At 39.6% G+C, this 144,179-nt stretch overlaps 3 protein-coding genes and 1 long non-coding RNA gene across 5 annotated transcripts; 3 read left to right on the forward strand and 1 right to left on the reverse strand.

Annotated features, from left to right (window-relative positions):
- The first annotated feature begins 6,077 nt into the window (after positions 1 to 6,077).
- Positions 6,078 to 39,020, forward strand: SERPINE2 (serpin family E member 2). Its single transcript, XM_081956387.1, has 9 exons — positions 6,078 to 6,440; positions 25,867 to 26,141; positions 27,735 to 27,962; positions 28,527 to 28,724; positions 29,886 to 30,084; positions 30,170 to 30,270; positions 32,472 to 32,558; positions 33,594 to 33,677; positions 38,427 to 39,020. The coding sequence occupies exons 2-9, from the start codon at positions 25,886 to 25,888 to the stop codon at positions 38,462 to 38,464; spliced, it is 1,191 nt and encodes a 396-aa protein (XP_081812513.1). The 5' UTR covers positions 6,078 to 6,440; positions 25,867 to 25,885; the 3' UTR covers positions 38,465 to 39,020.
- Positions 39,021 to 43,123: 4,103 nt separating this feature from the next.
- WDFY1 (WD repeat and FYVE domain containing 1) lies at positions 43,124 to 79,106 on the forward strand. Its single transcript, XM_081956385.1, has 12 exons — positions 43,124 to 43,482; positions 48,503 to 48,570; positions 48,741 to 48,814; positions 50,583 to 50,637; positions 52,988 to 53,138; positions 54,711 to 54,823; positions 61,888 to 62,014; positions 63,703 to 63,808; positions 65,946 to 66,047; positions 66,617 to 66,747; positions 71,834 to 71,942; positions 76,783 to 79,106. The coding sequence occupies exons 1-12, from the start codon at positions 43,346 to 43,348 to the stop codon at positions 76,840 to 76,842; spliced, it is 1,233 nt and encodes a 410-aa protein (XP_081812511.1). The 5' UTR covers positions 43,124 to 43,345; the 3' UTR covers positions 76,843 to 79,106.
- LOC309393875 lies at positions 67,950 to 74,304 on the reverse strand. Its single transcript, XR_014175650.1, has 3 exons — positions 73,268 to 74,304; positions 71,236 to 71,347; positions 67,950 to 68,759 (listed from the first exon to the last, which is right to left on the reverse strand). It is a non-coding gene; the product is annotated as an uncharacterized lncRNA (long non-coding RNA).
- Positions 79,107 to 82,780: 3,674 nt separating the features above from the next.
- On the forward strand, positions 82,781 to 100,961 carry AP1S3 (adaptor related protein complex 1 subunit sigma 3). 2 transcript variants are annotated; one of them, XM_081956394.1, is made up of 5 exons: positions 82,781 to 83,065; positions 94,328 to 94,506; positions 96,261 to 96,369; positions 98,544 to 98,681; positions 100,546 to 100,961. In XM_081956394.1, exons 1-5 carry the CDS (start codon positions 82,799 to 82,801, stop codon positions 100,579 to 100,581), a joined length of 729 nt encoding a protein of 242 aa, XP_081812520.1. In that variant the 5' UTR covers positions 82,781 to 82,798; the 3' UTR covers positions 100,582 to 100,961. The 2 variants fall into 2 exon arrangements, with proteins under 2 accessions (XP_081812520.1, XP_081812521.1); XM_081956395.1 differs by lacking the exon at positions 82,781 to 83,065 and adding an exon at positions 83,216 to 83,327 and having other exon boundaries at positions 100,546 to 100,956.
- Positions 100,962 to 144,179: the final 43,218 nt, after the last annotated feature.

Below are 144,179 nucleotides of genomic sequence, written 5' to 3' on the forward strand. Positions count from 1 at the left end.
TAAACCTTCTGATGAAACACGGAAATGGTGTAGCAAAAGTTATAATAAAATAACACTGAAATGCAAAGTGTAAGTGACCTTGGAAAAGTTACAAGACTGAAAACCAATTCAGTTTAAAAGTAGGGCACTATCTATAGAGAATGAGATAAATGGAAGCTCAAGATCTAGAACCAAAAGTAGCAAATCTACTGGAAGGTTAACGATTCTGTGCAAAGTCAAAATAATTCTTAATTAAATGTTTTATTGAGCAGTGAGGAACAATTGAACAGGATAATTCATTGTTATATACCATTAGCTAAATTTTGCTATAATCTATATAATAAGTGCCAGTTACATAGAAGTAACATTATAATGAGCTTGTGGATTTTCAGAAGCAAAATCAAAAACTATAGTTCAGGAATTTCTGGCATCTCCACTGCTGGTCATAATTTGACTTCATTATGGAATCATTACATTGCCTATGAATAAGGAGGCATACATTAAAATGCAATAATGGTGGGACTGATCTCATATGAGGTAGGAAGTTACAAGATAAACAACTTCCACCCTGGGTTTTTTTTTTTACACTGATTCCCACTTTCTACAGAAATTGGTATCTAAGTCAGAAACAGGATGTGGTTTTAGAGATGCTGCTTCATGTCAGCCCTCAGGCTGCCATCCAGGGGGACCCTGTCCATCACCATGCCCATCATGCAACACTGCCACGTTGATGTTGCCTCTCTGATGTCGATTGAGCCTGTAACTGCATGTGGCTCTTCCACCCGGGTGCAACTGCCTCCTCTGATGTAACTCTTCTACTCGGATGCAACTGCCTACTCTGATATAACTCTTTGCTTGGATGCGGCTAACCAGGAAAGAGGCTGTGATGACACTGAGTGGGGGTGTGGCTGGAGATGTGGGCCATGGTGATTGGTGATGGTGGGTGGGTGTCATCTGGGTGGAGTTGTGGGTGGAGCTGGGTGGGGTAATGGTATATATATGGGTGATGGTGTTAACTTGGTTAGAACTGACTTGGATATGATTACCTCTGTATCATTGTCATTTACTGCTGGTTATCACGTAGTTTGTTAGATAGAGCTAAAAGTTTTTCACCAAACAAACTGAATCCCTGTTTGTATGTAACGTGAACACTGGAATATGACACTTCCACTAGAGATGCCTGTTAGCTTAGAGGTCTTGAGGTCCATTAATTATTGGGACTGTTTAAGATATGTCACTTGTTACATGTTGCACTAAATTGCAGCTTGTAAATGGCTGCATTTGTACAACATACAAACATGCAATATGCTTTAGCACCATGTGTGAATCCAATATTTGTGCAACATAAAGTTCTTAAACTGATTTCCTCATATTGGGGAGGAGTACATAGAATATACTATGACCAATAAAAGATTTTTATTCATAACTTTTCTTTTTTAGACATAGCATTATGTCAGGTTTAAGACGAGTACAAATACTTGAATAAACATTGTTCTGGTTAAGTCTGTTCTGGAGATCATCCTTCAGTAAACAGTTTGGAAATACTAATAGTATAGTATAGTAATAGTATAGTAATAGTACAGTAATAGTATAGTTATAGTATAGTATAGTATAGAATAGAATAGAATAGAAGAATAGAATGGAATGGAATGGAATGGAATAGAATTCTTTATTGGACACACAAGGAATTTGTCTTTGGTGCATATGCTCTCAGTGTACATAAAGAAAAAGTAAAATATATTCATCAAGACTCATAAGATCAACACTTAGTGATAGTCACAGCATACTAGTAAGCAATCAAATCATACTAGGAAACAATGAAACAATATAAATTGCAAAGATACAAACAACATGGATGTAGCCTAAGTGGGAGGAGATAGGTACTAGGAAGGATTAGAAGAATAATAGTAATTCAGATTTAGTAGCTAATTTGACAGTGTTGTGGGAATTAGTTGTTTAGCAGAACGATAGCATTCAGTAAAACTGTCCTTGTGTCTTGTTGTTCTGGTGTGCAGTGCCATATAGTGTCATTTTGAGGGTAGAAGGTGAGGGTGTCCAGGATATTAGATATTTTCACAGTCCTCTTTTTGACTCCTGCAGTATACAGCAATTTGTACAGCACGTATAGCAATTTGACTTCTGGGAGTTTGTGTAAAATGGCCACTGCCATTTTACACAAGAAGGCTTCAACTGGATTTCCCTCTGCCAGTTATCCTTGTGGAGAGAGGGGCTGAAATTGTCCCTGCAGGTCACCGAAGCGTTTAGAGTGTTTTTATTCTCATGGGAGAGGAAGGTCTTGAGTATAAGCAACATGTTATAGACAGGAACTTTAATTCAGTCAATTGAATTCTATTTGCAATGGATACATTTAGCAATTTTATCAGTATTTCTTATTAGTCTCCCATCCAACTACTAACCAAATCCAAACCTGTTTTGTTGCTGAGATCAACTAAGGTTGACTAGAAAGAAGTACAAGTAAATGTATGATCCCTAACAAGCCTAACCCTTACCCACTGCACGAAAAGGAACAGCAAACTCAGAGGATAAATGCTAATGAGCTTCTGGTCAGGGAATGAACCTTAGTGCACGGCTGACATTGCTGGTCTCTTGAGATTAGCTTTGATGTGGTAGAACACATGCCTTGCACTCAGCATGTCCTAAATTTAATATCTGGCATTTTCAGCTAATTGTGAAAACAAGGTTCTTGAAATTCTAAAGGGGCAAAGCCACTTGAGGTAGATAAATTTGAGATGAACTAACAAAAAGGTTATAAGACAATTCCTATTTCTAAAAATGTAGCTATTAGCATCACTTATTAACTTCAACATTGCAATACTGAATTAAATTGAGCCAACAAATGATTTGATATCATTTCAAAGCAACACAAATGAGCAGAGCTTCATACAACCCAATATGTTGATTCTGCCATCAGGGTAACTAAACATTCTGAAATGCCTCTTTCAGTATGTTCCCAGCCCAGAGTTCCTTTACTCCCACATCAGAACAAATTTCTTTGGGGTTTTTCATGACAGTTGTTCCTGAACAATTGGCATTGATTGACTCTTCAGTTCCTGCTTTAAAATAGAAGAAACTCAACAATTCTGTAGTTCATCACAGCAGATGAATATCCAGTCTCCATTTCTGCTCAGTAAAGTGCAGTTTAACACAGTAAAATCACATCTTGCCAGATCTTAAATTGTCTCTTAAAATGTCAACCAAAACTCTTTTGTTGCTAATGTAAATATAGGTAGGAATGATTGCAGGGTCTTTTTTGCCAATAACATTTTTGTCCAATAGTAATTTTTTCTCTCTCTTAAATTTCTTCCTTGTTCCCTTTTATACCAAAAGGTTAAGCTAATGCCACCCCATTGCTGCACTTCTTGAATTTAAAGACATGCTGGCCAAGTGACTATAGAATAGGATTATGTCCTTCAATGGGGTGTTTTTCTTTAACAAAGGGGTGAACAAAGCATCCTTATAAGGCTGCTCTATGATTCATGGGGCCCTAACTTTTAAGCGAAAAATTGTACATTTGTTGCCTCTCTTTCCTTGCTTTACTTTTCTTCATTATTTGCAAGGGCTACATACAAGGCTCTTGCAGGGTCCCCAAACTTGGCAACTTTAAGACTTGTGGACTTCACCTCCCAGAATTTTCCAGCCAGCATAGCTCATATGAGATCATGGGAGTTGAAGTCCACAAGTCTTAAAGTTGCCAAGTTTGAAGACCTCTGCAAGTTTTAGGGCTGTTCTAAATAATGGAGGACATGATAAGGAGGCTGCAAAACATCTTCTCAAGAAGGAACACACGTTTCTGCTTTATCTCAACAAAAACAAAATCAAAGTCACCTTATCCTGGATATATATGAATGATATTTTAAAAAGTATATAAAACCAGGCCAAAAGATGGGCCTCTGTACAGCAATGCAGAAGCAGTTCCAAACATGTATCACTGCACAGCATTAACTGGGTTTGAGAGCTAAGTTGATTTTTTTTCTGGCTCCTCATGGCTAATTTGATGCCAGAGGAAAGCTAATTTTTTCCCCCTTTTGCAATGTTGCAATTCTGCTGACCTTGTTGATGGCTTATTCTCCCCTTGGTAGGAACTCTTGAATCACCCTGTGTCTGGGTGTCAAGGCAACCATTATCATTGGGGCTCAGGGCCCTCATTCTGGTGATTGGTGGTAGCATTGTTTCCCCCCCCCCCTCTTTCTAGCTGCCATAGCAGTTGGCAACTATGGTTACAATACAGAGAGAAGTGCTTGATTACTAAAATGCTGACATGTTATTTTTTTCATTTGTTGCAGTTTTCAAGCTCTTCATGGCAACCTTTCTGGGGAAGGGAGGCAGTGGAGTGTCTGAAAAAATGTATGCAACATGGGTGCACAAGTACTGTGGCGTGGAGGTCTTAGAGGCCTTATACACATTTCATTACGTGGTTCCTTTTAAGTGAAACACGATGGGTTACTTGTTGCATTAATGAATTGCAACTAGCCTGGGAATCCTGTAGTTAGCAACTCTTTCCTTCTGTTTTGCATATCAGAGAAGGAATCTCAGTCTCTGTGAAAGCTCAGCTTCATGCAATGTACTTTAAATTCTGCTTGGTAAGAACAAATGAAAATACAAGCTATAATTTTAGGTCTGATTTCAAATAATGAGAATTTTTATTTATTTATTTGTTGTGGAGAGCAATGATTCCTGGTCACTTCTTCAAACAGATAGAAGATGGGATGGAATTTTGCAGTCCAACACATGTAGCAATGCAATGCAATACGCACAGAAGTGTAGAACATTTTAATTTGAAAATATTTTTCAGACGGTTACCTATTATTATTTGATTAACGGATTAAGAATTGTAGTGGATGAGGCTAGAGTCAAAAGTGGGTAGTCTCTATTTCTTCTATGACAATCTTATTTCCCTAGTCTAGCTAAACTTGAATATCATATTATGACATATGCATGACATATGCGTGACTTTGCATGGCTTAGTGTGCTGCATGCAACACACCTTTCCTGGCTTCTTTTGTTTCTGCTTAATATGACTGCAGATGTTCCCTGTATAGCTAAACGATATTATTCATACGCACCAGGGAAGTTTATCTCTGATCAGCCTATTTCTACTTTCATTAGGGATGTTTACCAATTGCGGAGTCAACCCAACCCAACAAAAACCTCAATAGGAAAATCTTTTTAACAGTTACTTAGGGAGACTGAGCAACTGGCCAAGTTATGCGGCTCCGGGGGAGAAAAGGGAAATCGGGAAGAGGATGGAAGAAACAGCTTATACAAGATACGTCTTTCATCTTGGACAGGCGTAGGACATTACTACAACATTTTCCGGCTGTACGGCAGGGGCGAGGTTCACATTTTTTAATTACTGGTTCTGTGGGTGTGGTTTGGTGAGCGTGGTATGGCTTGGTGGGCGTGGCAGGGAAAGGATACTGTAAAATCTCCATTCCCTCCCCACTCCAGGGAAGGTTACTGCAAAATCCCCATTCCCTCCCGATCAGCTGAGACTCGAGAGGCAGAGAATAGATGGAGGCGGGGCCAGCCAGAGGTGGTATTTAACGGTTCTTCAAACTACTCACAATTTCCGCTGACCAGTTCTCCAGAACTAGTCAGAACCTGCTGAATACCACTTTTGCTGTAGGGTTATTAATTTAAAACGGAGGTCTTCAAATTTGGCAACTTTAAGACTTGTGGACTTTAACTCCCAGAATTCTCCAGCCAGCAAAGCTGGCTGGAGAATTCTGGGAATTGAAGTCCACAAGTCTTAAAGTTGCCAAGTTTGGGGGACCCTGATTTAAAAACGTCATTCAGATCACTTGAGGTTTTTGTTTCTCCCTTTGGTATTTTTTAAAGATACGGGTGCTATCTGTTTATTTTTTTTAAAGATATAGTTGCTATAGGTGAAAGCAACTACAATTCTCTCTCAAGCCCGTCCTGAGGCAATGAGACAAGAATTCCGCCTGTAAGCGAAACAGAGCCGGAGCCACACCGACAGAGCTAAGTGGCTTTGGCGCCGGCGCCCGAAGACGCCCTCTTGCTTTCTCTCTTGGGTGAAGGGGTGGGGAGGGAGGAGGCGGCGGCGAAGAAAGAGCCAGCGGCGACCGGGCTTTCCTGACGGGAAGGGCTGCTGGTTGGAAAGAGATCAGGACCAGCGAGATTCTCCCCTCCCTCCTTCCCTCCCCCCCCCTCTCACTCTCACTCTCTCTCTCTTCGTTTTCTGGCGGTTCGGGAGAAAGTGAAAGCTTGGAACGCGGCGGAGAAAGTCGAAGCGAGGAGGCGGAGGTTGCGGAGAGGGGCGAGAGAGAGAAGTGGGCGCCGCCTGATCGCTTCTGCGCGCTCTCGACCGCGGCGGGATAAATGCCGGATTCGGGGCGGCTCGCTTTAGTCGCTGAGCCGAGCGGTGGGAGGACGAGGCGGAGCTGCAGCAGTTTTTTCTCGGCCGCTTTGGAGGGGAGGTACGTCTCAAGCGGGAGCCTTTTGCCTTTTCTCCGGGGAAGCGAGTTTCCAAAGCGCGCGCCTTTTTTTCCTCTTCTCCCTTCTTTTGTTTCTCCCTCTGGCTTGAATGGGGTTTCTCTCCTCCCTCCGGCTTCTTCCATATGGGCGGGATTGGCTTGCTCTCTTTCCCTTTTCTACCTTTCCACCCCACCCTCCCTGGGGGTCTCCCCAAGCGTCCCCCACACCCGCGCCCTCACCGCTCTTCCTTTGCCCCGACTGCCCGCGGCTGGGAGAGAGGTTGCTTCAAATTCTTACATGCCGGATGACAGCCCGGGAGTCAGTTAAAAGACGTGCCCGCCAGCAAATGGACTGAAATGTAATTGCTGGGGAGAAAATTGAGTTTGCGGAACAGAAATAACTCTGGGACTTTGTCCCAGTTTGTGTGTATGTGTCTGTGTGTGTGCAGCGAAGTGTGTTTCTCACGTACTTGGTGAGTTAAATTTGCAGTTTTCGAACAAGGCAGTTCGCCTCCCTCTGATGGAACAGAGGATGTTGGCTACTGCGAAGCGTTTGAGGCTGGTAAGCAAGCAAGCAATTCTTAATTTCGGCCAAGGATCAGCATAAAAGCAAGAATAAAAACAAAGCAAAACCGAAATGATTTAGACAACAGCACAGAAAACGTCTATGTTCTGATTACTTTCTGCCTATGGGGGTAATGTGCTATTGTTAATTCTAAACTCAAAACAAGTAGAATTTGAGCCAAGAATAATCTAAAAACGAAGAGTAAAACCCTGGTATTTTTTTAAACTGAGACTGTCCGATCCATAGGCAGAGCTAAATGGCAGGAGTCTGGAAAATATTATCTTTGGAAGTTGTTAGTTCCTGCCTAGATTTCGTAGCTGTATGGCAGAATTTAGCAGCAGCCAAAAAGAAGTAGAGGTGTCTGGTCCAAGAGGAGGATTTGCATGTAAAAAGCATCTGTGTGCCAGGGGTATTTGTTGTATCAGGATAAATAAAATGAGCCCTGGAATCCCCATAGAAGCTGTATGTATATCCAGCAGCATCTACATGACAAAGACACAGACAGAAACCATAGAATATTCATTTATATACTCACACAGAGAGAATATACCTGCCTTCAAGTACAGGGAAAGCAGAGCATTATACCTCAAACATTAAATTACTAAGTGATTTAATGCAATTAATTCAAGACTTCCTCAAATTGGAAACAAATGGAATTTATATATCTTCGAGGTCTGAGTGAAGAAGATCAACTCCTTAAGAAAACGTCTGGATAGTTGATACTGGTCTAGTTGCTTTTCTGTATCCAATGGGTTCTGCCTACCTTTTTGGCATGTTTTTAATCTAGGAATAGGAGAACTTCCTCAGAGACTCTATACGCAAGTAGCTTCTCAGGTAGATCCCTTCTCCATATAGCATTAAAATTATCTGCTAGTGTCAGAGAGGTCAAGTCTATGAGCAGAAATTTACCTACAATCAGTAGATGAAAAGCTGAATATTTCTTTCAATCTTATTTACACCAGCCTTCTGGAGTACTATATTTGAGTGGAAATTTGAATGATACTTTGTAGAATTTTAAATAGAATAGAATTCTTTATTGGCCAAGTGTGATTGGACACACAAGGAATTTGTCTTTGGTGCATATGCTCTCAGTGAACATAAAAAGACAAGATATTCATCAAGAATCATAAGATACAACACTTAATGATAGTCATAGGGTACAAATAAGCAATCAGGAAATATCAACATAAATTGTAAGGATACAAGCAACAAGTTACAGTCCTGCAGTCATAAGTTAGAGGAGATGGATGATAGGAACAATGAGAAGACTAATAGTAATAGTAATATTACTATAGTAGTTTAGATAGTAGTTTTTGAGTAGTTACCATAGGGCCTAACTGACAACCACTGAGGAGCTGAGACCACACCTGGACATAGAATAACTTTAAAGCATCAAGGATTAGTATGGCATCCCTTGATCAATGGAAAATTTGATATGGCTGCATTCTAGACTACATGGTCTGAATGAGCCCTTCTCTCATCAGAGACTTGAAAAGTGATTCTAAGGTATTTGAAAATATTGGTTTCGTCAATTCTGTGATCATTTAACAGGCATCTATAAATTCTGGGATGTTTAACAAATACTGGGACTTTCTCTTTTTTACACAATTATTCCTAATTCTTCGATAAATGCTTTTGGCCAGTCCAACAATTTTGTCTTCAGATGTTTGGTGTACAGATGATCCTTCTATAAATTAATTGGATGGTCATTCAATTTTCTTCCTACTGTTATAGAGATTATTACTGCTGTGCCCCAATGTTCTGGCACTATTGCAATTAGAAAGGGTGAGTGATACTGGGGTTTACCATTCTAAGTTCTTAACAGTTCTGCTATTAGATAATCCTTGCTTGGTGCGTTTTCTGGTTTAGGTTTCTAAGCTTAATTTTTTAATTTCTGGAGTTGTTACTGGTAGCTATCGGGAAGAAGCATTCAGATCAATTTGATTTGGCTTTTTCTTTATGTGTTAAGAGAACTAAAATGTGCCTCTCAGATGTTAGCTGGAGTTGTAAAAGTGGGGCAAAGTGGATGTTTTAATGATAGAGTTGCCAGAGTGGAGTTGAGTTTGTGGCTTCAGTGGCTACTATCAGAAAGCCATTTCCCTTGTCTTCCCACAAAGCAATTGCTTCTAATGCCTTTTCTGCATTCTTAAATTGCTAATAGAACATGGCTGCAGAATATTCCTGATATTTATTAAAAAGCCAAATCAAACCTTTCTTTGCTTGCAGGCAATGTAAATCAAAATACCTTTTGGGACTGAGGATGACCCAAGAACAGGTTGGAGTCACTGAAGCAGATTAGAGCAGTGGCAAATAATCGACTCACCTGAAGTGTTAGTTCTTATAATTTTGATGTGCTGACTCAGAATTTCAGATTTTAGTAAGTGTTTCTTCCTGTTATGATAATCCACTTAATCCAAGTAGAGCAGAGTCCATCTCATCCCGTAGTTACGATTCTTAGGACAAGCGATTTGTCAGGCACCTGCAAGATTAAAATTCCCAGGAAATGATCACCGTCAGCTCAGTATGGAAGAACTCTGTATGAAGGGTATTGCAGTTTGTGAAACTCCATAGTCTGTTAGGAAAGGTCTCAATGCCAGTCCTGTGGGAAAATTCTGTGGGATAGTCAGTAGGTGTTGAGCAAGTCACCAAGGTTAGATTCAGTTTGTAGAAAACCTAAAGCAAGCAGAGCCTACAGAATCTTTGGACTGATGAATAAGTGGAAAAACTAGAGTCAGTAATTGCTATCAATGCATCCCATTTGGCAAATGGGAAAATTTATTGCTTTATTCAATTGCAACGTAAGGTAACATTTGAACATAAGCAGTACCCTGTTGGATTGGATGGGCAGCCCATCTAGTCCATCTGTCTGTTCTCAGAGTAGCCAACCAAATGCACAAAGGAAACCCACAAATCTCCCAGCACATGATCTTCAAAGGGAGCCACGGTGACATCAAGGCTTGCTTTCCTGTGACTTTTAGGAATTGGTCCAACTCTTTTTTTTTTTTTTGCAGCCAGCCAGGCTAATAGCTCTACATCTCATGATAGCAGATTCCAAAGTTTATTTATATGTTGCTTTAAATGTTTTGTTCTCCCAGATTCAATTTTATTGGTTGACCTCAATTTTACTAAGCCGGGAAGGGAAAATTAACTTGTCCTTGGCTATTTTATCCATACCATGCAAACTTTTGTACTCTTTAACTCTCTCATTCACTTGCTTTCTATATTAAAAAGTCTCAGATATTACACTCTTTCCTCTTAGGGAGGTTGCTCTAGCCCCTTGGTCATCTTTGTTGAAGTCTAAACCCTCTCTAATTCAGCAAACTTCTTTCACTCTGCAAACAAATCCAATAAATAAATAAATTTCCACTGTATCCTTTCTGAGATGCAGTGAGAGAACTGCCCACGATATTCCAGCTGTGACCTAACAATTAGGTCTACCTCATTAGGTAGAAATTGACTGCGTTCACAAGCAATGCTGAACCATAATTTGGTTAACCGCTATGAAAGTGCAGAAATATGATTGTATGGATCATATAGACAGGAGCTTAACCTGTGTACCAAATTTTGGTGTTGCCATTGTATTTATTAGATGTTATCTACATGTTTTTGATCCTGGCATTTCTTCACTTTGCTGAGTCAGAACACTCTTGAAAATAAATACAAATTATTCATTTCTACAATAATAGCAATAGCACTTAGACTTATATACCACTTCACAATGCTTTAAAGTCCTCTCTAAGCAGTTTACAGAATCAGCATATTGCCCCCAATAATCCGGGTCCTCATTTTACTGACCTTGGAAGGATGGAAGGCTGAGTCAACCTTGAACCGGTGGGAAACGAACTCCTGGAGTGAGCAGTTAGGTAGCCTGCAGTACTGCATTCTAACCACTAGGCCAGCACGGCTTTTATTTGCAACCTCACCTTCCTGTGTGTCTGTACTTGCACTGCTCCATTTTTCTTACATTTCTACTATTGGGAAGAATTTATCCTCATCTGGTAGGAGGAGTTTTCCTACTTTCTCATCTGAAGACTCCTATGATTTGCTGTAACTGAGGAACATCAAGGATCTATGCATGTTCATGTGAGACACAGGTTATCATTATCAGCATTCTAAAAGTCATAATTCCTAGTGCAACAATGAATCTCCCACTTTGCAGCAATTTTTCCTGACTGAGGTATTGTCATGCTGCTTGCTGGTTTTTAATAGTGGTAGCAATAGCACTTAGACTTCTATATCACATCACAGTGCTTTACCGCCTTCTGTAAGTGGTTACAGGGTCAGCATATTGCCCCCAACAGTCTGGATCTTCATTTTACCCACCTCAGAAGGATGGAGGGCTGAGTCAACCTTGAGCTGGTCAGGATCGGAGGAATTGAACTCTTGGCAGTGAGCAGAGTTAGCGTGCATTCTAACCACTGTGCCACAGTCTTTCTCCAAATGACTCCAATTTCTAGTGGAAATCCTATTGCGTAGTTAAAATTGTTTTAATAAATTAATGAATAAAACTATTACATGGAAGACTTGGTTTATCCCAATCCCGCTAACAACACCTCTAAATACAGAGAAGTTTGCTTGGTATAGGACTTTCTTAAGACAGATTTAGAATAAAACAGATGTTTGTGGCCTTAATATTATTATGCCTCTGGAAGTTCCATGTGGTACTTAGTATCACAGAATGAAAAATGCATTGTAATTATATAGCTTAATCAGTACATAGCTTATATATGCATCTTTGTATAAATTTAAAACATCATAAAAAGACATGTTAAAAATGACTATTTGCATGCAATGTTAAGTAATTGGGAAATTACTTGCAAATAGTTTTATTGTAGTGTTTGAGTTTGATAATAAGCATAGTACTACTGAATCTAAGTATATTTTATTTTATTTATTTAGTTTGTCAAACATGTACGAGATAACAGGTATAAGTATAAATATGGGTATGAGCACATGAAATGAGTACAAATAAATGGGGATAGTAGGGCAGCGATGGTAGGCACGCTGGTGCACTTATGAATGCCCCCTTACAGACCCCTTAGGAATGGTGTGATGTCCAACAGTTTAAGGTTAAGGGGTTAGAGGAAGTAACAACGGAGTCAGGTAGAGCATTCCAAGCATTGACCACTCTATTGCTGAAGTCGTATTTTCTGAAATTGAGTTTGGAGTGGTTTACCTTGAGTTTGTATCTATTGTTTGCCTGTGTATTATTGAGGTTTAAGCTGAAGTAGTGGTTAACGGGTAGGATGTTGTAGCAGACAATTTTGTGTACTATGCTTAGGTTAGACCAGCGATGGTGAACCTTTTTTGGCTCGCGTGCCACAAGTGGGGGGAGCGCAGGGGGGTCATGTGTGGGCGTGCTGCACCCATAATGCAATGCGTGACCCCCCAGTGTGCATGCGTGCACTACAGGAGCGAACCCCGATTTTTACATGCTTTTTTCGCCCTCCCCAGGCTCCAAATGCTTTATAGGAGCCTGGAGAGGGCGAAAACAGCCTCCCCCGCCCCCCCGGACACCCTGCAGAGGCATCAGGGAAGCCTCCGAACGGTCCCTGAAGCCTTCGGAGCGCTCAAAATGACCCTCCACTCGGAGGATCGTTTTGAGTGCTCCGAAGGCTTCAGGAACCGTCCGGAGGCTTCCCTGAAGCCTTCGGAGCGCTTAAAATGACCCTCTGAGCAAACTGGAAGTGACTTCCGGTTTCCTCGGAGGGTTGTTTTAAGCGTTCCGAAGACTTCAGGGAAGCCTCCGGACGGTCCCTGAAGCCTTCGAAGCGATCCTCCGAGCAAACAGGAAGTGATTTCTGGTTTGCTCGGAGGGCCGTTTTGAGCGCTCCGAAGGCATCAGGGAAGCTCATGAAGCCTCTGGAGGGCCTCCGGGGGGGGGAGGCTCTTTTTGCCCTCCCCAGGCTCCTATAAAGCCTCTGGAGCCAGGCGAGGGTGAAAAATGGCTTTTAAAAAGGGTGAACTCACCTGGCCAGAGCGCGCATGCGCGCTGGCCAGCTGACAGGGCAGCGCCTCGCGTGCTCTGACAAATGGCTCCGTGTGCCACCTGTGGCACGCGTGCCATAGGTTCGCCATCACTGGGTTAGACTGTAGGTGACGTAGTTCAAGGTTGTCCAAGCACAAAATTTCAAGCCTATTGGCATTAGGTATTATATTGTGAGCAGAGGAGTATTCTTCTCATGAAATACCTCTGAACCTGCTTGATTGTATTAATGTCCAATATACAGTGTGGATTCCAGGCAGAAGAACTGTACTCAAGGATTGGTCTGGCAAAGGTTTTGTATGCCCTAGTTAGCAGTACAGTGTTACTGGAGAAAAATTAGGTTAACAATTCTTAATGCATTTTTGGCAATGCTGTTACAATGAACTCTGAGGCTTAGATCATTTGAGATGAATATTCCTAGGTCCTTGACAGAGTGAGGGTCGTCTATGAGGTCTTATCAGCCCAGTTTGTATTTGGTGTTCTGATTTTTGTTGCCAGTGTGTAAGACAGAGCATTTATTGGTTGAGATTTGGAGTTTGCCAATAGTTGGAAAAATTATCTGTTGGAAAAATTATCAACTTGAGTGAATAGAAAGCAATACTTGACCTGAGGTTTGAAATATTTATTTTATTTATTTTAAATAAATAAAATAGATATTTTCTAAAAGAACATGCCAATACGTTGTGTGTGTGTTCACGTTTCACAAACAGAAAAGCACAAGCTAATTATGTTGTGGTTAATTTAAGCTTACCTAAAATGTAATACTTGAAAACAACATTCTGAAGGCACAGCAAATGCAGACACATATCAGTATGGGTTGAATGCACTTTTCTTAATCAGGTGTGGAATTACACTTGTGCCAAATGGAGTCACTTTTTTTCTACTTGTCTCTTTATATTCTCACCTATACTGAACTGAGTGACTTTTCTATCAGTGGAAATTTAAACAATCGGAAATGGAAGTGAACCTTTTGTTCACTCCATTCTGGAAGTGGAATGTCTGTCCTAGTTAAAGCTTGCCAAAGCATTTGGCTCTCTAATGAGTGGTTGCTGACAACATCCTTTCAGAAACTGCTCAGAATAAAGAATTAGGTCAGTGACAAAATGCATGCTCTGGAAACAGAACAACACCCCCCCCCCCCAAAAAAAAAGAGGTTTAGAGACTATTTAAATAATTGAAGATAATATGAACAAATGATAGGCATGAAATAAAACAAGTAAAACTTATTTACAACTTGTTCAGAACTTTGGCTGTGTATATTCTGGCTCCAAAATAAAGGTTTAAGCAAATTTGTTGAACTTTATGGGTGCAATATTGTCATACCTCTTGTATTTGTGGACAGTAACGTATTAATTTTGATAGCCTAACAGAACTCTGGAAGTTTCAGTAATGTTAAATGAGGCTCATATAAATACACTGGAATACCTTGAGAACTAAAAAAGGCTTATAAAAGCCTTTATAAAATATAAAGTATTATGTACAGTATCTTTCTAAGTTCTGGATTTTACTCTGTACTCATTAATGTTTAATTAAGTATATTACATTGTAGGTAACTGTGTCTTATAAAACATAACCCTATACTCTTGATGTGCTAAACACAAAGTTCCGTAAATATTATATTAGTGATAATCAATGAATTCTCATAAGTAGCAAATAGATAACTACAGTATATTAATTAAATAAGTATGGTATTCTCACTAGTTAATTCTAAATTATCATTAACAGCTCACTGCCGTTAAAAACAGAGTATTTCATAGGATAGTACACAATTAAATAGGCGAATATATGTGTCCCAGGATAATGTTGTGGCATACAATTTGGGTCGGTTACCAGGACCTGAGGTTCATTCTTCTGAACTTTCAGACAGCCACATATAAATATCACACAGAATAGCCCAAAGCACACACTCTGCCAGAGAGAAATTGCTGAGGATGGGCTCCAGCACAAGTCCGAAAGCTCAGAAGACTAAACCTGATTGGATCCTGAAGCAATTAAACAGCATGATGATAGTGGACCATGTTTGAGGAAGTGAAGACTTAAGTGATTAATATTTCTTAATATGTAAAAGGGATATAGTTTGTGCTACAGCAGTGATGCTGCACATGGTCAAGTACAATTTAGGTTGGCAACTTTTTCATCTCTTCCTAAAGAAACATGTTGAGACTTCTGTGCTACCTGTGGCTACACGTTAACCCCATTCTGATGTTCTGCTGCATATCTTAAAAATACTGAGCCAAGTTGTCCATGATTATGCTGGCTGGGGATGATGATACCCTTTTATTGACCCTTCTGGAGAATTGCAGAGTAGAGAAGTCGGGGCTGAATGGATTTTTTTTTTGTAAGAAGTAAATGAGGCCTTTAGAATATTTTGGATAAAGTAATTTATCACTAATAAATCAGAACAGTGGAATTTGTTCTAGTAAATGGAGAAACAATCATTTTTATTTTAAAAGATTCTAAATCTTTAATAGGTGTCTTCATCTGCAAGTAAGTGCCCCCTCTGCTGTCTATAAATTGAATCAAAGAAGAAATCTTAGCTCTTCTGATCTGTTCTGACTTGTCTATTTCAAAGCCAATGACAATGAATAGAGAGAAAAGCTTATGACTTCAAGGGAGAGAGGGGAGATTGTTACAACCCCCCCAAAACCCACATAAAATCTGTAGAAAGTGTGTGTAATGGTTTCAGACAGCTATAAAAAAGAAAGAGGAACACAATCAGACTTGCAAGATAATGTTCCTACAGCCAGCCAAATAAAAGGAGTCTCTATTCTCCTTTTTAAAAATTAATGAAGAATGCAAAAGTAATATGTTTGAACATGGGACAGACTATGATTTGATATTGTCAAGAGTGAATTCTGAGGAAAAATGTTCCGGGAGGGGGGAAAAAGGAAAGTAGTGAAAAAATTACTTGGACACTAGAATGACTTAAGAAAAGAAGGTGCAGGTTATACATGAAAAGTATTTAAAGATAAAGTAATTTCCAAATTGAATGACAGGGTCGTAAAAAGGAAGAGGTGGAGCCTGGCATCCATGACAAAAATGATACCATTAGCACTCTAATTCTCCCATTTACTTTGGAGACCTAGCATTTATATATATTGTGTCTTTCCCAATATTGTGTCCAATGGCTTTCTTTTTTGCAATCATTTATTAAAGTTTAGAAATGCACAGATAAAACATTAATACAAACTAAAAAAAAAATATGTAAACAGTTCAGATAGAAAAAAGAAGATATATATAAAAAATTATTCCCCCTATTTCTACACAAGTATACAATTTACAAGTTTACAAAGTAAACAATTTCAGTAATTTAACAACACCTCTAGTGTAGGTAGTCCTCGAGATATGACAGGTCACTTAATGACCAAAGTTATGACAACCCCCCCCCCCAAAGAACTATATACAATCATACATCATGTTTCAAAGTTAGGAGACACCCCGCAGCACCACACAGTCACTTGCCCTTATAATTCCCTCCCCCATTAGGTATTGAAAATAAATTATCTACCTCTGCCTTCCAATCTCGATCCTTTTTGACCATTTGATTTGTTAAATTTTCTGCATACCTAGAAAGAGAATAACAAGATCCGTAAGTTACTTACAGATGGCTCACTGCCAGGCTGAAGATACAGGAAAGGAAGCAAGCAAGCAAAGAAAATCTTCCTGAAGCTTTTATCTTTGAGAGTCCAAGAAAAAGTTCTTCTCTAAAAAAGAGAAGTATGCACCAAATGCCAGGGTAGATGTTGGTCCTAAAGGAGTCAAGATAGGCAAGCAAATAGCTTGGAAACCTGAAACCTCTTTCCAAAGGTTTCTAAGCTTTCTGCTGTCTAACTGCCTTTAAGACCCAGCTCCTGCCTTCAACGTTCGCTGCATGTTTGTGCTTTACACGCTTATGCACTGTTTCTTCATCTCCTCCACACACACTGCAGGAGGTTTTTCTTTGCTTGCTTGCTTCCTCTACTCTTCAACCTGCAGTCAAGGTAAGTACAGATTCTGTCATCTCTTTCCAGGCATGGAGTAAATTTAACAAATGAGAGATAGAGATTGGAGCTCAGAGGTGGAAAGTTTACTTTTAGCACATAATGGATGGAGGGGAGAAGTCACAGTGGTGGGATTAAAAAAAATGTACTATCGGTTCTGTGGGCGTGGCGTGGCATGGCTTTGTGGGTGTGGCAGGGCGAGGATACGGCAAAATCCACATTCCTTCCCAGCTCCTGGGGGAAGGTTTCTGCAAAAACCCTATTTTCTCCCTCCCCCACTAATCTGCTTTCCAGCTCCCGTCCGCTGTTCAGGGCAACAAATGCCCAAAAGAAGATCAGCTGGGAGGCAGTGGGGGTGGGGCCAGCCTATTTGCCGGTTCTCCGAACTACTCAAAATTTCTGCTACTGGTTCTCCAGAACCAGTCAGAACTGGCTGAATACTACCCCTGGGGGAAGATCAACAAGTCTATTCCTCCCAGCTATTTTTTTTATTTATAGAAGAAATGTGGGTTTTTGAAGGAGGGAGGGGATTAAGTAAGGGAAAGGTTTTGGGAAACTTGTCCTGAACCTGCTGACTTTGCATGGAGTAGGCTGGCATCACCAAAGCTAGCAAGAGCCAGGAGAGGTTTTCAATCTCCCAACGGCCAGTGGATTGGGGCTGAGGTACAGTCCACAAAAAGGGTTTCAAAGTCCAAGGACGGAGGCTTCTTTGGAAGCCTCTCTGGCATTGGAACATGGTGCTGTGCCCAAATCTATCTGAGCTCTTATTCTTGCTGTCCTGTTTTGGGGTTTGCTAAACTTTCTGCTCCTTGTCTACCTCCTTTATGGATCTATTTGGGTGGTGGGCTTCCCAAGGCTTTCCTCGTTCACAAGGTATCTTATGTTCACTTAATGTCCCCGGGGTTCCTGTAACAGTAGTAATCAGGGAGAGTAGGGGCTGGGGATTATGAAGAAGGCTATCTCAACGGTTGTCACTACTTGTAGTGGCCAGGCTCCATTATCGTCATAGGTTGAGGGTGACCTGTATTTCAATTTTTTAAAAAAACAATACCCTTATTCCTATATCTCATACTTTATCATATTTCACCATTCAGTCCTAATTAGCAAATGTATCTTAATAGCTGTGAGAAATAGTAATCTGTATTTCAACCTTATTTTTTTTTAAAAAATGAATTTTATAATCCAATTTATCACTTCCTTTATCACAGAAATAAAGCAAGAGAAATCTCTCCCCACTTACAAACAAATCCTTAAAACCTAATCACTAAGTCCTGATCAAAAGGAAATCCTGCTGACAGCTACCAGAAACCACAAAATACATATTTTAACCTTGATTAAGCTCATTTTGAAGACCATTTTACTTTTAAAAACCTTTGACCCATCAAAAAATATCCCACAACTGGATTTCCTAATCAATTTTCTACATTTCCATTCGGGTAAGAGCTGAATAGTTTCTCTTTGTTTCCTCTCAAAAACCGTTTCCTTGATTTCACATATTCCTTTTGTAAATTCAAGATAAGAAAGCTTTCCAAGTCACCCTTCTGATTTATTATTTGTATAATTATTAAGGCACCATCTGGTTTTATCTGTAAATCTGTTTTGGCATCTTTTTCCAGCACTCTTATATTTAGCATTTTAAAGTCTATATTCAGATCTTTTTTCACATTATTTTTGTGATTTAAATTCCAATTTGAATCCACATTCAAATCAATCTCAGTCTCCATTTTATCCAACAAAATCTGTTATTCTTCCATGTCCTCTGTTACAGTATCAGACAATCTTGTAAGTAATTTCTGTGTACATTGATCTTCTTCTATACTCAATAATATAGTGTCCCATTGTATTAATTGGTCTCTTCTCCTTTAATTATAATTTAAGTATAATTGTTCCTCCCTCTAGGATAGCCTTCAAGTCTGCTCTTATCATCTGTTTATTTTTCCAATCAACAAAACTTCCCCATGGGAGAATTTCATACAATTAAATTTAGAAACTTTATAAATTATTATATAAATTTTTAAACAGTCCACAAGAAATATTCTTTCAAGTTCATCTAGCGTGTTGACTTTTCAAAATCAATATTTTAATTTCCATTTTGTTGTTTCTCAAAAAATAAAGCTTTTCATTTTAATACTTAAAGTTACATGGTGCTTCTTTCATTGGGGGTAAAAAGAGATTTTCACAGCAACATAATGAAACCTGTCCTTTGGAAGGTTCTTAACTTCAATTAATAAGCAGCTTTCTTAAATAGTTAAGAGAAAAAGTAGGTGAACCCAGTGACTTTTTGAAAGCTGCTGAACTGTAGATTAGGCATAATGATTCCCACCCCAACAATTGGAGTTCTCAAACTTGCTGGTAATTTGCTGATCCTTGACTGAATAAATAAATATTTGAACCTGCTGGAAAGTGTTATTTTACTATCTCCTTGCAAGACATTATGTATGGAGCAAATTTATGGGTGACCCATGTCATCTCCTTAATCTGGAGATGAGTACCGAGAAGCTGATTGGCTCTTAACTTCACCAGTTGTTGGCTTTGTGAAAAGCAGAGCTGTGTTCAGTTCGCCATTGCTCTCCCTGGTAGTCCTTTCACCTTACATACCTGATTGGGCATTCTTTCTTATTTTTTGTAATCTAGATGTACATTATTGTTATTTTAACAATTAGAATTGGTTGTATCTTCTGGGGATGAGATTTGTTGGACCAAGATTAATTTGAAATCTGCTCTGCCATTTTGTTGTTAATTGCTAATGGTTTACGTAACATTACTGAGCCGCGGTGGCACAGTGGTTAAAGTACTGTGGGCTACTTCTGCTGATCACTGGCTTCCAGCAGTTTGGAAGATCAAATCTCACCAGGCTCAAGGTTGACTTTGCCTTCCATCCTTCTGAAGTCGGTAAAATGAGGACCCAGCATATTGGGGGCAATATGCTGACTCTGTAAACCGCTTAGAGAGGGCTGTAAAGCACTATAAGCAGGGCCGGATTTAGATGAAAAGAGGCCCTAGGCTATTCCACTTATGGGGCCCTTTCACCTCCCATTTTTAAGTTTGTAAATTACATGAGAGATAATAAAATACATCATTACTGTGATATATATCAATATATTAAATGAAACATGTTGTAATTGGTACTAACCTTTATAAAAAATGTGGCACGGATAATAAATAAAAATAAAAGGCCCCTCTTGATCTTGAGGCCCTAGGCTGAAGCCTAGTTAGCCTATAGGAAAATCCGGCCCTGACTATAAGCATTATATAAGTCTAAGTGCTATTGCTATTGCTACATTCTGGTTCAAGTAGAATTCATACTTTTGTACAGGTCTGTATTACTTTAAAATATTATACAATGTTTCACAAATTTACTTCTCCTTGATGTAGGATCATTAACTCAGCGATGCATAAGTACTATTTAGCTCTGCCTTTTAATCCACCCTGAGGAAGGAATAGATAGAATTTTAATGAAAGCCATGTTTTATTATAAGATGTAGGACACTTTTCTAAAAAATACATTTTAAACAGTAAATATTCTTGACTGTCCTGTTAAGTGCTTATGTGAAACAAATTGTTGCATTGCCATCCGGTCCTGGAAAGCAGCTATCCATTTATAGTCCCAATAGGCAGCCTGTTCTAGAACCTTCTTCAGCCTGCTGCTTCAGTGTTGGATTACATTTCCCATCATCCCAGGCTGAGTGAAGGTGCTTCATTGTACATTTGAATTGTTTTATTATTTTGTGTGTATTTTATTTTAAAAATAAAAGTAATTAGGAATTTTAAAATTTTAGGATAAAAAAAAAACAATTCCTAGAATATTTTATGGCTGTTACATAATTGTTTGTGAAAGGCATTTAGACATTGCTGCCTTTTTAAAAAGAAAAGCTGATCCAGGGGACTTCTACGAAAGCTTAAATGTTGAAATCTTTTCTCAGTAAGCTATGGACCAATTTTATTTTTTCCAGAATGTGGACTGAAATTTTGTTAAAACTTTGTAGTTTTATCTCCCAGTAGGTTAACTCTATGAAAGAACATAATGGGGCAAATTATGATAAGGCAGGAGAAAGAGTTTGAAAATGGACCAGATCAACGTGGAGGCTGTGGAGAAAAACACTGCTTCCCCCATGCTTATATGAGAGGCGTTTGGGCAGCTGCTTAAAATGTTTGCAGCTGCTCCTTTCTAAGCCCTCCCACCTGCAAGACATGTGACTCAGAGCCGACCATATGCAGCCTGCCCTCTGCTTCCCAGTGCACACTATTATGTAAACGCACAGAGATGCAACACAAAGGAAAAGAAGAAACACTACCACAGGTGCAACACATTGTCCCCTCATACAGAAGAAACAGCAGATGCTTTTGTGGCCATTGTAGATAGAGGGATTGAAAAATGCTCTAGAAGATATGCACAGATATCCTGTTTTATTTATCTTTTCCAACCAACTGAATTTTGGGAAGAAATTTTCCAAAAAGTGTTGGAATGCTGTCTAACTGCCTACGTATAGAATAGAATAGAATAGAATAGAATAGAATAACAGAGTTGGAAGGGACCTTGGAGGTCTTCTAGTCCAACCCCCTGCCTAGGCAGGAAACCCTTAACCACTTAATATATGGTATATTATTAGTGGATAATAGCGTTATCTCCACTGTAAACTCCCCTTTTTAATCATATGATTCAGAAAGAAGTATGCACCCTCCCTCCCCATGATTCCCAAGGTACACTTGTACAAACACACATAGTTACAACGGGAAGGTAGAGAAGGAACATATGTATATACATAGTAACATACATATACCACCTTCACATACAAGTAAGCAGGCAATGACAACATATATGTACATGATGATTAGTTTCCTGAGATAAAATTGCATGCTCAAACTTTTCTGTTAACTCTATTATTTTGAATGAAAATGTTTACTTTTAATGATAGAACTGATAGATGCCTTCTGATTGATTGGGCATAATTGATGATAAGGTTGGGAACAGTTCTAGAAGCCATGTTCTGCATACTTGAGTTTTCTTTTTTTAACTTTGGGGAACTGATTATTGCTTTAGAAATACCCATCTGCTGTCTTTTAAGGAAATATTAGCATATGCACTGAAAAAGAGATAAAGCATTATTGTTTTGCATAGCATGAGCTTGCTTTAGACAAATGTCCACGGGAGATGGGTAATTCAAAAATGTGAAAAGTAAATAAAATCTGAGCAGTAGTTCAATAGTATAGTATTCCATTGTATGAATGGGCATAAGCTTGCAATATAACTGATTTCATAATGTTATTTTGCAAGTTTAGTTAAATTAATATTCTAAATACATAATTATATTTGAATTGCATTTGTAAAATTATTGAGCATTGTTCACTGAAATGCAAATGACAAAAGCAGGAAAGCAAGAGCTAAACTGTGAAGTCTGCACAGTTTTCCTATTATATCTATTCTGCTAAAAGTATTGTGAACTAGTTAATTGAATAAGTGTTCCAGCTTATTAAAAAGCTGTGATTTTTTTCTAGATCAGTGGTTCTTAACCTTCCCAATGCCGCGACCCTTTAATACAGTTCCTCATGTTGTGATGACCCGCCAGCCATAACATTATTTTCGTTGCTACTTCGAAACTAATTTTGCTACTGTTATGAATCCTAATGTAAATATCTGATATGCAGGATGTATTTTCATTATTACAAATTGAACATAATTAAAGCATAGTGATTAATCACAAAAAGAATATGTAATTATATATTGTGAATTGGTTTGCTAATGAAAATAATATATATAATATAATATAATATAATATAATATAATATAATATAACCTCTAACCTTGTTACAAAAAGTCCATGAAACATTTCAGTTGGCAACAAAATAAAAATAAAACGGAGAAGAAAGACAATAAAAAAAATGGGTCAAAGAGAAATACAGTACTAGGTTGGATATCCCCTCCTATTTTTCATCTTGTCCTACTGGTCCTTTATGATTTATCAATTGTTGTTTGTAACTAATGATTGTAACTATTATTATGACCTATGACCTATTACCTGCTGTTTATATGTACACTGTGATTTGGTGCACTGGAGACAAATTCCTTGTGTGTCTTATCACACTTCACCAATAAACATTTCTATTTCATTCTATTCCTATTTCATTCTATTCTATCCTATCCTATTCTATCCTATTCCTATTTCGTTCCTATTCCCATTCCCATTCCATTTTCCCATTCCCATTCCATTCCATTTTCCTATTCCATTCCATTCTATTCTAAGCATGGAAGCTTAAAACCTAAAACTAAAAAGATGTAGTGCTTTAATTTTTTTTCAAAGCGGCTGCTGAAAATGTTTTGTGATGGCTATATTTTTTCCCCTCCGCCCCTAAACTCCTGGAATCCTCTCGCTCCCAAATTTTCCAAACACTCATTCATTCATAGATATCGCAGGAAGGAAACGAAGGCGGGTCTCCGTGTGAATGGACAGAAGTTTTTACAGAAAAGGGAAAACCCGAACGTCTGGAGCCAGCTGCTGCAGAGCAGCCGCGTGAACGTCCGAGTCTCTGAGGAGGCAGAAGGGATATTGTTGCGATCCTTCCTGCCTCAGTTCTCGGCTCCTTCTTCCCGGTGTCCCTCCTCTCCCCTCCCTACTGGGAGACCAAACTCAGCCCGGGCTCCTCTCAGGGTGCTGGCTTCCACTGGCACGCAGGTGTCTCGGTTCCTAAGACCATCAAAAATATGTCTTTTCTGATGATCTTAGGTGACCCCTGTGAAAGGGTTGTTCGACCCCCCCCCAAAGGGGTCGCGACCCACAGATTAAGAACTGTTGTTCTAGATGAATTAAAAACCTGTATTTACTGAAAAAAAGAGTACTTTTTGAGCTATGCTGAGCCCCTTCTGATCAAATGCATTGGTGGCTTTATAATTTCTAGATTGCTTTATTCTTATGAAATTAAAATATAAGGATGAAAAAGTACATATTATAGCTAAAGAAGGTGCTTTTTGGAACCTGTTAGTACTAAGAAAACATTTCTTTTTGAAGTATTAAGACAACTATATCCCTTGTGTGACTTGTGCACTGTTAAAAACTATCTCTACCTTTATTCTGATTTTTCATTGACTTCCAGGTCCTAATCAAAGTCCTAATCCTTTAAATCCAGTATAGCACTTACATCAGGAATTTTCCTATAAAAATGACTCCCTATATTTGATTCAATTATCCTGAGAGTTCCTGCTTAGAAACCTTCCTTCTGTAATTAATGGGAGCTAGTCAAACTAGTTGGCCTTGTCCATGGTAGCCTCTATACTATTGAACAAGCTCACCGTGGAGATTCAAACAGTGCCCTCGCTACTCACTTTCTGGAAGTTTGTAACTATTGGGATGATATTGTACAGCAATGTTTTCTCAACCTCAAAAACTTTCCCACCCAACATGCCTTCTGGAGAATTCAGGGAGTTGAAGTCTACATATCTTAAAGTTGCTGAGATTGAGAAAATACTGTTGTAGAGTTACTGCCAGTGAAAGAAATTACTGTGGGGAAAGACCATATTTTTTGCAGTATGAGACGCACTGGAATATAAGATGCACCAAGATTTTGAAGAGGCAAATTAAAAAAAAAGTTTTTGTACTCTGCAGACCTCCCAAAAATGGCCCATTTTTTGCAAAAACAGTCCCGTTTTTTGTCCCCAAAAAAGGGCATGCGTAGCCTTTAGGGGGCTTATTGAGTGCTCCCGGGACTGGGGGAGGCAAAATTGAGCAAAAAATGGCCTTTTTTTTCGCTCATTTCTGCCCTCCCCAGCCCTCCGCAACACCCTAGAAGCTCCTAAAGGCTAGGCACTGCCATTTTTGTGAAGGGGGTGGGATTTCGGGAGGCCAAAAATGCTGTATTCAGTGTATGAGATGCACCCAGATTTTCACCATCTTTTTTGAAAGAAAAAGTTGTGTCTTATACTCCGAAAAATATGTTCCGTTTCAGAGCAGTTTTGAAAATGAGGTGTTTGCCTAAACATTTCAGACAGAGGAGCTGTGTTTGCACAGCAGTTAGATTATTCGCTTATCCTATTTGAATACTCAAGGTGTTATTTCTGTTAGGATACTTATAGCAATTTTTATGCCTACTAAAGCATGATGTGAATGAAAAAGTCTTTAAACAAAGGATCTTAAGTTTTTTTTCCTGCTCTAAATTATTCATTTTGTTTCACTTTCTTACTGTCTCTTGTTCTGAGAACATATACAAACGGATGCCTTGTCCTTGATCAGTGTTGCTTATTGACTGAAAAATCAAATTTTATCCTTTGAACAATGCCCAGAAAAGGAAGAGAAGATGATTAAAGAATGCATAGTGTTTGTATAGCCAGCATCCCCAAAGATAAACCACAGTGTTTCCAGTGCATGCAAGCTAAAGGGGTGGAAGTGTTTCAACATTTGATTTATTCTGTATCGAGACTTGAAGTTCAGAAGTAAAATAAGATTTTCTCAGATTTTATTCTAGGAAACAAAAATGAGTAGAATTAAGATACAATTAAATTAATAGGCAAATTATGGCTTCAGAACTATAAAAATGCTTTTCCTGTAAAAGGCTATTCTTAGAAGCAAGTATAAAAAGTTAGCAAACTTTAAAATATATTGTCATTAAAGCTGCTGCATTGCTCAGCATAGGATCATGGAGATAGTGACACAATAGCATAAATCATCATGCACTGAATCTGGATTTATTGTACTTCCATTAACAATTTGCTGCAAATAACCGGAAGCTTCTCCTCTTGTGGTAGTGCAGTTTATATGAGTGAGAGGTACTGATTTAAAATTTGAATCTGTGAAGCTGGGTAAAGTGCTATGAGCCCTAGTAATTAGGAGTTTTAGAAGAAGTATCTGCACACTACACTCACATGCTTCAGGTCATTTCATGTCATATACATTCTTTGTTCTCTTTCAGGTTGTTCTAGATTGGAACCATGTATTGGCATTTTCCTCTCCTCTTTGCTGCTTTGACGTCAACCTATGTATGCTTTCCTCAAAACCATTTGTCATTGGAGGAATTGGGATCGGACATTGGAATCCAAGTTTTCAATCAACTGGTCAAAACCAGAGCTGGTGATAATGTTGTGGTTTCTCCACATGGAATTGCATCAGTGCTTGGGATGCTTCAGCTAGGAGCCGACGGCAATACAAAGAAGGAGTTGACTACAGTGATGAGATACAGTGTAAATGGTAAGTGGTTTGGATCTATGATTTCAAGATCCATCCAAGCTTTTTGTATTGATTTCTGAAATAAATTCATCTGTGCCATAACTCTTCCATAAGCACACAAAGAAATCTGTGGGAAAACAGTGGTTACTGTTGCTCAGTACATTAAGCAGTTATCATGTCCTAATGCATACTAAGTAGATGACAGTGAAGCATTATCTCTCATACCAGAAGGCATTCTTGGCTCCGGTGTTTGGCACGAATGCTAAGCACAGTAAATCTAACAAGAACTGATTTCTTGGTTCCAGAGTAAGCAGGATTGAATTTCATTGCCAAAAATGTGCACAAAATACCACCTGCCTCTTGCTCCTGATACAGGATGCATACATATCCGTGTGAGCATTTACATGATATTTATAAAATATTTTTCTGCTTCCTGGCAATTTAACAGTATAATCTGCCTGTTGGGGAGAAGAGGGGATTACCACTTCTAGTACTTCTATTTCCAGCATAGCCATTGGGGCCAAGAATTCTAGATTGTATAGTATGCAACATACTAAGGCATAAGTTGGATAAGACTTTTAAAAACAAATTTATTTGAGATGGAGTCCATTGAAACAATTAGAGCTGCTTTTGTTCGTGATTTAAGGCTTTCCCCTGAAGAGAGTGCTAGTCCTAATAAATAAGCCTGTAGTATGCAACAAAAACCTTTGTTTTTGTTTCAACTGAACCTGTTTTGAGTCTAGAAAATCATGAGTGAACAGCAGCAAATTGGCATCTACTGATGGATGATGAGCTATAATAAATCACAAAGAATTCCTGCTTCCTAGATTTGTTTTTAGCATTGTCAAAACTCAGCAAGTTCTTCCATAGATTCTTAATTGGGAAGAAAGCTACCATTATGTTTACAGTATAGGGGTCAACTTAGAGGGGAAGATGGACAGCACAAAAATGAAATAAATAAATAATAAATAATAAAATTATGATTTTATTTACTAATAAAATTTAATGTTTGAACATTTGCTTAGATGTTTCTTCATTGCTGATCCCCTTCTGATCCACTATTGGAAGATTCTAGAGTTCTAGTTCCACCTTAGGCATTAAAGCCTGCTGGGAAACCTTGGGCCAATCACCTTCTTTCAGCTCAACCCACCTCACAGGGTCATTGTTGTGGGGAAAATAGAAGGAAAAAAAGACGATTATGTATGTTCACTGCCTTGAGTTATTTATAAAGTAATAAAGTAGGATAAAAGAAAAATCTAAATAAATAAAATTCTAGTAAAGCTAGATTCTGAAAACCAAGTGTGCTTACCTTTCTCTTAATTGACTTCTCTAACCCCCCAAAATAATTGGTTTTATATATATCCCTTATTAATAACTAGTTCATTTATGAAGTTAAAATAAAAACAATCAGTACAACAAAACAGATCAGGAACGAAATCTCACATAAAGAGAAGTGAAAACTTAAGTGATATGACTGTGCCACATAATCTTCTAACAAGGCTGAGCAAACGATTTATAAATGAGAAGGCCTTTTAGCCACTGAATGCTTCCAATTGTTTAAAGTGTCTGTGTATATATGTGTCTACATATTCTCTTCATTTGTCTTTCAATTAGGAGTTGGTAAAGTATTGAAGAAGATAAACAAAGCTATCGTGTCAAGGAGGAATAAAGATATTGTTAAAATTGCAAATATAGTTTTTGCAAACAGCGGGCTGAAAATGGAAACACCTTTTGTTTCTAGAAACAGTGAGGTGTTTCAGTGCCCTGTTAAAAATATAAATTTCAAGGATCCAAATGCTGCTTCTGACACTATGAACCTGTGGGTCAAAAATAAAACTCAGGGTATGTGATAATTTTCTTTTTCTTACTTTCCTTTTTCTTCTCTAGTATAGTATAGCTTTTATTGTCATTGTACATCATGTTTACAGCGCAATTGGTTTTAGCCTCACTGGTGCAATCTATGACAAAAAAATACAAACAGTATAAATAGCAAAAAGAATAATCCCGATGCATGTAATTAGGAAAAAAGAAAAGAAAGACTAATCATAGGTTTCCGCATGTGCTTGGAGTGATTGTGGTTGTGTTTAAGAGTCTGACAGCCCAAGGATAGAAACTATTTTTAAACCTATTTGCTTGGCTGGCTATTCTTCGATGTCTTCTGCCCAATGGTAGAAGTGCGAAGAGACACTGACCACTGACACTTCTCTACTTTAACTTGTTGTCTCTTTTCCCCAATGGCTAAAATTTTGGTTTTTGAGCATCGTGTAGTGACATAATAGTTGACCATGTGATTCCTCTTAAATTGCTTCAGTTTTTATTCAATATAATAACATGTCAAAATACTATATGTCCTTTATTTTCTACTTTTGAATTGCGGTTGGGTTTTTTGTTGTTGTTGTTGTTTAGGTATGATTGACAGTGTCCTAACCCCAGATGATATTGACAGTGTTCTGACCAGACTAGTAGTGATAAATGCAGTATATTTTAAGGGATTATGGAGATCCCGATTTCAACCTGAAAACACCAAAATGCGAACGTTCAATGAAGGGGATGGAAAAGCTTACCAAGTTCCTATGCTGGCTCAGTTGTCAGTGTTCCGATGTGGTACGTTCAATAGCATTTTAAAATTCTGAAATTTACCCTTCTTTACAATTCTGTAGACTAAGATTAAGTAAAATATTTAGTGGGATTATGCAGATTATTTAGAAAATACTTTCATAAAGCTACCCAAGAAAGTGTTCCTCAAAAAATCAAGGTAATCACATATCTTGTGGTTTACACGTCCATTCGGAGTCTTCTCTTATCTCCTCAGCATCTTTGAACATTATAAAGATACTGTCATTGGCTTTGTTATGAATCATGTATTCCTGACGTCAAATCCTGTATACATTGTAATGAAAGAATGGACAATGTATAAGTTAATATTTTTGGTAGGGGATCCAGTGCTAAAGCTTTTTCCAATTGCTCAGTCAGATCAAACTTTTGGCTAAAGTCATACTGAATATTATAGTAATACAGGTAGTCCTCAACTTACAACAGCTCATTTAGTGACTGTTCAAGGTTACAACCATTTATGACACTTACAACCATTGCAGCATCCCTGTGGTAATGTGATCAAGATCCAGACACTTGGTAACTGAGTCATATTTATGATGGTTGCTGTGTCCTGGAGTCATGAGATTACTTTTTGTGACCCGACAAGCAAAGTCAATGGGGAAGCCAGATTCACTTAACAATCCTGTTACAACTGCAATGGTTCACTTAACAACTGTGGCAAGAAAAGTGATAAATTGGGGCAAAGTTCACTTAACAAATGTCTCGCTTAGGAACAGAAATTGTGGTCGTAAGTCGAAGGCTACCTGTGGTCTAATTCTGTAAATATCTGGGTTCTTCCTAGTGATAGCTTTTGTTTCTGATCATGGAAGCAAATTTGAAGAGTAAATTGGTCTTGATTAGCATAGTTCACATGTTAAGTCTGTGGTATTGAAACCAATAAACCATTCTGACATTGCTGATTTAAAATGTCCCAATTAGGTTCTATTAGGCTTCAGTCAGGAAAATGGTTTTCTCCTCCATTCTATTCTTAGATTTTACCACCTGCATTTCATATCCATTTGATCTTGTCAAAATGCAAAGTTTTTGTACAAAAGTAGCATTTATATTGCCTCCCCCCCATGTACATATCTGTAGGCTGACTGAGAATAACACTACATGATTCTAATTCGTATGTATTTTAAAGTATTTTTATTACTTCCTATTTTATAGGCACAACAAGCACTCCTAATGACTTGTGGTATAATACTATAGAATTGCCATATCACGGTGAAAGTATAAGCATGTTGATTGCTTTGCCTGCACAAAGTTCAACTCCCTTGTCTGCTATTATTCCTCACATTAGCACAAAAACTATACAGAGCTGGATGACAACTATGGTTCAAAAGAGGGTACAGGTCATTTTGCCCAAGTATGTAATTTTTTTCTAATTTTAATGGAAAAAACCACGATTGCTAGTTTTGCAGGCATTCTCATACATTTCATATGTCCCTTAGGTTTACAGCAGAAGCAGAAACAGATTTAAAAGAACCTCTCAAGGAGCTTGGCATTCGAGATATGTTTCATCAATCAAAGGCAAACTTTGCAAAAATAACAAGTGAGTCACCATCTATTGCTCTTGTTTATGCCTTCGGGAATTACAGATAAATAGAACATTGATGCTTTGACTTTATGCATATTATTCTTGAATATGAATTTGAAAAGCAAACCTAGGGTGCTACATTATTTCTCAGTACATACTGTAGGTCTCCATATATTGAACCACAGCCCTTGTTTTTATGGACTATTGGCTGTGTTGATTGGGGCTAGTGAGAATTATACTTCAACAGTCTGAAGAACATCAGGCTACATAAGACTGATGTATGGTCAAAGGTGTATGGTTTGCTATGTTCTATGTTTGGTTTTCATCAGTAATGTGAAAATACATGTATATATATGGTTGTGTGTGTGTGTGTGTGTTCCAGCATCACTCTGGAACACCTCGAGCAATTTCAACCAAACTTAGTAAATAGATGACTTACTCTATGGAAACAAATACTGGGGGAGGGGAGGGGTAAGACATTCCTAATACCTCTTGGAGTGTGGGTTCTGTTATGATAGAGCCTATTACAATGGCTTAAAATGTCTTCTACTGTACAATGCATTGAAGTTGCCGTGGTAATGGCTTCACAGTACTCCACAAGAGGGCTCCCTCTGATAAAGGGGAAAATCCAACATTTAGAAATTACGTTTAGTCCAGACATTTTCCCTCTATAAATAAATCCCAGGCAACGCCAGGTTATCACCTAATCTGATGCATAAAAGAAGAAAATTAGCAGAACATCCTAGCTTTGTGTACCTGACTCTTGAGACAAAAATTAGGGAACCCCATTTTAGCCTAGTCCAGCTTTCAGATCCATATATTTATTATTTATCTATCAAATTTATGTAACCTCCCACCTCAACCGTGGGTGGTATACAATGATGTTGTAATTTTGAGCAAAAATAGTTTCTCAACAATGCATGAACCCATAAAGATGGGTTGAATATGCTATGGTTGGAAAACTGATACTGGTTTCTGCTACATGCGTATATTACTTTAATTCCGAATTTGAAAATATGTCGAAATTGTAGTCATGTAACATATTATGATAGTTCTGAATGGTAATGGTAAATAGGAGCCGTGGTGGTACAATACTAGAATGTAGTATTGCACATTAACTCTGCCTACTGCTAGGAGTTTGATCCTGATAAAGGAGAATATTTGTAGCTCAGGGCAGATGAGGGATCTCTTTACTAGCATTGATGATGTTACCTAGTTTGAGTAATGAAACATCTGCAAGAAAACAAGCAAGAGAAACACACAAGGGCCCCTCAGTTCAATCCTGACTGGCTTAAGGTTGACCCAGCCTTCTATCCTTCCAGTGTAGGTAAAATAAGGAGCCAGATTGTTGGGAGCAATATGCTGACTCTGTAAACTGCTCAAAAAGTACTGTAAAGCAGTGGTCCTCAATCACTGATGAGTGTGGAATGGGACAACTTGCCACAACCAACTTGCTCTGGCCAACTCACCACAACCAACTTGCTGTAGGACAATTTGCTGTGGGACAATTTAGCAATTCTATTTAATTATTTAAAATAAATAAAAAAAATATTTTAATTTGCAATTCACATTTAATTCTGTCCCTCCATTTCTTTAATGATTCTATTTCATGATTTCTTTGATATTAATGTAACTCTTGTCCCTCAGCAAGTTGTCCTGCAGCAAGTTGGCCGTGGTGAGCTGGCCATGGCAAGTCAGTCGTGGCAAGTTGGCCGTGGCAAATTTTCATAAACCCTGGGGAGGAATGGTTTTGTTAATGCTCATTTGCATTAGTTTTCCCTTTATAAAAGAATAAAAAATAAAGCTTGTGAACTGAATAATTTTGAAAAAAAATAATAATTCATTCTGCCTGGAACTTGGATCCATTCATACAGACTTTTGGAGTGTTTGAGTAAACAAATATAGTAAGTGGTTAATACCTCTTAGTCACTGTTTGCATGTAATTGCTTTGTCTTGCCCTGCAATAATTGTTTTAATTTGTACTCGTTCATATCACATGAACATCATCATTGGAACTTTTTATTACATAATAAGATAACAATATCTGTAATGAATAAAATCGAAACCACGTAGGAAGTATTTCAATATCAATGGAAGTCACATGTATGGAATCAGATTTTCATTAACTTCTGTTGCTCTAGGTTTTCTTATAATTGAAAATGAATTTGCTTTTTGAAGGATACATTCACACATGTATATTATGATTGACCCCATAGGATCAGAAAATATTCATGTATCTCAGCTCTTGCAAAAAGCAAAAATTGAAGTAACTGAAGATGGAACCAAAGCTTCTGCAGCAACAAGTAAGTATTTGTTTGATCTAAATCATTAAAAAGGTCTACAAGTACTGAAATAGCATTAAGAATCTATATTTTAATCTATTCCAAAAAGCTCCCCTCATTTTCTTTAAAAGCCTGGTGAATTTATTCATATATAAATAAAATAATAATAAATAGGCATTTGGAATTTGGCCTGAACAATATAACATAGCATATTATTTCCTAAATATAACAATCGGTCCAAAATACAATTTAAGGATTCCGTGTTTAATTCTGCCAACAAAAGAAACTTTGCTGCATCCTGGCCAACAACCCTGATTTAAATGATCCTCCACAGAGCTCTTATATAACCATCTTTGCAGATGTGAGCACTTAAATGTAGTAATTTAGAATTTAATTCTGCATTTCATAACATCTCTACTTGTAATCCTTTTTCAAGTAATGATGTATATTGATTTAGAAAACATTTTACTGTCTAACTTGGCACATGTCACTTAATTATATGTACAAACAATATAGTTGGTATATTGTACTGAAATCTTAAATGTGACATTTTTGCTTCATATTTAAAGGAAACAGTGGTTGTGCTTACAATATAATATTTTTTAAACATGCATTCTTAAAAGATCTGTATTCAGTATCAAATGTATGTATGACACTGTCCTGTTTTTCCTATTAAAATTTTCATGTTCTTCCTTGGAGCCTTTCGGAATACATGAATTTTATCCATTTATAATTAAATATTGATATTTGAATTTGAATATGGTCCTTAGAACACTGTACAAAATTAAATAAATGTGACTGGTAGGGGGAAAAACCTGTTTTTGCTAAAACTAGACCATTTGCATTATTCTCTTTGTTGTTTTTCTTCCATGATAGAAAGTTGCACATTTTTAAGATCTGTTTTAACTGAGAAAAATTAATCTATTTTTTTAAATGTATTTTTCCAACTCATCGAATGTTTTTATCTAGCTTGTAAAAAGATAAATTAAGTTCACATGGTAGCGATTCAGAGCAAATAGCAAGTAATCATTCAAGTTTTTGTTCTGCTTTGTCTAGCTGCAATTGTAACAGCTCGGTCATCACCTCCTTGGTTTGTAGTGGATCGACCATTTTTATTCTTCATACGACACAACCCTACAGGTAATTCTATGTCAAACTTTATATAAATAAATGAAGGAATATATGTATGTATATTGGTTCTTATTGTATGCTGGTCTTCTTGTATTTGGGTATTTTCCCATGTAAGATTGAGATTGTCTTGGCTTTGTGTTTGTATGAGTAAAGCGTGGTCGGAGCTGCTGTCTTTCTATAAATCGTGGGGGTGGAGTGCTGGTTTTGTTTCAGTAAGTGGATTGATTGACTGTGTAGTTGTATCATGATTGGTAGATTGGTGCTGGTTGTGTCCATGTCCCATCACCACCCTGCACAGATCAACTCTGTAGCCAAGACCCTCATCTCCAGAACCAAACACCTAGCCGACAAAGACCACCTGAAAGCTGAATTACACACTCTCACATATTAATTTCCAATGGATTCCAAAGAAAAACAATTACCAACCTAATCCAAAGGAAGACCCCCCCCAAGAACCGAGACACAGAACAGGACAAGGCATCCTCCTTTACATCAAAGGCACCACAGATAAAATCAGCAAAATTCTCCACAAACCCTACCAGACATCTGGAAACCAGCCCTAGTCAACAAACGAGCCCCACCCACTACCCAGGCCGTTACAACACAAAACAACAACAGACACACAGCCAGCACCAATCTACCAATCATGATACAACTACACAGCCAATCAATCCACTTACTGAAACAAAGCCAGCATTCCACCACCACCCCCAAGATTTATAGAAAGACAGCAGCTCCGACCACACTTTACTCACACAAACACGAAGCCGAAAACACCAGCCTGAAGATGGCGAGTGAGACCTTGCCGAAACATTGCCAAGACAATCTCAATCTTACACAGGAAAAGACCCGAATACAAGACCAGCATACCTACACCTGTGAAAATCTACGAAAACATATATATGTGTATATATGCTAAATTCAGACAGCTTTCCTCCATTGAAAGAACTGAAGCTCAAAAACATTTCAGACTTGCTTCCGTATCTTTCAAAATAAGGTTCCCAAACTCCCTTCTTCTTTATTGTTAATAAGAAATGTCTTTTCTTGACAGCAACAGAGTAATCTGCAGCTGTGCAGGATTTAAACACTTAGGAGTTGTTGCCAGGAACAAATAGATTCTGTGTTTCGTTAGTGTATTTCTTAGCTAATCTACATATTATGATGCATGCTTTGAAATAAAATGCCAACTCTTTGGAAAAGCTGAGTTCTGGCATCAGTTCCCAGATATGGGCAGCTTAGGACATCAAAGGCACATTATGCAACTCTGAAGATGCACAGTGGCCAATTGTCAGCACATCTCAGAGCTTCGATCCATTTCTCATTGATATTCTAAACTAAGCATAAGCCAGCTGGTAGGGAAGCCATTGTTTTCTCCTACAAATATGACTTGGAAGGTGATTCAAATAATGGTACATTTTAACAACCACCACAAAAAATACATTGTTTTTTCATCGTTCTTTCTTCCTCTCTACCACAAATTCATATACAGTAAAGACCAAATAAAATTAAATCTGCTTTAAAGTAATATTTTAATTATGACATGATCAGGCATATTTAGGGACATACTATACTTATTCAACGATGACAGAAAATTTGTGAACTCTAGTGCTATCCATACTCATAGTGCATATTCATATCCATAATCTGATCTACAAAGCAACAAGTTTCATCTTAATCCTCTTAATAGATATATATTTAAAAAACTGGAGTGTGATGTGTGAATTGAATGCACTAAGCCAATATCCAGCATCGTTGTTGAAAAAAGGAAAAGGAAGTTTAAAAAAAGTTTAAAGTAAATGAGAACTACTCTGAGACCACATTGTGTAAAATACTGTTGTTCGATGTCTCAGTGTCACTCTATTGCTTTCACAAGTTCTTTGTGATGTAGTGCTTTTAAGTGGCTAATCATGAAAGCTCTTGGATCCCAATACCATTCTCTATAGATGTGTGTGTGTGTGTGTGTGTGTGTGTATGAGAGAGAGAGAGAGAGAGAGAGAGAGAGAGAGAGAGAGAGAGAGAGAGAGAGAGAGGTAAATTAGAAATTAATTAATTAATGAGAATCAATAGAGGATTTACAAATTAAGTAACAGCTCCACCATAGAACATATTTTCTGTCTTGTTCCTTTGCTTATCTTGCAGAAAAATTACTCCCCTCCTATTCCTTCTGTCTTTAACATCTGTTTCTTAATATTACCTTTGCATTAATAAGACAAATAGAAAAATACTGTTTATGAGTACGAGATAAAAGTTAATTATCCTTATTGGTATTACCATTATCAGGATATTGAAGATGAGTTTGCATTGCTTTCAGTTCTTGTTCATTCCTGTTTATTTATCACCAATTCTTGTTAATATGCAACGTCCAAGCTTTAACAAGTCCTTAATAAATCTGCAAAGTTTATTTATTAGGAAGTTGTTGAGAAATGTAATTTGCCAGCAGGAAGGAAAGAGCATGAAGCATTAATAATGTTTACATACGGACAAACTAGCATCATAGTACAGTTTAAAGAGCAAAGAAAGCAAAAGAGACATAACACTAAAAACTCAGAATTCCATTTGTCCACATCTACTTTGTACAATTTTCTACTAATGCTGCATGTATTCAGTAAATCTTAATACAAGAACAAGGCATAGAAAAAGACTAAAAATAAAGTATCCTATTCATATAACGCTTATGCTCCAAAAAAGCCAGTTTGGTCTGGTTAAGGAGCTGGGCTAGAAAGCAAGAGACCATGAGCTCAAATCCTGACTTGCCCCTGAAAAATAGCTGAGTGACCTTCAGCCAGTCACACTCTTTCTTAGCCTAACCCACATCACAGGCTTGTTATTGTGGGCAAAATAGGAGGAAGGTTTATTGGTGAATATGCTTTGAATTATTTGTAAAAATACCGGTGGAATATATAAATAAATAATAAAGTCAAATTTGAGAAATAAATTCCTGCAGCATTAGCATAAATGGGATATTTGATCATTCTTAATCAGTTTTGTATTCTGATCAGTGACGTGCGGTGAGGTTAATGGCTGGTGAGGATGGTGACGTCATCAGGAAGGCGGGGAATGGGACCACGTGTGCTGGAGGCACACATTTCTGCCTCCGCCCTCCGCAGCTCCCGGGCGTGCACGGACGGAGGTAGGCAGAATGGCGCCGATCCAATCCGGCGGGTGAGCGACCGAGGATCGGGCCTCGCTCGCTCTTTCGTTCGCCCGGATCGGTTCGGCGCCATTCTGCCTACCTCCGTCCGTGTGCGCCCAGGAGCTTCGGAGGGCAGAGGCAGAAATGTTGTCGGCGCTCCCGGATGACGTCATCCGGAAACGCCGACATTTCTGCCTCCGCCCTCCGCAGCTCCCGGGCGCGCACGGACAGAGGTAGCCACAGCGACACCGAGGTGATCCGGGCAGACGAAAAAGCGAGCGAGGCAGCCCGATCCTCGGTCGCTCGCCCGCTGGATCGGCTCGGCGCCATTCTGCCTACCTCCGTCCGTGCGCGCCCGGGAGCTGCGGAGACAGAAATGTCGGCGTTTCCGGATGACGAAGGCACAAAAGCGACTGTCGACTGTCGCTTTCGTGCCTTCGTCATCCGGGAGCGCCGACAACATTTCTGCCTCCGCCCTCCGCGCCCGGACGGATGTATAATATTATAATATTATAATATTTTATATATATATATATATATATATATATATATATATATATATATATATATATATATATAATATAATATATATATATATAATATAATATAATATTATATACTATTATTTCATGAAGAGAGGTGAGGCTCCGCCTCCCTTGCCTCCCCTGACCGCACGTCACTGATTCTGATATATTTAAAATACTTATTGAATGGTGCATTTTACATTGGTTTTAGACAAATATTGATGAGATTTTCAGCAACTAAGTTAATATAACAAATATGAACATTAAAAAGATATTTGAGCCCTCAATTAACATTAAAAACATCTAAACCCAGTAAGAAGTAGATTATTTTCCATCTGCAAACATTTATGAGAAATAAAACATTCATTTGTCAGCTATTTTCTTAATGGCCTTTTTTCCCCCTCTATGGTGAGCAGACACAAAAATTTAATGAATTTCCACGCCCTTGCAGAACATTTAGAAAAATATGTCCCTGATTTTGGCATAAGCAAAATTGTAAAAAAAATATCAAGAATCATTAGAAAATAGACTCTTACTGGGATATTTGTTTTTAAATAAATTGTTCATTAAATTAAAAATATTTTACATGATTTAAGGGCTTTTTAAATGAAATAAACTTAATAACAGTTTGAAATATTACAGTATTACAAGTATTTTATAAGTATTACAGACCTGTGGTGCAGTGGTTAGAAGTCAGTACTGCAGGCTAACTCACTGCTCACTGCAGGAGTTCGATTCTAAGCAGCTCACGGTTGACTCAGCCTTTCATCCTCTGAGGTTGATAAAATGAGGACCCACATTGTTGGAGGCAATATGTTGACTCTGTAAACAGCTTAGAGACATCTGTAAAGTACTGTGAAGCAGTGCTTTAAATCTAAGTGCTATTGCTAGTGCTATTTGAATCTGCTTACAGTCAATTCATAACATTTCAAACACTTTGTAGACCTATGAAAATGTAACTGCTAACTGCCATCTATTATTTATATATTAATCAGTAACTTTAGAAATTACTGTTTAGATGAAAACTTTGTCTTAATGTTTTGTAATAATATTTTATATATGTGAATTGATACAATTTCTTCAATAATATTTCTTGTTCAGGTGCTGTTTTGTTTATGGGACAAATCACCAAACCTTGAGTAAAGGAAGAGATTCTTTCCTTCTGAAGAAAACTAAAGATTGATGCCTTTGTACTGTTTAAATATTTTTGTACCTGGTTTTTCAGCTGTGAACTAGCTTTGGAAATGTTGGTCATCTAGTTTTTGAAAAAGAACTTTAAGTAGCTGGAATTCTTTATGGAAGAATAAAAAGCCTTTTTGAAAACATTGTAAAGTTCCTTAAAACTACTGATTAGCTCTCTGTGCTAACAACTTTTGAAAATTTGTTGTTCTATTTCATATTGTCTTTAAACCCAGTTGAAATTAAAGGGACAAGTCTGATTTTGGTTTGCTTATGTCTTTCTACTACTACAGTTCAGTAGCTGGATGAGGCATTTGCCATTAGAAAGCAATTGAAAGATTTAGCTTTTTTTTTATTTTACATTGTGCATGTTGCTAAGATTTAAACAACTAATGTCCCAATTAATGCCTTTGCATTGGTGTAATGTAAACTTGTCATTGCTAGTATACACTTTCTGTAGATTTAAATTTTATATTTTTTGTACAAAGGAAAATAAAATCATAATGAACAGTTGAATCTCGTGCAAGAGTCGAAATGATATTGGAGGGAAACAATTACTCACAGTTCAGAAAGTTGAAAGTAAACTGTTGCTAAGATAAAATTTCCATGTGATGAAATAATTCGTGTAAGGAACGACCTGCATTTTGGAATACTGTTAAGTAAAATTTCAAAATGTTCCATTCTTTCTGCATGTTAGTAATTCATTGTATTGTATTGGACAAGAAGAATGTGATGGGTCAGTGGTCAAAGATGCTGAACTTGTCAATTGGAAAGCTGACAGCCCAGGTTCAAGCTTCTAGTGTCACACAACAAAGTGAGTTCCTATGCTGTTCCCAGTTCCTGCTCACCTAGCCATTTGAAAGCATGCAACCGCGAGTAGATTAATAGGTACCACATCAATGGGAAGGTAACAACAACCCTGGTATTTTCTAGGAAATAAGATGAATTTTAAAAAACCCACATTCTGCCAATTTTCTACCAGTAGAGCTTAATTACAGGTTCTATTGCCTGAAAACATTTGAAAACTCCCTGTGTTAGATTGGTAAGTTTTATCTGTAACATTAAAAAAATTATGTTCAGTGTAACTTTATTTTATTTAGCAATATTTGTATGTCACTCTATTGCAAGACTCTAAATGATTCACAATATCGAATAGATCATAAAACTACTGTTACCTTAAAATTATCATATACAAAAAATTCTATATAACCATTATAGACCAAATGTAGCAGCTACAGTTCTTATCAAAGTATTATCTAGAGTCCCAAGAAAGATACTGTAATGCTTTTCATCTCTTATAATACAAGGAGAGGGCAATCCTAATTTTTCCATAGGGTCAGAGCAACCAAGGGAAAAGCCAGCCCATATCCTAAACCATCTGAGGAGAGAGAATTGGGAGCATATACACAGGGCAGGATAATTCTACTTGAGGAGCCAATCCTGTAGAAATCAAGATCTTCAACTGTTAGAGATGAAGCTGCTGGTACAGATCACCATACCGTTTGCTTGTTTACATAAAGTATTTAATATGTTTCTGATTGTCTTTATTGCTGCTTCACACTTTTCCTAATACTGATTAAACAAATGTTGGATCAGAAGGCATACAAATTAGCAAATTGTGACATGACAAAAAAATTAGATGATTACTTTCAAGATTTTCCTTGACCCTATTTTATGTCTATGTTGAGTGTAGTAATTGATGGAGTTTATTTACACTCTGGGGTAAGGTTTGGCAATAAAAATATTTGTGGAATGGAGCCTGGAAACCAAATATTGTCTACTACATTATAATTGCTGAAACAATTCCTGTTACTTTTGAAAATAAGTGAGAATTGAACATTAAAGTTAAATTTTACTTGATTAAAATACTATTTCTACAAACACATAGAAGAGTGTGAGGATCAGCTGTGTAGTTTTATTAATTTGAGAACTACAACTTGAGTTGCAGAATATTTGTCTTGGAAGGCTCAGTATTGTTATTCCTGGCCAGACTGAAAATGTACCAGTCTGCTTTTGGATTTTTTGAATGCTTGCATATCTTTGCCAATAAATTTTACCAGAGGCCGATGTGCTTTCTAGCATGTTATATAAAAGAAATGTGAAAAAAGAACACCAAAGTTTGGTGCTTTTTTCAAGTGTGCAAAAATAAAAAATACCCAGAAAGAGGTAATATCTTGTAGTACACTCTCCTTAAGTCATCATTTTTTCACAATGATTCTTAGGAGAATTTAAAGTGGAGTTTGCTTTAATCTTGAGCAATTAATTGGACAAGTTCTAAAAACAGAAATATATCAAATCTACATTCAGACAATTCAGCCATCAGCAGACACGCAGAAATAAACAATTTCTATATAACATTAAAATGAAACAATCAAAAGAGAAACAAAAAACCCTAAACACCTCACCAGAAATCAACATCCACATGAACAGAGTTTAATGCCAAATTAACACCAGACCAACAATCAAGAAGTAAACAATACCCCAATTAAGAAACTATCAACTCCAGACAAACAAGCCAACCATAAATAACAGTCCAATCAAGGAACCGCCAACTCTCCTTCCACCAACGACAGAGCAAGCCATTAGTATAGTGATGGCGAACCTATGGCACAGGTGCCAGAAGTGGCCAGCTGGTCTTCATGCGCGCTTGCACACCGGGCGGCTGCTTTTCTGGTTTCCAGCACTCCCAAGCGCTCAGGTCAGCTGTTCTTCACGTGCTCAGGAGTGCTGGAAACGAGAAGAGTAGCCGCCTGGGGTGCAAGCACGCACAAAGACCAGCTGACCAGTGCTGTTATATTAGTATATAACATGAAAGCAAATCCTACTCCCTTACTAGCACTGATGAAGTTACCAAGTTTTGTAATGAAACATCGGCAAGAAAACAGCCAAGTTCAAAGATTCCACAAAAATGTATCTGGTAATAAAATTGGTCAAAAAGATTTTATATGCCATTTCATTATTCCAATATGGCCAATTACATTCTCTCCAAAAAGAAAAAGAAATAGGGGAATAGTTGTATTAATTAATGCTTACATTTTATATATCATCCTTTCAATTGTTTATGCTAATAATTTACATTAGTATTTGGGTTTAACAAGCTACTTAAGAAGTGTTATGACGTAGCAGTATCAAGGCCATTAATTTACAATGTGGTATTCTAAAAAACCCTCTGTTTTGCATTATTCATTTCTATTGCCTTTAATAACAAAAAAGTGCTTTAATTTTTTTTTAAAAAAAGGCCTAACATGTTTCTTTTACTTTTTTTTTGCTAAAAGTACCTATTTTATTGCATGTTTGAAAATGATTGTCTCCTGCTTATAAAGTTTAAAAATTTCTTCAATAGGGCACAAATGCCCTATTGTTTGAATAACTTGTTTTCGTGCAGTACTGTAAAGCCAAAATACAGCTTCAGCACCATCTTGTGGACAGATGCACTATATTGTCATTTCTACTCCAAGTCATTTATTTACAACCTCTATTTATTTACAACCTCTATTTACAACCATTTGTTTAGTGACTGTTCAAAGTTACAGAGGCACTGAAAAAAGTGACTTATGTAGCGCAGTGTAAACCAGATTTTCAGCTTCTTTTTTGAGGGAAAAAGGTGTGTCTTATACTCCGAAAAATATGGTAACTCTGTGGTGACTCTGGGTAGCTTACAGATAAAATATATGATGACATGTTGTTATTGTTAGTTGTGAAGTCATGTCCGCCCCATTGTGACCCCATGGACAATGTTCCTTCAGGTCTTTCTGTCCTCTACCATCCTCTGGAGGCCATTTAACTCCCCACTGCTTTAGTGACTCCATCCAACCACCTCCTTCTCTGTGGTCCCTTTCTTCTCTTGCCCTCAATCGTTCCCAGCATTAGGCTCTTCTCCAGGGAGTCCTTCCTTCTCATTAGGTGGCCAAAGTACTTGAGCTTCATCTTCAGGATCTGGCCTTCTAAAGAGCAGTCAGGGTTGATCTCCTCTAGGACTGACCGGTTTGATCGCCTTGCAGTCCAAGGGACTCACAGGAGTCTTTTCCAGTACCATGGAGGACATATGAGGACATACAGTGGCTTAAGTATCAGGCCTTTTGCTACGCATGGCTTTATAAGTGAAAACCAACTCCTTGAATTGCAGTCAAAAGCAACCAAGGCAGCAGAAACACATGCACATATTGGGACACACCCATTACTATCCTTGCCACTGCATTCTGGACCAGTTTGTTTCTGGATGGCAGCCCCATGTAGAGCACTTTGCAGCAATCCAACCGAGAGGTGGCCAAGTGACTGTCTGAAGAGCTGTATGTTAAAAGTCCTTCAATTACTTGTTACTTTTGTTAGTAAGTACCAGCATTTCCTGACTTTTCTGGGGGTTTACTCCTAAGTATTACCAGTAAAAGACTTTTCGTCTTTTGTAGGCTTGAGCTGACTGGGGAATTCTGGGAGTTGAAGTCCACACATCTTCAAGGTGGAGAAACCTTGTTTTACACAAAAAGTCTTGTCGGCCACCCCATACATAAAGACATTTGATCTATGTACCTCCCATGATTGTAACCCGATTGCGAATTTCCGCCCACAACTCTTCAAATGAGCGACCTTCCGGCGGCGCCGGCCTTCCCCATCCATCTTATTTCCCCACCCAGCGGCCCCGCGTTGCCTCCGCTACCCCGGTCAATCTCGCCTTCCCCTCCCAACTCCGACTACTTCCGGGGGCGACGCTACTTCGGTCATTACGGAAAATGGCTGGCCGCTGAGGCTTTCTGGAGGCGCCGCTATTCCCACGATTAGGGCCAGGCTCTCTCTCTCTTCTGGGCGGCTGCTTGGACTTGGCCGACCGCGGCCTGCTGGGCGAGATGGCGGCCGAGATTCATTCGCGGCCTCAGAGCAGCCGGCCGGTGCTGCTGAGCAAGATCGAGGGGCATCAGGACACCGTCACCGCCGCGCTCGCTATCCCCAAAGAGGACGGCATCATTACGGCCAGCGAGGACAGGTGAGGAAGCGGCGGCGGAGGAAAGACGCTTTCCCGGAGAGGGTCGCGCGGGGTCGGCCGCCGCTTCTTTTCCCTCTTTCCCTCTCCGAGGAACGGGCGGGAAAGGCGCGCTGCGCTCGGGATAACCAACACAACAAGAAGAAACCACAACTCAGTGCAATTGTTTAAGATCCCTGAGCTGTTTCGGGTCTTTGCTCCGAAGGGACCTTCCCTTTCCTGTGAAGCGGCATGCGACACACCCCCGACGGGGGAGACGGGGGACCATTCAGCTGAGCCCTTGCTTCCTTCCCATGTGGGTGGACTACCAGCCCCATCATTCCCTCCCACTGAGTGGGGGGAATCGGGGTTTACCGGGCATATATAAGTAGTATGGGCAAGAGGAAAAAGCAAGCAAGGGCGGTTTCTTTTCCATAGCAATTGAAAACACATTGACACGGCCGTATTTCATTGTTCGCGCAGAGTTGGAAGCACCGAGCAATGCTGGTCTGATGGGCTCCGGTGATAAGTGGGAGCGAACTAATAAGAGTTGCTTCTTTGCCACCATCCCCAAAGGGGGATGGGGGAGTTGGACTGTAACTCTTACTATCCCCCAGACAGTGTTACTTACTTGATGGGAGTCATAAACTCTGGTCTTTGTGCTTGCATCTACAGCGGAGGTCTTCAAACTTGGCAACTTTAAAACTTGTGGACTTCAACTTCCTGAATGGGAGTTGAACTCCACAAGTCTTAAAGTTGCCAAGTTTGGGGACCCCTGATCCAAGGGATGAAATTCAGCAGGTTCTGGAGAACCAATAGGGGAAAATTTGAGTAGTTCGGACAACCGGCAAATACCACCTCTGGCTGGCCCCAGAGTGGGGTGTGGGAATGGAGAGTTTGCAGTATCCTTCCCCTGCCCACTCCCACCAAGTCACGCCCACAGAACTGGTAGTAAAAAAAATTGAATTTCACCACTGTCCTGATCTATAGGATGGGAAGAGGGAGAGGAAGTTTGGAGTTAGTTATTGCTTTGCCACTGAAGTATGTTCTTAATACAATTTGCAAAAGTTTGAAAAACATCTGTATTGCAGAAGGGTGAATTTTGATAGTGTGTCAAGGAAAACCTTTCTCTAAAATGCTGAAAACATTCCCTATGCATATTTTTTTCCTGTATTTTTTGTCTCTTTAACATTGACCATAGGAAGAAAATACTAAGAAATTACAATGTGGTCTGGAGTAATATTTTCCAGATTACTGCATAAGGTGTGGCAAACTGTGATGAAAATATACTTACAAAGCTATTTATAATACTTAGAATTATACTAACTGGAGTTCCCTTTATATTTTATAATTACTTAATAGTTATGTTCCTTATTTCTGATTCTTAAATCAGAAAAGTTCTATTTTTATTAGAACTCCACATAACAAAAGGATATTTAATCTTTTTTCTCGACCATGATTTTATTGCACAGCTGGGTTTATTTAAGCAAAATCTTATTTTGTTCTAGTAGGGGCAGTATTATAAACAGACGTGTTCTCTTGGAATGCTTGACTGCCTCTTCTTAATAGCTATCCAAACCAGTGTCAATAGATATTGTTATAAGATACCTATATCTTATAACAATATCTATTGACACTGGTTTGGATAGCTATTAAAACTCAGTAACTTGTTTAATTTGTATGCAGAATACTTTGAGTTTACATGATCTGTAAAATTGTTCTTTAGATGTTTCTTTGAATGGTTCTTTATATGCATTTGATATTCACAATAAAGTTACAATTGTTAAGTAGTTAATAGAGTATTGGGTATTATAGAGAAATTATCCTGCAGAGTTCTTAGATAATGATCTTGTTCCTCAGACCAAAGGGTTAATTGTTAGTAGTTTACAAGAGCCTTCAGGGAATACTACATCAGATGCATTAATTACACTGAAGCTAGGGGAATAATGTGTATTTTTTCCAATGTGGATGAACTATGCTGCTGCATTGCTATTTTTTTTATTCTCAGTTCTTACTTCAAATAGGAATTGAAATCAGGGAAAGATTAAATTGGTTTTATTACTAATGTGCATTGTTAGATACTACAGAAACAGGTCAAGCACTGTGAGGTATAACACAATTTAAGGGTCCCCCTCCCAATATATATATATATATATAATTTCATTTGTCAGCTGAATGCTGAGGTGTAATTAATCACTATGTGTAAACTCTCAGTAGGTTAACTACTAGTTCATCTATTTACATGCCTAGAAGTTTATCTTCCGAAACAATCTTTGTGGCTTAGTCTTTGCTGTCAGGTGAACTTTGTTTTTGTTATTGCTTTGATACTTTTAGTTTCTGAATGCAGTGAGAGCAGTGTGAAAAATGTAAACATGTGGCATTCCAGAAGACAATAGACTGTAGCTCACAGCATTCCTCAACATTGATCATGCTGGTTGACGCTATTGGGAAATCAAATCAACATTTAGAGAATCACAATTGCCAAACAGTGACATAGAATATTAGGAATTGAATCTGCCTGTGCCCTTTTACTAGAGAAACAGAAGTGGCAGCTCAAATGTGCTACAACCCTGTTATCTGCCCAAACTTTGAGATAACATCATACATAAATAGATTTGATGGGCAACTGAGAGCTAGAGTAGGGCAACAGGTATTTGAATTTCCTGATGTAAGCAAGAATTGATTGTAAAAACACCATTTATCTCTCTTGCTCCATTGCATTCAATATCTCATGTATTATTATGTATTATATTGATGTCTTTTAATTATATTAGTCTTTCAATTGCTTATGTGATTATCAATTTAAATTACTAAGAATGTGGGATTTAGCATTTGCCATGTTCTCTCTTACTATAAGAAGTGTTACATTTTAGGGGAAAGGGGCTGACATCGCAATGGCACGACATGCGAGCTTGGTGCTCCAAGATTGCAGTCGATATTTCTGCCGCTGGACGGTCCATTCAGACCATAGAGATGGTGATTGAGAAGGGCACCTCCTGCTGATCTCAGGGACACTGCAAAGTCCCTGAAAGATCCAGGAATAGCCTTTTTTCCAGTGACAGAAACGCAGCTAATGAAGCTGCTGAAGTTGGAACAGCTCTGGAACAGGAAGAAAGTGAAAAGAAAAAGTGTGTCGAATTGGTGAGGAAATTTTATCATTAGAAAAAGAGACTACCCCAAAAAATAAATAAGTTAAATTAAAATTGAAGATAGAAGACTGTAAGCGGCAAAATTAATCTACATTAAACTTAGTGTGTTATCCTGTTTCTAATTTTTTTTCATGGATAGAATTTTTGCAAAGGCTCCCTATTCTTTAAACTGAATGGATTAATTTTTTCTTCTTCTTTTTTCACTTTTGCTTACACCTAGAGATTAAAATTTTCCTTTTTTTTTAAATAATGCTTGATTGGGATTGATTGGATTGTTTTTGATCTCCATTTAAGGTTTTTTCTTTCTTTCTTAAGCTTGGAATATAAAGAAGATAATAAGGATTATAAAGAGGGTTGTAACAACAGGAGGAAAAGCAGTTACACTGCCACTTAAAGGCTGGAGGCTGGATACATTGTTTTTTCTTCTTTCTCTTTGATCACTTGAGATTCAAGGTTCTTTCAGTTTGTTTACTGAGAGTGATAGTAGGAAGAGCACAAGTTGTTTATACAGGTGCTTTTTGGGAGTTATATCACTAGCTATTGGAGGGAAGACAACATTTTGACTTGAAAGATAATAAATGAACCTGTTTGAAGTTTATTAAAATAGCCTTGAATCCTATAGTGGCAGTGCCTGTAAAATTGGAACAATGCCGCAGCAGGAAAAAGAAACTGTAACATTGCAAATGATTATGTTTGAAATTCAAAATCTATTAGTTGTGACAGAGAGAATTGAAAACAGATTGGAGAATATGGTATATAAAACAAAAAATTGATGTAAAAACTGATAATGTTTATCAAATGAAGAATGTGGAGGACAGAGTTCAAAAAATGGAAGAAAAAAATGAGCAAAGAGATAAGAAATCTGTGGATATTGACAACAAAGTGAGCGTGGTTGGTAATGGCAAGAGCGGAATATGGAAAGGGGAGATAGATGGATTGGAACTCTACCCCAGACTTAAATCACAGAAGAAGAAAAGAGAGAAAAATTGACGGAGATAAGGAGAGAAATCTTGACAGAAGCACCCGTGATAACCAAAGATAAGCTGATGGAAAGAGCAGGTGCTGGGTTTCGAGCTTTTATGAGATACAAAAGGAACAACATGTTGCAAAGAGAAGTACATACAAGATGTATTAAGAAAGTAACTAGAATATTAATGCTACAAATGGCAAGAGATATAAGACTGCACTATTACTGGAAAGATACAGGTTGATGCAATGAAAATGTATAATAAAAACTAAGCTAAATTTAGTTTACTAGTAGTATGTATAAAATGAAATGACAATAGCTATAGTTAAATAATGATTAATAATGATAACAATACATATAGGTATATTAGTTTGATAATATGAAATTTTATATAAACAACACATGGAAAATATGAGAGGAGGTTAAAAAGCTTTATTTAGAATATGTTATAAAGATGTATTGTGATTGGATGAATTTAGGATGATTTAATAGAATGTTCTCATATAATCCTACTCTAGATTTTGAATATTATATATAAAAGGATGTAAAAAAAATTATAGTCAAATTAAGGTTGAGATATAATAATGATATACACAAATATATGTGAATTCAAAATATGTGATTTGATATGAAAGCAGGTGATGACTATGGAAGAGATGCATGGAAATACTGTAACAACTGACACACTTTCTACAATTTGTAATGGAAGATGGCTTTTTTATTTTTATGTTTTTTTGTCTTTGTTCAAAAATAAATAAAAATTGTTTTTAATAAAGTTACATTTCAGTAACTATACACATTCAGAAGTCAAAACAATTTGGTATTAGAATAGTTTTTCCTACTGCAGATTTTTTTGGGGGAAAACCAAATAGACTGATTATTAGGGTAATAATTTTCCTAATATTTTCCCCCATATTTATATTTACAGGACGATTAGAGTATGGCTGAAGAGAGACAGTGGACAATATTGGCCCAGCATCTACCATACAATGTCATGTAAGTGCACTTATATGCAATTATGTTGATATCTGTCTCTAATGTATTAGAATCAGAATTTTTATTATGTCACATTTGGTTATGTTTATCATTTCTTTGCTATTGCTTTGATAGACAGAAATTCAATTCAGTATAATACTGACTTTACAAATCAACATTTCTTTGGGCAGCTCCTTGTTCAAGTATGGCTTATCATCACGACAGCCGACGAATATTTGTAGGCCAAGATAACGGAGCCATTATGGTAAGCATTCATTTTTAGTTGACTGCACATTTAATTGTTGCTAAAAATATTCACATTGCACATCAATATCTAGTATTCATCAATCCTAAGCTTTCAATGAAAATGTGCACAAATGAACTTTGGTAATCATTGTTCAAGAACATTTTTTGAGATTCCCGCAATAACACATTATGGAATAGTGTGCTGATTTTGTATAAACTAATTTGATGGCATCAGTAGATTTAGGGCTAATTTATATAGTCTCTACTTGGTTTTCTGTTTAATGAAACATCTGTGAAGTTTTCCAGTAAAATCTAGCAAGTAGTTTTCTTTGAGGTGAATGCAACTTTTAGTAATTTCATATTCAGATCTATGTGTTAATATTGTAATAATTGTAAGGCCTGCCAGGATATTTTCTTAATTTCATAATTGAGTTTACAGCCTGATATTTGCGATTTCCCATCTCAACACTAACCATGTACAACCCTACTTAGTTTTGTAACAGCTTTATGTCAAGTCTGTCCTATAGAGAGCAGTGTTATTTCTCACGTGTCAGTTATTGTGCTGCAGGAAGCTATCGTGAAGAGAGTTAGATTAGAATTCTTTGCCCTTGGGCATCCATCTCTTTAGGAACAGAAGTACAAAAGCTTCTACTTTCCATTGCAGGTATTTTTAATGAAACAGTATACAAATTGAATCTTTAGCTCATTTTCTGGTGAGAAATATAAGGTGCTTATATCTGCTGCTTATCTAGCATTTGTTTTAATTTGGTAAGCTATGGAAATCAGTCATATTTACAAGAACCTTAAAATTGACTTTGCAGAAGGGAAAAAAGAAAATATTGTTAGTATTTCAGACCAGGATAAAAACCCAGTTTTTATCAGCTTTTATCATTACTTTTCTCTATACCTTTGAGGCATTTCCTGATTTTCATCGTGAAACCAACATTTGTAGTTAGAAAAAATATGAAATAAGTCTGTATGGGAAATCAGAATATAGACAGAGTAATTATTCTCCAAAGCTCTGAGTTGAATACATCTACAGAACAAAGCTAATATATTGAAAACAAGCAAAAAGTTGTAACTTAGCCTAACAGGTAGCTATTTCTTCTTCACAGATATTTTTTTTTAAAAGTGAAGTTTCAGCATATTATTTTAGACATGCTTTGGAAATTTGTAGGAATAGATCCCATATTAATTGAAGAACAAAAATGTCCAACTATTCCTGATTATGAAGTCACAATTTCAATGGATAAAATGTTTCGTACACAAATTTTGTTTGTTTCAATAGATTTTTCCTGTGCCAGTTTTTTAAAGCAGCATGTAACATCTTTATAGTAAAATCTTATGCACTCCTGGCTGGAAGTAATTTCATTGATTGTAGTGAGGCTTTTCTTTATAAAAGGGTAGAGTATTTCATTCTCAAAATAAAAAAAGAATGAAATATTGCTATTTTAATATAAAGGCCTTTCAAACATATTTAGAGAGCAGAACCATAGCATCCAGATACCATAAGACACACTGTAGTTGTCTTTCCAAAGAACATCCAAGAAATTTATAACAGAAGATCCACTCAGAACAAGTTTTTATAACAGTAGCCAAGCTCATCTCTGTTTCCTAAATGAAAGTAGTCCAAACCTTGACGTTTTAATTGCAAGCTGACAGAGGCTGTTAATCAGTAGAAATCAGTGATGCCCACATTTCTGTTTATTTTTGATTGTGAAGGTATTTTTTTCAGGCATCAACAGGATTTCTAGATCATGTATCTTACTGTTTGTTTATGATTTCAGGAATTTCACATCTCAGAAGACTTTAATAAGATGAATTTTGTCAAGACTTATCCAGGTAATGAGATAATGAATTATCCCCGCACATACGAGTAGCCTTCTGTAATTATACTGTGTTTCCCTGAAAGTACGACCTGTCCTGAAACTAAAGCCTTGCCACATTTTTCGCATGCGCAAAAATATAAGGCCACCCCCGAAAATAAACCCCCTGGACAACCCCCCCTCCGGCCAGGTCGACCACTGCTCACCAACATAGCTGCATCCTGAAGGTGCCAAGCCGCAGGAGCCGGGGGGAGAAGGGTGTTCACATTGGTGCTTTCGGGATACCGCTAGGTTGGGGAGTGGCATTCTGCCTAGCCAGAGGGGGGAGTTGCCGGGCGGCTGCTCCCTTGCGAACTGGCTCCCAAAAAGCCGGGCACAGCCTCAGGGGCAAAGCAGCAATGAGGTGACCAAGCTCACGAGCTACCGCCCGGCAAACCCCCTCTCCAGCCAGGCAGAATGCCATTCACTGACCTAGGGGGTGTCACTAAGGTGCCAAGCCATGTAGCGCTCTGCCCGCTTCCCAGCTCCCGCGGCTTGGGAATTAAGGATTAATTAAGGATACCTGCTAGGTCAGTGCATGAAGCTCTGCCCGGCTGGATAAGGGGGTTGCACGAATGCCTGTTCCACCTCCAGCAGGCATGCCTCCTAGCCTCAACATGACTTGGCCCAGCTCTTCCTGCAGCAGCCGCCGCCGCCACCGCGCTCCGAGCATAACACCTCCGGTTCCAAACCCCAAAACCTGGCTGCCGAGTCTTCCAACAGTGGCCGTTCTAGGAGTGCGCTCTATGGTTGTGGGCTGGCTCCTGGAAGACTCTTTGTCCTCTTACAGAGAGTTCCAGCAGCCAGCTCACAACCATAGAGCACACTCCTAGAGCGGCCGCTGCTGGAAGATTCGGCAGCCAGGTTTTGGAGTTTGGAACCAGAGAAGACATTATGCTCGGAGCGCGGCGGTGGCTGCTGCTGTAGGGAGTGCTGGGCCCGGACATGTTGAGACTAGGAGGCGTGCCTGCTGGAGGTGGAACCAGGTGCTTGTGCAACCCCCTTCTCCAGCCGGGCAGAGCTCCATCCACTGACCTAGCAGGTATCCCTAATGTGCCAAGCCACGGGAGCTGGGGAGCGGGCAGAGCGCCACATGGCTTGGCGCTTTAGTGATACCCCCTAGGTTAGTGAATGGCGCTCTGCCTGGCTGGAGAGGAGGTTTGCCAGGCAGTTGTTCATGAGCTTGGTCACCTCATGGCTGCTTTGCCCCTGAGGCTGTGTTCCGCTCTTCGGGAGCCAGTTCGCAAGGGACTAGTTGCCCGGCAACCCCAAAACAATAATCCCTCCCCTACAATAAGCCCACGGCCATATTTTGTAAGTAAAAAGAAAATAAGACCCTTTTGTATTTTCGGGGAAACACGGTATGGAATATTAACTTAATTTTAATTCACATGGATTCATAAAATAAGTAATAAGCATATATATGAACCAACATTGGTTGAAAGATATGAGCTATAACTAGAACCTAAAGAGAACAATTGTAACTTTTTTAATCCTGTAAACAATTCCCATAGTCTTATGAAGGAGAATTTTGGTAGCACAGGGTTGATGTTATCTAGTTTGGATAATGAAATGACTGCAAGTAAACAGTCAAACTTAGAGAGCACCAAGGACCCCTTATTCTCTTATTCTATTTTCTTTCCTGTTACCAAACCTGCACAGCATAATATCCTAAACATGTGTCAGGGCAGAATTCATGCAGTGCTCATTTTGGCTTCATTTGAAAAGAAATGAATTCTAGAACATTACTTTGTTTTCCCTACAAGTAATAGTGGTGGTGGTGGTAGTAGTAGTAGTAGTAGTATGTGCATATTTGTGGGCGCACACAGGCACTCACTGAGGAAACCAAAATATTAAAACAATATGTTGCTCCATTCATAAGAAGCTCTTAACTGAAATGCCAACACAAAATAAGACAATCCTGTTTGCAACTAAGCCATAGATAAGAATGTGGCCTTGAAATAAGCCTTATTTTAAAATAACGTGACAGCTTTTGTATTAAAATTGTTGCCTTTTTCCAAAACAAGACTTTTTGATTTCAAACTAATGTTATAATGTGTCTCTCTTTCCTAAGGTTTTTCTCTCTTCTTCTTGGTTTAATTTCACAATGTGGTGTAATTGCACTTAGGAATTCTCATTACCCCGCATTAATGAAGGGTAATGTTTCATTTCCATTTGAAGGAAATGAGTAGTGAGGGGAAAAATTAAATGAATTAATGCCTGGCGAATACTAAAGAAAGAAAAACAAATCTAGGCTTAATAATATGCATTCCGTTTCATGTATAAATATTTTTGTCTCTGTTATAATTTCTTGTCTGTCTGTACAGCACACCAGAACAGAGTGTCAGCAATTACTTTTTGCTTGGAAGCAGAATGGGTGATTAGCACTGGCCATGATAAATCTGTCAGCTGGATGTGTACCAGAAGTGGAAATATGTTGGGAAGACACTATTTCACTTCCTGGGCATCGTGCCTACAGTATCCTTCAAAGTAGCTGTATCACAGCATATGTGCAATTTTTTAAAGTTTGTTTAACCAGTCTTAATATTTTGCCGCATTTGTATTTCATGCTGTGCTGGTTCTATCAAGAAACTACCGGTAATCACCTTTAAAAGTTTTTGCTATTACTGTAAATTGTAAAAATATTATAAAATGTTACTTGGAATATATTACCATAAGGAATTTGGAATTTGAGACTCATACATTATTTGCCACTTATGCCAAATAGACTTTCGATAGGTGGTAGGTGATACCTTTTCTCAAACGATTTTGAGTAGAAGAATGCTTTCTATTGACTTAGCAAACATTTCTTACTATTTCACATCCATTTTATTTAAATAAATGGATTGATAAGAGCAGGGAACAGCTGTTGCTGATTCTGCTCAGTCATCTTTATCTTCCTTTCTCAGCCTTAGCTGTTGCAGAAAAGAGCTGAAGAAAACTGATTTTGGAAGACAAAGAAGAGCCTTCCCTTGAAATGACTGAATAATATAACATCTAATGAAGAAAGTTGGGAATCTGTTTGCTGAGTGCTACATAGTTGCTGTAGTTATTTTAATGAGTTATTTCAGTTGTATATATATATATTTATATGTAAGCATAGGTTTTAGCATTATTAATGTAATAATTGCCTTTTCTCTATGATATCTCAGCCTGTGAGTCCTTTTTTGCATTACCTGAAATAGTTCATAGCCAGACATTATTTTTCAGAATGATGTCAAAAGGATACTTTTGGTCTAGTCATGTTATGATCTATCCAATTTTATTTGGATTTATTTTGATTCATTAGATATATTGATCGGCCTGTAATACTTGTTTGGGGAGCCAAAAAGTTTTTAAATTATTTCTTTTTAATAAGAATAGGGCTAGTGTGAGAAAATAATTTTTTAATATGATAGGAGATTGCTTTTTCACCAAAGTTTATTAGATTCATAGACTGGGAAAAAAGATGCCTGTACAAGAGATGGTAAAAAGATAAATGTATAGCTTTAATTACATAATCAGTAAATATGGATTTTAGCTGAGAGGAAAGACATTTCATATTGTAATTTCTGTTCTCTGAATCAGGGTTTCTCCTTAGTTTCATCTGCCCCTGCTTAGGGTAGCTGTATGCTCATTTGTATTTCTTCTTTCAATTCTCATCATGCTGTTTTTGATAATATTCCACCTTCTGTATAGAAGGACTACTATTACCTACAGTACATGAGTGCAATTTTATATTTCTCTCTTTGTCCTTCTTCTGTCGGGAAAATTAAGCAGGGCCTATGAAAATGAATTCTATCAATGAAAAATATGCATGTTTTAGACTGGTTAACTGACAATGATTTTTAGACATCCATAATATTTTATTTATTTATTTATTGCAAAATAAAAGCAGACTCGCTAATTCTTATCTGGAATTCTAAATGAACATGTCTGGTTGCAGGTTACTAACTACTTTCAGAAAATTAAAGAAAATTAAAATGGATTACTTTTTATGGTCAGTCTTTTGCCTTCTGCTGGAACTACTGAGAGTTGAAAACATACTCCTTGACTTGGGATTGTATTAAGATATGACTTTGAAACCCAGCATGCCTTTATTGGAGACTACTCTGGACAGATTACTTTGTTGAAGTTAGAACAGAGCACAAGTTCCGTGATCACAACTCTCAAGGGTCATGAAGGTAACTTGTTTTTCAATTGAATGAGGCTCAAATCTTTTTTATATAAAATGAAATACTAGAGATGCAACTTGATCCTTAGTGTGGGAGTGAGATATCCGCTATACTCTCTCAGTCAAATTGTTTCCTCAGTTTGAAATTTTGTTTAAGTTAATGGAGGCTGCTTCAAATTTTTTTAGTACCGTGTTTCCCCGAAAATACGCCAGGGGCTTTTTTTATTTTGACCCACGAAATATGGCCTTGGGTTTATTATCGGGGGTGGGTGGGGTGGGGGTCTTATTTGCGCCAGCCGAGCGAGTGGCCGGCACTGCTCTGATGTGTCCTGTTACCGCCCTGCGTCGGGCTGGGCTTTCTTTGCGAGGGGGACAATCTGGGGAGTGAGAGAGTTAGGAAGCCGAGGCTGGCGTGGGGCCGTTTCTCCAGTCAAGCGTCTGATTCATCCCCAGGGGTGAGCGTTTTGCCTCCTCTCTGCCCCGGCTTGGAAGCTGCAGAGGAAGACTGCCATGCCCGGCGAGGGGGGGAGAAGAGACGACAAGAGAAGGCAGGTCTCGCTCCACACCTCTCACTTCTCCTCCACCCCACCTGCCACCCCTCTCGCTAAAGAGACGGTGGGGAAGGGAAGCAGCCTGGATTTTGTTAGCATTGGGGCGGGGTGGGAGGAGTTGGGCTGTGACATACGCGTCCTACCCAAGACTTGCAGCTCCGTCGTGTTTCTCGCTGTTTTGTCCAGGGAAGCACCCTGTAAAAAAAATCTCGCGAGTTCAACTTCCCTGGACAAAACAGCAAGGAACACGACGGAGCTGCAAGTCTCGGGCAGGACGCATGTCTCGCAGCCCAACTCCTCCCACCCCGCCCCAATGCTAACAGAATCCAGGCTGCTTCCTTTCCCCACCATCTTTTTAGCGAGACGGGTGGCAGGGGGGTGGGGGAGAAGCGAGAGGTGTGGAGCGAGATGTGCTCCTCTTGCTGTCATTTCTCCCTCCCCTCCCCGGGCATAGCAGGCTTCCTCTGCAGCTTCCAAGCTAGGGCAGAGAGAGATGACGAAGGGTGAAACGTTCACCCCTGGGGATGAATCAGATGCTTCACTGGAGAAACGGACACACGCCAGCCCAGGCTTCCTAAATCTCTTGCTCCCCAGATTGTCCGCCTTGCAAAGAAAGCCCAACCCGATGCAAACGCCGCCTCCAGCCACCTCTTCATCCTGGTGAAACTACGTTTTTAAAGGATGATCTGCGGAGGGGGGGGATTTCCTGCACATTGGCAGTGGCGTCTCCTCACAGGGCTTCTCCCGATGTCCCAGGGGCGAAGCAACATCCCATAAAGGAAGGCATGGAAATCCATACAACTGGGGATGTCAGAAGAAGCCTTGTGAGAAGACGCTGCTGCCAACGTGCAGGAAATCTCCTCCCCCTCCCCCTTCAGATAGTCTTGTGGGCTGGCCGGAGAAGTCTTCAATGAAATTCGCTCTGTCTGTGCCTCTGCAGGCAGCAATATCTCCTCGCAGGTCTCATTCTTCCTTCTCTTTGGCCGATTCTCATATATTTTCAAGCAAAACACTGCCAAGAGAGGGAAGTATCTCTTCTCCCTTCCTTGCCAAACTTTGAGTGTAGACGTAACGTTTCACAAAGCTCCTTAATCCGCGGCTGTTGGCTCCCTCGCTTTGTGTTTTTTATACACATACCGACATACCCACCCTTCCTGGGAATGCCGTTTCCCACTCCCAAGATTCCGTTTCCAAGGAAAGAAGAGCGCTGGGGCCGCACTGGACTTTCCCCCCTGCCCTGACTCCTGTCAGCCTCAACTTTGCTCCTGAAACCCTGCGGGCCACTTCTCTGCTTGAGCTCAGCCGAAGGGGGGGTTGAGGGCAAGGGCGAGATGAAGCTGATTGCTTCCCCTTTGCCTCCTCTCCCAAAAGCAGTCTCGGGCGGAGCCACTTTTGCAGCAGGAGACTCAAGCCGGCCTTCTGAAGGGTACTGTAGCAGCAGCTATCCACAATTTTTTTACCCTTATTTTGTCCCGATCCACGTGGCTCACTGGGCCACGTGGGTCGGGACGAAATAATGATTTAAAAATTGTGGATAGCTGCTGCTACAGTACCCTTCGGAAGGCCGGGGCGAGAGCGTCGGGTGCATTATTGGCCTCCTGCTGCTTTTGTGGCCGTAATCGATGGCAAAGGCAGCCGCACCTGCCGGAGGCCACGGCCTGAGCAGCACCCGCAAATCAGCTGTTTTTTGAATGGAAGCCGGATCAGCTCAACTGATCCGATTAAGGAGCCGAGAAGCGCTGAGGTGACTAGGGAAGGGAAGGGCTTCCTTCTGTACTTGCCATGGCACCCTTTCACTTGGGCTTATTTTCAGGGAAGGGCGTATATTTACACCCACCTCAAAAACCAGGCAAAAACCAGGCGTGGGCTTATTAGCAGGACATGTCGTATTTTCGGGGAAACACGGTATTTGGCAGTCATAACCCCTATATCCAGTACATTTTTCCAGTATAGGTTTGGATCAACTGTCGCATCAGGTCCATAACTCTGCATTCTAATATTCAAGATAAAGATTATTAAAAGAAGAATAATGGTGGCCATACTTTCTCCATCTAATATGTGGATGGCATAGCTCATGCTGATAAAGGCAGTTGCCTCTTTATAATATCAAATGTTCATTCCAAATGGGTTAAATATCATTCCGGTACTTAAACATGAAGGTTTATAAAACTCTTTAAAAACTGCAGTATTTCCTCATAGTAATTATTAAAATTGTTAGTTCGAGTGGGCTGCCATGAGGAAATATAGCTTGAAATTTTAATTAAATATTTATGATAATGTTTGATTAGTTTTTAAAAAATTTTTAAAAGTAATAAAATAAATCTAACCAAGTCTAAAATGAGTGTTTTATTGAACAACTTCAGTAAAATCCTAATATACATAAACATTTTGATATTAAAATGTTTTACATGTTTGCATAAAACAAACCAATGAATTAGATCTCCTGTTTTAGGCATACAATCTTGAGTCTTTAAAATTTCTTACTAGATTTTTATGCACTTGTTTTCAATTTAGGCAATTAATTTTGAATTACAACTTTGAAATGAATTTTCTTTCAAATGATGGCAAATATACGTATGCCAGAATAATGTTTCAGGATCCAACCTGAGTCAGTCATTGGGACCAGAGATTTAAGTCTTCCAACTTTCGGACTCATGCTAGACCCCATCTTCTGGTAACTTCTCTCTACGAGAACAGTAGAGAGAAATTACCAGAATAGTAGAGGGAAGTTCCTTGATGATAGGCTCCAGCATGAGTCCAAAAGCTCAGAAGACTAAACCTCTGGTCCTAGTGACCAACCCACATTGGATCCTTTTTAGATACCATTGTGTCTAACTTTTTAATGTGTTTATCCTATAATATTTTTATCTAGTAATTGTTAAAACAAATTATTCAAATACATTTCTTAAATGTTGAGAAATATTTGGATTACTTTTCACCCTTTGGATATCCTTCTAAGCTTGAGACATGGACTTTATTTCACTTCATATCTGTCAAGACTACTCAAATTACATTATTCATTATTATTTTTGCCATTAATATTCTAAAATTCATCCTGAATGTACTTGCAACTTTGAGTGGATTGTATCTTATTTCCCTTTTATCACCCATTTTCTGATCTTCAATACATTTAGCACATACTATCATTTTAGTAGCATTTCAGGCTACTAAATTTCAGGCAATTTCAAGGCAACTAAATCAAATACTCTTTTAAAACATGGCAAAACTTTGACCTGAAGGTAATGACCTCTTGGTTCTTACCCAAGTCACCACTGTGTCTTGACCAATTTTTACAAGCAATCCTATGTTAGCAGTAATGAAGCCTGCATGTAATAAATGGATAAATGATGGAGATAGATCTGAATCCAGTTGCAGTCATATTACCATTATCATTTAAATTGAAACAGAATACCCAACTCATTTCTAATATTGGTGTTCTCATACAAATCAAAATCAGGAAGAGATTCAATTAAGAAATTCTTTTAGAGGCAGCATAATCCCAAACAGAACTGGTCACGTTTATTGGCTTTCCACTTACAGTATTATTATCATGCCTGAATTAAATTTTACTTTCCTAAAATTGTCTGTATTTTTTCATTAGCTTCCCTGAATGTAGTAGGTAGAAACAATATTAGATTTGTTTATGCTCATACTGATGACACTGTAACTAAGCCTGCTGTGTGATTTCATCCATTGTAAATCCATAGTAAAAACACACAACCCTGTGAACTTCCATCTTCTTTGTAAAGACAGTGTTTTTCTTTATACAATTCATTACCATGTTATTGATCCAAAACATCTGATTGCTTATCTCAGATAAAAAAGATTATTCATATGTAATTGAAAAACATTGTTTTTTCCTCCAAAAACAATTCCTATATTAATTTTTATTCAGTTAACTCCATTTTATTTTTGCTAACCTAACTAAGCTTCCTCTTGCAGCTCTCTACATTTTTAAAAAATCCTTGCTTACCCACTTAGGAGTGTCCAGCCAATTATGGTTTATTTTCGAACGATGTTTGTCTCGATTTGTATGTAAATCCAGCCTTAGAATATTTACTTATTTTTCCCACAATCAGAGACTTGGATCTTTCAGCCATTCACTTATCAGTCTGTGGTGACTTTCTTTTTTAAGTTGTACATTTTAGTGGGGTAGCAAAGTTTTCCATGAAGCTGCAGTTCTAAGATGCAAGTAGAGCCCAGTGCCTTTATGCAATTGTTCATCCAGAAATGAACAATTCCAGAAAGGAAAAAAAAAGTTTAATGACATGAAAGATCCTTACAGGGGCTATGCGAGGTGGAGTTAAGAAATCACGTGATTCTAAGTAATGTTGGGAGCTGTATGATAATTATCATAACCGCTCAAAAATTTACAAAACTAAATTTATAACAGGAATATTAATATTCTACCAGAAATATAAACCATATTTGAACTGAACATTTCAAATGTTCATTTGAAATAAAATGTTGAATTAAAAAGTTAAATGTACAAAGAAAGCCAAGACTGTTTCCCATTAATTCAGAGTATAGAACACAAAATAATGGTTTAAATTACGGGAAGGCAGATTTTGGTTGAATGTCAGAAAAAAATATATTTACAGGAGGAGTAGTTTGAGGACAGAATTACCTGTTAGGAGAAGTGGTGGGATATATTCAAATGAAGCTAGATAGCATCTGTCTAGGATTCTTTACTTTGGATTCCTGCAATGAATGTTACACCTCTTCCAGTTTAATTATCAGTTCATTCAAACTATTCTTGTGTTTGAACTATATAAACACTAGATGTCAGACTTTCAAGAGTTGAATCTCAGCCAGTTTTCATGATAACTGATGTATTCATTTCCTGTGACAGCTAGTCAGCAGTTTCAGCATTGAATTCACCCAATTTTTATTGTATTATTAAATCCTAAATAAAGAGATTTGCTAATTTCTGGAGAATATTCTTAAGACTATCACAGAACAGAGGAAGAGATTTACAAGGGATTCAGAAAATCTTCGGCATTCTTAAAAGGATTTCTTCCCTCTCTCTCCTTTAACATCCTTTCTATTGTTTTATTTTGTTCATCTAATGTTAATCATCTTTATCAGATTTTTATTGCCATACACTGACATGTACCTTCTTAGGACAGTTAACTATTTCTGCTCAGGTGGGATGAAGCCACCACTTAGTACACAGAGGTTGCAGAAGACTTGACTAAGGCAATGTACCGATAAAATACTATTCAGATACAGCTTCTGGTGTCAAATGTTGGGGCATAACTATCCCATACTGTGTTGCTGCACCGACTGCTTTTCCTCTAAAGAATTTGTAGTTTCCAGGTGCACTTATGTCCAGGGCCTTATTTCAGTTAAACTCTAGATGTGCAAACCAAAATCATATAATAATTTTCAAAATCCCTGGTATCTATTATATATTTTTTGAGTGGAGAGTCATGTGGAATGATAGCATAAGCACTAATATAGGTTTAACATCATTATTTAGAAAATGTAAATGCTCCCTTAATATAAGAAATCCTCTTCCCAGTTTCTGAGTTTTCCCATATACTGTATATCATAATGCTTTTATAGATGAATATACTTTTATTTGGCTTATAGACACCCAGTTTAGTTAAAATGTATTAATTGAAACGTTTGTTTGTGTGTTTGCTTTTTTCCCCATAAGGTATAAGATCGTTTACAGTATATGGGTCTCTAGTTATTAATTCTCATAACAATTCTGTAGGATTGATTAGAGCAAATTGAAATGTCTTCTGAATGAGTTCATTCTAAATCGGCTAATGATTTAATTAACACTAAGGATTTTAAAGTTGAGTTTTCTTTATTTTAATTTGGCTCTTTAACCAACACAGCACTTGGTTCACTGTATAACATTTTTAAAAAAGGTAGGGAAAGGAATGAAGCTTTGATAAGGTAAGCATTGATCTTGCATATGAAGACACACTTCAACTTCTACCGACTTCTACAATTTCAATCCAGTTGAAATGGATTGAGAGAAACTGTACCTTTGTGAGGTCTCCTCCTGTATTTTAGTTGATTTGGGGGGAGGGGTTGTTGGCTATGCATGTTGCCACAAATGAGCATTTCTGAAAGTTTATAATATTAAAAACATTCTATAATGTTTTTAACTGTAGAATTTTCAATAATTCTCATTTTACCAGGAAGTAAACAAATTTTCCCATGACTACTTTTAATTTGTAATTCAAAGGTACTAAAATGGCTTAGGTTTAGCAGCTGAAGAAGATTGAGATCTCTATTTTCTGAGAAGAATTCATTTAAAAAATGTCCCCCAAGGTAAAAATGCAATTTTAACATAGACCATTTTTTTAATCAGGAGGAGAAAAAAATTATCCACTTTGTGCTCTGTCATGTTTTCCTTTCCACTGTTTCATTTTGCTACGATAAAAGTGTCCCTTTAAAAGACAGATTGCCATAGGATTTCTGTTTTTATAAGTTCATCCAGCAAGTGTATATTGTCAACATTTTACCCTTCGTCTCTCCCCACCCTCACCCCATATATATATAGGAAGTATTTCTTCTTTGTGGTGGGATCCTGTTCAGCGATTACTCTTCTCTGGAGCATCGGATAACAGCATAATTATGTGGGACATTGGTGGAAGAAGAGGTCGGACCCTGCTTCTTCAAGGTCATCAGTATGTAGCAATTTTGTTTCCTAGCGTATTAATTCTGATTAGCCTTTGGTGTTAGTCATGTAGGGGTGAAGGGTTTCATTTGGTTCTCTTTTCTGTCAGCCACAAATCAACTAAGAATTGTGTATAGTGCTGTTTCTAAATATTATTATTATTATTATTTATTTATTCACATTTCTAAACCGCCCCCTCTCCCAAAAAGGGACTCGGGGCGGTGTACAGTCCACAATAAATCACAGATAAAATACAAATATAAATAGAACTATAAATATATGTATGTATGTGGAGGAGGTTAAAATTAAGAGTACTGTACAGAAGAATAAATATGAGGCTAAAAGCCCTAAAAACAATTAAAACTAAAACATTACCCTTAAAATAACCAGATGAGAATATACTACCAGGAGTTCATAGATGTAACATTTATAATCATGCCAGCCCAGCTAGTCGGAACAGGTGAGTCTTCAATTTTTGTCGGAAGGAGCGGAAGTCTGAGGTGGTTCTAATGTCGGGGGGAGGTCATTCCAGAGGGTTGGGCCCATCACAGAGAAGGCTCTACTCCTTGGCGCTATTGTAGTATGCTGTTTTGATAATCTTCAAAAGCCCATGAAGTTTGAGGTAGAGATTTGAAACCTGATGCTTTAGATCTTTCTGTTTCTCAATTTTACCTAGTTGTATCTTACACCTTAGTGCAGACACGTAGCCTGCTGATAGAAAAGCATGAGAGATAGGCAAATAAGTTGCAGTGATCCAGAAGATTGCAGTAGATTTTTTCTGCAATTAAGGCATTTGCTGGTAGATGATACGTGACAAAGACTTTTTATTATTTGTTAATTTCCCGTGTCAGTAAAGGCTCTTGCTTCATTAGACTCTTCTATCATTAAGGAACAGTGCAGTGCTAATGACCATCCCCATGCTCCCCCAAAAGACTACATTTTGGAATTCTGTTTATGCAAAACCCTTCTTTTACAAAACCCATTATCACCATATATTAAATGCTTCATTTTTGCAAATGTAACAGTACATTAACAAACATTTAAGATATGCATCCTCTTAATATTTTTCCTCATGTATGAATAAACATGGTCTCCATTAAACAGCAGGAAAAAGAATGATTCTGTCTTGTTGAGGAAGGCAAAAATATTAAAAAATCAAAATACTTTTATCAAAAATTGCAGAATTTGAGCCAATATTTGCTTCACTGGATCAGTAAAATAATTTAGCAGCTGAAATATGCACCAAGAGTTACAAAAATGTATTCCTCAAAATCTATTCTGTCCTTTACTACCTGTTTATAATTAGCCCTGAAATATCTGGAAAGATGACAGCAATACCATTTTTAAACTGGCTTTTTCCAAGTATGCTAGACTACAGTTTCCATAACTATTGGCCATTTTGACTGGGGATTCCGGAGTTTATAGTCTGCTTTTTTTGGTAGCAATATGTTTGGAAATACAGTTGTACATGTAAAGCTACAATCCATGGAATATAAAACTGATATTTAGGTACTATATGCAAATTAATAACAATATTTTTAAAAAATCATGATAGGCAGTTTGAAAATGTTCTTAGCAAATATCCCCCCCCCCCCAAAAAAAAAACAAACCCCACAAGATTTGAATGGTTTCAAGTCAAACATACAAAACGTGAATATTTCATAACTTAATCTAGATGATTGTTTTGTTTTTTTACAGTGACAAGGTGCAGGCCGTCTGTTACGTCCAGCTCACAAGACAACTGGTTTCTTGTTCAGCAGATGGAGGGATCACGGTCTGGAATATGGATATTAGTAGAGAAGAGGTAGGAACAAAACTAAAAGTTGTTATTTGTTTATATCAAAAGGACAGATGAAAAGCTAATATCTACTAATTCTAACAGTCCTGTATTCTGTTAGCTCACAGCTAATTAGTCAAAATTAGCAATTAAACAGGAAAGGCATACTGTAGTGATATTTTGGAAAATAAAGTGGGAGTGAGGCAAATAATAATAATAATAATAATAATAATAAATATTTATTTCTTAGCCGCACCCTCTCCCGAAGGACTCGGGGCGGCGTACAACAAAACATAGGAAATAAATATACCGACAAACATACATATACCAAAAACATATACCGAGACATATACAAAACATATACTAGGAGGAGGTGAATTGGTAGATAAAAACAAGTAAAAACACAATGTTTAAAAACCCCTAAGTAAATTGGATGCAATTAAAATATCCCAGATAAAAAACCCGTCAGGAGCGATAAAATTAGATCAGAGTAGAGCCAGGCCAGCAACTTGAAATAGGTGGGTCTTGAGTTTTACACGAAAGGAGCAGAGGTCAGAGGTATTCCTAATATCCGGGGGGAGGTCATTCCACAGGGCTGGGCCCGCCACAGAGAAGGCTCTACTCCTAGGCGCCGCCCCCCGGCACTGCCTGGTGGACGGCACCTGGAGGAGACCCTCTCTGTGCGAGCGGATTGGTCGCAGGGATGTATGGTGCAGAATACGATCCCGCAGGTAACTAGGTCCTGAGCCATGGAGCGCTTTGAAGATCGTTATCAAAACCTTGAAACGCACCCGATAGACCACAGGAAGCCAGTGCAGCTCGCGCAGGAACGGTGTCACATGGGAGTACCTAGTACTCCCCATAATTACCCGCGCGGCTGCGTTCTGCACCAACTGTAGCCTCCGGGTGCATTTCAAGGGAAGCCCCATGTAGAGAGCGTTACAGTAGTCCAAGCGAGACGTCACCAGCCTCTCAGTCATATGTAATGTCAATGACTCAAGTATAGTGTCCTTTGGAATTGGAATCACCTTGTCCCAGTTGCTGGATCATGCCTTTTAAGAAGCTTTTACGTTTAACAAACATTTTAAATTTAAAGACAAAAGATAAAATTGAGACCGTACTGAAGTATAACATCGACATATCTCTTAGTACCTCAAATATCTAGCACGTAGGTCAATACATAGATTGTGTGCTGTAAGAAATAAAATATACAATCCTACCTATTTGTTATCTTCCCATTAATAGAAACATTTGAGAAATGTTGGTATCTGGAAATAACTTTGATTTTCTATATTAAATAAAGATTTAATCAAGAAAAAATATTAAAAGTTGTAGTGCCCTCACCTTAGCCTCCAAGGCCAGAATAGTACTGAAGATGCTGTTACAGTGAGGTCACCATCGTATTAGTTTATGGTAACCAAAAATTGGAACGAACCTTATTTCAGACTAGCATATTTTATTCAAATTAATTCCCTTAATTAGAAGCATTGTCTATATTTGATGAAATTTCTGGAATCTTACATCTTTGAATAAAATTAGTTAGTTAGATCAGGCGTTCAAAAATACTTTCTGGCTGCACCTATAATTTCAATTGCTCAGCCCTTTTGACCAAGGCAGTTCTTAATTGATTAAATAACACTGATGGTACTTCAGAATGAGAACAAGTCATATGTAATGTCAAATTATCAGTGAAAGTAGAAGGCATAATGGTTTGGTTATAGAAAACCTCAGCTTTTCAGTTACCCAGTACTTTTTCTTAATCATCCAAACTCTAAAAAATACAAAAGCCCTTAACCCCCTACAGGAAGTTAATTGTTGAAGTGTAGCAAAAGCATATTTCTCATTAATGTGGTGAAGTGAAAACTGCGTCATAACAAGTTAAGTGTAGGAGGCATCTGAGAGGCAGCTTTAGTGACCTCATGTGCACCATTTAAGACTATCTTCCTCTAATTGGATCTGAGAGGAAGCAAATTTTATAAGCACTCTGAGTTCCAAGGACACTGCTGTAATAGCCTTTATCTGTGAACTGTACGCTTTATTTCTAATTGTGTCTAAATAAAAAAGGTATACTTTAATTCCACTTACATTTTTAAAGCCAGGGAGTTCTTTTTTTATTTTTTTCAGAATGACATATTTAAGTGTTTCTCTCAACTCTTGTATCCAGGCCCCACAATGGTTAGAAAGTGATTCTTGTCAGAAATGTGAACAGCCATTTTTCTGGAATATAAAGCAGATGTGGGATACAAAGACTCTTGGTCTGAGGCAGGTAAGAAGCCAGCTGTATTTTATTTCTAACTATGAAAGCTAAAGAAGTTAATAATTAAAATGTATCTTTTTGAAATAGTTCTTGAGTCCCATGCATACTTCCTTCTCATCTTTCATGGCCTTTCAGAACAACATAGTTCTTCTGGATTTTAAGTTAACCTTTCTCCAACCTAGAATTCACCAAATGTATTCAGAATTCCCAACAAGTAGGGCTTCATCATGCTAGTGAAAGCACTAAAAACTGTACTCCTGAATATAATAAATTAGGTAATTTCTTTATGCATCTGAGAACAAATTAGTGGTCTGCATTAGATTTAACTAGATCAGGTTATGTACAAATCTATAATGTTCATTGCTTATTAACTGAAATTTTTATCTGGGATAGATTTAGCTTGCTGTTTTTAGGAGATTAACCAGGATAGGCCTACCGAGATAGTAGAGAAAGTTCACTTAATGCACATTTGAACTCATTTGGCTGAAAACATGATAATTTGTTTGCTTCCTCTTTAATATTTGGCTTATTTTGAAATATATTTCTGATTGCTTCTCATTTTCATTTCCATTATCCAGCATCACTGTAGGAAATGTGGTCAAGCAGTATGTGGCAAATGCAGCACGAAACGCTCCAGCTATCCCATAATGGGCTTTGAATTCCAAGTCCGGGTTTGTGACTCTTGTTTTGAGTCTATCAAAGATGAAGAGTGAGTACTATAGCTTAGAAGACTATGACTTACTGCCCTTTAGTTTTAAGTCTGAGATTTGAGGCCAAAATAGTATATATGTTAGATAAGAACTATAGATATATCCTTCCTTTCATAAGTTTTTTTTAAATTCGTTTTCTTTAAAGTTAACGTATGTAGGAAATGAAATTGGTTGCACAGTTATGTTTTACTATCTGCTAGTTCATTTCTAGTAATATATCCAATACTATTATAATACAACAAAGGAAAAATAGATTTTCTTAATTTCTTTCCAAGAACTATTATTTATTTGTAAACATAGTCCTAGAAAAATAACCATACACCAAATGTACCATAGAAAGAGTCAACTCCATTCACAATTTCTCATCCAAAGCTGTTTGTAATAATAAAAGCCAGGCTTTAATGGCTTTCTAAACAGTTCAAATGAAGACAACCAGTTATAACAAGGAGATGGATGGGGTGGTTTCCCAAAGAATGGAAGATGTAATTGAAAAGTCTTGTCCCACAGTCTCTACAGATGAAAGTCCTTTGGGTTATAACCCATTCTCCCAGTTCTTACTGAACAGGCAAAAAACATTACGAATAGGTGATCTGAGGTTGTCTATGTCCCAAACCACGTAACAGCTTATAAATAACAACCAGCAGCTCAAACTGCTTTCAGTTCATTGATTAATCAGTGGAACGGCTTGCCTCCAGAAGTTGTGAATGCCCCAACACTGGAAGTCTTTAAGAAGTTGTTGGATAGCCATCTGTCTGAAACGGTATAGGGTTTCCTGCCTAGGCAGGGGGTTGGACTAGAAGACCTCCAAGGTCCCTTCCAACTCTACTATTGTATTGTATTGTATTATTAATTCAAATTCTGTAGAAAAATGAAGAAGTGGCTTTTTTTCTAGAAAAAGGCAGCTGATCTAATTAGATCTTAGTTTCTAGGGACAGATCCAAAATTTGACAATATACCAACCCTAATGCAGGGATTGTTAGAAACAAAATTTGTATTTTAAAAAGTAATGTCTGTCATTTCTTTTCAGCAAAAGTGAAGGATGAGAAATTTATCAAATTCATATCATAAAATGATAATTTCTACTTCACTGAGTTACAAATGTTTAGTCTTCATCATTATTTTGAAGTTATATGTACATATTTTTCAGAATTCCATTAATTGCATTCGAATTTGCTTTGGATGAGCATGCATAAATCCAAACTATTGTTCTTTCCATTTTTACAAAGGTGTTTTACCATTTAAATAGCTGTTTTGCAGCAGTACTGTGTTTTCCCAAAAATACGACAGGGTCTTATTTTCTTTTTACCTACAAAATATGGCTTGGGCTTTATTATGGGGGAAGGGTTTGTTGTTTTGGGGTTGCCGGGCAGCTGCTCTCTTGCGAGCGGGCTCCCAAAGAGCTGGGCACAGCCTCATGGGCGAATGGCTGTGTTGCGCTGTCACAGCAGCGCAACACAACAGCCATGAAGCGACCACGCTCATGAGCAGCCACCCGGCAAACCCCCTTTGCAGCCGGGCACAGCGCCATTCACTGACCTAGGGGTATCTCCAAGCCACATGAGCGCCTGTTTGTCACCGCCCGGCTCCCGCGGCTTGGCGCCTTCCAAATGCTAGTGAATGGCGCTCTGCACAGCTGGAGAGAGGGGTTGCGCGAGCGGCTGTTCCGCTCTCACTCACCCACCTCCCAGCCTCATGATGCATGGCCCAGCTCTCATTACGGAGCCAGGGCATCCCCGCCGCCGCTGCCATCCCAGCGTGGCTTTTTCCGCGGCTTCCAACCCGAGTCTTTCGATAGTGGCCGCTCTGAGCACACGCTCTATGGTTGTGAGCCAGCTTTCATTGTTTCGTTCTTGCTTTTTTATCCTTTCATGCATTGACGTATTTGTATTGATAAGATGGCTAAAACAAGCATTCTTCTATATCAGGAGGGAGATATTTTTCACAAGCTCTTTATAAGTTATCTGTTAAAACCTCTTGCAAGCTTCTGTTCTTTTTGTGGCAACCGTCTAACCTAGGAGGAAAATAGCAGAGAAGAAATAAATAGGGGACAGAGCAGAAAGAGAGAAATGATCCAAGTTTAAATTGAAATTGCAGAAGCACTCATTATAAATATCACTTCCCAAATTATCATTTGTTAAATAAACAGATGATGAGTCAAGAAGCTTGGCATGCTCATTCATCAGTCAAGATGAATGAGCGTACTATTTACTTTGCCTTGACCCATCCTAGGTGTAGTCCCAAATCCTTGAGCCCTTTAATGATTTCTCATGAAATCTACGTCTACTTTATATTCTAGATATGACTTGCCATTCTTTCATGGCTGGTGGCTGTGTGCCTTGCTTCCAGTCTGTTAACTTTCAGCCTAGTGATTTGGGTCTAGAGTTTGATGTAGGTTTAATTAATTACTAGGCAAAATTATGATTTGTTTTTAACTTGTTTTAAAGTTAGGTTTGACTCTGGCAACTGTTAGGACATGTCCAGGCAGTTTTTGTAGCAACACTTCATAATTGGTTTTCCATTGGCTTATTTTCTACCTCTCTTTTTCCCCCTTCTGTACAATTATGTCCAATTCGCAGAGGCTGCCTGGGCAGATCCCTGCAGTTCTCTTGGCAAGGTTTTTCAGAAATGGTTTGTTATTACCTCCGACTGAAAGAAAGTGACTTGTTCAATGTCACCTGGCTGGCTTCATGCTAACTTTAACCAAATAGTTGGAAGCTCTAGAATCTCTAGTAATACTTTTGCTCATATCATCTTTGGCTGGCTAGCTAGCCAGGATATTGAATGGTAGGTTTTATACAGCAATGTTTTATTTATTTTTTTACAAATTACATAGAATGATCTAGAGTAGTGATGGTGAACCTTTTTGGCACCGAGTTCCCAAACCAGAGTGCACGTGTGCATGGAGCGCCAAAAGCCCGAAGACCAGTTGGCCGGTGTGCATGCGCCCGCTGGCCAGCTGGTCTTCATGCATACCAGAGAGCCGGAAACCCGAAGAGCAGGTGGCCGGAGCACGCATGTGCCTTGGCCAGCTGGTCTTCGGGTTTCTGGCACTCCAGCATGCGCGAAGACTAGTTGGCTGACTCGCATGCACCCACTGGAAACTGGAAGAGTAGCTGGTGAGAGAGGGCTCTGTGTGCCACAGGTTCGCCATCACGGATCTAGGAGGAAACTTATATGACTACTAAAAGCCAATCCTGACTTGATGGTATAAAATCAGTCAATCAATCAATCAATCAATCAATGTAGAAGCACAGTCCTTGTGTTCTTCTTTCTTCTGGTACACCATTATCAATCTGAGGGACGAATGACTTATAAAACACTCTTGCTCTGTTTGTTCTATTTTTCATGTCTTAATATTTCAGTTTCACTGCTGCATTCTGTTTCTTCAGCTGCCAACCTTCCTTTGGTCTATGTAGTAGTTGGACCTTAATTGCCCAAGCGAAACTGCTCTGTACAGACTTTCCCAAGCACCAGTTTGAATTCCATATTGAGTCATACTGGCTCAATACATGTTGCCTCATTGTTAGCCTATAAGTAAATAGCCTTGAGATGTCATTAAGTGGTCTGGTTTCTCCCTTGAGTCAATACTCTATGCTTTACTCCCCCTTGAGCCAGTCATCTATAGTTTCAAGTCAAATTCTGAAATGCTTTGTCACACATTATCTTGGAGGTAAGGTCATCAGACCTGTTATCAGTATCAAGGGAAGTATGTTACGTGACCTTTGAATATGTATACCCGTTTCCCAATAAGCAGCCTTCAGGCAAATTTTGTCTTCCATTGTTAGCTTTGCCATTTGCATTTTGTTCCCTGAGTTCCTTCATACCTGTTGCCTGTAATTTTCGACATAGTTTATGTCCAAAAAAGGAATCTTTTGACAGTTCCAAAGTAGTCTGATTTTTATTTTTACCATTGATTGCAGATAGCCTTGTTTTTCCTAATCGCACTGCTCAGAAAATAATGAGGGTTGTTTTTTAAAGTGTGTGTATATGTATGTATGTGTGTGTCTGTGTACACACACACAAAAAAAACAAACAAATATAAACAGAGAGAAAAAAATATAAAGTGCAGGAAAATTGAAAAGAAAGATTAAAAACATGGTAAATAAAAATAAAAGAAATATATAAAGAAATGACTCCCTCCTTTATCACAGCAAGTGTCAACAATTTTTATAACTCATCACCTTCTGATAAAATACAAGAAGTAATCTCTCTTTCCCATTCTTCCCAGAAAATAATGAGGTTTGTTGAATTAGTATTATTAATGGATGCATAAAATAATTCAGATATAGAAACCGTGCAGTAGTAGGAAAGTACCCTTTAAATAAAGGTTAAAAACAGTGCCGGCGGGGGGGGGGGGGAGCATGTTAACTAATCATTTTTTTCTTGCAGCAAGGTGACTTCTGTATAGAAAACACTATGCTTTCCTGTCATAACATTGTTAATTTGTTAGAATTTTAATATCTGTCCAATTTAAGCGAAGAACATACCCGCTTTAATTCTTTCCCATTGCTTAGGACATTTGCTGGATTAACTGTTCTCCCTTAGAAGAATACTGAATGATATCTATTTCCTAAAGCAGCTGCTCAGAAGCATCCATTCCTGAAACAGAAAAATCAGTGTTAATTAGATACATCTGTGTTTGCATTATAACTTCAAAATGATGTTTTAAATTAATTCTTGCCTCTATGTTTGTGTATTTGTTTATGTATGAGTGTGCACAATATTGGAAATGTTGGAACAGAGTCTTCAGCAAATATAAATGGAATGGCATGTAGATTTGTTAGTATCTTAATGTTCGCATTTGATTGTTATTTTTCTAAAACCTTTGTTACATGCTTGCATAATTCAGATTCAACCTGATCTTTAGTTAACTGGCTGCTTTTTCAAATATAATTAGGGAGCTGGGCAGTTTCTACATTTGATATATAATAAAATAATTCAATTACATTGGTCTTGAGCTTGACATATTTGCTTTTAAGAAGCCTTACTTTGTACAAGTGTTTTTGTATTGCTGTCTTTTCCCCCTTGAATCAAATAGATCTGAAAAGTTGCTGTTACTTAAATTCACTTTTCTCTCTCTTCCAGTCGCACTTCTTTGGCAACTTTTCATGAAGGAAAACACAACATATGCCATATGTCCATGGATATTTCAAGAGGACTTATGGTGACATGTGGAAGTGATCGTGTAGTAAAGGTGAGCTATTATTTTGATAATTACATAAAATACATTTCATATTAACTGTGCTTTGTCGTCCTCCAGTGTTCTTTATCTTAATTTTTAAGAACAAATCAAGGGAAGGGAAGGGAAAATAATATTTATATTTAGGTTAGAAGGTTACCTATGTTCTCAAGTTGAAGCCAGGTTTATTTGGCCATTTCTAAATCCAACCACTTTCAGGCTACACACTGGAAGAAAACAATTGTAAAAACTCATTTTACAACATTTGTATAGATTAAGTACCGGTATATATTTGTATACGTTAAGACTGCACTCATTGAGTGGCATGGTGGCTTAGACATGACGACATTCACCTTACACTCGGGAGGCTGACAGTTCAATCCTAGGCAGCAACAGATGTTTCTTTATCAGGGTGTAGAGTACGTATCTGCTGTTAACTCCACATAGGCATCAGGAAGGGCATCTAGCCAGTAAACACTCAGCTATAGTCCGTTGCCACGACTCTACACTGATAAAAGGATTTTCAGGGTCGTAAAAAGAAAAAGAATAATGCACTTTATTTGGTTATGATAAATCAAATAAAATGTCTATTGTGATTCAATTCCGTTAGAGTATTTTGGGGGGGAGAAAATCTTAAGAAGCTTAGAAGTGGAACAAAACTGCTAGATCCAGAAACAGCAAATAGCTTTGCCAGGTTAAATAGGGAAGTTCAGTTTTTTTGGCATCATAACCAGTTACCCTTGATTAACCTGTTCTCTTTTAAATATTAATTTATTCATAATAATGTTCCTATCTGTCAAGATCATCATTGAAGTATATTGACTTTTCTGAAGTAACCTGTTTTCGCTTATTAAAAATAATAATGAAGAGAAAAAAGCCCCTATGATTTACTTCTAGTAGACTATGATGTGTGGGGCCGATATGGATCCCAAACCTGAGCATCTTAACTGACGTGGCAGAAAAATAACCACAGCAGTAGTAAAATAAACTCTGAACCTGTGTTTTGTGTTTTGATCCTGTGATTTTCAGAATGTGTGCCTAAAAATCAACTTTAATAAAAATAAGAAAAAGGAAACTGTTTCTGTTCGGCTTAAGGTAATCATATGAAAAGCCATTAATGTTACAAGAAATAAAAATGCTAAACTCTCTAGACTCAAAAGGATTTACACAGCAACAATATAAGATCATGGGAAGAGCCCAAGGAAGTAGGGATCAGTAAATAATTTGGGGAACACCATAGTACAGTTAAATTAAATTGTACAGACAAACTAAACTTTCATTGAGAAAACTGAAATCAGGAAACTTAAAACCTAGCACAACTACAGCAAGTAAACATTTACCTGTCTTTAACCAAGTAACAATTCCATGAATCAGCAGTTTCTATCCCAACTTTATTTATACTTCCTTTCTGTTTTCTGAAAATTACCAGATTTAATCTGAAAAAAAAAAGGATAACAATTTTCCTTCTCGCTACCCAGGATGTATATTTATTTCTCCTGGAGCATTTCCCCCCCCTCACTTTCAATAGAACAGATACTTTTTTACATACATGGGTTGAAGACAAGCTCATTTTTCGTGAATGGGAACATGTTTGAGAAAAACCGTTGATTGTCTGCGTTGGGAAATTTGCCAGGGAGAGGTTGGAAGGGACACTTACGCTCTCATAATCATAGTTGAACTAAATCTTTATTAAAAGAATAAAATGGAAGATGATGCAAGTTTATTGTGTTCCTAGAACCATTGCTTAGATATTACTTTAAAAAACAAGGAAGAAAGGGAATAAAACAAAAGCCTTAAATATTAACTAAATGTAATTTTATTGCTTATATATACTCTTAAAACAGTGCAGTAAAATATGGACTTTTGACTTTTTTTTTTTTTGGTAGTGGGTGAATATGGTTGTTATATGTTTTTTATAATATGAACTGCCTGCCTGCATTTGCTAAATGATATTAAATTTCTAATAATTAAAAGTCTTTCTGAGATACACCTTATCTAATTATGCATATACTAACTGCAGCGCACATAACCTATGCACAGCATTGGAAAAAAGAAAATACACCATCAGAGCTAGATATAATCAGAAAAGTTTTGGCCTGTGCAGAAGCAGATAGGCTCACTCTTGAACTTAAAAATAAAGGGGAATCAGAATATTTTGAAGTATGGAATAGATTTTACGATTGGTATAAGACAGGATGACAAGACTGGAACTAATGTATATATTGTGATTGGACAGAAGGATAGACAATGTATTAAGTAGTTTAATTGTCAATGGTTGAAACTAGCTGTGTATAATGTGAATGTATGGTCACTCCGACTCCGCGGTATTGCATTGTTTTAAATGTAAAAATAATAAAAATATATTTTAAAAAAAGTCTTTCTGCCAAGCTTTTATAAATTTGGGAGGAAGTAGAGAAAGATTCATTCAAACACATCTTGTTGGCAATTGGGGAGGAACTTCATTTATGTGGCAGCATGGTGAAGCTGATGAGCATTAGTGAGTCTCCTGTCTGCTGTCACCATCAATTTTATGGCGTTGGGGAATGTCAGGATTATAGATGGGCGGGTTGTTCCATATTTTTCTCATTTACTCTATCTTCTTTCCCTATTTAGATATTTTATGAACATTGGGGAAAACAGAGCTGTTTCAAGACATAGCATATACCTTTTATGCTATGAAACACCACATTTTCTACACAACCTGGGGTTGAGATTTGAATTTATGTTCCACAATCAGAGTCAATACAGATTGTCTTACAAATGAAAGCAAATATATGTATTCCAGGATAACGTTGCAGGATCCAATCTGAGTTGGTCACTGGAATCAGAGGTTTAGTCTTCTGAGTTTTTGTACTTGTGGTGGAGCCCACATATTCTGGTAAGAGAAGTTCCCTGAGGATGGGCTCCAGCAAGAGTTTAAAAGCTCTGAAAATTAAACCTCTGGTCCCAGTGACCAACCCTGTTTGGATTCTGCAACAGATTGCATTTTTCTTTATTAATCATAGTTTGGCTATATACAGTGGGGCAAAAAAGTATTTAGTCAGCGAGCAATTGTGCAAGTTCTCCCACTTAAAAACATGAGAGAGGCCTGTAAATGGCATCATAGGTAGACCTCAACTATGAGAGACAAATTTTTTTTAAAAAACCCAATCACATTGGCTGATTTGGAAAGAATTTATTTGCAAATTATGGTGGAAAATAAGTATTTGGGCACCTACAAACAAGCAAGATTTCTGGCTCTCACAGACCTGTACCTTCTTCTTTAAGAGGCTCCTCTGTCCTGCATTCATTACCTGTATCAATGGCACCTGTTTGAACTTGTTATCAGTATAAAAGACACATGTCCACAACCTCAAACAGTCACAGTCCAAACTCCACTATGGTGAAGACCAAAGAGCTGTCAAAGGACACCAGAAACAAAATTGTAGACCTGCATCAGGCTGGGAAGACTGAATCTGCAATAGGCAAGCAGCTTGGTGTAAACAAATCAACTGGGAGCAATAATTAGAAAATGGAAGACATACAAAACCACTGATAATCTCCCTTGATCTGGGGCTCCACGCAAGATCTCACCCTGTGGGGTCAAAATGATCACAAGAACGATGAGCAAAAATCCCAGGACCACACGGGGGGACCTAGTGAATGACCTGCAGAGAGCTGGGACCAACGTAACAAAGGCTACCATCAGTAACACACTATGTCGCCAGGGACTCAGATCCTGCAGTGCCAGACGTGTCTCCCTGCTTAAGCCAGTACATGTCCGGGCCCGTCTGAAGTTTGCTAGAGAGCGTTTGGATGATCCAGAAGAGGATTGGGAGAATGTCATATGATCAGATGAAACCAAAATAGAACTGTTTGGTAGAAACACAACTCGTCGTGTTTGGAGGAGAGAGAATGCTGAGTTGCATCCAAAGCACACCATACCTATTGTGAAGCATGGGGGTGGCAACATCATGCTTTGGGGCTGTTTCTCTGCAAAGGGACCAGGACGACTGATCTGTGTACAGGACAGAATAAATGGGGCCATGTATTGTGAGATTTTGAGTGCAAACCTCCTTCCATCAGCAAGGGCATTGAAGATGAAACATGGCTGGGTCTTTCAACATAACAATGATCCCAAACATACCACCCGGGCAATGAAGGAGTGGCTTCGTAAGAAGCATTTCAAGGTCCTGGAGTGGCCTAGCCAGTCTCCAGATCTCAACCCCATAGAAAATCTTTGGAGGGAGTTGAAAGTCCATGTTGCCCAGCGACAGCCCCAAAACATCACTGCTCTAGAGGAGATCTGCATGGAGGAATGGGTCAACATACCAGCAACAGTGTGTGCCAACCTTGTGAAGACTCACACGAAACGTTTGACCTCTGTCATTGCCAACAAAGGACATATAACAAAGTATTGCGAGGAACTTTTGATATTGACCAAATACTTATTTTCCACCATAATTTGCAAATAAATTCTTTCCAAATCAGCCAATGTGATTGTCTGGATTTGTTTTCTCATTTTGTCTCTCATAGTTGAGGTCTACCTATGATGCCAATTACAGGCCTCTCTCATCTTTTTAAGTGGGAGAACTTGCACAATTGGTGGCTGACTAAATACTTTTTGCCCCACTGTACATTGCATGTTGCATATTTGCTGAAATGTTCTATTTCCTATTTTATTCTACCTTGACTCCCTTCTAGAAGTCTACATATGAGAGAAAATAAGATTTAAAGTTTTGAAGTGGCAAAGTTGTCTTGACTACACTTACATAATGTAGCTATCACCCTGCAAATATATCATTAACATTTAGAAATTTTAAAAATGCTTCTTCAGGATGTGGATCATGTGTCTTTTTTGTATCTCATTTTTCAGATTTGGGACCTGACACCAGTAATCGGTTGTAGCCTTGCAACTGGATATACTTCCCGTTGATCTGCGTTTTTCAGAATAGTATACTGTATGCATCAAATGGATATATTCCTTTTCATATCCCTGCCACACATGCCGGCTGCTTGACTTTGAGAATATCATTTTCCTAAGATGGACATTTTTGTTTTGTGGGACAGAATCCTTGTTTAGAGCTTACGAAGAATGATGGAAGGTACCAGGTACAAGTTGATGGCCTGTGGAATGAACAATAGGAAGATTTACATCACAACAAAATATCCGGCCTAGGAAGACCACTCATAGCTTGATTTACTTGTAGCATTCAGTGTGCTTTCTCTGCTGAAATGACATTGTACTGTGGCTAAGGGTTAAAATGAGTACAGTATACTGTAGTGACAACAAAACATGTTCAAAATAGCAGTAACGTATTCTTTGTAAACTGTCCCTGTAGACTAGTTTTGTCTTATGAATAGTCACTGTGAGTAATGGCTCGAAGACTTTGAATATAACTTTGCCAGCAGAAGGGGAAATTTTTTTTTCCCCAGCAGCGTTGCAATAGGAGTGTTTTGGACTGTTTTGTTTCTCTGTTACATTTAATGTTGTTCCAGTTTTAAACTGTCTACTGAGGAGGGGGTGTGTAGATCCTTGGCAAAACACTAAAAGTGGTTTAAATAATGGCTGAAGCGAAATGAGAGATTGGAATCATAATTTTTGTATGTAGTAAAATGGTACAGTTGAGACTTGGTGAAATGGATAGTAAAGGTTTGTTGAACAGAAGCCCAATTTGTGATGTACAGGTATCAAGTTTCTCTAAAGGCAGTTCCAAAAAGCAGAAATTTCAGGTTGCTGCTTTTTCATGTTGAAGGTTAAATTGTGTGACTAACCGTAGCTTTATAAAATCTGATGTAGAATCATCAACATCAATGAAGTTAAATAATTGCTAATTAAAACCCATGGGAAACATTCATTTCAAAATGCTGCACAGATAAACTGTTCAATCTGCCTTCCAATTAAAACAATTTTTTTTGTATGCAAATAGTGTAATCAGATACTTCTTTTAGGGGATATTTAAAAGTAAGTGAAGAAAAATTGCCTTTCCATCTTTCTCAAGGAAAGTTGTTTTAAATTAATCATGAAGCTATACCATCATGTTAAAATGTAAACCTCAAAGAATCCTTGAAAAAAAAAGTCTTCCTTAGAGCAATACATATGAGGAAGGGAATTATATAACCTGAGTGAATTATATAACCTGAGGGATCAGTGTTGAAAAGTCATAAGGTGGGTATAATCAATGCCATTGTTATGGAATTATTGCTCGTAAACCTCTTATATGAAACTAATTATCAGGGAGGAAGAGAGATAAAAAAGAAAGGAAGAACCAAACATTTCAGCAATATCACTATACAAATAAGGTAAAGCATTAAAAAAATGTTTTTGTTAGTGTGGTTACAGTATTTACTTACCTGCCTTATTATATTGTATAAAAAGGAGAAGTTTAACTTGTTTGAGTTAAACCAGAATTAATAATTTCACTTCAGTGTCCCTACCTACAATGAAACATACATCTGGGTTAAGAAAAGCATCACCTTACACAAAAACATTTGTAGTTTTCCTCCCCAACCCTCTTAATATCCCTTAAACGTGGGATAACCTGGTGTTGCCAGAGAACAATATTCTCAGGTGTCAATATTTCTACATAGAGAAGGCCACCTACTGTTTTCACTTACTGTACAAATTGCACAAAAATACCTTGAAAGATTTGGCAGGTCCACTCAAAATGATCCATCATCGTTTTGCCAAATTTGTTCCAGGACTGAGGAATATTTTTCCTGGTTTGATATAGGGTAGATAGCAAATATTATTAATATTAAAGTGGATGGCTCAAATAGATAGACAAAGAAATGTTGGCAAAACACTATATTGTTTCTATATCCAATGTTGAGGTTCTTCTGATATATAGACCTGTAAAAACTCTACTGCTTGCTTTGGAAATAAAATGCTTTTGTGCATTTAAGAATAAGAATAGAATAAGAATCATGTTGTACATGGTAACAAAATTGGTCCTGTACTTTAAGTGTGCAATTATTCAGATTTGACTTATTTACTATGTTTCTCTCCCCCCCCCCCCAATCCTTTCTTTATGGGGGAACCAGAAGGACTAATGTATTTTTGTCTGATGACCGTATTCTTGTGAAACATTGTATCTTTCATTATCTGAGAAACTTATTACTGTCCGTTGTTCTCTTTTTTGTCTTAAAAAATGAAAAAAAAGGTTTGACTATTATATAATAAAAAATATTTCCTGTAAAGTTTGCTTCTTTATTTAGAAGCAACATTGGAGACTTTTCACTGTACAGTATGTGCATCATGTGTTCTAGCGAATGAGTAATGGAAAAAAATAACTGAAGAAATTCAGAAATTGTAAAAACTTCCTAATTTAAGGAACTTGTGTTACTCTGGAATTTGGATGAGACTTGAAAGCTGTATAATTAAGCAATGGCAGAAATCAAGCCCTTCAAGCTATTGGCTGACATCTGGAATACTTCCATGCTAGGCAATAGGAATAGCTAGTATATGTATGCTGGTGGTTCCATATAACAATGAAAAAAAGGAGCTGATGAGGAAGAAAAATCTATAGGAGACATAATAAATTGCAGCCACAAAGGAGAACTTGGAAGACATGCAAATTGAAATGTGACAAGTCTAGAAGCACACAACCATTATAATAAATATTTGTTAGATTTATAAGATTACCAACCAGAGACAAGGCAGCTAGAGGATATTCCCTCAAACAGGGAATTCACAATAGTTCTTCATTCCTGTTTTTATCATACCTTTCACAGTTTTCCTATCTACCCTAATCTGATTTTACAAGAACTTTGGAGGAGTTGTCAGAAGTCCCCCTCAGGCTTTGTGAGACCATATGCAGTCCTGTGCTTTAGACTGGATTCATCCTAATTTAAACTGACTCATTCTCTAAATGGACAGCTGAATAGCAGTAGGTGGAAGTTTTTGTACAAATCGAAACAAGCATTTTCATTTGTTTTGGAATTAAATGGGACTATTTTCTTCCAGATAAAAAGGGTTTGAGGAGAAGAAAGGGAAAAATGTAAAGAATATAAGTGACTGAGGGGAAGCCCCTGGGTAGATCAGGGCAGCTGTTCAGAGGGTAAGGTCTACTGGGTCTTTGATAGTGACCAAGGACAGGGCCACTATCCTGCTAGTCCCTTAGACTGCAAGGCGATCAAACCGGTCAGTCCTAAAATAGATCAACCCTGACTGCTTTAGAAGGCCAGATCTTAAAGATGAAACTCAAGTACTTTGGCCACCTAATGAGAAGGAAGGACTCACTGGAGAAGAGCCTAATGCTGGGAAAGATTGAGGGCAAAAGAAGGAGGGGCAACAGAGAATGAGGTGGCTGGATGGAGTCACTGAAGCAGTAGGCATGAGCTTAAATGGACTCCAGAGGATGATAGAGGATAGGAAAGCCTGGAGGAACATTGTTCATGGGGTCGCGATGGGTTGGACACGGCTTCCCAAGTAACAACAACAAGGACAGGGCGGAAAGAGAAGGCTTTCGGAAGATGTGGGTAGATTCATGGGAGTTGTCCTGCTGGAGCTTGGACAGTGATGACAGCTGAGAACAAGTAAGACATTGGGAAGATGGGAGGGAAAGTAATGGGATGCTTCACTGGGAGATGTTGAGGGAACTCCAAACTATCCATGGCAAGATTGTTTTTCCCATTCCAAACCTATAACATTCCAGGTTTGAATTCTGCCAAACTCAAAACTAACCAAACAGACTAAAAACAGCAGAATCTCCAGCTATGATTTTTGTTTCAGGATAGAAGCAAAGCATTTCCTCCATTAGGTGCAGTTCCTTAATAGATACTTCCTTTTAGATTACTACATGGTATGTAAGGAGTGGTTGGAATTTATAGACTGAATGACCCTCCCCCCTTCAACTATTTGATTATGAGTCTAAGTAAACAGAAAATTTGCCTGCCAGAAAGCACCAGCTCCTTTTTATTTTTCAGAATGAATTTGGGCCCCCGAGTAATCACAGGCATTCTAAAACAAAAATAAAACTGGTGGTTGAAATTCCATGCTTTGTCTCAAAATGGGTGCAACTAACTGAAAAGTATGCAGAGAGGGGTGGGGAGATAAGCTAAGATAGCTGTGCATATTCTGTGAAATGGAGTAATCTTACAAGCTTGTGTGCTTTGTATTAAGTAGCAGCTATTTTGTTTAACCTCTCAAAGTTTCAAACATGCCCACCAGCCAAAAGGTTGCTTAGTAATGCGGTATAGTTTCAGCTATTTTTAAAATGAAAGGAATGAAAAAGAACACTTTCAAGAAGGAAATCCAGTTCAACTAGAATATCTGGATTTATGACCAGTTTGAGGCATGGCTTTAAAAGCATAACATTTAATTTAAAGCAAAGCCTTTTACCTTAACAGGCTTGGCCACATGGCATAAACCCAAATAAAATATAGTTGCTATTTTGCACTTATCAGAAGGATTGTGCTATGACCACACACAAACTGAACTGGCGAACCACTGACTTTTTATGTTACATAGAGTCATAACAGACCTTCTTGCATTTGGTAATATGTTTTTAGAATACCACTGTAACTGGACTCCCAATCGCAACAGTAATAAATCTAATATAGTCATTCATTTGGGATGTTTATCCTCACAAAATATATGTTTATCCTCACAAAATAAAATATAAATATATTTCAGTTTCTGTCACTTCAGCCAGTAGAGGTAATCATCAATGGATTACAAGAATTGTAATCAGTGGTGGGGTTCAAATTTTTTTACTACTGGTTCTGTGGGTGTGGCTTGGTGGGCATGGCTTGGTGGGTATGGCAGGCAAAGGATACTGTAAAATCTCAATTTCCTCCGGATCAGCTGAGACTCAGGAGGCAGCGAATAGGTGGGGCAGAGCCAGCCAGAAGTGGTATTTGCCAGTTCTTCCAAACTACTCAAAATTTCCGCTACCAGTTCTCGAGAACTGGTCAGAAGCTGCTGAATACCAACCCTGATTGTAACTGCTTGTAATTGTAATTGCTAGATTCCTTACTCCTATCATTTAATAATTAAATTTCAGATTTAAACCAACAATATTCAAGTGTCCATAATATATTATAATTTTTTATTGGCAAAATCTGGACTTTTGAAATAACCCAAACATTTGTAGTATTGCATGTAGAAATTTCCCAGTTATGTGCCCCCCTTTTTTTCTCTGAACCTGCTTCCAGAAATATTCATCTCCCCTTTAAAAAAAAAAAGTTCCCATCTCTGGAATTTGCCTTCCTAACTTTTTTGCCTATAACCTATATTGCTGGATTGAGCCCTTGTCCCACCAGGATCAAAGTCTGCTGTGATATGGCCAGCCAACAGCACAAGGACGCCCACTAGTCCAGCAGATTACCTTCAGAAACATTCACAAAGCCCTACAATCAAATAGCCGTTGATCCCCATTGCCTCCAGGAATTCACCCAGCTCTTTTATGAAGCTAGAACCCGTGTAGGTAAGTAAACTCAAGGTAAACCTCACCAAACTCAATTGCAGAAAATACGACTTCAGCAACAGAGTGGTCAATGCCTGGAATGCTCTACCTGACTCTTGTTACATTCTCAAACCCCCATAATTTTAACCTTAAACCAGGGGTGTCCAAACTTGGCAGCAGAGCTGGCTGGGGAATTCTGGGAGTTGAAGTCCACAAGTCTTAAAGTTGCCAAGTTTGGACACCCCTGCCTTAAACTGTCTACTGTTGTCCTCACCCAATTCCTAAGAGGTCAGTAGGGGTGTGCATAAGCGGAGTCCCTGTCCTACTGCTTCCATTTATTTGAACCCATTTCCTGTGTTCTTATTCATGTTTATTCTTATTCCTGTTATCTTGTGACATGAGTGACAAACTAAATAAATAAAATAAAAAATAAACAAACTACCAACAAGAAACTCAGGTATCAGCCTTTAAACGTTAAAGCAAATGTGCATTCCTATTAGGAAAATACATCTTCCCAATGTCTGGAGCTGGTCAGTCGTCCGCAAGGTACTTGCACCTGCATTTCTCTCTTCCAAGGCTTATCCACGCCCTGGAGCCTATAAGTTCCTCCGGTCCGAGGACGTCCTTACATTTACGTTCCGCTGCACAGCGCCCCGAGAGAGAGAAAGTGAAAACCGGCCCCACGGGCACTTTGGGATTCTTTTGGGGGGGGGAACTCGGCTTGCGAACGGTGGCAGGCAGGCGTCGCTCGTAAATTTTCCATTCGCCAATCGGGGAGAGCGCCCTCTCCCGTGTGCCCCCGAAGTGCCCGTGGGGCGGTTGCCCGAGTTACACGGGAGGCCGGGCGGGCGGGGGGGGGGAGGAGGAGTCAAGAACTTTCAGTTTAGGGCATGATGGGAAAGCAGAGCGAGCGACTGGAAATTCACCTGTGGCGCCGGGGGGAGGGGGGAGACCCGCATCGGGCGGGCGGGGGGGAACGAACCTCCGGGTCTGCGGGTCTGCGGCAGCCATGGTGAGTGGTGGGAAGCGACTGGCGGGAGAGGGAGGGAGGAGAACCTGCGCAGGAGCTCTGAGGACAGAGGAAGGATCTCACCTGTTGAAGTCAGGTGAAGCCGCAACCTTCCGAACGGAGCGGCGGGCGGGTATGGCTCGAGGCTTACCTCTAACGTCCCGCAAACTCAGCAAGTTCCAGGGGCTGTTCCGTTCGAGTGGGCTCGCTGGGCTCGGGTAGCGATGGATCGCATGGGAGGAATAAGGCACATTTTAGGGAACTTGATTCTCCCATTGACCCCTCCGATTGCTTTTCATTGCCCTTCCTGTTCCTGCTTCTTCGTAGCGCGAAGGTTAATTCAATTCCCATTCTGCGCCCTGCAGCAAAAATCAATAGAAGAGAAGGACGGGGCAAAAGTCGCTTATCTTTGAAAAGTCTCTCTTTGCCTGTTGCTTAGTCAACATCAGGCTGGAAGATGGGGGTGGGTGGTGGGTGGGAAATGGACTCGTAGCCGACCTCGTTTGTTTTAATTTCTTAAATTTACCACTGGCAGTATTTACTCAGTACATTTTAAGCTAAATCATACTATATTAAGTTAGCTGGGTTGGCTGAGCTGTATCATTCATGGCACAAAGCCAGAATTGGTGGATTGGTTGGTGAGTTGGTTGCAGATTATGAAAGTTATATAGCAAAGGAAAAAGACATCAAAAGTTTAGAAGTACAGTAGGTATGGGAAAGATTAACTCTACTTTGAGTCAGCAAGTGATGAGCAGGTATTTAGCTAAGTCATTCATCAGCTCTAGCATTAGGGAGGGGGGAAATCAAGAATGTAAAAAATACCTGTTACAAGGTTGTGGCGGGGTTCACGACTAGGCTAAAAAAACATCATTGTCTGTGGTTCACTGTATACTGTGAACCCAACCCAACTCTGTTTTTGATGTCATTCAAACTAAATTTATCTCTTCCTTTGAGAAAGTTGCTAGTATAATAGATGATTGATATGCTGCAGACATAATATACCAAGACTTTCAAATAGTATGGCTCTCTTTCAAAAAATGGTAAAGTTAGAACCAAATGACACTATTGTTAGAAGATTTGCAGTTGGCTGAATGACCACACTCTAAGAATGATCCTCTTAGTTGTGGGGTTCCACAGAGCTCTGTCTTGTGCCTTGTTACATTTTTTATCAGTCCCTTGGATGAGGAAGCTAAATAAATGCTAAGGAGACTTAAAGGTAGGATGGTTAATAATTAAGAGGAGAGAAACAAAAAAACCTAGACAAGTGTGCTGAAATAAATAAGTGGGAACTTAGTTGAGAAACATAAACTTCTGCAGCTGGATAGGCAAAAGTAAAAGATGGGGAGATTTCGCAGCAATTTATGTGAAAAGAGTCTGATTCTTGTTGATCACAAGTTCAACGTGTACCACTAGGGTGAAATAGATGCTACAAAGGCAAATGACACTTTAAGGTAAATTTGCAAGACCTAATGTTCACGTCATGGGAAGTAACTGCCCCAACTCTACTCTTCCATAATTAGATCCTACTTGGAATACTGAGTCCTGCTCTAGTTACAAATAAGTTTAGTCTAGTGGTTAAGGCACCAGGCTAGAAAGCAAGAAACTCTGAATTTAGGACTTGCCTTAGCCTTAACATTGCCTTAAGTTTGGAAAAATAAAGGTGGAATATAAATAAAAATAAAAAGAACAATTATAAATTGGAGCAAATTTAGAAAAGTAGTATCACAATGGTGATTCATATGAAAACCAAGCTTTGTATAAAAAACAGTTTATAGAAATGTTTAACATATAGAAGAGATACCCAAAGAAAGATAATAGTTTTCAGCTATGTGAAGGACTGTCATTTGGAAGACAGCATGGGATTTATTTTCTATTGACCCAGTGGACAGAACCAGAATCAATGATACAAGGAAGTATATTCAGGCTACAGATTACTTGACTTACAAGCTCTTGGTTAGTGGAATAGACTGTTACAGATTGTGCTAGTTTTTCTTCATTGGAAATTTGTGAATACAGATTGTTTGATCATCTGACATATAGGCTGTAATGGATTCTGCACTGAGTTGGGGGCTGAACTTGATGCTATCATCCACTTGTGAAGAGAAGAATGTCAATAAGCAATGGTTTGAGATACTCACAATGCCCTTATAATGTCAGCTCTGACCCTACCACAAGGGGAGGAGGCCTTTTTCCCCCCCCAAGCAAGTAAGGCTTGCCTTGACATAGTTCTCCTGTTCATTCTATACTTTTGCTAGAGTTTTGTGTTATGGAATTAATATATGAAGAAGTCCAGGAATTTATACTTCCTTAACTGATTTTATGATGTTTGTTTGGTAATAGTAAAGCAAAGGTTCATTTTGCTTCCCCAGAATGGGGACGGGAAAGTTGGTATGACTAAGTATGGAAGCAGCCAAGGAGAGAGAAGGGGAAAAAAGGAATGTTGAGCAAATGATGAGGTGACCAAATGATTAGGATGGTTGACTACATTCTAAACTCAACTCTGATCAATGGTCTCAGCTCTTAGTCCAACTCTTGATTAAATTTAGTTCAACTCTTCAACTAAGTCTACTCAATTGCAGCGGGGTTGCCTCAAGGACAGGAAATGATGGATTTTGATTGACCTTTGATTTGGATGTTGTAAATGTTTTTATTTGCCCTTTTTGTATTGAACTGGTTACATACAGTAGGGTTCATATACTTTATATAAGTAAAAAGCCCAACTCTGTCTTTTTCTGAGATGTTACAGCAGTTGTGAAGAACAAACACAAGAGCCTAGGAAAAGATACAGGGGCTGTAAGCTCTTCCCTCATTTCATATTTTGCTCTTCAAATTTCATTTTCTGCCTAGCTTAATAATTTTATTCTTCTTTGGTCATTTTTGGGGGAGGAGGACAAAAAACGTATCTGAAAGTTATATGCACAAACATAAATGAGTTGAACAAAACATTACTCTGATTTAAAGCTTGGGAAGAAATGAATGGCACTTACACATTGTTCAAAGGATATCTGTCAAAAGTGTTTTGGTTATTTCCAATGAACAGTAAAAGCTGTGAATAGGAGCCACCCATTCTGGATCCAGAGAGAGGCCTGCCCAACCAGCTTGCTGATTTTTTCAGTGTGGCAATTAAATCTGAGGGGGAAAAAGCAGTTTTACCAGAGCCAATTTTTCAGTTCTAATTATATGTGTGAGAATGTGTTTTTAAGAAAGAGAACTGCTGATTTAGGATTTACTTAGATTTATTTATTAGTGTCACACATAGCATCTGGCACCTAGGCAAATATTTTCATCTATTAAGTGTTTTTCCTTCTAAACTAAGAACATAAGAGTTGTCTTGATGAATCAGATAAAACCCTGTAGACTAGCTTTTTCTTTTAATCAGGAACTGGCCAAGCTCTGCCTGAAAGTGTCTGCTTTCTCTCCCAATTGAAACCCATAGCGATTTTCCTCAGCCTGATCCCCTTCTGATATGACGGGCGACAACATGCTTTGGGGGATATTGGAAAGATTATGGTTGCAAGTTAACACTTCTGGAAAGGATCATTTCTTCAAAGCGTGTTATAATTTGAAAGCAAAACATTTTGGAATACAGAATTTCAGGGGAAGGCTGGAGAAAGAAAATATTTTGATTCACCACAGGCTATGAGGCATGTTATTTCTCCTTTTGCATATCACAGTCTGCCTTTTGATTATTAAAATAAATTCAAATTGACTAGATTTCAAAGTCCTTAACTCCAGGGAACATATAATCTCTGTAGAAGGCTAACAGAATAAACAGCATGCCATATTTGTGGGTAAGAGAACAGCACAATGCTAGCTGAATAAAACAGCAAGGCTTGATGCTCCTAGATGTAATAATCCAGCAAAAGAAATCCCTAGATTTGTGTCTTCAATTATTTGACCCCATTTATCATATGAAACAGCTGATTATCTGAATTCTTTCTCTTGTTGTCCCCACCAAAAGTTTTCTATCCATCTATCAGAACATATGTTTGCAGAAAAGTTATTGTTTCCTTTCCTAGGCATTAGTCTTATCAACAGTATGGTCCTTCCTCTTCTTTGATGCTGGGGTTGCTTTTGTTTAAGGCTCTTTCCTTAAAAACTTTTAATACTTAATATTTTATTAGCGAACCTATCTTTTTAAAATGAATTATTTAATGAAAGATAGTTTCATTAAAGATAGAAATTTTTCTCTCTGTTCGTTTTTCTTTCCTTCACTCATACTTCTGTCAATTCTTTTTCATACATTTATGAACCCAAATTTGTACCTTCTATGTGTAATTTGCTGTACTTTGCATATGATATACTTTTATCTTGTTTCCTGGTATCACAGCTTGAATTATTAACTAAACCTGCTTTGTACAAAGAAACACAAATTGAACTGGGGTCCTTTGAAGAGATTCCATTGTTTTCAGACTCAAAATTGAAAACAATTTTGAACTGAATCTGAACTCTTTGAAAGCCTTGTGAGTAATTCAGTAATTCAGAAGGCTAGAGAAAGGTCAACGTAAAATCAAATAGTCACATTCCTTTTTATTTTCTGTACAGAGAAACCGAGTTACTGGTAGGATAATCTTCTAATAGAAGGAAGAGATCTCTAACTAGAATGGATAGAGAGAATGAGGCTGAGTCGTGTATTATGTCCCTCCCCTTCTCTGTTCCTTGTTATCTTCTTCTAATCTGCACAAGAACCCTTGAAGAGTTTGAAAGAAGCCAATCAAAGAAAGGGTTATTGTTTATGACACATGTCCTGCTGATATAACCAGCTGAATTCTTTGTCCCTCAGAAATTGTGATGTATCCAGCATTTCTTACTAGGAAAAATACTTTGAAGAAGGCATATCAACTCCATTCTGATTCTGTAGTTCTTGGTAATCATGCAATTCTTGTTTGCCATGAATGCTTTTTCGTTCGCTTTTGTAAAAATAATAAGGCCAGTAGATACAATATTCTGTTCTATTTTAGAAAAAGCAGATTTTTTTTTTACCAAAATGAATCCTCTTCAGTTAAACTTATCATAAATTAATATTCATCTTTGTGTCAATTATGGTTTCATTAAATTGGTGGTTTTCTTTCTTATCCCCCCTCCTTTACTTTCAAGGTAGTTTAAATTCTTGTTTTCAGTTGCATCTAACTCAAAAGTCTTCATTATAATTCAAAATATTGGCTACAATTGACACCGAAAAACAGAAGCTTGGCAAACTTGAATTTAAACAACAAGGATGGTACAAACATTTTAAAAACTGGATTGACATGAAGCCAGCCACCTTCATTACATCCTTTATATTTAAATGAAGGTTTGGTATATCAGCTGCATTTTGTAAATTGAATTTCACTGATAGCCACACGACGGAAAATGAAATTTCATTTGTGCCCCAACTCAATTGATAGTACTTACCACACAAATGAGCAATATAACACATGCTTTTCTTTTTGTCATGTGGCCTTTTTCCAAACAAGGGGCATCTCAACATTATGAGCTATTTTTATCAGAGCATAAAACAAATAGGATCTTATCTGTCACCAAACAGAACAATTATACCAATTTTTTCTTCTTTTAAAAATGATTAAAAAGAGCTATGAAGTATGTAGTGACTGGGAGGGGAAAAAGAAAATCTACTTTTAAAAGCTATTATAGTTATAGTTTTATTATAGCTATTATAGCATTAATTGTGTCTTTTCTTTTATCTACATATGGCATCAAAATGTTGCCCATAATCAGTTCTCTTTCAATGCTGATAACCCAAATCTGTTGGCCAGAAACCTCATTGAGGTACAAGAGCCCAAATCAATCGATCAGAGGGTTACATTCTCTCTCTTGATTATGTCATTGTCATAGAAAGACACAGAGAGAAAGGCACAGTCTGCTCTCCAATTACATCTTTGAACTTTCATATTGACCCTTGATATATACAAACTGAACAATATTATCACTCAGGTACTGTGAAGTCTTGTTGAAATGGAAGAGCCCTAAAATGACTCACTACTTAAACCAATAACACACCTTGTTATATAAAAACCAGTAAATAGAGGCCCAGAACACAAGGCAAGGATAAAATTATTAAAGTTTTACTTGTTTATTGATAAAAAATCTCATTTAGTTACATTTTATGCTCACCTAGTAAATGCTAAAAAAAAAAAAAACAAGATAGGAAGAATTGTTCTAAGCCACAGGTTAAATTCAGATGATACTTCCTCTATTTTTAATTGGCTTAATAGGCATAGGGAAAGAATCCTAGCAACAGTTGGAGGGAATACAGGTCAGTTCTTGAAAACAGATTTGCTGATTCCAATTCTTCATTTTTTGTCAATTGTCCCTTGTGAAAATATAAGATCAGTATATGTGAAATATGAATGTTATTGTTGCTGTTGTTAAATTATTTTTAAATATATATATGTTTTTTAATTCTAAAATAATGGGGCGGTGTCCTAAAGACAGACTTGAAAGTATCTAGAAATCTGAAGAATTAATATGTTCTAAATGATATATAAGCTTTCATACATACATCTTTCAAGTATGTGGATTTCAGTTTCTAGAATTCTTAGCAATTGTCATGCTAATTATCTGGCAATTGAACTCACATTATTTAAAGGATCCATAGGTTAGGGAAAGAAGTTTCTATAACTTGAAAAATAAATACATAAATAAAATATGGAGACAAAGTCATCCATAAAAATAATGATAGAAACAAAAATTATCTAGCACCAGGGCAGATAAAGTTTTCTTCCCTTGCTAAACACTAAAATGTTTGAAAAGGGTCTCCCTAGCAGAATTAGGATATTTCTGGGTCTGATACATAGAAAAACATCCTTTGGTGCTATCTAGTTAATATTTTCAGGGTTAAAGCTACCATTTTGAATTAGCCTGAAACCAAATAAGTGATCTCAGCATTAGTGTAAATTCACCTGTCTGTATCTGCTAACCATCTAATACCTACATTTTGACTTGGTTGAAAGCCCCAGGTCATTTTCAGAGACATCCATAAGAACAGTATTCTGTAATAATAAAGTTGGGAATGTACTTGAGGAAGCACTAATTACATCAGGTATCTTAACCCAAATCACATATACCTCAAACCAGTCATAACTGGTGAAAGGCACTTCTGGCTACTAACAGACAAACTGGATCAAGCACTAGCTTAATCAGCTCTTGCTGTTTCATAGCACTGATGTCTGGTAATGATTCAATTTCAATATCTGGAAATTATGAGTCAATAGTTTATCCCATTGAGATTCATCATCAATTTATAGATCCAAATTATTACTGAATCCATAAATGATATCTTCATCTTTTCAGCTTCACCTATGTCAAGGGGAAAGAAAAATTAGAATTAAAGTAATCTGCACATTTGGAAAAACTTCTAATAAATCAATGCATTCTTGTTGTTAGTTGCAGTCATGTCTGACCCATCATGACCCCATGGACAACATTCCTCCAGGCCTTCCTGTCTTCTACCATTCTCTGGAGTCTACAGGTGAAACTCAAAAAATTAGAATATCGTGCAAAAGTTCATTTATTTCAGTAATGCAATTTAAAAGGTGAAACTAATATATGAGATAAGACTCATTACATGCAAAGCAAGATAGTTCAAGCTGTGATTTGTCATAATTGTGATGATTATGGTGTACAGCTCATGAAAACCCCAAATCCACCATCTCCGAAAATTAGAATATTACATGCACTCAATAAAACAAGGATTGTACATAGTACAATATCGGACCTCTGAAAAGTATAAGCATGCATATGTATTCAGTACTTGGTTTGGGCCCCTTTTGCAGCAATTACTGCCTCAATGTGGCATGGCATGGAAGCTATCAGCCTGTGGCACTGCTGATGTGTTATGGAAGACCAGGATGCTTCAATAGCGGCCTTCAGCTCTTCTGCATTGTTCGGTCTCACGTTTCTTATCTTTCTCTTGGCAATGCCCAATAGATTCTCTATGGGTTCAGGTCAGGGGAGTTTGCTTGCCAATCAAGCACAGTAATCCCACGGTCATTGAACCAGGTTTTGGTGCTTTTGGCAGTGTGGGCAGCTGGAAAATGAAGTCAGCATCCCCATAAAGCTCGTCTGTGGAAGGAAGCATGAAGTGCTCCAAAATCTCCTGGTAGACAGCTGCATTGACCCTGGTCTTAATGAAGCACAGTGGTCCAAAGTCCTGTTGCTCAGTGTCCAAAGTCTTCTTTTCTGATGAGATCAACTTTTGCATCTCATTTGGAAACCAAGGACCCAGAGTATGAAGGAAGAATGGAGAGGCCAATCAAGCACAGTAATCCCACTGTCATTGAACCAGGTTTAGTGCTTTTGGCAAAAGTTGCTCTCATCAGAAAAGAGGACTTTGGACCACTGAGCAACAAGACTTTGGACTACTGTGCTTCATTAAGACCAGGGTCAATGCAGCTGTCTACCAGGAGATTTTGGAGCACTTCATGCTTCCTTCCACAGACGAGCTTTATGGGGATGCTGACTTCATTTTCCAGCTGCCCACACTGCCAAAAGCACCAAAACCTGGTTCAATGACCGTGGGATTACTGTGCTTGATTGGCAAGCAAACTCCCCTGACCTGAACTCCATAGAGAATCTATTGAGCATTGCCAAGAGAAAGAGAGACATGAGACCGAACAATGCAGAAGAGCTGAAGGCCGCTATTGAAGCATCCTGGTCTTCTATAACACCTCAACAGTGCCATAGGCTGATAGCTTCCATGCCACGCCACATTGAGGCAGTAATTGCTGCAAAGGGGCCCCAAACCAAGTACTGAGTACATATGCATGCTTATACTTTTCAGAGGTCCGATATTGTTCTATGTACAATCCTTGTTTTATTGATTACATGTAATATTCTAATTTTTGGAGATTGTGAATTTGGGGTTTTCATGAGCTGTACGCCATAATCATCACAATTATGACAAATCACAGCTTGAACTATCTTGCTTGGCATGTAATGAGTTTTATCTCATATATTAGTTTCACCTTTTAAGTTGCATTACTGAAATAAATGAACTTTTGCACAATATTCTAATTTTTCGAGTTTCCCCTGTATTTAAGCTCATGCCTACTGCTTTGGTGACTCCATCCAGTCACCTCATTCTCTGTCTTCCCTTCTTCTTTTGCCCTCAATCTTTCCCAGGTATAGGCTCTTCCCCAGTGAATCCTTCCTTCTTGTTAGGTGGCCATTTGAGTTTCATCTTCAGGATCTGGTATTGATTTGGCCTTTAGAAGGCCAAATCAATACATAGCTATCCTAATTAATTCTTTGGTTCCATGATTCAAGGACTGGCTCTAATTTTGTCATTTTTCAATGTAGTTGGATCCACCTATGTATTAAATAATTATTTATAACTCAACATTTCTACTCTATAAATATAAAATACATAAAACTTAGTGACTAGGGTGCTAAACTTGGAGTGGCAAGAACTGTTTTCATGAAGTTGTGAAAGATATTGGGTGAACTGAAGCTCAGCCACTGAATCAAAAAGGTTTTATAATTATAAGCTTGCAATTGGGCAATCTGCTTATAGGGTTACCAACTAGTTGGAGACAGGGGGATTGAAATGGGAATTCAAATAAATTGGAAGAATTTTTCACATTACAGTATAATGGCAGGCATCATTTAAAAAAACAGATTTAAGGGAAGGTGTTCTAATATTAATGATAGAAATAACATTCTTCATCTCGTGAAGAATGAAATGATGTTCAGACCCTCTTGAACCCCCAAACTTGTGGTTTTTAATAGTTTACCTAGGTGATGAATGATAGACCTACAAATTTTAAAATATTGAGTTTGCAAAGTTAGCAAAGGGTTCATTGGAACTAGCAAAATGTATTAGCAGTCAGTAGTTTACATTGCATTGGTGTGTGTGTGTTTTTCAATGGGGTTATTTGATACGAATTCATTGTCATGGCAGAGCTCCAATTTATGGCAGAAAATGCTAGAAAATTAAAAAGATCTTTTGAAAGGTTTTCTATGTGACTCAAAAGTGGAAACAACCAAAAGTAAATGAGCAAACACAAACCCTGCTACTAGGTTACATCCAGGGACGTGCGGTCAGGAGAGGCAGGGGAGGCAGAGCCTCACCGCTCTCATCATGAAAATAAAAAAAGGGAAAAGGCGCTGAGGAGCCTTCTGCACACATGGGCTGGGAATGGAACCATGTGTGCAGGAGGCTCCTCTAGCCTCAACCTCCCTCCTGCACATGTGGTCCCATTCCCCGCTTTCCTGAGTCAACATGAAGGGGACCGCGGAGCATGAGCCATGGTCCCGCGGAGCGCGCTCTGTGGTCCCCTTCATGTTGACTCAGGAGTCAGGAAGGAGGGGAATGGGACCACGTGTGCAGGAGGCTGAGTTAGCTTCAGCCTCCTGCACATGTTGTCCCATTCTCCGCCTTCCTGAGTCAACATGAAGGGGACCGCAGCTCGCGCTGATGATGTCACCAGCCTCACCAGCCATAAACCTCACCGCACATCACTGGTTACATCTTTGTTTTATTCAAATGTTGAAGACTGCTAGTTGGATTTGGTTAAAGTTCACAGAAACTAAATTCGTTTAGAATTAAAACATAGGTAAAATGTGTTTTGTACTTGCTTTAGGTCTGATATTTTGTATATATTTTTGTTTAATTTGATTGTTGATGCTTTGCCTTTACTGCATATTTGCACATCGATGTTATGATAATACACACTCAAGTGTTGTGCTGTCATTCCTTCCATCGTTTTTCTTTGGAAGCTCAGTTCTTTTTTCAAAGGTCATAGCGGCAGTAAAAGGGCTGACCATCTCAGATAGAAATTGTAGATGTTGAAGCTATAGATATTTGAAGACTTTCATGCCAGGGAAAAGAAGGTAAGTAGCAAAATGTACCCCCCCTTTTTTTTTACACTTTTGATTAGTAACAAGCAAGATTCTCCATGGATATATCTGCCCTGGTAACAAGCTGACTTTAGAAGAAAAGAAAAACTTGTGGCACTTTCTACACTTGTGTCCCTATAAGCAACTTTTTTTTTCTATTCTAGATACATTTTATCCTGCTGTTCAGCCGACAAGGGAAATTAAGACTTCAGAAATGGTTTATTACACTTCCTGAAAAGGAAAAGAAAAAAATCACCCGAGAAATTGTGCAGATTATTCTGGCTCGAAATCAAAAAATGAGCAGCTTTGTTGACTGGAAAGATCTCAAGCTTGTTTACAAAAGGTGTGGGAAGTTTTATAAATCAACTTTTTATATACTGCAGGTCATTTCCATGTGTGATAAAAAGGGAAGTACATGCTCTGTAAGTCAAGGCTGGAGTGCTGATAAATAGCAATTCACTAGGCTGAAGAACAACCACATGAGTTCAGTTTCATCTTCTTTAAAAATTTATTGTTTCTTGTGGAAAGAGAAAAGTTAAAGGAATTGTATCAGCATACTGAAGAAAAATCGACCTTCAGGGACTCCTGTTAGCTGAAGGAAGGGTTGGATAACATTTTCAAGTCAGTGACAATACCCAAACAACCTTGTACAGTGTTTCTCAACAACAACATATTTAAGATGCATGGACTTCAACTCTGGTTGAAGAGCTGGCTGGGGAATTCTGGGAGCTGAAGTTGCTGAGACTGAAGAACACTGACCTGGCCAGCAGACAGTTTTTTTTTCTAACCTTAACCCTTGCTGATAGGATGAAAAATATTGGCTTTCACAATCATTCAAGGGCTTTTATGTGTGACAGTTTCTCTCTTATATCAATAGTGGGATTTTAATACCAGTTCTGTGGGCGTGGCTTTGTAGGAATGGTGTGGCTTTGTGGGTGTGGATTTGTGGGCATGGCAGCGGAAGGATGTTGCAAAATCCCCATTCTCTCCCCACTTCACTAACCTGCTTTCCAGCTCTGTTCTCCTGTTCAAATCAACAAAAGAAGATCATCTGGGATGATCAGCCTCTCTGCCAGTTCTCTGAACTATTCAAAATTTCCGCTACCGGTTCTCTAGAACTTCTCAGAACTGGCTGAATAACACCTCTGTCTTATATGTCTATTATCTCTGCTATTATTTCATGGTTTTTAATTTGTACTTTCCTAGTAAATTCTGCTGTTAAACGTGTGCGATAAAATCTCAGGGCGTTCTGGAGCTGCCCAGGGAATACTCAAGAGCAAACTCTGGGCTAATCAGGAAGATATTTAGACTTAGAATAACTTTATTGTCACTTTGAATGTAGACTAATTGGCATACTTAAAATGTAATTTCATTGCATACAGCTCTCAAAGGGTCTCCACCACTAATATACAGTACAATACAATAATACAATAGTAGAGTTGGAAGGGACCTTGGAGGTCTTCTAGTCCAACAGTACATCAACATTACATCAACATGACAAAATAAATAAATAAATATATACATAGAAAATTATGCATATACCCACATATATTATATGACATCGAGAAACATGGATTGCTCTAACTTACTTTAGAGCAGTCCATTTATTCAAGGTCAGAAAACAGCATGTACATTTTCATCATGACCTTGAAAGAGCTGGATAAAAGCGTACTGGGATATGAATGTGGGATTTTTTTTTTAAAGAGATAATTGCCCTTTCTTTTAATGAAGTAAATTGTTTACCTAAAAACTATACCAATATGAAAATATTTAAAATATTATTTGGGACTGATATTCATAAAGCATTAAGATATATGGAGGTATGTTAAAAAGTAAAAAAAAATAGGTTGGTATACCTCAGACCTTAGAGAAAAAGGTGAGATTTTATGACAGATTATTGTGCTGAGTTCTAAACTTACTTCATATCTACATAACTGATATGACACCTCTTGTTTTCATAATCACCGATAAACACTCTTCAGGGTACTTTTAAGACAAATTATTGTATGATGTACTGTGCAAGCCAAATTGAAGAAAGAACAGAACTGATAATATATACTAATGGTCATGTTTATTTCTCCTCATTTTATAATTTAGGTATGCTAGTTTGTATTTCTGTTGTGCAGTAGAAGAAGAAGATAATGAACTCCTGACCCTAGAAGTTGTCCATCGTTACGTAGAGCTATTGGACAGATATTTTGGCAATGTAAGCTTATTTCTTTATTCTTGCTCCATAAATAACTTTCTTCGCATCTATTCTGATAACAAGTTTAACATGATTGTTCTTTGCAAATGGTGGTTTGTGATTTAAAATGTAGCTAAAATCTAACCAATCAGGATTTATTCCACAAGCCTGTAAGTGAATCCAGTCATGGTATGATTTTTTTTTTCTTTAGTGGAAAGTAGCTATGCAGGCAGGGACACGGTGACTCAGTGTCTAAGATGCTGACCTGTTGATCAGAAGGTCGGCAGTTCAGCAGTTCGAATCCATAGTGCTGTGTAACCGAGTAAGCTCCCATTACTTGTCCCAGCTTCTGCCAACCTAGCAGTTTGAAAGCATGTAAAAATGCAAGTAGAAAAATAGGGACCACATTGGTGGGAAGGTAACAGAGTTCCGTGTGCCTTAAGCGTTTAGTCATGTCGGCCAAATGACCACGGAGATGTCTTCTGACAGTGCTGGCTCTTCAACTTTGAAAGAAGAATGTGCACAGGGGAACCTTTACCTTTTACCTTTAGGTATGGAGACATAGAAACACTGAGTACTTTGAAATTGTTTTAATTCTGAGTTTTGACAAGATACAAATACTTCTGGTGCACAATCTGTCTATTTGGAGAGATAGTTTAGCTAATTTGCAATTTATTATATTTTAATTACATATTTCTAAGACTTATTAGTTGTTCACTGGTTAGGACAGTATAGCAAAATGATATCTCACATAAAATCTATATAAATCAAGTAAAAATTAATGGACAATCATTTGTTCCTTGAGGGATTATATGTGAACTTTTTTTAACCCAAGGTTTTATAATGTCAGTAGTATGGAGTATATTTGACCAACTGAAATTCATAAGCCTTCCTGCCTAGTAAGAGAATACTGTACCTGGTTGCAATAATTTTTCATGCTCTTAAGACTAGACTATTGGAATGTGTAATTTCTGAGGCAACTTAAAAATTATTTAGGAACTTCAACTAGTTCACAATACAGCTGGTAAACATCTTGCTAGCAAATATCTGCAGAAAAACATATAGATAATTATTAAATATTAGTTATTGGTTTATCTTCTAAGACAGTTTCATATACCTGGCTTCTCCATTTTTTATTGCTGGAAGAATGTTAAAATATTATGGAGAAGATGAAGTCTAAGTGAAGACTTTCCTCGTATTTCTATCTTAGAAAATGATGTGATTTTATAGTATATTGCCAGTGGACTAATCAGCTGTCATAAAAATTAAAGCTTTTGATAGCATATTGTACAGCCAATAGTTTCACACTGTAACAGCATTATGGAAGACAATGTAACCAAGGCTTCAAAAGAACACCACTTCTTATCAACCTTCTTGTGTATCTGGAAATATATTGTGTCATATCTTTTTCCTTGATAAGGCAGAACTGCTCATTTACACAGGTGATTATTCTGTGCACCTCAGTTCTTAATGCAATGTTCTTCTCTATAAACATTCAATATATAATGTCAGAATATTGAAGGGCTAACTCGTTTAAAGCGCTGTCTTTCCCTCCAGAAATTAATTTCTGTATACACTTCCAATTCATGCTAAAACAAATACATTGCATAATATGTTTCCTTTTCATTTGGTTTATTATGCCAGCATATTACAGTACCCATGAATGAATTTGAAGAAAGGTCAGCTTGTCTATAAAAAGACAGACATAATAGGCAGTGCATATCCTTTAGATGGCTTTTGATAAAACCCAACTGTAGAAAAGTGTGAAAAGGATTGCAGTCTCTCCACAGTTAGGGACATAGAATGATCTTGAAATGTCACAAAGTCCCAAATTATTTCAACTTGAAACCACCAGGGTACATTTAATTTTATATGTAAAATTAAATTTGTTCCCTGGATTCCTAGAAATGCATTTATAAACAAAACAGGGTTTTGATGGATCTGAGCAATGGTGAAATTCAGCCGGTTCTATCTGGTTCGGGTATACCAGTAGTGGCAGTGGCAGGATGCTCCGCCCACCCACCCGGATGTCATTATGTCCCTTTTTTGACATTCTGCGCATGTGGTGAAGGTCCTGCGTATGTGCGGAAGCATGCACACTGACATTTGCAAACTGGTAGCAAACTGGTAAGTTGATTTAACATATTCAGTGGAGGATATTGACTCTAAATATTTATTTCTCTAATCCTTAACAGGTATGTGAACTGGATATTATTTTCAATTTTGAGAAAGCATATTTTATACTTGATGAATTTCTACTGGGTGGGGAAGTTCAAGAGACATCCAAAAAATCTGCGGTGAAAGCCATAGAAGATGGTGATATGTTACAAGAGGTAAGGCAGAAGACAGAAGAAAACAAATCCCTCATTTTCTCTCCTTTTAAAAGAATATTATTGTCCTACTTATTATTACAACAGTAAAGCTGAAAACAAAACAAAAAACCTATGGAAAAATAAGAATAGTCTTTCAAAAGTTTTCCTAACTCAGAAGGAGGTTCCAGCTTTGAATTTTGGTATGCTAAAAATGCCAATGGGTGGTGAGAATTAATTCAAAGAAGATCAAACAAAGGTGGAAATTGTATTCTGAAAGTCTGTACACTATAAGTGTCAGCCTCCACAAGATATCCTCTACATTTATAAAAACCACTAATACTCGAAGTTAGGTCAGTTATTTATTATCAAGTTTGAAGGTTATAGGAGTTGATGAAATATCCATAGAAATATGGCAAGCAACAGAAGAATCTATAAAATTTCTAACCAAAGGCCAGCTAATCAGGAGAAAGACCTAGTGGCTGGAGGATTAGAAGAAGTGAGACTGCATATCAATACTAAACAGAAAAGGCTTCATAGAATGAGCAAATATTCACACAATATACTTAATTATACATGCTAGAAAAATAATGCTTTGGATCATCCAAAACAGATGACAGCCCTATATGCAAGCAGAGATGCCAGATATTTGACTGGCTTTAGAAAAGCCTAAGGAATAAGAGAATTATTGCTGTTGCCAGCTAGATAATCAAGAAAATCAAATAATAATAATAAAAGTTCTACAAGTGCTTGATTGATTATAGAAAGGCCAATTATATGTGTCAATATGGAATGTACAAAACACACATACACAATTCTGTAATGGGTGCCTAATGGTCAGTTCAAACACTAAAATGCATTGCCTACTCTTTAATTTATCTAGTGTTTTCAAATACTTGCTTTCATGCCCAGAATTGAGTAAAAAGGGATTTAAAAGAGGCAGGACTATTTTTTCCAATCTGTTAAAGAGAGGTAGGACTATTTTTTTTCCAACATGATAATTATAATTACTATCAGCTGTATAACTTAATACTTAGATACCCTACTTATTCCTAATAGCATGTACCTATAATGTTATGGAAAAGCAAGGTATAATGTGTGAAACAATCTTCTCATTTGTTCAGCTGAATAAGTAACATAGTAAAATTAGTCTCAATGGGACACAATCACACCATTGAGGCTGATTTGTGCACAAGTAATGCTAGAATTTTTAAAAAAAATAGTATTGGGAATGACTTTGTTGTGGTAGAAAATTACTAAACGCTTCTAAAACGAACCCAGATCAAACCAGGTCAGAACAAACAAATTTTGTTGACTAAATGCTAAATACCCTGATAATCCATTTTTAATCCAGAGACAAAATTGTATCTTGGGACTCTCAGTGTTTAAAAAAAACTTAAATTGCCAGGCTGCATAGAAACATAGAAAACTGACATCAGAAAAAGACCTAATGTTCATCAAGTGTGCCTTTTGAACAGGTTTTTTTTGTGTGTGTTTAATTTATTCATTATTTTTAATTATTTTTTAATTTTTGCTAGAAGATGGACATGTATTTAACTCAAGCATAGTTGGTGAAAGAAAACATTAGAATTATTTGATTGAAATATTATGGATTTTATTAACAAAATGTTTCATGTTCGTAAGATTCATGATTTCAAAACTACTTATTTTATTTTTGTACTGAAAGTGAATAATTTTCACATTCAGAATTAGACTAGAGAGGATTAAGATAGTGATAACAGAATGAGTCTATTAATAATGTGATTTTTTTAGCTTAGCAAATTAGTTTCAGTTATCTGGTTTTGAATGGTTTATTGTTCTTACATTATGAATTATATGTGTAACTTCTGATAACTGAAGTTTTTTTCTTGACTATTCTTTGTTGCAGACAATGGAAGAATATATGAGCAAGCCTGCCTTTTAAATCAAAACTACAGAACCAGCTAAAGGGACCATGTAACATGGCATAACATCTCTTAAGTGCCAGATTTTGTTTAAAATACACATTTCCCAAAGTTCTAAAAGTGATATGTTATCTATGCAACTGTCAAGATGAAGGTCAGCCACATGCTGTCAGTATCGCAGCACATATATATTATACTTCACATGAGTTTATTTTAATTTAATCTTTCTTGGCTGTCTAGATTGAAAGTTTTATGGGAACTCTTACTATCAATTTTTTTACTTCTAAGAAATTGATACTAGAATCTTTGAAGGATATATTTATGACTGGACCAGTTTCTGATCAATTCAATATAATTTTGTAAAAACAAAATTGTTATGTGATCATTTCTTCTATATTAATAATAATACTTTTACAAAACATATGGTGTTGGTAGATTTAATTTTTAACTTGTTTTGACAGCAAGTGTCCTGGACTGTAGATAATTTAATACATTATAGTCCTTTGTGTTGGGGTAAATCAATTTCTTACAAGATTGAATACAAATTTTTGCCAAGCATTCCTTAATCAGCATTTCTGCAAGCTGAAAGAGAGAAATTATATCCCAATTTAGATAATTTTTATCCTGGCTTTGAGCTTCTTCAGTGAAGCAATAAATTGAAATGGCTGAATTTTATCCTTACAGCTGTAGACCTACAAACATATAAGTGCAGTTGGACAATGGCTAGAGGCTTCCTTGAGTTATTAGTCAATTTACTGCATCAGGGCCTTTTATAGATTTGGGAGGGATGGGGATGTCATCTTATTAGAGGATCCATTTTTCTAAGGTTTCCCATGATAAAAAGTTGTCATGGAATATAACTACCAGTCAGATTGAACTCCTTTGAATACTGTAATCAAATTAGCTGGAGTGTACCAAGTAGTATAGTCTGAAGAGATGGGTGGCATATAAAGTTAACAAAACAAACAAACAAAGAAACATTTTCCAAGAACCTCTCCCTTCAACCCTGGACAATGAAGAGTGAAAAGCAACGCCTCTCAAATTATCATCAGATTCTGATGGCGAAAGCCTAGGAAATACAAAACTGAAGAAATTGTTAAAAAATTCTTGAGCACATGAGGAGCTCTTCTGTAGGTATGCAGTCATGCACATGATGTAAGAACTGTTTACTAAGATTCATTTTTAAAGGTGACAGTCCTCTAATTATGAGAAATAATTTGAGAAAAGAAAAACATAGGAGACTGAGGTTATGCAAAAAATTAAATTAAATGATAAATCCCTACTAATGCCACTAGCAACATCTGATCAGAGAAAGAGGGGGGAGGGAGGGAGAGGGAGGGAAGGAGGGAGAGAGAGAAAACAGGATGAAGGTTTCAGCAGAAAAGGATGTTCTGCATTTCTGTTTTGTCTTTCAATTGGTTTTTTTTTTGGGAGAGGACAGATAAAGATAAATCAATAACAAAAAAGAATAACAACAGAGTCAGAGGGCAGTAGGGTATGGTTGCAGAATTTCTGGAGAATAACTTCAGTTAGTATTTCAAAGCAAACAGATTTGATCTGCATCTATTCAACTACTCCCGGGATGAGAAGGCAGTGATTCCACATATTTTTCACATTGATGCTTTTTAGCTAAGAAAAATGCCTCAAGAGGCACATAAAACTCTGTGTTTTAGGATTCGGTCCATTTAGAAATGTGTGCTCTGAGGCAAAATGCCTTTTAAAAGGTGTCCTGGTGTATGTATTGTGTGTGCATGTGTGTCTCTGTGTATGCGTGTGTAACAAGAAATACCCTCCTTCCCGCAACATACAAATATTTATAAGAATGAACGTCTTAAAATGGAAACAAAATTAAAGAAAAGAGATAGACTGAAGTGCTGACTGAACATATATAGAACTGATCAGAATAAGAAACAGGAAGTCATCTATTATCCTTTCAAGCATACATTTATTGGCCTTCACTGGTTTTTTTCACTCTTCCCATCACTGGCCTCTCAAGTCCTTTTCTGCTGAAACCTTCCATATACATAAGAATATATTAGTGGGATGTAGTTCCTGCATTACTGACAATTTGTCTCTTAAAAATTATGCATTAATACAAATTTAGGGAGTTCCGGTTCCGGCGGCGGCGGCGACGGGCAGCTCTTTGCCCGCTCCGGCTCCCCGGTGGGCTTCCCCACTCCTTGGGGGGCACAGGACACCCCGCAGAGGGGTCCTGCCGGAGGGGCGGCATCGCGGAGGACTCCTGCAGCGGCGGTAGCCGGCGGGAGCTCTCTCGCGCGCCCAAGGCACCGGGGAGCAAGCTCGGAGGGCGCTTCGCGTTCCTACGCCTCGCGCCTCGCTATAAGCCGACTGGAGAATGCTACAATTGAAGGAAGCAGCTGCGGTGCGGTGAGGTTGCTTCTCTCTTCATCCCTTACTTTGCATGAAGATTTACTCAGCTTTTAAAACTTTAAAATAACTTTCGGAGCATTTTAGAGGTGCGGCTGGAGGGAGGGGGGTTTCCCCCCCCCCTTGGACAAGCGGTGAGAAACAATTTTGCTCTCAGCCCCCGGGGAAGGAGGAGGGGGGAGAGCCAACGAATGAAGCCTCACTTAGGCTGAGATGATTTTCTTTTCAATTTAATCCTACATATTACAATGATTTGAGGACTTTTGGAACTTTTTAAAACTTCGTTACGCCTCTGTGCCCAAAACTGGCAGGGCAAGATGGCACACTTCCGTTGTCTTTATGAACTCTGAAACCTGACTCCACCTTTAAAACTCAGGCTTCCGGTCTTTGTCTCCGTGTCTCCCAGAGGAATCTCTTGTGGATTGGTATTTTTTCAACCTTCTAGGGGAAATTTTCTATCTATTGCCAGACTTATTGGAGAGACTCTCTTCTGCCTGGTTCTTCTGCTCCCGGATTCACCTGGCTACCCTTCTTTTCTAACTGCTTACTTCATATTTGGACTGAACTTCTAACGTTATAAAGGATGGCATCTAAAAGACCCCCTCCTGGAAAACCTGGCTTTGCCACTTCTGCTCCAACATCCGCAACATCCAGTCCAGCCACACAGTCAAAGATAACAGAATTGATGCAACATAAGACTACAGAGATGGACTTTCAACAAATGCTTCAACAAATTCTACAGGGCCAGGAGGAAATCAAGAAAGAGCTAAGGGAAATGAAAGATGAAATTAAAGAAAATCAAGCCCAAATATATAAGAACTCACAAAGACTGAATCTTGTGGAAGGGGGGGGTGGAGGAGGTGAGGGGGGGGTGGAAGCTGTGCAGAAAGGGAACAAAGATCTTGACATCCAACAGATGAAATTAGAATTTGAGAGAATGTCCTATTATCTTAGATTTCAAAATGTTATAGAAGAAGATGGGGAAAATATAAGGGACATCATGACAAACATTCTGGCTGACTACATACACAAAGAAAAACAACAGATGGGGTGGGATATAGACCTGGTTTATAGAGTGAACTCAGCTTACGCTAGAACACACAATGTACCCAGGGAGGTTCACATTAAATTCCTTAGAAAAAGCACAAGAGATGAGATTCTGGGTGTACAAAGGGGGCAAGCATTGACATATCATGATATGGAGATAACCATTCTGAAGCAGATCCCTAAGAAGATTAGAGAAAAAAGAAAAAATTATTCGCAATTAGCGAATAAATTATACCAGAAAGGGGTGTGGTTTAGATGGTTGATGCCTGAAGGTATGCTGATATTCTGGGAGGAGACAAGAATCAGAATTAATTCACCCATAGAGGCGCAGGCCTTTATGGAAAAAAATAAAACACTCCTAGAGAAACCACCAGACACCACAACGGACACGCAGGACACGGGAGGGGCCAGAGCTCTGCCAGTGGAGGGAGATGGGGCAATAGCAAGAAGACTCAGATCACAGAAATAAATAAGAAAATCATATTATTATAAATTGACCGAAAGTGAAAATGGAATTATATTAGGATTTTATATTGAATTGTTTAATTTGATTGAATTTAATAATAGAACTAATATGCTGATTGTAATCAATTATATACTAATGCATTATATATAAATGTATACTATGGGTATGGAGGGAGGGGTGCCTCTCACATTTTGCAACTGCCAAAATTTGTATACCTGTCCATTTACCCTTTTCCCTATAAATTTTGAAAAACCAATAAAATTTTATTACAAAAAAAAAAAAATACAAATTTAATCACATTTTGTACATTTTCCATTGGGTTCACGTGCATACATGTATGTGTCATAGCCAGGAATATCATATGTATACAGTATTTGATGATATATGTGTTTGCTTTAAAAACTGCTGTATCAATTTCAATTATTATCTTGTCCGGGATTCAGTTTTCATAACAGCTAATGAAAATGAAAACAATAACTATGAAAAAATCACAAGCGGAATATGGCAGCGACTCCATTCTCTGAGTTGAGTTTCTCAGCAGTTATTCTTCAAGAAATACCTCTTAGCATTAGACGTAAAACATGACCACTTGAAGTTATGTCACTAATAGTTTGCCCCATGAATTTGGATAACCCCTCTTTTATAGCCAGGTAATTTGACATCCTGTTGTAACAAAAGTCAGAATTTTTACTTTGCTTTTTATGAAGTGCGTTTTTGGTGTCATTCAATTTATTTATTTATTTTATTTATTAATTTATTAATTGAATTTATAGACCGCCCCCTCTCACCGAAGGGACTCGGGGCGGTGCACAGACAGAAGCTAAAAAACCGTATACACAATAAGAATATATTAGAAACCCCTTAAAAACAAATTAAATATGGAGTCTGTACAATAATAGTAAAAATTAAAAACAGCTTTAAAAGTTTACCCCCCAAAATTTAAAATACCGGCCAGGAGGATTGGAGATTAAAACTACGATTGGGCCAGGCCAGCTAATTGGAACAGGTGGGTCTTGAGTTTCTTGCGAAAGGAGCGGAGATCGGTAGTAGTTCTGATGTCGGGGGGGAGGTCATTCCAGAGGGTCGGGCCCATCACAGAGAAGGCCCTACTCCTGGGCGCCACCCGCTGGCATTGCTTAGTGGACGGCACAGGAGTCCCTCTCTGTGAGAGCGAATTGGTCGCAGGGATGTGTGGGGTAGGATGCGATCCCGCAGATAGCTAGGTGCTGTGCCATGGAGCGCTTTAAAGGTAATAGTCAACACCTTGAAACGCACCTGAAAAGCCACAGGTAGCCAGTGCAGCTCGCGCAGGAGAGGTGTTATATGGGAGTACCTGGTACTTCCCATGATTGCCCGCGCGGCCACATTCTGGACCAGCTGCAGCCTTCGGATGCATCTCAAGGGGAGCCCCATGTAGAGAGCGTTGCAATAGTCCAGGCGGGACATCACAAGCGCGTGAGTGACTGTTTGAAGGGCGTCCCGGTCCAATAGGGGACGCAATTGGCGCACCAGGCGAACCTGGTGGAACGCCCCCCTTGCCACGGCTGTCACATGGTCATCCATCGACAGCCGGGCATCCAGGAGGACGCCCAAATTGCGCGCCCGATCCACGGGGGCCAGTTGTTTGCCCCCGATGGCCAGTGATGGGACCCACTGGTTGAACCGGGGCGCCAGTAACCACAGCCACTTCGTCTTGGAGGGGTTGAGTTTGAGTCTGTTGCTTCCCATCCAGACCCATACGGCCTCCAGGCACCGGGACATCACTTTGACGGCATCGTTGGGGTGGTTCGGGGTGGAGATGTACAGCTGAGTATCATCAGCGTACAGATGATACTCAATCCCAAAGCCACGAATGATCTCACCCAGCGGCTTCATATACGTGTTGAACAGGAGAGGCGAGAGGACCGACCCCTGTGCCACCCCACAAGTGAGTGGCCTCAGGGTCGACCTCTGCTCCCCTGCCAGCACGCATTGCATCCGGCCGGAGAGGTAGGAGGAGAACCACCGCAAAGCGGTGCCCCTCACCCCCAGCCCCTCCAGATGACGCAATAGGATACCATGGTCGATGGTATCGAAAGCAGCTGAGAGATCTAATAGGACCAGGATGGAGGAGCAACCCCCATCCTTGGCCCTCCAGAGATCATCCACCAACGCGACCAAGGCCGTCTCCGTGCTGTGACCTGGCCGGAAACCGGACTGGCGTGGGTCTAGATAATCAATTTCCTCGCCACCACATCTCTACAACCTTTGCCAAAAAGCAAAGGTTGGAGACAGGACGATAGTTGGTTAACATAGCTGGATCCAGGGACGGCTTCTTGAGTAGGAGCCTCACCACTGCCTCTTTCAAGGCGGCCGGCAAGGACCCCTCTCTCAAGGAAGCGTTGACTACCTCCTGGAGCCAGCCTCGTGTAACCTCCCAGGATGCCAGTATAAGCCAGGCGGGACACGGGTCCAGTAAACATGTAGTGGCTCGCAGTCGCCCACGCAACCTGTCCATATCATCGGCAGCAACAGGGTCAAACTCCTCCCAGAATGGTCCCTCAAGATTCGCCTCTGACGTCCCCCCTGGACTACTGGAGGGGACCCACTCGCTACGGATTTGAGCGATTTTGTCCTGCAGATATTCCCCAAATTCCTCTGCTCTACCCTGCAAGGGGGCTTCCCGCGGCCTCTGCGAAAGGAGGGAGCGGGTCACCTGAAACAGGGCGGCAGGGCGGTTATCTGCGGACACAATAAGAGCGGCACAATATTGACGCTTGGCCACTCTTAATGCCACAAGGTAGGTCCGTAAATAGGCTCTTACCTGTGTTCAGTCAGATTCGGAGCGTGAAGATCTCCATCTGCTCTCTAGGCGTCTCTTGTGGCGCTTCATCACCCTTAGCTCCTCGGTAAACCAAGGAGCCAGGGTGACTTGCTGCCGCAGGAGAGGCCGCAAAGGCGCAACCCGGTCGAAGGCCCCGGTAGCCGCATTATTCCATGCGGCCACCAGGTCCTCCATCCGGCAGCGGGTCAGGGCTACAGGAAGTGGCCCAAGGTCCGTCTGGAACCTATCAGGTTCCATCAGTCGCCTGGGGCGGAACCATCTAGGACCTTCTGGTTCCGCCTCCCCGCGATGGGGGGTAGCGCCTGGGAAGTCGAGCCGGAGAAGTGAGTGATCTGACCATGACAGGGGTGTAATAACTAAGTCCCCTATTCCCAGATCACTCTTCCACTGGCCAGAGACAAAAATAAGGTCCAGCGTGTGGCCTCCCTCGTGTGTGGGGCCCTGAATTATTTGGGTCAGGTCCATGGCTGTCATGGAAGCCATGAACTCCCGAGCCGCCTTGGATGATTTGCCTATCAACGGCAGGTTGAAATCCCCCATAACCAATAGCTTGGGGGTCTCAACCGCCATCTCTGCAATCATCTCGAGGAGCTCTGGCAGGGCCGCTGATGCATAGCGAGGAGCCAAGTATACAATCAGCAAGCCCAACTGTCTCCCTGGGCCCCACTTCACCCCAAGAGACTCACACCCGGGTATCTGTGGCACAGTGAACTCTCTCGGCTCCAGACCCTCCCGTATAATCACCGCTACCCCGCCACCCCTACCCTGGGCCCGAGGCTGATGGAATGCACGGTATCCTGGTGGGCACATTTCCACGAGGGGTAAACCCCCCTCATGGCCCAACCAGGTCTCCGTTATCTCTGCAAGGTCCAGCACCCCCTCCGAGATCAGATCATTAATGAGGGGGGCCTTATTGACAACGGACCTCACGTTGCATAACATCAGCCTCAGGCCCTGGCTCTGTAGATCCTGACCACCTAGGGTGCGGGGGTTGGTACAAATGACCGGGCATGTCCAATGGCCATGGTCTCCCAACCGGCTACAGAATCTTCGTCTATCCTCGCACCCGCCCCTCCCTACGATCGTTGAGATTAAAAGACCCTCTAATGGAACGTTATTCTCCCTCCCCACCCCCACTCCGCTCACTTCCCTCCTGACCACACCTGTTCGCCTGGCACTAACCCCACTCCTGGCCTGATTAACCCTCCCCCCCACTCTGGAGCCCACTAAAGCATTTAAATAGCATCTGATTAAAAAACCCCTAAGTCTCCGCTTCCTCCACCTCTCTGGATTAATAAATCCGTCATCAAGGTGGGCCCTCGAAAGGGCGGAGGGCCATACCTGCGAGAGGGGGGACTCCCGCAGTAAAATCAGGTCTGACCTCAAATACATGGTAAGCTTATGACTTCAGCAGGGCCTAGGATCATTTCTAGGTGCTGTCGATGTTATGGCATGTATGCCTTTAAGACCAGTATAAATTAGAAGGCCAGGGCTCCAATGCGAGTAGAGGTTATCAAGAGCCAGTAGACCACAATCCTGGATGGGGGGGATGGTAAGTGGTCAGATGGTCTATAAATGGAGGCTGGTGGGTGGTAAGTGGTGGTAAGTGGTGGGCGGCAAGGGGCAGATGGTCCATAGTTGGTAATGAGCAGGGGGGGCAGATGGACAGTAAAATGGTAGGGTCATAGCTGGTAAGGAGGTGATCCACCGGGTGCACACAGATGGTAAACAAGGGGCAGATAGTTAGTAAATAGTCAGCAGGGGGTAGATGGTCACAACCAAATAGGCAGCTAGCAGGAGGCAGATGGATCTTCTGCCAAACCTGGCGTTGAAGCCTCCTGCCAGTCACCAGTGCCCCCTGGTCCCTGCCCGGCCTCCAGTGTCTCAAGCCTCCCTCTTCCTACCAGACCTCTGGTGCAGACCTCCGGCGCTTCGTTCCCGCCATGGCCTGCCTCTGCCATTCGTAGCTCCCCGCATGTTCGGCGGCTCCCAGCCGCCGCTCCAGGCTCCAACACCACTCCAGCCGGCCTTCAGTCTTCGCGCCGGCCTCCGGCGCCTCGCGCCTTGCTCGGCCTTCACTCGGCCTTCGCTAGGCTTCCTGCGCAGTTCGCAGTTCGCAGCAGGCCGGGGATTCGGCGTTCGGCGTTTCCAGCCGCCGCCACTCGGGTCACCACCGCTTCAGGCTCAGCGTCTCCACCCGCCGCCGCCTCAAGCTCTCATCCCATGCCGCAAGCCTCCGACTCAGCCGACACCAGCACCCTCCGGAACACGCCAGCCGCCATTTCTCATCCCTCTTACGCCTCTCCTCAGGTTTCGTACGGCGTCTCCCCATCAGCTGATCGACCAGCACGCTCTCCTCGCTCTCCCTGGCTGCCCGACCACCCTGGGGGACCAGCTTGGGTCCTGGAAAAAGCCAGGGTGGTCGTTTACTGGATCCCCGGTCCTCAAGATGGAAAAGAGGACCGGCAGCATCCCTGCCTCGTCAAAAGAGCCCCGTAAGCATACGGAGCTCAGAGGCAGACCGCCATTCCTCCAGGAAGCTCCTCCCCATTAATTAGCTCAATATAAGTTTTCTCTTTTCTTTCTTTTTCTTTTTCTTTCTTTCTTTCTTTCTTTCTTTCTTTCTTTCTTTCTTTCTTTCTTTCTTTCTTTCTTATCTATTACTATCTATCTATCTATCTATCCATCCATCCATCCATCCATCCATCCATCCATCCATCTATCTATCTATCTATCTATCTATCTATCTATCTATCTATCTAGTATCAGATTAGTATTGAATTTTATTATTAGTATTCAATTTCAAATTTCCATTCAGTCATGATCCATTTCACAGAATTGTCAAGAGGATAAAAATGCTATGAAACACAATGCATATTATTTGATTTGGTAGGTCAAGAATTGACAAGTAGCTTCATGCACTGCTAAATCTAATTTAGCAAAGTCCTTTGTAAGTAGTTGTTCAGAGTTCTGCAACGATAATCTGCCTCTTTCCTGATAATCTTCTTTGTGGAGAGGAAAGATTGGCAACATAAAAAAAAGGTTTTTAGAAGAAGACAAAATAGGATTCCAGATCCACTAATGGAAGATAAATAAGTGACTTTGAAAGGGATTGAAAATGCCTTTCACAGAAGCCTGGGTCACACCTTAAGCCAATAGGGAACAAGCTGAGACTCCAGAGCTCCTGTTATCACTTTTTGAAGTGCCTTCTCACTCCAAATGTCAAAAATCTGTCTGTTATTTCCTGACATTTTGAGATGGAAAATACAGTGTATCATAAACTTTTAAACAGCACAATATTGTTTTAAAGAGTGAAGAAACATTGCATCAAAAATTTTGCAAAACCCATTGGGGGGGGGGGATTGCCTCTTCCCATTCTGCATCCTCATCCCACCCAGTATGATCCTGGCCCTTTCCAAAATTATGGAATATATGGCTATTGTCATAAATTATACACTAATGACTTAATGGATTTGATTTGGCAATGTCGTGTTATGTAACTATAGCCATTGTTACCTAAATATACCACTTAAACCTAATATACCACTTTGTATGCTGGGCGAATCTAGGGAATTGTAGCTTATTCAATACGTTGGTTAAGCAAACTTGGCTTACTGCAATATATAGACCCATTATTATTTGAGTGACAGTTTCACTTTGGACCACTCGCTTTCTCTCAGTCTGTCTCACAGATGTGATGTTGTAGGGAAAAGAGGTGGAAGCATTGGGTATGTACATTTCGTTGGATTAACAAAAAAGTAAAGGCAGGGTGAATCAAAGAAAAAAAATAGAAAAGGATAGAAACACGCTGGGCTTGGTTTGATTTTTTTTGCTTTGAAAAATAGTTGTAAAGGCCCAGTTTCCTGGTGCATGCATCTCCATGGGACCAACATGCTTGCTAATTGCCTGAAGTAAATCAGGTTTTTCTGCTCTTTTGGCTGGGCTTATTTAAATGTTGGAGGGCAGAGGGTGGGGGGAGAATATTCAAAATCTTACACAACTGATCTTAGCTTGAAAGCAAATGTATACTGGAAGAATCCTTATCTCTTCTCTATGAAGCTGCAGCACTGACCGTTACTAGCTATGGCCAAGCATCTACCCCTCACCATTGGGAAGGCAATTCATTAGTTCCCAGGTAACAAGAAAACAGCTTTCCTTAAAGGAATTATCTCACACTGCAACAGGCAAACTGGTGTCAAGTTTTATATTCTTTCTAATCTATACAACATTGTATTTGAAGTACAGAAATATAATTTGCAGGGCATGAGAGGTTTTTTTTTTTTTACTCCTTTAGTTTTGTTATCTTTTCCTGATGCTTCCTGGAACAGTTTTGTTTAGAGTAGAGGTGTCAAACTGGATTTCTTCAATGCTGATTTCTTATCAGCGTTGTAGTTCTCTGTGGGCCGGCCAGGGGGAGGGGGGGCATTTTCACAGCCTGTTTTCAGTCTGGACAGCTCCTGCAGAACTTTGCAGGCCAAAACAGGCTGAAAACAGGCCACATGGGGGCTGCATGTGCCCCTTGTGCCCTGCTTTGGTTGCCAGAGGAACCGCGGGCCAGTCCTTTGCTATTTCCAGATCTGGCCCATGGGCCTTGTGTTCAACACCCCTGGTTTAGAATATATGTTCAGTAGCTATTGTGTCCTTTGACTTGAACCAGTTTTTTATGTTGAATTCATGAATTTAATCTATGAACAAATCCTGCTGTGCATCTGGTCTGAGCATCTAAACTTAAATATGCTGGGGCAAGAGAATAAAAAGTTATAGTCAGATCTAAGGTCTGCATTGTAGCAATAAAATTGTTCTGGAAATAAAGACAATGAAGGTTTTATGCAAAAGTTTATTTACATGAAATTTCATTTCATCTTTCATTACATAATTGGAGATTTGAAAGGGGTTTTTATATGTTGTGTAAAATATAAGGCTGAATACAAAAACAAAACCTTAACCAGGTTTAACAATTAGAAGATAGAAAGGAACCCAATGTTAGACTAAATGTTTTACGATCATTCCAAATTAAGTCACTAGTAACTCCAGTTAGAAAGTTCAGAAAAAAGATATTGTACAAAGTCAGTCATAAAGTCTGCTGAAGAGTTTGCTTTGATATAAAATAGATTCCTATGGTCATCAAAACTATGTGGCTCATTTTAAAGACAACAGTTTTAGTAACAAAAATTAGTAGCTTTTTTTAAAACTAGAATTTTAAGTAGAGAGTATTGAAAAAGCATTTCTCTTAACCTTTATTTAGCAAGTAGATCCTAGTATACGTAATATTTGCAACTATTTTTGCATGTGTCTAAAGATCTCAACCTTTACTATATTTTTCAATTAGCAACCACTCTAGGCTGTATGAGCCATAATTGCTCTCTAAAACACAGTACTGTTCAGATTCTGACAGTGAGCCCGAAGGCAATAAACTGATATAATTGCTCTCATTGGATCCACATTCCACATTAATTCCTAATGGGATTAATCTGATTTTTGTTTAGGGTACTGAATGTAACCAGCCACTATGATGTATTCAGTAAAGAATGATTAAATAAACTGTGTGCAAAACCAGTGAAAGAAACACATTTGCCTTTATCAAATCTTTTCTACCAATCTTTCAGTTTGAGCTACAAAATGCCCAGGCCACATTGCTGTTAGTTTTGCCTTCTCCACTATCTTTCATTGCATGTTTTGTTTCCTGTGATGAATCTTCAGCAATGACTTCACCAACCTCTGGTCCGGTTGAACTTCTCTTCCCATTTCATAAGTAGACTGCACCATTAAAAAAAACAAAGCCTGAAAAAAAGGAAAGCAAAATGAGACAGCCAATTCAAGTAGGAATCTTGGATTTCTGGTAGTGCACTGTTTCTCTGAATGTTTGCCTAACTTTCCAGACTAAATAACATTCAGCATTAGTGACCAACTAACTTTCTGACATTGATTTTTGACTAAGTTTTCTTCCATGCAAGCTTTATTTTTTAAAAATGCTACAAGCAGCCTGAAGGGGAAGCTAGCAAATCTACTCTGGTGTGTCTTTGGCTTCATGCAATTTTAAACAGATTCCCCCCCCCCCCCGAATTTATCTGCTTACCATTTTAACTCTGGGTGGAGAGCAGTAGAAGGAGCTATGTCTTTGATTTTCAAAAGCATTTTTATGTGTTGCCTTTTCTCATCCATCAGCAGCTATTTGGGCAGTTCCTGTGAAAAGAAAAGATGTAGTAGTACATTTTGCTTCTATCAGAAATAAAAAATGTTTATCCTTATAAAATCACTCTCTATCTGCTAGCTACAGGTTGCAGAATGAAGTTGCATTGTATCTTGGTGAGAAAGAAAGGCAAAAGGCTCTATGTGAAGTACTGCCTAAGGGAGATGTTATTTGTTTTGTTATTTATATAACAAATAACCTCATTAATTATTTTTCAAAGAATAAAAAAGAAATTTGAACAGAACATTTATTTAGTTGTGTATAATTTTATATCATTGGTCATCATAACTGTCAGTCAGATATTTAGCTGTTTTATTCAGGTTTTCATATAATCAGAAAGATTCTTAATTTATTTTGGGAAGTTTTACTATTAGCAACTATATTACAAGTAGTACATCACTTGCCAATCACAACTGAGACCAGAATGTTCACAGCTAAGTGAATGATGTGGTCATTAAAAAAAATTAAAATGGCTTCCTCCATTGACTTTGCTTGTTGGGAGCCAACAAAATGGCAATCACATGATCCCAGGACATGGCAACTATTGTATAAACATGCCATATGTGCAAATGTTGATCATGCGACCCTGGGAAGGTGGGAATAGCTGTAAGCATGAGGACTGGTTGTAAGTCATATTTCCAGTGCCATTTTAACTTTGTATAGTCACTAAACGATTGATTGTAAGTCAAGGACTACCTATACATATTTCAATACTCTCTAATGTGACGATTGATTACAATTAATCACATTAAATGTATCGGAAGGAGATAAGTAATTTATTCTATCAATTTTTTATATCAAACTCAATGGAATTAAGATCAAGAGTGGCATGGTGGCCTAGAGATAGAGCTGTCATCTCATAATCAGGAGGTTGTGAGTTCAATCCCAGGTAGCAACAGATATTTTTCTCCCTCTCGTGCAAAGAGTAAATATCTGATGTGAACTCAATGTAGGCATCAGGAAGGGCATCCAGTCAATAAACACTCAGTTCCATTCAGCTCAGCTCCCGTTGGCCGGACTCCACTTTATACAGTCATTATAAAAGAAACAAAGTGGAAGTAAGACCAAAGTATTTGCAACTACGGTAAGTTCTGGTTAAAAATTATACATACTATTGTAAACATCCTTATTGTTTCATATCCTGGCTTGGGAGGAGTCCCTAACCAAATTTTTCCAGTTCAATCTTCACAGAAGATTATAGATTAATGAACTAGGATACTAACATCAAAGTAGGCACTTCCTGTTAATTTTCAGGAAGGATGTTCCTCTACTTTCAGCCATTTGAGATCAGAAAACAGACATCACAAGAAATCCTGGAACCCTATTGATATTGGCTGTAGTATAATAGCTTGAAAATGCTGCAGCATCTTTTCTTTCCTTATTTCAAAGAGAGTCAAGGCAGGGCTAATTTTAAGGTTTTTTTCTAACATCTTTGTCTTTTCCTAGGCTACATTCATTTTTGCTAAATATTAACACTTTATTCTTTCTCCAAGGCCATCTTTCATTTTTCTTTTGAGACAAGGTTTAATTTGTGTTTTTTTACACTCTTTTTAACTGTATAACTATTACATAGAAATTGCTGGACAATGGAAATAATTTGTATGCTCTTAACAGAGTTCTGTAATCCTTTAACATTGGAAATGTAAATTTATGATCCCAAATATTCAGTAGATTGAAGTTCTGAAGTTACTTGGGGTTTATAAAAAAATTGCTTAGAAATGAATATTATGTATGGTTTATTAAAACAACACCTGGTCTTGTATTAAAGTGGTGTGTAATATTTCATACATTTATACACACAAATGAGAATCCATTCTTGTTATATTGCTTTTTGCATTTCTTTCTATTCTTCTGTTTTGTTGGTTTTCTGGTAGTTTTGGTTCTGTTTAAAAGGCTTTTAAAATGGAACATATACTTTTGATTTTCTTAATTTCTTATATGAAATTAATGAAAAATTGCTAGTGACCTTCTACCATTGCACTATAGAGAATATCTTAACTTACTACACCTGTGTATGGTTTGCTAATTGCCCAGTGGCAGATTGGATATCGCTCCAGAGGGTTAACATCATTGCCCAGAGGATCATTGGTTGTCCTCTCCCTTCCTTGGAAGAGTTTTATAGCTCCTGCTACCTTAAGAAAGTTCAAAACATTCTTAAAGATCCATCCTGGGCACCCTTTTTTTGAACTATTGCCATCTGGCAGATGGTACAGGATAATAAAAACAAGGACAAATAGGCTGAAAAACAGGTTCTATCCCAAGGCAGTAACTATATTGAATTCTACTGTATAATGTAATATTAATGAAGTATCAGGGGTTTTGAATTCAGTTGTGTAGATTGTGAAGGATGTGTGTTTTTGTTTTATTTTTTATAGTTTTATTATGTAATACAATACAATACAATAGTAGAGTTGGAAGGGACCTTGGAGGTCTTCTAGTCCAACCCCCTGCCTAGGCAGGAAACCCTATACCGTTTCAGACAAATAGCTATCCAACATCTTCTTAAAGACTTCCAGTGTTGGGGCATTCACAACTTCTGGAGGCAAGCTGTTCCACTGATTAATTGTTCTCACTGTCAGGAAATTCCTCCTCAGTTCTAAATTGCTTCTCTCCTTGATTAGTTTCCACCCATTGCTTCTTGTTCTACCCTCAGGTGCTTTGGAGAATAGTTTGACTCCCTCTTCTTTGTGGCAACCTCTGAGATATTGGAATAATGCTATCATGTCTCCCCTAGTCCTTCTTTCTCTTAAGCTAAACATACCCAGTTCCTGCAACCGTTCTTCATATGTTTTAGTCTCCAGTCCCCTAATCATCTTTGTTGCTCTTCTCTGCACTCTTTCTAGAGTCTCCACATCTTTTTTACATCGTGGCGACCAGAACTGAATGCAGTATTCCAAGTGTGGCCTTACCAAGGCATTATAAAGTGGTATTAACACTTCACGTGATCTTGATTCTATCCCTCTGTTGATGCAGCCTAGAACTGTGTTGGCTTTTTTGGCAGCTGCTGCACACTGCTGGCTCATATTTAAATGGTTGTCCACTAGGACTCCAAGATCCCTTTCACAGTTACTACTACTGAGTATGGTATCACCTATACTGTACCTGTGCATTCCGTTTTTGTTGCCTAAATGTAGAACCTTACTCTTTTCACCATTGAATTTCATTTTATTAGATAGTGCCCAATGTTCAAGTTTGTCAAGATCCTTCTGTATCTTAAGCCTATCTTCTGGAGTGTTGGCTATTCCTGCCAGCTTGGTATCATCTGCAAATTTGATGAGTTCCCCATTTATTCCCTCATCCAAATCATTGATGAAGATGTTGAAGAGTACTGGGCCTAAAACAGAGCCTTGGGGTACTCCACTGCATACTTCCCTCCATGTAGATGCAGTTCCATTGAGAACTACACGTTGAGTGCGGTTGGTCAGCCAGTTACCAATCCATCTGGTGGTGATGCTGTCTAACCCACATTCTTCTACTTTATCTAGTAGTAGGTTATGGTCTACCTTATCAAAAGCCTTACTGAAGTCCAAGTAAACTATATCAACGGCATTCCTCTGGTCCACTAATTTTGTCACATTATCAAAGAATGCAATAAGATTAGTCTGGCATGATCTGTTTTTGACAAATCCATGTTGGCTTTTGGCTATTACTTTGTTTGCTTCTAGGTGTTCGCAAATTCGTTGCTTGATTATTTTTTCCAGAATCTTTCCTGGTATTGAGGTTAGGCTGATAGGTCTGTAGTTTCCTGGATCTAATTTTTTCCCTTTTTTGAAGATGGGAACCACATCAGCTCTTTTCCAGTCCTCTGGTAGTTCCCCGGTGTTCCAGGATCTCTGAAAGATATAATTCAGTGGTTCTGAGATCTCGTCTGCTAGTTCCTTCAGAACTCTGGGGTGTAATCCATCCGGTCCTGGTGATTTGAACTCATCTAGGGTAGACAGGTGCTCACTTACCATTTTCTTCCCTATTTCAATTTGTGTTCCTAATTTTGTGGTGCTGCTTTTGATAGGTTGGACTGTTTTATCCCTTTGTGTAAAGACAGATGCAAAACATGAGTTGTACATGTATGATGTACACTGTATTTAATTTCATTATACAAGATACAATGACAATAAAGTAAACTTAAACTTAAACCTACTACCCTCACCTGTCCTTTTCTGAATCTTCAGCTATCCCCAAAATTGGGCAAACCAGCATACTCAGTATGGTACTTTTTAGAATTTGGGGGAGGACTAATACTGGATCTTAGACCAATGTTTCTCAACTTGGTCAACTTTAATGTGTATGGGTTTTAATTTCTCAGAATTCTGGGAACTAAAGCCCACGTGTATTAATTTTTAAAATTCGTATTGTATGTTTAAATACATATAATACATACAATTAAGTATAATCTTGCTGCTGAGTTAAGAATAATTTCATATTGCAACAGGTATAATAACTCAATCACTGGTAAAAAGCTTGTGGTTGCACTTCATTAACTGGTATTTCACTCAAAAGAGAATCAAACTTTTCTCTACTCTGTAGTAATACAATGCAACGACATGCATATCTATCAGACAAAAGAAAATCTCAGTAATAGCCCTAATCTAGAAACTATCCAAATCATAGTCAACAGAACTTGTCTGTATATCTACTATCCACTCTCCAATCTCACTGTCCCTTCACTGTGCATTCCCTCTAATACATTTTAAAAGAAGGCAGCAAGGCTGAGGCGGCTTTCCCAGACGTTCTAGCAAGAAAGTGTCCCTGTTCTTTCTGTCTGTTGCAATATTAGACATTTAACAACAACAAGAAGAAGAAGAAGAAGCAGAAACAGGCTGCTCTGCTTTCTTCCCTGCTTTCCTCAATCTTTCTTCCATGCACAGATTTGGAAAGGTGAGTCCATCATATCCAAAAAGATCTCACTGTTTTTCATTGGTTGAGAGCCATTGAACTAACATCTAGGCCAGCATTTTGGAAAGGATTGTATTGTGTAGAATGGGTACATATGAACTGATAAAGAGAGATTCCTATGTTCCAATCTATACAAAGTCACCCATAGACATAATGGAGAAGGCAAACACTGTCAGCATGTCATGTAGTCACTATGGTATACAGTCTGCATTTGTGGTGATAACCTGAGGCTGGGAAAAGAGCTGGAGGAAAAGAAAACACCAATAAGAGTTTCACAATTACACAGAGTCTCTCAGATGGACAGGTTGAAAGAGCTAAGCAGCTGCAGGAAGTTGTTACTGTTGGATTTGGACAGAGAAAAGTTGGGGGGAAATGATTGAGATTGAATGCTGAAGAGATGCAAGTTCCAGGGTGATTCAAAATCAATGAAAAGTGAGAGGAGGAAAATGATGCAATGCAGGAGCTGTCTATTTGGTTGGACATTCAGAGGCAAAAGATGATCCAAAGTTTCTGAAAACAGAGATAGGGATGTCCCAAAGGTGCTTTTTTCAAGAGGCAATGAACTTTTTGCTTTTTCTTTGAAGACATTTCGCTTCTCATCCAAGAAGCTTATTCAGCTCTGACTGGATGGAAGAGATAGGGATTGCATGTTAAAATGATATTGCAACAGAAGAAGGAACAGAACACTGAAATACTAGAGCAGAGACATAGATACACTCTGAATTATCAAACAGGCTGTAAATTAATTTGCAACATTCCAATGAAGAAAGAATTCAGAAAAGAGGGGGAAACTGACACTGTCTTTATATGTATTGGCTGGATGTTGCCTTATAATTAATGCACTCAGGAAGTGACACCATTACAATTAACATGTCTCCATCTCTTTTCTCTTTTTTAGTTCTGGTTTTCTAGTTTTTCATGCTCTGTTACTAATTATTATATAATGATCTAGGGTAATTATTATTTATTTTATGATTTTATTGAACTGTTGTATGGTGTAGGATGAGAGAATAAATAAATTTGATTAATAAAAGTAATAAAGAAATACATATTTTGCTGAAAGAATCAATACGTAATATCTTCTTTGTTCTGCTGCAAAAAAGAAAATCAAAATGATTGATATGAAAGATCTTGCTCGCTGTATTTTGTCTAATCAATTCCTGAAAATTCATAACGTATCTGGGGGGGGGCATGTTTATTTTTCCTCTAATCTTATATTGTGCACTAGAGAATCGTACTGGATATTGATAGAAAAGCTGTTAGGTGAAAAAGTAAAACAGGCTTCAAAAGTATGATTAATGTTCTGCACCATTAGCTGAAGTCAACTGGAAACAACCTTAAGTTTACAGAAACACATTGCCAAACATTAATACTAAAAAACTAAATGTATGCTATTAATTTCATGAATTGTTACCTTGTTATGGGAGTTCCCTCTCAAAATACAAGAGTCACTCATGTCTTAATACCAGAAAGAGATGACTGGAGTTTTCCATCACCAATTTTTCAACCAGCCAAAAATTAGTTTTGGCAAACCTCTGCTCATGCTATAGCAGATGCTGAGATTTTTGGACCATGATATTTGGTTTTAAATTCTCTTTGCTTTTCACAGCTTTGACGTCATGCCAAAATGAGTCACTGCTTTTAATAGGGCAGCAAAAAGAAGCTCCTAGCTTGTTTGCAGCATCTGCTCTGTTAGTCATTCATGAAAACCTTGCCTAAAGCTTGGGTGAAAAAACAATTACCTTTCTATTTTCATCATAGATATCATTTTATTTAGGTGCAAAGCTGAATATGGACAGATGAGTTACCAAGAACAGTGCCTTTGCACTATTATAAATAACTGTAAAGAATGACAAATGGCATGACACAACATTACATAACTTAGAAAAGGTGTGGTTCAATCTAATCCTCTTGATCTATTCATTCGATACTTTTCCACAAGCATAACTAGGCTCAATGCCCAAGCTTTTCTCACCTGAATCCTCCAATTTATGCTGACTTTTACCTTCCATAAACTCAAGCCAATGAAGTCAATGGAAATTGAAGTAAAAAACAATTGGAAAGTATCAAACGTAGGAAAAATGCCTGAAGAATTTTAAAGAAATAGGGAAGCAGTTCAGCCAAATCTTAAAGTTTATAGCCAGAACTCCCGAGGAAAAATGTAACTTAATCTTTATAACAACAAATGCAAATTAAATTATCTAAAACAAATCACTAACATACTGTATATGCAATTCAACTGAATTTATACATATCATTTATGGAGTTTATATAATTACTATTACACTAAAATTTACAGAAAAATGTTAATTCTTCAGAACCTAATTATTAAATGTAGCCATCAAAAGATCAATTTGTTCCATTTATTAACTTTGAATATATGGTCCTAATTAGCATTTATATGCTAATATTATCAGGGTCAGTGAGTTTAAGCAATAATTGCTCAGTCTTCTTATGAAATCAGTGGATCTTGTAGACATTTCACTGGTTATTTGTCAAATAAATACTTAAGAATGGTTGTTCTGAGGAAAAGCTTAAATTCATGCCTCAAGGCCTCATAGGTATAATATTACTACTCTAATTTACATTAAACCAAAAGAAGAGAGAAGACTTTTTGGGTTGCTTTTTACTCCATATGGACTAAAGGGAACTTGAGATACTTTGGGGCAAAGGAAGAGACAAAGACCCCATGGTCCTCTCAATGTTGTTGGGCAAAGGAAGAGACAAAGACCCCATGGTCCTCTCAATGTTGTTAGACTGCAGCTACCTTCGCCTTAAAAATTCCCCATGTAAACTGGAGATTATAAAGTTCAACAATCCTGGAAAACTGATAAATTTTCTTATTTAGGCTATGTACTGTATATTTTTAAAATTAAATCTGTGTTAAATGTTTTTGTATATGTCAGGCAGGGGTGGGTTCCTGCCAGTTCTAACCTCTTCTATAGAAGAGGTTCCACAAATCTACAGTGCCGTTTAGAACGGGTTCCAGCTCCCTCCCCCCCGCCCATCCACACATTATCAAGATGAAGAGCGAGAGGAGGAATTCTGGGAGTTGAAATCCACAAGTCTTAAAGCTGTCAAGTTTGAACACCCCTGGTTTTTTTTCTAAAGGGTTAGGGGTGCAAGGGTCTTGTAGACTTGGTTGCTTCAAATGCCAGAGTTTCTGAGCCAACATTTTGGTTGCTAAGCAAGAGCGTTGTTAAGTGAGTTTCACCACATTTTACAAGTTGGCCACGCCCACCCAGTCACATGGCTGGTAAGCCACTCCCACCCAATCATATGGCTGGTAAGCCACTCCCACCCAGTCACATGGCCAGCAGGCCACTCCCACAAAGCAGGCCACACCCACAGAAGAGCTTCTAAAAAAATTTGAAACCCACCACTGATGTCAGGGGTGTCAAATCTGATTTCACTGAGGGCTGCATCAGGGTTGTGTTTGACCTTGGGGTGTGTGTGGCCAGGGTGGGCATGGCCAGCTCAACATCACTCATGTCAGGGGTGCCTGTGATGGCTCGAGTGCTCTGCCACCAAAAATGGGCTCCCAAGCTCCATTTTCACCTGTGCTGGTCTCCCCCAACCCTCTGCCAGTAAAAGTAGAGCTTGTGAGAGCCACTCACAGCCCTCACAAGCTCCATTTTGCTGGAAGAGGCACCACAGGCCAGTCCACTGTTTCCAAGGCAGCTGGTTCTAAGCATCCCGTGAGCTGGATCTGATCCCTGGGCTTTGAGTTTGACACCCCCTGTATATGTTATAGCCTGTTTCAGTTAAAAAGCTTTGATTAGATGAATTTTGTGGCTGTGTAATTTCTCTATTTCCATGCATGGCAGAATATCTGAAACTATAGGCCGTATTTTCTGAGTGGCCTATGTTAGAAGACAAAGATACTGTCTTAGTTAGATGTGTTTTTAGATACTTCCTCCTCTAGTGCTGCTAGACAATGGAAGTCTCCACTCAGGTCCTCTGTTGCCGGTGGGAACAGAGGGGAACCTGATTGGCTGAAGGGCCGAACAGCTACCATTTAAAAAGGGGAGCTGTCTGACCATCTCCCCAGTGGATGTCTGCACGTACTTAAATAAAGAGCTGTTATCGCTAGCCTCTTGTGCCTTCCTTTACCCGATCAAACACTGGCGATGAAGGTGGGATTGGAAGGCAATTAGGCGAACAAAAAGCAAAGTCTTCCAGACAAAGAGAGCTTATCATGTGGCAGCAACTGCCCGGAGTACAGGAGAGGCAACAGCAGGGCCATCGTGGACTCCCAGTGAGAATTGATTAACCCAGAGAGATTGGGATGGCCACCTACGCTCAACCGCCTCCGTTCAACCCAGCCGCAGATGACTGGGACGCGTACTTATTGTGATTTGAAGTCTTCCTAGAGACTAACGATCTCAGCGGCGTTCTGGAAATTTGGAAGAAAAACCTATTCCTAGGGTACTGCGGATTCAAAGTCTTGGAGACAGCAAAGAAGTTCTCAGAGCCGGTACCCCTGCATGCCGTCTTGTGGTCCGCACTGCAGCAAACGCTGAAGACACACTATGCTCCAAAGCCATTGAAGTACGTTCGCCGATACCAATTCAATATATGAAACCAGAGGAAAGGCAAATCCATAAATGAGTATGTGGCAGCACTCCAGAAAGCCGCAGCCCACTGTGAGTTCCGCGAATTGGACAATCTCCTCCTAGATCGGATAATATTGGGAGACCAAGATCGGGGTCTACAGGCAAGACTCCTGGCCTGATCCAAACGCTCCTACAAATCGCACTGGACAAGGCTATGGTGGCAGAATCAGCTAACAAGTCCATAGAGACCCTCCAGTGCCACAACGCAGAAATGGTCGCACCAAAACATGCCCGAGTCCACAGCGAAACCACGGAACCCGAGACTTTCGAAAGCGAGAAGGAAGACAGCCATCACATGCACAGTAGCCGAACAACGCTTACGCGAAAATTCAAGCCCTGCGCTAGCTGTGGAGGGGATCACATCAGGTCATCCTGCCGTTTCCTAGATGTGACATGTCAGCGGTGCGAACGGAAGGGGCACATCACCAGGGTGTGCCGCAGCGAGTTCCCCACAGCCTCCGGTCAACCAGAGAGGATGGAGAAAGGATCGGGCCAAAGGCAACGTACCAACCAGAGGTACCCCAGAAGGGCGGAGGCTGACGACCGGATCGCCAACCTCACATTGACCAGCCTAGGCCACCCAGATCACACCAAAAAGCCGAACATCACCATTCCGGTGAGGCACATCCAAACAAATCGACTCAAGAAACTAAAGGTCTTCATCAAGGACGCCCCCTGTGAGATGGAGATTATTGTCCTTAACAATAATCTCATGGGCGGTACTGAAAAAAACGATCCCATCAATACAAAAGAAGCACCTCCAAAGCCCCGACATCCGCCTTTGCGACTCTCAGGGCAACCTGGTGCCCCTCGTGGGCCAAGGGACATTCAGGGTGCACTACAAGAAGATCAGTAACAACTTTCACGTGATTGTAGTCAGGGAAGACCTGCAAAGCCTATTTGTACTGGACTGGTTTCAGGCTTTGGGGATGGTTGTGGCCGAAGTCAACGCTGTGGACGAGAAACATACCAGAGAAGGGCCAGCCGCCACCGCCACTGGGAGCGCCGCCGAAACCATATTTAAGGAGTTCGAGGAGGTTTCACCTCCGGTCTGGGTGAGTACAAGGGGGACCCAATTTCCTTTAGCTTAGACCCAAGCATAGCCCCAATTCGACTCAAACCCAGGAGAGTACCCTTCGCTCTCCAGCCAAAAATTGACAAAGAAATTGATAAACTGGTAAGCCAGGGCATCCTCGAACCAGTCGATCACGCCCACTGGGAGATGCCAATAGTGACCTCCGTCAAGTCCGAGGGTTATCAAAATATGCACTGACTATAAATGCACAATCAACAAGGGGTTGCAACAAAGCACATATTCGGTACCGGCAGTCCAGCATTTGTTACACTCCCTTGGTCCGGGAAAGATTTTTGCAAAATTAGATTTGGCACAGGCATATCAGCAGCTGCCAGTATATGGCACTACTGCGGAGGCCCAAACCATCATGACGCACAGGGGGGACGGCATTCAAATGTAACTGCCTACAATTCGGTGTTAGCATCGCCCCTGGACTATTCCAAAGTGTCATGGAACGACTTTTGCAGGGGATACCAGGAGTCGTCCCCTATTTCGACGACATTACTTTACTTTTTACTTTTATTTAGATTTTTATACCGCCCCCTCTCCCCAAAGGGACTCGGGGCGGTGTACAGTCAAATAAAAACACATCAATAAATAGAAAATACAAACACAAAGAGGAGGCAATAAGAAACTGTACATATCTGAAGTAAAGTAGTTAAAAGCAATATTTAAATACCCTAAAAATACCCAATTAAAATATCTGCCAGGAGGTAGAATAAAACTATAAATGGGCCAGGCCGGCTAAACGGAACAGGTGAGTCTTCAGTTTTTGTCGAAAGGAGCGGAAGTCGGTGGTGGTTCTGATATCGAGGGGGAGGTCATTCCAGAGGGTTGGGCCCATCACAGAGAAGGCTCTACTCCTAGGCGCCGCCCGTTGGCATTGCTTAGTGGACGGCACCCGGAGGAGTCCTTTCCTGTGAGAGCGAATCGGTCGCAGGGAAGTGTGTGGAAGGATGCGATCCCGCAAGTACCTAGGTCCTGAGCCATGGAGCGCTTTAAAGATGGTAATTAACACCTTGAAACGCACTCGAAAGACCACAGGCAGCTAGTGCAGCTCGCGCAGGAGCGGTGTTACATGGGAGTACCTAGTACTCCCCATAATAGCCCGCGCGGCTGGGTTCTGGACTAGCTGCAGTCTTCGAGCACGTCCCAAGGGAAGCCCCATGTAGAGGGCATTGCAGTAGTCCAGTCGAGACGTCACCAGTGCATGAGTGACCGTGCGTAGGGCATCCCGGTCCAGTAGGGGGCGCGAACCTGGTGGAACGCCCCCCTTGCCACGGCTGCCACATGGTCATCCATTGACAGCCGGGCATCTAGGAGGACGCCCAAATTGCGCGCCCATTCCACAGGGGGCAATTGCTCGCCCCCTATGGTCAGTGATGGAATCAACTGACTGAACCGGGGTGCCGGTAGCCACAGCCACTCGGTCTTGGAGGGGTTGAGCTTGAGTCTGTTGTCCCCCATCCAGACCCCGACAGCTTCCAAACACCGGGTCATCACCTCGACAGCCTCGTTGGGGTGGTCTGTGGTGGAAATGTACAGCTGCGTATCATCAGCGTACAGATGATACTCCACCCCAAAACCACGGATGATCTCCCCCAGCGGCTTCACATATGCATTGAACAGGAGGGGCGGGAGGACCGACCCCTGAGGCACCCCACAAGTGAGTGACCTCAGGGTAGACCTCTGCCCCCCTGCCAACACACATTGCGTCCGGTCAGAGAGGTAGGAGCTGAACCACCGCAGAACGGTGCCTCCAACTCCCATCCCCCCCAGCCGGCGCAATAGGATACCATGGTCGATGGTATCAAAAGCCGCCGAGAGATCTAATAGGACCAGGATAGAGGAACAACCCCTATCTCTGGCCCTCCAGAGATCATCGACCAACGCGACCAAGGCCGTCTCCGTGCTGTGTCCGGGCTGGAAGCCGGACTGGCGTGGGTCTAGATATTCGGATTCCTCAAGGTGTCGTGGAAACTGCTGTGCCACCACATTCTCTACAACCTTCGCCAAAAAGGGAAGGTTGGAGACTGGACGATAATTAGCTAGCTCCATCGGGTCAAGGGAAGGCCTCTTGAGTAAGGGCCTCACCACTGCCTCTTTCAAGGCAGCAGGCAAGGACCCCTCGCTCAAAGAGACGTTCACCAAGCCCAGTAGCCAGCCTCGTGTCACTTCCCAGGATGCAAGTACCAACCAGGAGGGACACGGGTCCATTAAACATGTGGTCGGTCGCAGCCGTCCACGCAACCTATCCAAATCCTCGAGGGCAACAGAATCAAACTCCTCCCAGAATGGTCTCACAAGACTCACTGTTGGTGGCTCCTCTGGTCCACTGAAGGGGGCCCATCCGCTCCGGATCTGAGCGATTTTGTCCTGCAGATATTCCCCAAACTCCTCTGCTCTGCCCTGTAAAGGGGCTTCCCGCGTCCTCTGTGATAAGAAAGAGCGGGTCACCCAAAACAGGGCGGCAGGGCGGTTATCGGCGGACGCAATAAGAGTGGCGCAATGTCTGCGTTTGGTCACTCTTAATGCCACAAGGTAAGTCCGTGAATAGGCTCTTACCTGTGTTTGGTCAGATTCGGAGCGTGAGGACCTCCACCTGCCCTCTAGGCGTCTCCTATGGCGCTTCATCACCCTCAGGTCCTCAGTAAACCAAGGAGCCCAGGTGGGTCGTCGCCGCAGGAGAGGCCGCAAAGGCGCAACTCGGTCCAGGGCCCCAGCGGCCGCCCTATTCCAGGCGGCCACTAGGTTCTCGGAGCGAGAGCGGGTCAGGGCTACAGGGACATACTGGTATCGGCCGCAAACAAAGTGCAACTTTTAAAGCGAGTATGCACTGTCCTAAGCAGAATCAGAGACAAGGGCCTCCGTCTCAAAAAAGAGAAATGTAAAATAAACACACCAAAAGTAGAGTTCCTGGGGTACATAATCGATGGTTTGGGGATTCACCCGACGAACCAAAAGGTAAAAGCTATTAAGGAAGCCCCCACACCTAGGAATCAGACCAAGTTACAGGCGTTCCTCGGGCTCCTTAACTTCTACGGTGTATTTCTCAAGCAGAAAGCGATGGTTGCTGAGCTGCTACACCGACTGCTGGTGAAGTATGTGGAGTGGGCATGGGGCAAAACCGAGGCCAAAGCATTTGCTGCTGTGAAAGGACTGTTATCTGTGGACCTACTCCTAATACAATACAATCAGACCCTGCCCCTGGTGCTGACCTGCGACGCCTCCCCTTTCAGCGTCGGCACCGTCCTGAGCCATTGGATGCCGAATGGCATGGAAGCCCCCATCATGTTCTACTCGAGGACACTGCTCACGGCAGAACAGAACTACAGCCAGCTGGACCGCAAATCCCTGGCTACAGTAGCGGGAGTCAAGCAGTTCCACGAATATCTGTATGGTAGAGACTTTGAACTGATTACAGATCATAAGCCTCTGCTAGGACTATTGGCTGGTGACCGCCCCACCCCAGTCCCACTCTTCCCCCGCATGACCCAATGGACTATTTACCTGGCCGCCTATTCCTATCGGCTCATCCACCGCCTGGGCACCACTCTAGGGCACACCAATGCATTGAGCCACTGCCCTCTACCGGAATTGCTCGCTGACCCCACCCCTGAGGCCGTGGGTATTAGATACTTCCTCCTCTAGTGCTGCTAGACAATGGAAGTCTCCACTCAGGTCCTCTGTTGCTGGTGGGAACAGAGGGGAGTCTGATTGGCTGAAGGGCTGGACAGCTATCATTTAAAAGGGGGAGCTGTCCGACCATCTCCCCAGTGGATGTCTGCACGTACTTAAATAAAGAGCTGTTATTGCTAGCCTCTTGTGCCTTCTTTTACCCAATTTAACAGTGCTGAACTATAAATTATCAAACTACATCTTACCATTTTGAAAACATAGCCTGCATGGTAAGTTTATGGTTCAATGTGTTGTGGCAACTCGGGAAATTGGATTAACTGAATGCATCATGAGTGCCCTAATAACGGGCTCACCAGTGACTATTATTTTTCTTCTCTCCATTCTTGTTGGCAGTTTTCTTAGAATTGCTCTCATCTAATGCTTGGTCTTTTTGGATATCCTCTTTATTCATATCCCACTTTCCCCCGAAAGGCAATAAATGTCATCAGAAATAGTCCATCTGTAGAAGGGTCACTTGACAAAAAAAGCTGCAGAGAAACAGCTGCATAGCACCATTTTACAGTAAGTTTCATCTTTTCTTAAAGCTGAATTTCATTATTTAGAAAATGCAATCAAAATGAAATCTTGTTACTTAGGCTTTTAAACTAAGAGGGTAAATGCATTTTGAAGCACTCAAACTTAAATGACTCATTTCCTTCAGCAAGATTGAGTCAGAACTCTACAACCACAGGGGAATGAACTTGTCCCTTCAATAGGGATATTTCAGTATAATTTTTTTCTGCTCTTTATTTCACCTTCTGTTGCATTGAGATAACTGAACTACCCTTCTGAACACAAGGTAGTTGAGATACATTTGCTTCATATTGAGGGACTAGTTTAAAATTGATCTTTACTCATCTAGGAGAAGAAACGTAATTGAGTGGATAAGAGGAATAAAAATATTTATTCCTGTTTTTCATGAAGTAAAGCATTTTTAAGTTTAAGACAACATTAAACCTCATGCTGGTACTTGATATTTGATAGTAATTATTTCATTAGATGAGAATTCTATCTAAAACCTAAGTTATCTAACAGTTATCTTATAGGTTCCCCACCAGACTCATTTGATAGAAAACAAAGCACCATTGGAGAAGAGTCTATATGATATGAGAGAGAGAGAGAGAGAGAGAGAGAGACAGAGACAGAGACAGAGACAGAGACAGAGAGACAGAGACAGAGAGACTTCTTGGTTTTAATACAGAGCCTTCTTTGGTTTTAACTAAAATTATATTTTAGTTACAAAATAGCCTCTGGGGTTTGAAAATGCTCTGTCTTTCATAATACAATTATTTTTCTGCTTATCTGTATTCTCCCAGGCTTCCCATTTTTTCATTAATTCCCAGGAGTTTCTCTTGTGGACTTTTTCATAATGTAAAGTATGAACAGTCAAGGAGACTACAGTAGGTTGAAAAGATTCATTAACAGAAAAAGTCAACAAAAACTTTATGCTTTTAATGGGAAATCTGAAAAATGAGATAAAAAAAAGTAGATGGCCTTTGCAATGCAGGTGAATCCTTTTCACTGAATAAGGACTAGATTCTAAAGTGGGGAGATCTTGAGAGGTTCTTTTAAAAGTGGTCAACAGAAGAAAAATAAGGAAAATCTCATTTCCCCCCCCCCCCAAAGAATTTGGATGTTTAGCACCAACTCAAAATTCTAAATTTATAAGAGAATATCTATGGCTCAGAGTTGAACTATGGATTTCTTGGTGCATTCTGAGCTTGGCTGTTTGCTTGCAGAGGTATAGCATCAGGCCCCGACTAATCATGTTACCTAGTTGCGTTACTTAGGACCACTCACCTACTCTAACCCAACCTACCTCAAAGGATTTTGTTGTAGGAAGAAATTGACGGAAGAAAATGCTGCATACTCCACCTTGACCTCCTGGAGGAAAGGCAGAAAATAAAAGTAATAAAATAAGCAAGCAAGCAAATCTATGTTTAGTTGTTTAGTTTTGGATAATACACTGTACAAGGCAAGAAGCAGATCCTAGCAGCGCTAATTCACTTTATCCTCAGAGATTTCTGTTGCCAAGCAATTTCTGCATTGCTTTTCCACAGGTGCCTCATAAGCTGACACATTTGATTTAAAGAGCATAAAATATTCAACCATATTAAATGTGACTTTGGGGGTCACAGAACTCACAGCCCTCCCTCAAAGTGCAGTCAATTATAATTGCTGTCATGAAGTAGTAAAGCTGCTTTAAAAATTAGAAATAGATTTTGACTGGGAGAGCTCCTCATCCTTTATTATACAAATATCATATATAGCTTTCTGGAGTCCCACCATTCAGTGTTCATTGTTCTCCTCTACCATTCCAATTCTGCCCCACAGTATTTATCAATTAAGGTATTTACTTAATTAATTTCCCTTTCATTATTTTACCAAGGTATTATGCCCTGAACAAAGCCACTGCTAGGTTACATTATCATATCATAGCTAGATGGGAAATTGGATCTGAAAATTAGTTAGGGAGAGGAAAGAAATAACCTCCCTAAATGAAGTAAAAGACATGTATATTTCTATGAGGCAGGGGATATTACTTCCTATGTAAGCAGAGGTGGGTTCCTACCAGTTCGGACCAGCTTAGACCGGTTCAGCCAAATCGGTTCCCCGGTCCCCTCCGTCACTGCCACCATCTTGTTTTTTAGTTCTGTGCATGCACAGAACAATTTTAATTGAATTACGCATGCGCGCGCAGCTCACATCCAGCATATGCACGAGCAAACTGGCAGTAAAACTGGCCAGAACCCACCCCTGCATGCAAGTATGATTGTTTCTTCTTAGAAGGGCAACTCATGTGTCCCACCCTGAATAATTTGGAGGATCCTTTACAATAATCATTAAGACAATTATAAACATGTGCAATAAAATGAGCTGTGCTGGATCCAAATTAGGGTGAATTTTCCATTCAAACAATTACTTTCCAGATTGAGGCTCAAGGTAAACCAATTCCTACACATATGTACGAAAAGGTAAGAGTAAGTTTATTAAGACTTGGTTAAGTATTGAAGGCTTACATACTGCATGTTTTCAAGCAGACAAATAAGGTAGATTGACCGGTCCTTTGGGAAAAATAATCTTTCAGCCATCTTCAATTCAGAAAGCTGAAATTCAAATGCTGAATTGTATCAATCAGGGTATTTGCATTAGAGATACGTTACAATTGTATGCATATTGTACTACAATGGAGTACACACACACTCACACATCCAACAATCTGGAAGTTATAACATTACAGGTTATCTGACATTTAAGCGATGATCAGTGGCTAAGACACTGAGTTTGTCAATCAGAAAGGTCAGCAGTTTGACGGTTCCAATCCCTAGTACAGGTACCCTGCATGAGCAAGGGGTTGGTCTAAATGATCTCCAAGGTCCCTTTCAACTCTGTGACTGTTATACGTTGCCTTGCTGAAGTGCCAAAATCATAGTGTCTTCTTAATAGTTACCGGTATTTGCGAAAAATGTGGCAATTTAAAGCTGTGTATTTTCCATCTCCCTCGCTAATGGAAGAGCTGTAATGGTAATAAAATTAGAGGAAATTGTAGGATAGAAACAAAGTTTGGGAGGCTCTATTCTTCCTGTTCATTTACACAGGTATTACTTACATGATTAAACAGTGGATCCATGTCCACGTGGGAAGCATAGAGTTTTCCATTGTGATCTGTTCACAGAAGCAACAAGAAAGAATGCCAGGATGACAGGTACTGTATTTTTACAACATGCCCTGTGTTGAAGAAGAAACTTCAACCAATGTCCCCTCTGCTGAATTTCCCATTTCTGCATTATTCCTAAGAAAAACTGTCATATTGCTTCCGTGGTTTTGATCTCTTTGGATAAATCTTATATGACCTTTTTTATGGAGGGGGAAAACAAATAAGAGAAATAAAACGTACAGCCAGTTCTTGATATCTTTAGAATGTGTTATCAAATAAACTTGCTAATACTAATAAGAACTATTACTTTTGATTTCTATAACATTCCTGATATGTGAAGGGCGTCTTATTCCTATTATTCATTTTCACAAGACCCATTCAGGTAGTCCAATTTGAAGTTGACAGAGGCAAAGGAAAGGACAAAGGGAAACAAGTCCAAAACTATAGAAAGAGTCATTTGTCCTTCCTATGGAATTTCACTTTACAGAAGGCTTATAAAGAACGTTGGAATCCTTTCACAAAACAGAGGGGGCGGGAAACCCAGGGAAAGGAATAGGAGAATGTTTCACTGACCTCTTTGAAAGAACAGCATTATAACAATAAATAAATGTACCAATACATAACAAGAATGTATTATTTATAAATTGTATTTATAATAAAGATTATGACTAAATTGTATTTTAATAACCCATGGAGATTAGTTCCTCTAAAGAAGGAAGTGAATCATGCAAGGTAGATAAGTCATCATCTAATAAGATAAAACTGGAGAGGCTTGAGGTAATTTCACTGAATGTCAGCAAAGTTTGTTCACTTAATCAACTAAAATAGAATGAAAATGTCATATAAACCACTCATCCTTGTGTAGGTTTATTATGTATGTATGTGTGTATGTATGTATGTATGTATGTATGTATGTATGTATGTATGTATGTATATCTCTACGTTAGCTCCAGCACATTAAGAATAAATGTTTCTATGTCATACAATTTAAAAGAATTATAAATATTGTAAAGCAGCTAAATATATTCAAGAAGCTCATCTATATTACATAATCAACAGATGGTACAAACTAACACAAGCTGATAAGTAATTCACTTAAAACACCAGATGAAGTCTCAAGGTAATACATTTCACATGTTGCTTTCTTGATTGACTTCAACTTCAACTGCTGTTCTCTAAGAACACAATAGCAAATGATATCCCGGATAATATATGCATTGTATTCCCAATGAGTTTGGCAACAATTTACCTCTATTTGTTTGTCAAAACATCTAATTTTTATTTTTATAATTATTCGATGGGCTTCCATCTGTTTCTTGTTTCTAACCTTGTTATTGTGATCAGTTTTGGGGACTACAAAGACTTCTTCAAGGCTTAAATAAAGATGGTGTTTATTAAAAATGTTCATTTTATCATAAAAGGTCTTCAAATAATCTGGAACACTATTCTACTCCAACATATTTACTCATCTACTAACCTAAACTATTGATGTCAAGAGACATCAATCCATTCCTCAGCTTCCCATATTAGTGCACTACATGCTCCCCATTGGATGAGCAGTCTATCTCTTAACTCTCACCTCTGGGTAGGTCTTTTTCTCTCTCTTCCATCTCATACTCCATGGGGGGAGAGGACTCACTCATTCCTCTTACAACCTTTCTCAGACACCATCCTCCCATCACAAATGGTGCACACTTGGTCTCTGGTATCTCCCACCTGCTGCTCTCCTCTAGTTAAGCCCTGTACATTCTTATTTCTTCTCTTCTTTTCTGCTCTCTTATATATAGGATTTTTTTTCTAGAATATCCAAATATACTTTGGATTGCATTAGATAGATCAGACCAGGAAATCAACTCCACGAGAAGGCTAAATCTACTTTTATTGTAAATTGCTACATTAACAGAAGCTTGTAAGACTGATTGTGCTACACACCTTCCCTTCTTAAACTACAATGGTTTAGGACAGCAACTGCATGCCTGAGGTATTTCCAAATGTTATCTTCCTGTTCTAGGCTTAAAAGGCACTTTAGACACTTTTGTTCATGCAACCACTCTTGCATCTTTCTGTCAAACTCATTTTCTGTGTTCTCTACAATTATGAAAAGTGGTTCCTCACCAGTAACCATCTTTATGACCTTTATGTATAATGGCTAATAGCTCCATAGCTACGGAAAATCTGTCCCCATAATTATTGCCTTCCAACCTAAAAAATTATCATGCCACCTGAAAAACAAATCTGGCACAAGAACTATTATCAGCAAACATTATCTTGCTGTTTCACTAATTCTTGTCAACTTGCAAGCAGTTAAATATCCTTCATATTTTCTGTTTCCCCTCTTCAAAAACCATTCTACTGCATTCAACTTCATACCCCATCACTTCATTTATCAACTGTAATCACTGTCTTCCACATCTCTTCCACACTTCAAAAACAACCTCCACCCAAATGTATATAACCCAAATACTATACTAACTTTGGCATGGTTTCAAATACAATGAATCGGAGCCAGAAACAAGTCAGTTCCATTGTATGTCACTGCTGATATTATGTGATCAGAGGCATCTGTAATTGCTTTCAAATTGCTGCAAAATCCATATAAAGAAACGTTTAAGGCAAGCTGTTCCCAAATGATGTTCTTTAGATGTTTTAGATTTAAATTTCCAGTCTTCCAAATCTTTCAGTATATAGGAAAATACATTGAGCAACTGGAAAGTATTTTGTAAACGTACATTGGAATGTGAGCATTTCAGCTTTAAGTGTAGGGCGGATTTTAGAACTGAAGGAACCAGTACAAACATTGACTCTTTTGATGAAGAAAACTTCAAGAATTGCCATCCAAAGACCAAGTCAATTTTCTACAAATTGGGTCAATCTATTTTCCAAAGCACCTGAAGGCAAGACAAGAAGCAATTGCTGGAAATAAATCAAGGAGAGATCCAACCTAGAACTAAGAAGAAATTTCCTGTCAGTGAGAACAATCAACTAGTCAATCAACAGCTTGCCTTCAGAAATTGTGGTTCCTCCATCACTTTTAAGAAGAGACTAGACAATCACTTGTCAGAAATGGTATAGAGCCATGATGACGAACCTATGGCATGTGTGCCACAGGTGGAACACAGAGCCATTGCTGAGGGCACGCAAGACATTGCCCTGTCAGCTCCAGCCCTTGATTTTTGACTGTTTTTCACCCAACAAAAACCACCCAACATGCAAACTGGAAGGTCGGGAATGGACTTCCAGTTTGTGCGTTGGGCTGTTTTTCGCCCTCTGGAGGCTTCAGGCAAGTCTCCTGAAGCCTCCAGAGGGTGAAAAACTGCCCAATGTGCAAACTGGAAGTTCGGGAACTAGAAAGCCTCTGGAGCCTGGGGAGGGCAAGAAACAGACCTACCGGGCCCACTGGAAGTCAGAAAACGGGCCATTTCTGGCCTCTGGGGGGGGCCTCCAGGGTGGAGGCCATTTTCACCTCTCCAGGCTCTAATAAAGCCCTGTGCACATGCATGGAGCAGCAGGGGGGAATCATACATGCATGTGCAGAAGGCACAGCATGGGAGGAATTAAGTTATGGGGTGGACACGTGAGCATGCACAATAGTGACACACACATGCTTATGGCACCCGAGGCGAAAAAGGTTCACCATCACTGGTATAGAGTCTCCTGCGTGAGCAGGGGATTGAACTAGAAGATCTCCAACAACCCTTCTAACTCTGTTATTCTGTTATTTCTTTTCTGTTATAACTTCCATTATTTTAGTTATCATCTAAATAGGTGCCAGACTGCCAGACAGAACAGATGACTAGAAGCAGGAAAAGTCTTTTTACACTTAAAAATGAAACCAAAGAGGCAAAAGCAGTTGAACTGATTCTGAAAATAGTCCCACTTGCTTTCTAGTTTTAAATTCTGTTCAAAACAAATAATCAAATGAGTACTCAGGGCAAACCTCCTGTTTCTTTTCGGCTTTCCTGACACAAACAGTTTGGCTACATTCCTTTCTATGCAAAGAAAACAAAATCAGCATATGGTCTCTTATTTTGCAAATGCTGTGAAGATTTTTTTCCTTCTTTTTATTAGTCAAGAAAGGATGCTTAAACCATATTGCAAATCTCTGACAAGATTTTACTGAATATACAGTACATGCCTTCCATTTCTGAATAAGCCATGGATATCTCTCTTTAGCTGAAGCTATAGATCATTAATTTTCTTTACTAAGTGGAAAGATCATTTGTAAAGAGAATAAATTTCTGGGGAAATCTAGAAAAATTTCCAAGACCCAATATAGAATGTAGTCCTTCCCCCTACTTCCAGAAAAGCACTATAATATTCAGACTGTATAAAAGAAATGCATGATATAGCATGTAAATGTACAACTCAGTAAGGAAGATTTACTAGTCCTTTACAATGCACATATATTCTCTCAGTGGAAAAATGGATAAATGACCTCCCTTCCTGACTTAAGACACCAGCTTTTATGGTGACGCCATAGTGGTGCAATGGTTAGAATGCAGTATTACAGGCTACTTCTACTGACTGCCAATTGCCAGCAGTTTGGCAGTTCAAATCTCACCCACTCAAGGTTCACTCAGCCTTCCATCCATCCAAGGTCAGTAAAATGAGGACCCAGATTGTTGGGGGCAATATGCTGACTCTGTAAACCTCTGAGAAAGAACTGTAAAGTACTGTGGAGCAATATGTAAGTCTATTCCCCTCACAAAACCTGTTCATAGATCCTTAATTTAAAAAAGAAGAAGAAGTAATAATTGGTCATATGCAATTTTCAAATGTTAAACTCATTGATATTCCTGTATCTATATAAATTAAATGCGATCTGGTTCTTATTTTCATTGATAGAAAAATAAGCAACTTTTTAAAAATAATATCAATAAATCAATTTGTATATTGCTTTGATCACCAACCTAATTATATGTGACTTGCATTACTTCTAAAAATGCAAAAGTAGCAAAAATAAGAAAACCAGACAATAATATATAGCACAGTGGGAAGGATAATATAATATAAAAAACCAGGAATAAACTAGGGACTAAATCATTACACCATATCCCAGGGTGTGCATGCAGAAGCAACCTCAGGACCATACAACCACAGAGGGATATTGTTCTCCAGATGAGGTATACTTACCAAGACAGAGTGTCTCCTTTGGCCCACAAGCTCAGTGTTTTACAGTGGAATCTGGACTGTGTCAACTCTTCCAGATTTTACTTGTTGGGCAGAAATCACGATAGAATGATGGTCTCATATGTACCAAAGTCCTAATTCATATGAGATTTTTATGAGAAATCCAACACCTAGAATTACACATGGAATCTGCTTGATAGACAATGCAGCTTGCAAAATAGATTGATCTGTGTAGAGATATGCTAGTATTATAATATGATTTTCTTGATTTTATTTTATTTATTTATTTATTATTAGCGTTTATATACCGCCCCCTCTCCCGAAAGGGACTCGGGGCGGTGTACAGTCCGTATTAAAATACAACAGATTAAAACATAGAAATAACTATATAAATACATGTATAAGAGGAGGGTAAAATATGCCAAACTGTACAGCTAATAAATAAATCAATACAAAAGTTTAAAATATCCAGTTAAATTTAAAACAATATCCTTCTAAAAACCAGTAAGAATGTGTATGCCAGGAGGTAGACGTTAAAATTATGCCAAACCAGCCAGTCGGAACAGGTGTGTCTTCAGTTTCTGTCGGAAGGAGCGGAGGTCAGTAGTGGTTCTAATGTCGGGGGGGAGGTCATTCCAGAGGGTTGGGCCCATCACAGAGAAGGCCCTACTCCTTGGTGTCGCCCGTTGGCATTGCCTCGTGGACGGCACCAGGAGAAGGCCCTCCCTGTGAGAGCGGATTGGCCGTAGGGATGTATGTGGGAGGATGCGATCCCGCAGGTAACTAGGCCCTATGCCATGGAGCGCTTTAAAGATGGTGATCAGAACCTTGAAACGCACCCGAAAGACCACAGGTAGCCAGTGCAGCTCACGCAGGAGAGGTGTTACGTGGGAGTACCTAGTACTCCCCATGACTACCCACGCGGCTGCGTTCTGGACTAGCTGCAGTCTTCGGGCGCGTCCCAAGGGAAGCCCCATGTAGAGAGCGTTACAGTAGTCCAGGCGAGACGTCACCAGTGCATGAGTGACTGTGTGTAGGGCATCACGGTCCAGAAGGGGGCGCAATTGGCGCACCAGGCGAACCTGGTGGAACGCTCCCCTTGCCACAGCTGCCACATGATCATCCATTGACAGCCGGGCGTCTAGGAGGACGCCCAAATTGCGCGCCCGTTCCACAGGGGGCAATTGTTCGCCCCATATGGCCAGTGATGGAATCAACTGGCTGAACCGAGGCGCCGGTAGCCACAGCCACTCAGTCTTGGAGGGGTTGAGTTTGAGTCTGTTGTCCCCCATCCAGACCCCGACGGATTCCAAACACCGGGACATCACTTCGATAGCCTCGTTGGGGTGGCTTGGGGTTGAGATGTACAACTGAGTATCATCAGCGTACAGATTTTCTGGAGACAGAAATGAAAGGCACCATAGAATGTAACAGAATAATAACCATATAACAATAGCAGCAGGTTGCTACCATTATCTTTTCTTTTCCTTTGCCCTTTCCTAAGTATTCATTTTTCCTTGCCAGATGCTATGGGCAAACTTAAGGCTTGCTGCTTCAGCATATGGGCAGCAGAATGAGTGATTATCAGGAAGGATGGTGTATGTTGTTCTTTGTATATACACTTGGGTTCACTAGGTTGCAACCTGATAACCCTACCAAAATGGGTTAAAAATTATGCATGTCCTCCGCTCCAAGTATTACTCCCTGATCTGACTCTTCATTGAGTGTTTCAGGAGTTTCCATTAAGCTGAAATTACTTCTATTCCACTGTGCATCCCTTTCAAACTCAAAGCTTCCTTTTCCTGAAGAGATTACAGACTGAATAATAAAACAGTTCTACCTAGCAATTCATTTTAATAATAATAATAATAATAATAATAATAATAATAATAATAATAATAATAATAATAATAATAATAATAATAATAATATTTTTATTTGATTAGCCGCAACCACCTCCCGAAGGACTCAGGGCGGCGTACAATCAAAACAAGTAAAATACAGAGAAAGACAGACATACATACATAAAAAACAAAGATATATACATGTGCATAGAGGAGGTAGACTCATAAGTGAAAGACAATTAAAAAACACAATTTAAAATCCCATTAAATAAAATTACTGAATTAAAAAACCCATCAGGAGCGTTAAGAAGTTATGGTTGAGCCAGGCCAGCTATTTGGAATAGGTGGGTCTTGAGCTTTACACGGAAGGAGCGGAGGTCAGTAGTGGTCCTAATATCCGGGGGGAGGTCATTCCACAGGGCTGGGCCCGCCACAGAGAAGGCTCTGTTCCTAGGCGCCGCCCCATGACACTGTCTGGTGGACGGCACCTGGAGGAGTCCCTCTCTGTGCGAGCGGATGGGTCGTAGGGATGTATGGGGCAGAATACGATCCCGTAAATAACTAGGTCCTGAGCCATGGAGCGCTTTAAAGATCGTAATCAAGACCTTGAAACGCACCCGATAGACCACAGGAAGCCAGTGCAGCTCGCGCAGGAGAGGTGTCACATGGGAGTACTTAGTACTCCCCATAATCACCTGCGCGGCCGCATTCTGGACCAACTGCAGTCTCCGAGTGCATTTCAAGGGAAGCCCCATGTAGAGAGCGTTACAGTAGTCCAGGCGAGACATCACCAGCGCATGGGTGACTGTGCGTAGGGCGTCCCGGTCCAATAGGGGGCGCAATTGGCGCACCAGGCGAACCTGGTGGAACGCCCCCCTGGCCACGGCTGTCACATGGTCATCCATGGACAGCCTGGCATCCAGGAGGATGCCCAAATTGCGCGCCCGCTCCACGGGGGCGAGTTGAATGCCCCCAATGGCCAGAGATGGGATTAACTGGTTGAACCAGGGGGCCGGAACCCACAGCCACTCCGTCTTGGAAGGGTTGAGCTTGAGTCGGTTGTCATCCATCCAGACCCGTACGGCTTCCACACAACGGGACATCACTTCGACGACCCTGTTGGGGTGGTTCGGGGTGGAAATGTACAGCTGAGTATCATCAGCGTACAGGTGGTATCCCACCCCGAAACCACGGATGATCTCACTCAGCGGCTTCATGTATGTGTTGAACAGGAGTGGCGAGAGGACCGACCCCTGTGGTACCCCGCAAGTAAGGGGGCTTAGGGTCGACCTCTGCTCCCCTGCCAACACACGTTGCGTCCGGCCGGAGAGGTAGGAGCCGAACCACCGCAAGATGGTGCCCCGAACCCCCAACCCCTCCAGTCAGCGCAACAGGATACCATGGTCGATGGTATCAAAAGCCGCCGAGAGGTCTAATAGGACCAGGATAGAGGAACAACCCCTATCTCTGGCCCTCCAGAGATCATCTACCAACGCGACCAAGGCCGTCTCTGTGCTGTGCCCGGGGCGGAAGCCGGACTGGCGCGGGTCTAGATAATCATTCTCCTCCAGATGTCGTGGGAACTGAGAAGCCACCACACACTCTACAACCTTCGCCAAAAAGGGAAGGTTGGAGACAGGACGATAATTGGCCAGCTCCGTAGGGTCCAGGGAAGGCTTCTTGAGCAAGGGTCTCACCACCGCCTCTTTCAAGGCGGCCGGAAGAGACCCCTCACCCAACGAAGCATTCACTAGGCCCAGGAGCCAGTCGCGTGTAACCTCCCAGGATGCCAGTACAAGCCAGGAGGGACACTGGTCCAGTAAACATGTGGTAGGTCGCAGTCGTCCACGCAATCTGTCCAAATCCTCGATGACAACCAAGTCAAACTCCTCCCAAAAAGGTTTCTCAAGACTCGCCACTGGCATCTCAACTGGGCCACTGAAGGGGACCCAATCCTTCCGGATTTGAGCGACTTTATCCTGCAGATATTTCCCAAATTCCTCTGCCCTACCCTGTAGAGGGGCCTCCCACGGCCTCTGAAACAGAAGGGAGCGGGACACCTGAAACAGGGCGGCAGGGCGGTTCTCTGTGGATGCAAAGAGAGTGGCACAATATTGGCGTTTGGCCGTTCTCAATGCCACTAGGTACGTCCTTAAATGGGCTCGTACCTGTGCTCGGTCAAATTCGGATCGGGAGGATCTCCAACGACTCTCTAGGCATCTCTTGCGGCACTTCATCACCCTTAGCTCCTCGGTAAACCAAGGAGCCAGGGTGGATCGTTGCCGCCGGAGAGGCCGCAAAGGCACCACCCGGTTCAAGGCCCCGGTAGTCGCATTATTCCACGCGGCCACCAGGTCCTCTACCCGAGGGCGGGTCAAGGCTGCAGGAGGTGGCCCAAGCTCCGTCTGGAACCTATCTGGTTCCATCAGGCGCCTGGGGTGGAACCATCTAGTGTTTTCCGGTTCCGCCTCCCCGCAGCGAGGGGTAGCACCAGGGAAGTCAAGTCGGAGGAGTGAGTGATCTGACCATGACAGAGGAGTGATGGTTAAATTCACTCCTCCCAGATCACTCAACCACTGGCCAGAGACAAAAACAAGGTCCAAGGTGTGACCTCCCTCGTGTGTCGGGCCCTGAATCATTTGAGTCAGGTCCATGGCTATCATGGAAGCCATAAACTCCCGAACCCCCTCTGATGCTTCTCCCACCGATGGCAGGTTAAAATCCCCCATCACTAGAAGTTTGGGGGTCTCAACCGCCACCGATGCGATCAGCTCGAGGAGCTCAGGCAGGGCCGCTGATGTATGGCGGGGAGCCAGGTATACTATCAGCAGGCCCAACTGCCTCCCAGGGCCCCATTTCACAACAAGGGATTCACATCCGGACGTCTGTGGCACAGTGGACTCCCTCGGCTCTAGGTCCTCCCGGATAATCACTGCTACCCCACCGCCCCTTCCCTGGGCCCGGGGCTGGTGAAATGCTTGGTAACCTGGTGGGCACATTTCCACGAGGGGTAAACCTCCCTCGTGGCCCAACCAGGTTTCCGTTATTCCCGTGAGGTCCGGCTCCCCCTCCAAAATTAGATCATGGATGAGGGGGGCCTTATTGACAACGGACCTCGCATTGCATAACAGCAGCCTCAGGCCCTGGGCCTGCAGATCCTGACCACCTAGAACACGGGGGTTGGTACTGTCACGATGTTAAAAAGTTTGCTAGGCCTGAACTGCCTGAATTGACACTCAAGAGTTAAACTAAGAAAGCTTTATTGCGCAGGTCATAAAACAAAAAAAAGTTCTTATCTGAAAGTGATTTATTGCGCACGCGTTACACATTCCAAAATTCCTCTCTTCTTTGTTCGGCAGCCAACTTTGGCAAACGTAGTTTTCATTATCAAAATGTAACCAATTAGTTATTTTCTGTTTTATTTTATTATTAAAGTTTGTTTATTAATTAGAATATTTTCTTAAAGACTATTTCTTTTCTAAATATCTCAAAAGATATGCAGAAGGGAATCAGCCACGGTTCATCGATCTCTAACAGGGTGTTTTTTTCCCCCTGACAACTTGGTAGCAGAGGATGGCTTTTGATGATACCAGCTGAGATCGTTACAATTTATGGCTGTATTTTCCCTTCATGCTATCTAAAGATAACCGACTAAGCCTAATTAGCCATGTCGAAGAAGAAAAAGAAAAAGAAAGATGGGGCGAGCACAGATGGATCAGCTTCCTCTGACAAGGAGGCTCCCTCGGACACAGAGAAGCAAGATCAAAACGTGCTTCAGGAACAACAAATTCCTTCAGGTGCCGAGCCAAATATGGGAGAAGGAGCTACAGGACGCGACATCCACGAAACGAGGTCAGTGGTTCCTCCTTCTAAAATATCTCCAGGAGATTATGAATTTTTGGGGGCCAAGCCAAAACTTCCCACTCTGCCAGAGCCACTCCATTCCCAGACCCTCGCAGATTATCAAACGATTGATGAATGGCAACTGCCGGCACAAAAAAAATCCTCCCACGCAGAAAGCAGATTTTATAACATCTCCCCAGATGAGCAAGAAATGCAAAGCTATCTTGATCAAATAGAACGTTTAGAAAGATATGTTAGGGAGGCGAGAGTGTGTTTTAACGAAATAAGGCGAAGTAGAAGAAGCTCCCCCACTCCCAAAATGTCTGAGGACGCCATCTTGTCTTCTTCAAAACAACAGCCTAAGACACACCCCACAGAGTTCATTGGTCAATTAGAACAAAGAGACATGTACACGTCACCGAGGTCACGTGGTCCCTTTGAGTCAACTGAACTCCCGCATCCGGCCATGTATAGAGGGCTGCAGTCAAGAAGTGAAGCTGCACTGCCATCTGCTGGCGGAGAAAAATCATTACAGCAAAAGGTGATGAGTTTTAAAGAATTAGCTATGAGTCCTTTAGAAGCCAAAACTTTGTCTCCAAAGGTTAAGTCTTCAACACCCCCTGGCGGTGTGGAATTCTCCCTAGATGGAAAAAGGCAAAGCCAAAGGCAAATTCGAGGAAGCCAATTTGATGTTGCCACGCAAAGGCCAATGATGCAACCCCAGCATCCCCTGGTTCAACAACCAGCTTTGCAACCAGAGCAACAAATCATTCCTCAGCAGGTATTCACAGTCACCCCCTTGACTGGTGAGTCCAAATTAAAGGAGTCAGGAGAGAATTATAAAGCCTGGGTCAGTGAAATTGCGCTCTTGCTTCGAAGAGAAGGCACATATTCCATGGTTTTTGATCCTCCCCGTCAACCCTGGACACCTGCAATAAGAAACCTCGAAAACAGAGCTATCACGACTTTACTCATGTCAATGGAAATTGAGATCCAAGGTATCTTTCCACCTGATGCAACTGCCCAAGAAATTTGGGCTATTTTGGAAGATTGCTACAGGCCCGTTTCAATTGAATCCTCATGTTTGCTCATGTCTGAGTTCCATGGTTCGAAGTTGAAACCTGGTGAACGAATTGGTGGACATTTGACCAAACTGAAAAGAATGAGAAGTGAATTGAGACAAAATGGCCATGTAATCGATGATATCCAAATGATTAGCATCATCATTAACTCATTGAATTATGAATGGAAAGATGCTGTTGCAAAGATTAACTACGTGCCTATTGCTCAACGCACAGTTAACCACGTTTGCAGACTTTTAGTGGAAGACGAAGCTATCAGGTTAGCTACCCCACATCTGCAACGGCCTCCAGCACCAAAGGCTCCAGCCAGACGTCCCTTCCGAGGAAGCGGCTACGCTCCAAGGATGCCAAAATGCTACACCTGCAACCGTGTGGGACATGACACCCGGGATTGTCCCCAACGAGTTCCAGCTCCCGCCACGTACCAGCCCAGAGGAACAGATTCCAGAGGCAGAGGTAGAGGCGGAAGACAAGGTCGTCGTGGTCCAAGGCGTGATCCACAAGCTCCGCTTGCAACACTGGCCATAACCAACGTTCCACAACCTGATCCAAAGTTCGACAGACGTCTTTTGTGGACTTTAGATAGTGGAGCAGCTGTGCACGTTACCCACAGAAGGGAACTTTTCACAGAGATGGGCGAACCAGAGCCCGAGTATCGAGAACTGTATTCCTTCACCAACCACACTTGCAAGGTTATGGGAAAAGGAACTGTTTACATTGAAGAGCTCGATACACACATCCCTGATGTTTATTACATACCTTCAGCAACCAGTAATTTGCTTAGTCAAAGTCACTTGTCTAGAGAGTTAAAGTTCCAGGTTCACCACCTCGAAAAAGCAAGTTACTTAGTTAAAGATGGTGATATTGTTGCTGAAACTATGCTG

This window comes from Natrix helvetica (assembly GCF_964273705.1).
Source record: "Natrix helvetica genome assembly, chromosome: 5".
Classification (NCBI taxonomy): Eukaryota; Metazoa; Chordata; class Lepidosauria; order Squamata; family Natricidae; genus Natrix; species Natrix helvetica.

Excerpts from the sequence above, each read along its gene's own strand:
- SERPINE2 (XM_081956387.1), top strand. The coding sequence starts at position 25,886 with ATGTATTGGCATTTTCCTCTCCTCTTTGCTGCTTTGACGTCAACCTAT. Across the intron at positions 26,142-27,734 it reads GATGAGATACAGTGTAAATG|GAGTTGGTAAAGTATTGAAG; the intron begins GTAAGTGGTTTG and ends TCTTTCAATTAG. Across the intron at positions 30,271-32,471 it reads AAACTTTGCAAAAATAACAA|GATCAGAAAATATTCATGTA; the intron begins GTGAGTCACCAT and ends TTGACCCCATAG.
- WDFY1 (XM_081956385.1), top strand. The coding sequence starts at position 43,346 with ATGGCGGCCGAGATTCATTCGCGGCCTCAGAGCAGCCGGCCGGTGCTG. Across the intron at positions 62,015-63,702 it reads CTGCTTCTTCAAGGTCATCA|TGACAAGGTGCAGGCCGTCT; the intron begins GTATGTAGCAAT and ends GTTTTTTTACAG. Across the intron at positions 63,809-65,945 it reads TGGATATTAGTAGAGAAGAG|GCCCCACAATGGTTAGAAAG; the intron begins GTAGGAACAAAA and ends TCTTGTATCCAG.
- AP1S3 (XM_081956394.1), top strand. The coding sequence starts at position 82,799 with ATGTGCATTCCTATTAGGAAAATACATCTTCCCAATGTCTGGAGCTGG. Across the intron at positions 83,066-94,327 it reads GTGGCAGGCAGGCGTCGCTC|ATACATTTTATCCTGCTGTT; the intron begins GTAAATTTTCCA and ends TTTCTATTCTAG. Across the intron at positions 98,682-100,545 it reads ATGGTGATATGTTACAAGAG|ACAATGGAAGAATATATGAG; the intron begins GTAAGGCAGAAG and ends TCTTTGTTGCAG.